Raw genomic sequence first — 134,425 nt, 5'->3', positions numbered from 1 at the left:
ATGCTCAGGCGCATACACAATCATAGATGTGCAGTACATGTTCTGACACAGTCGTGTACAGCCGGCACAGATGATAACGCTCCTGCTCCGCTGATGTCACGGAAAGCTCTGCTGGACACAGGAGCTCTCGTGCAACAAAACACTCGAGAAAAATGGCTTGTTGTTGTGAAGTTGATTCACCATATAAATATCTGCGGTCAGGTCCGAATGCAGTCGCCCCCTCTGTTCCCATCTGTGCTACCGCTGGGGGATTCGGTTAGTCACTGACCTGACTCCTTTTGAACTCACTAACATACCGATTTCCTCGAGGTTTGATAAACATGTGGCTCAACCTACAGCTGTTTCAGGGAGATTACACTGAAAGCCTTGAGTCAGCATGTTACACAGCAGCGGTCACTCTGTCATCTTAGTCCCCCACACAGCTTGTAAGCAGTACGCAATGAGGTCGAGTTGTGGCTAGACCTTCCACGATGAGAACCGAGATCGACTGCGCGAGTATTGTTGCAGGGTTTTTCCTCACGGTTTAAGTGTTTATTTTCATAGTAAAATGAAGTATTTAGACAACAAGAATCCTAAGTATTGTTTTGAAAGAACCGTAGTAAGTGAATAAACCGGGGTTACTGGTTTTCTCAAGTAAAAGCAGCGTATGTTATTGCTGTAATATCTACTCAAGCATCTACTCACTTATCCACCGATGAAACAAAGCTGAATCATAGATTTTCAGTCCTTGAAATGTTTGATTTAGTTGAGTAATTGTTCTGGCCGTCATCACCGATACATCAAACAGCTCTGAGTGGCCGTCAGCACTGAGCTGTCTGGGGGCAAAGCTGAGGTCTGTTAAATTCATTACCTGGACTTTTAAATGCCTCTGTGGATCACGCTGGGATTCACATCATTTCTTTTGTTAGAGGAGACCGTGACATTACCTCTGGCCTTTCAGTGGCCGTGCATCATCATCATCATCAAAGCTGCGTTCCTGCACACTGTATTTACTGCACATTCATCTGCAAACTGAATTAAGGCCACCTCTGCTTTTGTCGACAGGAGGATTAGGGCTTAATTACATCTGGGCAGAGACAGCCTTATAGTCAGAGAAACAACTGTACAATGGGCGAGCGGTGCGGTGCATAAGGGAGGTGTTGAGGAGCGGGATATAAGCCTGTGTAATATGCCAGGTGCGTCCAGGGTATTAGCAAACACTGGCACGGCACTGTGCGCCTGCCAAGACGAGGGATCAAAACAAGCTTACCCCCTTTGAATCCCTGCTTTCATTCCATCTTGAAGGCCAGCACTCGCCTGTGTCAGACTTTGTTAAGAGGACAAAAACAGTAGAACATTTTGTCTTAAATCTGCACACACATATGAAATTTCTGGTTCTCAGATATCACACATAGACTGATCTCTGAGACACCGGTGATGGTTTGAGCTGTTATCTCTTGTGGTATCAGGCTACACAGGTAGTTTTGGTTTTGTTTTTCTGGATTTGATGATGTTTGTCTTTGAGATTTCTGCCTTCCTCCCAAGGGATTATGTTTGTGGTGCAAACAGTGTGAAAAAACTACAGTGGAGAAAAGTCTTTAGGATTAATGTCGCTTTTACTTTGACAAATGCACAGACCCCCCTGTGAATAGTTTTCACTCAGAGCGTTCAAAGAGCTTGTTCTTTCTTCTTAAGACAGTGTTGACAGTGAAGTGATATCTGGACAAACTCAACTAAACTGTACATGTGTCCAGACTACAAACAGGTAAAAACTGAATTGTTGTAATTGACTTTTAGCAGCTTTTTCAATAGAATGTATGGAAGATAAAGGGATAATGGAGATGATTTACCATAATAAAGTGGGGAACTCTGTTGTCTCTATCCAAGTCAAACAGAGAAGTCTGCGTACTGTGACTTGTGCAGAAAATGCTTTTGCATGCACAGACATCATTGGCCCTAAATACGCATGCAGCATAACAATGACAGAGACCGGGACATATCCTTGAAATGTCACAACAGCTGCATAAGAGAACAATATATATAAAACATTTCCCTCATGAATTTTCACAAAAAAACATCCATCCATCCATTATCTATACACCGCCTTATCCTTTGTAGCAACCAAGCACTCTACTAAAATATGCTTGTTTAAACCAGGAGGAGTAACTCACTGACTGTTCCCTTCAGTTGTGGCCACACTGACCACCTCCATGCCCATAAATCTGAGGTGGCGGATCTCATATTTGCTCATTAAAATGGAGAAGGACTAGAGATTGTAGGTTTGTTATTGAAGAGAGTCATCAATAATTAACCACAACAGCTGTTTCTCGCAGTTTCTAGTCTCATAATCGGCAAGCAATCAAATAAACTAAATTTCCTTAAATAGTCCTGTTGCCTTATGGACAGCATGGCTAGAGGCCGCACCTTTAACAGCAGTCTTCCTTGTCTTCACAAATAGTTTTTCATTTGACCTCCGAGCGGCCAAAATAACACTCACAGCTCCTCGTTGTTCCTCGTGAAAATTCGAGCCTACTGTTCCAGAAGTGTTACCTCGTAAAGAATTTGTTCTGTTATTTTTGGCGCAAAAAGTCGCCTCATCCCGTTTTTTTTCGCCCCCAAAAAACAGATTTCAAACAGCTGCAAAAGCAAAAACACTACGAAGAGCACCACAGCTCAAGTCTTTCTCATCAAATGAAATGAGTGACGTCTTCCAGTCATAGCCAGAGAGCGGTGTTTGCCCGCTGTAGCGTGACCTCTTAGGAACTAGTTAGTGACGGGCTTAGTGTATTACTTTTGCAGGCAGATAGAGCAGTCTAATTCTATTCCAATCATCGCCTTCATGTTAATGCTGGTATTGAGAGAGGTTTTTAATTAGCTAAATGGACTTGCAGAGAAATCGAGTATAAATATTCATTATGATTGCTGTTGTCCTACAGATAGAGCCGAGTTTTAATCCTCGTAGTTTAAACATCTTGAAAGGAAAGTAATTGTTTTATGCAGACTTATGACATGTTCTTTTTTTCCCCCTAACAGATAATTGAAATCATAAGCATTATGAGGTAATTTCATAGTCAGTGACTACATTATCTCCAATATTATAGTCTCAAATATCATCCTGTGGGCTTATTGAAAGAGAAATTTGTATCCTTGAGGATACGCTTTGAATGCGTTTTCTTTCTTAGACAAGATTTCAACGCCAGTTTTTACATTTTTGCTTGCTAACTAGCAACCTTCTTTTTTTCCTCTGATTATTTATGCATTTCTTAGGATTAATTCTAATGCAGGAATTTGTATTGACTGGCACTGCATGCTTGTGCACATGCATGACACGCAATCAAAATGGGGATTAATTCATGAAAACCTGGTCAGCTCCACTGCTAAAAGGTAAGAATATCTTTTGAGTGAGAGAAAAAGATGGACTAATATATATGGATTCTTTTCAAACACAAAAGTAAAAACTTTTGGTGATTAAGCTTCTCGAAAAGATACAAATCGAAAGAAACTAATGCCAGTGTTATCCCTCAAAGGGGCTATTACTGCACATATCACACCCTTGTTCATTAGGAAAGGAGCGTACACGAGTGCAGCAGCTTCAAATGTGTGCACGAGTTAGGGATTTTTTAGTGTGTTTTCACAGGGTAGTGCACATGAAGTACGTCCGTGTTTCTTTGCTTCATTTCCCGCTAATTGATCTCCACCATGCAGAGCAGGAGGCCGATAGCGATCTGCACGTGCGTTTGTGTAACTACCACCAACAGTGAGCCAGCTATATTGGACCGCAGTACAGCTGGTGGTGTTGAGTCAGCATGCTGAGGTCACAGCACTGGTGCTGGTACCAGACCTCCATCTGGTTGTGCCAGCAGAGAGCCAATCTCTCGCTGCATCTGATTCTATCTCAGCGCTCCAGATTGGATTTGGCTTCGCTGCAACCTGCCCACATTGAGAACACATTGTTTTTGCACGTCATGCGTTTCTCATTAAGTGGCGCTTGTTTGGCAGATGAAGCAGAAACCAAGCAAAGCAAAGCATAGTGGCAGATTCGTCTCCTGTGCACTGACTTGGGATCTGCCCAGATCCTAACCCGAGCGGCCCCTGCAGCCGAATGTGTAACAGTGAGATCTCGCCAGCAGATGGCAGAATGTACACGTGAGAGGCTGTCTGCAGTCCTGTGCACATGTTGGCAGGGTTGTTGATTTGTAGTTATTGCATGAATTAGGATAGATGGGGATGGATTGCTTCATGAGAAATTGATGTTTGGCTTCTCATCTGACAGCTGTGTGTGTCTGATTTTTATAGATGTGTTTTTGCTTCGACTGCGTTCCTCAGTGGCACAATGCTTCTTAGTTTGGGTTTTTTATACTATAAAAAATAATCAAGAAAAATAGATGGCTTAACTATAAAATATACATTTTAGAGCTGTGCTTTAAAACAGTGCTGCTTTGTCTCTGTTATGAAATATGCTCTGTTGAACGCTGAATCGTGTCTTTCTGCTGTGTAGAAAAATTCTCCGAGACAACAGAGGAGCACCATCTCTCCTGTACTTGAAAGGATTTGGTGTTGATGTGCTGCGGTGCTCTCCCTCATCTCTAGCTTTCTCTCTCAGTATGACTCATCTAAGCTATGCACTCTGCTTCTGTTCTGTGCATGTCTATGAAGTGGATCATATAGTCCTCACATACCAGCATGCCAGCTCGCCTTTTATATACGCATTATATATATTTCACAGAAAGCAGGTGCAGCAGCGATCACGTATGGCCTGGATCGACAGAAATAAGTGTCATGAGCAACTGTGCACACAAGTACGGTATAGATTATTGATAGAAACACTTTGCAGTGTTGATTTTTAGTTGTTTAACAGCTTCCAGTGGCCACATTGACCCGCTGGGAGAGCCGAGACAGACTCGCCCGTTGTTTTCCCCATTAGCCTGCACTAGTTGTTGATTAAGTTTCAATAGACTCTCACTAGTTGGTTTCCTCCGGTTAGCCTCCTAATGAATGCCAGGGATGATTTGGCTGCGATTGTCTTTCCTCATCACTGCAAATGACCGTTGAATGCTGCAGCATTGTAAAATCAATAGGCTTGGACTATCAGAGCCTCGAACACTCGCAGATTACTGATGAGGGTGATTTGAGGTGTTTAGCTGCGAATGCGAAGCGTGTTTTGGCTGTACATGTGTGGGAGACAGATGGAAATAAAGAAAGACAAAGTGGTTGTATGTGTGCAGGGAAAGAGAGGAACAGAAGACAAACAAAAACAAGAAATAATGATTGCATGCGTTTTTGTTTACACAGGATTGCCTCCTCCAAAGATAATGCTTCAAATCCCCTAGAAAATCTTTCTCTACACAAATGAGCGAAATTTCCTCTTCCCACTTAAGCGACGGCTAAAATCAATGCCATCTAGCCGTCTGTGGCTAATCAAAGTGAAGAGTTGGCCCCTTGTTGGAGCTGGGAGCTTTACTCTTTGTTGTTTTTAGGCCTGTGTAATTGACGTGAGGTGATACATGCTGGAATGAAAGGAGACACAATGCTTTTTTGGCTATAATTCAGTGTTGCTTTGTGGTACATAAAATTCACCGGGCCAGTGGCGGATGTGGATGTCAGTGGAGATAATAAGACTTTATTTGTCACCTTCATTCACGAGTGTATTGAGTGATTCTATAATTTGGTATTCTCTTTGTCTTGAGTCAGCTGCCTGTGGACGGGGAACTCACCGTGCATTGCGAGGCAGAGGCAGCGTGATTCATCATTTTGGTGGGGTGCTTTAGAATTTTTATTCCAGTTTCACTCTCTATCTCTTTTTTTTTCTGCTTTACAAAGCTACATTATTTCAAGGGTCTTTCCATCTTATCAATGTGTATGTTTGTACACAACCAAAGGCCGTAAATCAGACCTGCATTTGCACTCTGCATAATGTATCTCGTGTTTCGATGAGGAAATGTGGGTGATCTTATGAATAATACAAGCTGCTCAGTCTTCGATGCCAGTGCAGATAATAATAAAGAAGGCTTCTATCAGTTTGGGCCAACCATGAGAGCCAGAGAGCCTGGTACATTAGCTGTGGATGGCTGGTGATAAATCAGACATTCACAGAGAGGATTGCTTGGCACAGGGAGCTCCCTCCGGAGGCCTCCCGGAGCTGTGGCATACGGAGAGGCAAGGCAGCCAGAATGCCCTCCTTACCCGGTACCACAGGTCTCCAGGGTGGCTTTTAATCGCCACAAATGGGTGGCAATAACAACTGGCTGTATTTCACGTTCTGTCCGCTAGTTATGGCCTCCTGTAGCTTTTACGACGAGGAGATGTCAGGTTCCCGCCATAATTGGCTCTTCTATGGGGATTTTATGAGTCTGTTTACTCTGTGAGGAGTACTTGTCTCTGGGATGCGATGCTGTCCTCAGGGCCTGCTGGGTAGGCTGGATGATATACTTTCAGCTTGTCTCCGCATAGGGTGAGGGTGTCTAATGATCAGATACTGTATTGCTTACTGATTGATGTGCCTAGGGCCAAAGCCAGGGGTGGTTGGAGTTATCTGAGCCCAAATCTGACCATCTTAATTCACACGCTTATATGGGGGGACAATAGAGTGGGAGACTCGCCTCTGTCACTGCGCTGATGGATGGCTGCTGTCTGAGCCAATCCAAGACTATTTTTCATACATTTCCATACAGTGGTACCAGGAGGGGGAGGGGGTTTTTCCTCTCTGCCTTGGAGCAAAGCTTCCTGGTCGGGTGAGTGAAGTGTAAGTAACCTCTTTTCTTGTCTTTAGCCAGCCAAGCTTGTAGTTTATCCTCCCAGCACATGTTTCTGTCACAATGCAAAGCTGCTACAACCCAAAGCAACGCACACTCACATCTCCTGGTGTGTTGTAATAATTCATACAGCCACTGTTGACCTGCTGCGCATGGAAAGATGATGTTCTCATCAACAGATGAGAAACCATTAAACATAATTTGCCTGTGTGGAGAAAATTGCAGAGCATCTTTCAACCCAATGAGCCGTGACAGAATTAGCCCTATCTTCGCTTTCGCATTTCTTGTTTGATGTTAAAGTATGATGATGTGATAAGAGGATGTCCTCAAATGCAGACTGCGGCACCAGCCCTGCACATTAAGTCTCAGAAGTAAGCCTGCTTATTATCTTGTATTTCCTTTAATCTCACGTCTTGTCAGTGAGAGTGTTTCGGCTCAGAATGATGCCTCACTATTGGTCACGTGGAAAAACTAGAAGCTGCAGTGAGAATTGAACATGCTGAATGACTGCAGGGATCAGGGACAGTCAGTGATAGTGAAAGTTAGGCCACTGCTACAACTGTACAGTGGTTTTCTTGGTTCCATGTGACATAGATTTCATTATCACCCTCCCAATTTGAATTCCTTGGATGAGGTCTATAGTTTGTGCCAGGGGACAACAATGAAAGACCAGCAGTGTGCATGCTCAGCAGTGGTGTGCATGTGCAGAATATGTAGATTTGAGCTGCTGTGCATGTATGGAACAAAGTTCTCCATGAGCACTTCTGTGGACCAGAAAAACAGTATAATTAGAACGTTCTGTTCACAGATATGCCGTAGTATAATCAAGACTTTAGGACAGTAACAATTAATTGGTATGGTTGACAAACACTGATAAGACTAATTAGTTGCCAGCCATTTGTTGATGAGTTGGTGACACCATTGCATATTGACTCTAAATGCTGACTTGAAGGCATTACCACTTGTGGATTTGGGTGGATGACAACATTTACATCCCTTGTTGCACACAGAAAGCATGAATTGGCCTAAGCATCAGGGAACATTTTTTTTTTTACAGTTAAAGTGAGGTGACTCATTTAGAAACAGAATAGTTAGAAAGCTAATCGGCAGTATCTAACATTCAACTGAGTCAGCACAAAGCGACGGAGCGCAGCCAGTGATCACTTTGTTTTCAGCAGGTTATCACAGAAACTCTGTGATTCTACCCTAATGTTGCCATCAGCCCGTCACTGGTGCGCTGTCAAAAAAGACGCTCAGCCGCAGTAGTGTACTGGTCTGTTGCTGGGTTTAGCAACTTTTTAACATATAATAATAATGCTGTATATTGCAAATTGCAATGTTGTAGTTGTAATTTACACAAATCACACAAAGTAGACATTGGCTATGTTACAAAAAGACATAAAGAGTATCCTAATTGTCTCATTGTTAGTTGTCTAAAACTGAAGCTAAATATGCAAGCTGATAACGTACTAAGAGCCATTTAGTAACAGTGCAGTTCATGAACTGAAGAGTTGATTATTAATTTTATTAACTGATAGATTATTGCAGTTCCAGTGGGAATGCTTGGAATGGTTAAAATTTTGGCCTATTGCTCCATGAGATGATGCTTTCTCCACTTGTGTACTTGTGCACACTTGTACTTGTGCTCTCGTGGATTTGTGAATAATCCCATTTCAGAGTCCGCATCTGAAAGAGAATGGTTCAAAGAGATTGCATTGGGAGCTGACTTATGTGTCCTTGGGGTAGACAAGTATTCAGAAACCAGCAGCGGTGGCAAAGGACAAAGCTTTAATTCTGTACAACGACTGTCATTTCAAATATGTGGTCAATATATCAGAAGAGAAGAAAAAAATTGCTGACTTACAACCTCCATAAATGCTTGGGCTGAGCATACTTTGTGATTAGAAAGGCATGAACAAATGAGTGTTAAACTGAAGGAATAGAACAATAAAGAGACAGAGCAGTAAAAACAGAAGAAGAATTAAAGTTTCTGGAGAAATTTGATTTGAAATGGGCAGACTTCTTTTATTTCATGTCCTTATGATGGTGTTTTTTTATTGATTTATTGATGAACAGTTACAGTAATTATATTATGATTTAAAGCCGCAAGCAGCATTTGATGGGTCCTCGCCCTCCGCTTGTCGGCCATCGCGCACGTCAGGGTGTGGCGCAAATGTGCTCCGGGCGGGACTCTGATCCGGCGTGTCGCATTTGGGGCAGATCGGAGCACGTGCGGCCTAGTTACAAACCACTTCCTGTTTAGTGGCGCACTGCGGCGGCGTGTTTGTGTGTGACTTACCCCCTAGGAGGAGATAGATTTTGAAAATGGCCAAAAATGAGCGAAAATCACAAAATTCTGACCGTTTTTTCAAAATGATGGACTTCCTGTTAGGTTTAGGGCTTGGTGCTGATGACTTTGTGCGTGTCTTTATTGCGAAAAATAATAATATGAAAAAAACCGAGCAGTTCCAATAGGGTCTTCGCACCCTTTGGTGCTCGGACCCTAATAATTTATGAATGAATATGTGTGGCATGGTGGTGCACTGTTGCCTCATCGCAAGAAGGTTTTGGGTTTGTACTTGATCCTGTGGGGCCTTTCTGTGTAGAGTTTGCATGTTCTGTATTTGGATTTCTTGCCCTGAGATGGACTGACTGCCTGTCCAGGGTTTGCTCTGCCTCTTTCCCAGTGTCAGCTGGGACAAGTGCCCCCTCACAACCTTGTTAAGGATAAAGCAGGTATAACTAAAGGATGGAGGGATAGAGAGATAAGTAAATATCACATTTTTCTTGTTTTTTGCCCATTGAAACCATTCATTCTACATAAAAACAAAACAATTCTGTTGTCTGGAACCACATTGTGCTTGTCACTACCACTAGGGGGCACTAAAGTCATGAATTTTCAGGTTCAGCACATTGTGGCTTTAATATTGCCCATATTTATCCCCTGCTTTTTAAAAAATATGAATTAAAGGGTTTTTATCCAATTACTGGATTATCTGTCACAGCTATCGGTGCTTGATAATGAAAATAATTGACAGTCAGCGTATCAGTCCCTAAGGCAGACAGTTGGTTTTTCCTTGTTCAAGTGTTCCTGGCTGTTGGTGCTGTCTGACCACTTCTGCTAATGAGCTGGTTCAATACCCATCCAAAGTAATTTCCTTTTTCTTTCCTTTTCCGGACTTTTTTGTTGTTTTGCCTCAGTGAGTCTTCACCCAAACACAGCTCTGCACTTCCCTCTAATCTCCAGCACGGTAGTGCTATCGTAACCGCACAGTCCCACAACGCCACATTCATTATTTATGGTGATAAATATCCATGATGTTGGAAGAAAGGAGTGCATGTGTCTCTGAGTGTATCTGTGTGTTTGTGCAGATGTATGTGTGCGTGTGCTTGGAGGTGACGGTATGTTCTTGGCTTGACAACGAGAGCAGACAGCACATTGTCGTGCACCACAATAACAGTGTAAAAATGAGCAACAGCAGTCACCCTATTGTCTTCTCAGTTCCTCACACTTGCTTCCCCCAAGATGCCATCAAACGGATACACCAGGTTGTGCTTTATAACACACGGTCGGCTATCAGTGACATGTGCATGTATTTACCCTTGTGCGTGTCGGATTGTGTCTGTGTGTGGCCGCATGCTGTGCTGTGCTGCCGCTGCACCTGTTTCATGTGTCTTGTCGTGCTCATCATTTCACGAAGCCTTATAGGCCTCAGTGCCTCAGACATAAACACACACACCTACACACTCACACACGCACACACACGCACACCTTGATGAATAATTAAGAAGGTGCCACATAGATAAGAGGCCAGTGTACCTCAAGGAGCGTCTCACCCACAGCCTTCATGTCAAACATGCTTGGATTAAACGTTCTTTGTTTCCTCAGTCATGCGTTTGACTTTGCATCTGTCAGTCTTGTCAAGGTTCAGGAAGAGTGACATATTTTTTTTTCCACACACACACACACACACACACACACACACACACACACACACACACACACACACACACACACACAAACACACAAACACTATCTCTAACTTAAATCAGTTGAGTGACAAGATGCACTGAGCACTAGTTTTTAGGGAAACAGTCTAATTTGAAGGCTTGGTTCACCCATATTAAACATGCAGATCATTTTTAGTTCTATTTGTCAAACTTTTGAGAAACCCGTCTAAGATGTCTCCTCTCACCTAGTCGAGATGAATATTATTTTTGGGGTTCTCGCAGTATGAAAAAAAAACTCTGAAAAATTCAACAGGAACACCTCTTGCCAGAAACAGTGTCCTGGCTACTCTGGATAATCCACAGACCTCACTGTCAACAGTTTTTACTTTTAACTTCTTTCTGTCAAAAAACAGTCTTCCTGGAAAACAAGCTGAATTTTTTAAAATGTCATTTTCCAATGCTGCGAGCTCCACAAACAAAAAGTTTTGATGTGGTAGTGGCTCAAACAAATCTGGTAAATAACTGCAAATCTTTACGAATGATATAAAAACTATCCGCCTACTATAGAGGCGAATAGGGAAATATGTTTTTGTAGTAGTTTTGGGTAAAATGAACCTACAACTGTATGTTTTTTAATTAAAAGACTTAATAAGACTGTTTCCCATAATCCCATACCATAAAATGCATAATTACAATAACTAATAAATGCAAAGCTGCCGTGCTGAGGCGGCAAACATTTCAAAGGAAATATCTGGGTGTTTGCATATCTAGTTGTAGCATGTCGTCAGTGTGTAATTGAGGATGCTGTTATCGTGGCAGTCAGAGCACTGAGAGCCATTAACAGGCCAGTCTTTTATGACATTTTGTATTATGGATGCCTTGTGCGTGCAGTTTCATCAGAGGCCATAAACATTGGCCCAGTCAGCAAACTCCACTCATTAAGAGACATTTAAATGTAATTATTTATTGATGCCTCTTATGATCTATTGTCCTGGCTGCACCGGTGTGGGTTTTTATTTTTCATGCTGTGAAGCCTGGTGTCTGAGATTTGCCCAGGTTAACAGCTTGTCTTTACTGTTGCAATGCTAATTAATGCCCTTTTGGTAATCTCAGAACGGGTGAAAGGGGAGAGGAGACAAAACTGGAGGAAAACATTTTCATGTCTCTGATAATAAGCTTTAAGCTACTCTAACAAGCTTGACCCTACTTTCAAAACTTTCACTGCTAAAGTCTGCAGATGCTTGGGTTTTGTGTTGTCTGACCTCGAACGGCACAACTGATCCAGTGAAAAGCCATGCAACCTGCATGTCTTAAATAACTGAGAGCTGAGGTTTGAGTAGTTCTGTGTGTTGCTCAGTAATTCATGAAGGGTTTAAGAAATCAACACACACTTGACTAATGTAACTACATTCGTAATAAATAGATGATTTCATGGACCATGTAAAGTTTTATTGGCCATTTTACGAGAGACTTTCATAGAGTGCCAATGAAACTCTCCTGCTTTGACATTTGCTACGGCCAGGATGATAAAGCTGTTGAACCGACACATTTTATGAAAGACGTTTTTGCTCACTTAAGGTTTTATTAGACTACAGAAAGCCGCAGACCGGCTCTCGCAGCCACGAAGGGCTGTGAACTAGAGCTGAGGAAAAGTCATTAAGAGTTCAAGAACTATCCAGGGGATAAATTAGACCGTTTTTCTGAGAAGTGCTCATATTCCCACAGAACTGTCACACTGGCTGTCATGCCAGACCTTACCCTTGACATTTCAGCTGGCACTCTGTGTGGACTGAGATATTCTTGCTGGAAGCGACGTGTCTGCAGATAGCTCAGCGAGATTGAGTTTTATGGGTAGACTTTTGGATCTATTTTCTAACATTATTAAATGATTGTCAAGAAATCCTGCTCAACTGGGTGGACAAAACGCCAAAATCAAGAGTGATAAATCATAAATTAGGGTGGATGTGTTAGGTTGGATCGCATAGGATTAACATGAGGATTGAAAACAGATACTTAATGGAGAATCACACTCACTTTCTCAAGTTATTCGCCCTCCAAGGGAATGATGTTGGCTAAAGATATGACATCATTAAATAAGACCAGAGTTAGATTTAAAGAGACAGTTGCTGGAAATAACAGGCTGAACTGTAACTTCTAACTTTAAATTGCTCAGGTGAATTTAATTTATCAAGTGGAGAAATGCATTGGTCAGAGAATAAAATACAGCTGTGACTTGACATTCTGATCCGTAGCAGTCCGAAAATCTTGCTATCTGACAGATTTTTAGGAAAAATGAACAGAACCCATTAAAAATAGCCATAACATACCGACAGCCTTGGATTCCCACTCAGACATGACATCTTATGTCACAAATAAGGATAACCGTGTATTATCTGACTTAACAATGTGAGAGATTGGCTATGTTCAGACTCCAGGACTTAATGTTTAATTCTGATTATTTTGTGAAATCCATTTTTTTGGAAAGTTTGTTGACGTTTCCAATTTAATGGGACTTGCATGTGATCTCCTGTGTGGACTTCATGCGACCCAAAAGTGTCCCGCATGTGCTGAAGAGGACATAATGACGTCACATGTCACCAATGGTGGAAACAGAAGTGTGACCGCTATCCTAAACTGGCATCAGCAGCCAAGTACTGCCTGTGCGTTCCGGCCACTTCCACCACCACCACCCCTCTGTCTTGACAATCTGACAGCCTCGCTATCCGACAAAAAAGAAGGTATTACATTTAGTGTCGGATTATTGAGTCACGACTGTACCATAAATATCTAAAACAATATGTAGTGGGGAAAAAAAGTAAATCATTTATATATGTTGAAAATGGAATATATATATATATATATATATAACCTTGGGGACACATGAAAACCACTGGTGAATGGTGTTTTTTTTTCAAATGCAGTAAAACATATTCAGGGATTCAACATGAACCTGCCTGTCTTTGGTTTAGCAAAGTTATTTATGGCTTAGTAGCCTAATTAACAAGCAAAGAAGGCAAAACTGCAAAGAAAAACAGCACCTGTGCTAAACACATGAAACAAAGTCAAAAGGTGGCTAACAGTTTTCCAACTTGTTAAATCAACTGTAAAATAAAACAAAAGAAAACAACTAAATTCCCTACAGAAGCTGAAATAGAAAAGCAGCAGCACTTCTGCTCCGAGTGCAGCTAACAGAGAATCACTGACAAATGTGTGCAGGTGTGGAATTAATTAAGCCTGATCCAGTTTCCAAGAAGTGGAACAAGTGCCTCAGTACAACAGATGACAAAGCTCTGAGGTACGAGTAACCACTTTTAGGCGGCTGGAGAACATACAACAACTTGTAGCCACTGGTGGGGTAAGTGATTGCATGATTCAAAGGGACCAAGAGACCACCATCCAGCAGACACAGAGAAACACAAGGCTGCTAGCAAGTGTTAGAGAATTACAAAGAATCCACTATAACAACAGGGGGCGAAGAGGTGAACTGCTCACAGCCATCCAGACTGATAGGTGCACACTTATGGGTGAAGAGATCGATGTAGCTTGATTAGGGCACGAGACCGGGCAGCGGTCCAATCGGTCACAAGAACAGGCCGGGAAAGAAACAAGGGTTGGAGCACAGGACTGGAGCTCCAGGGCAATGGATGATGCCTGGATGGCGGGTAGGATGTCGAGCAGGGAACAAGTCTTCATTTTGGAAGGATATAAATCTGTTTGTGTATAGAAAACTTGCTGCACAACTGCATATTGACTGTAAAGATGTTATTTTTGGTATTCATGCTAAGAAACTACCCTCAAAGAAAGTTTTTATTCCAAATCTAATTTTGATGTTGGCCAAATTTCATATTCATAGCTGTAAATATTCAAACCAATGGCCCAAACTTCTTGTATTTGAGTCATTGCTGTCCTCTTATTTGACCTCCTTGAATTACTGCACTGATGCTAAAGCCCAGAAGACCAAAACTGTATGTACACAATTTGAATTGTAAAAAGTAATTTATTTTTTTACAACTGAAACTAAAGCCTCGTACACTTGAGCGTTGAGCCTTGTTCTTGTGAATGTATTGTACATCTTTAATTTAAAAAAAAAAAATCAGCAACAACAAAAAAACAGGTCCTGGTAAGGAGTCGCACCAACCTTTATTTTATCTATAAATATGTCACATTATTGATTACTATGTTCACATAAACTGTATAGAAAACATGGACGTAGCCATGGGGTCTGAATAATAAAGGAAACGCAAAAGTTTTTTACACTTTCATTCTTTCTTGGCGACTCCTCGGTTGGCGGAAAAAAAGCAGATCGTATAGGCGTCTAAGAAAAAACAAACCTACTACTTGTCTTGTTGCCAAGTAAATATTTTCCAAATGGGTTTATGGTCTCTGTTGCTGTTTGGAAGAATTTTGAAATATGGCATGATGATTAAATTGTGGTAAATTGTAGTTCTGTTTAGAGTCAGTAAAGTATGGTATATTTTAGGGCGGGCCTACATTGTGATTGACATTTTTCTACTATATCACTGTGCGTGGTGTCCTAGACTTCTCAGATCCTCACTTGTTACGTCCGGTTTTTAAAACACCAAGATGGAAACAAACAAAACTTCAAAATAGTAGTTCACAAACTAAAAGGTGATGTCCCAGTTGCGACATCCGTCTTTTATATACAATCTATGGTTGTCTTCCATTTTAGAAAAAAAAATAAAAATCTTGATCTTTACTGGAGACACAAAAGGTACCAAATACACCAAGGACATGCTCATATTATTGTTGATTAATATTGATGTTTAGTATTTATAGTGTTTGCTATGCTCACCATTTTAATTTAGTGCTTTAACTTGGTAACGTGTGCTAATTAGCAAGTGCAGCAAAGGCTGATCAAAAACAAAGTGTCAGACGGAGTAAAAATATGACCTGGTGATGATGCTTGAGAAAAGGTTAAGGGATTATCATAGTTTATTTAGTTAAACCTGAGGGAGGCATGAATGTCTGCACAAATTACTTTGCACATTGCACTTAGAACCATGAATCTGTCTCATGGTGGCAATAGAGGAAATGTCATAGGATCACAATATTCATTAGGATTCATTGTCTGGGCACCACGGATGTCTGTAGAACAAATCTCAAGGCTATCCATTTAAAAGTCATGAAGTTCTGACTGTTTAGATCGACCTGTTAGATGCACAGACTGGCATCCTGAAAGCCATGCTGCTTACATGTCTAAATGCATTAATAAATACAAAAGATAGGACAAAAACTACACAGATTTAATTCCTGTGAGCACAGATCTCCCAAGTAGCTAATTCCAGTATCAGCAGTGACAGTTGTGGCCTATTTAAGCCGCTGTCAGCAGAAGTCCCCTGTTGTTTCCTTAGGTGCTGGAGGGTTAGATCAGCTCAGACCAAATAGCAAAGACCTGCTGGATATAAAATTAGATAAAGTCCTGCTGAAAGATGCATTCCCTGCTCTCCATTCCTAGATGTATGACCACACCATGCTATCACAGGAAAATCAAGCAAAGGTAATCAGAAACACAGTAGGGGAGGGTGGCACCTCGGTGTGTATAAATGCACGCTAGTAGATGCTGGAATATGTTAAGCAAAATGCATTTTTCTGATAAATAGTACTCGGTCTTGCATGAGGAGTGATTTTGAGGTCATGTTGGTCCTCGAGAGGATCTGGACACAAAAGCATGATTTTATGTCTCCCACTCGCTCCTCCACCTTGTCTTCATATGTCATATAGTATCATCAACTGTGGCAAGTCTATTTTTAGTGGTTTCCAGCTCAATATTTCTGTGCTGTCTCCATCAAGGTTAAATAAGCAATCAAATCAATCAGAAAGCTATCAAAAGAGAAAATGGCAGAAAAACACACGGAGCCTGATTGGAGACCTGCGATTTTTCAGAAGAGCTTCACATACACAGGCTATATATTGCACAAACAATTTCTTATCTGACATTAAGCATGAATAGATGTGGGGTTGGGGTTCTTGTCAAGGATCAGAAGAGGTCTAACTGATTATAGGTGGATCCAAAGGGATTGGCCTGCCTCAGCAGATAAAAGAGGTTGGCAGTACAGAGACAGGCTCCATCCATCAGACACAAAGGTGGCACGTCAGCCACTTTTACACAGTAGTGCAGGCTGACGGATGGCTCTGCTGCTGACATGAAGACATCTGAGGGGCTGTCATTACCAGCGTCCCCCTGTAGCCAGCTGAGGGGACGGCGGCTAATCAAAATCAATGAGAGCAGGTAGCCAGAGAGAAGCTGGGCAGACAGGCACTGAAGCTAACCTTGATGCGCGGGGTAGTTACCCTAAAGTTTGCAGTCGGACTTGTCTTTGCAAACTACGCGGAGAGTGCTAAAACAGTACATTTCTGCAACAGCTTGTCAATGCAAGAATTCAAGACTGCAAAAAAATCCTCAGAGACCTTCGCCTTTACGCTGCTACACAGCCAAGTCTGTGGATTATCGTGATTATATAGATGCTGTTGTGCATGCTTAGCTGGATGGAAGTGAAATAATGGAAAATAATATGAATGTTATGTTAGAATTCTTTTTAATTAGGCAATCAGTGGCAGCGTGTGCCCATTTGCCATCTGTGGAGTCTGTGGATCATTACCTTACTGTGCCAGGTTTGTCATAAGTCTGAATAGAGATGTAGCCGTGCAAAATTCCTCACATGGGATAGTCTTAATGCACTGTCTAATTGAGATGGATATGTTTTTAATGACTGGCATTGTTTGGTTGTTGGCTCAAGTGATATTATGCAGGGAGAGAGCGGGAGAGGGGGGGAGAGTATGCAGTGCTAATAAGGATACTGTGGCCAAAGGTTACCGTTAAAGCTCATATTTGTATTTCATTTGATTTCTGTGGCTGAGTCAGACACCATTTTTTTCTTCGTTTTAATGGGGGTGGCAGTAATTGCGAGTCTAATGGAGGTTCACTCTCCCACTAGTTAGCTTGGCAGCAGCGGCTTGCTGCTCATTTATAGAGTGAAGGGAGGGCAAGGGTGTCCATAGTTAGAAAGCCGTGACATTAGCAGCAATTTTTTTCTGCATACTGTTTGACAGCGGGCTCACCCTTCTTGTTATTGACAGAACTGGAAGCCCAGGAGTATTGCTGCTTATTTAGGAGCATGCACACAGCTCCATTTGAGGATTAAAAGATAAACATAATGAATCCTCTTTGGTTCGATAAATTGCAATATTAATGTTGATAGTATCTCCCCCAGTCCGAGGCCCCAACAATCCGCCACAACATTATAGAGTCTGAGCTGTTGTATGATCAATGTGTTGTTCAGAGTCGCTTGCAAAAGTATCACAAAATAGGTTGGATTTTTTTTTTTTTCCTTGTGCTGTACCATAATTGTGACCTGCAGAGAAATGGTGAACCCACATCATATGGCTGCGCTCTGACCGATAGACCAAAGCATCGAGTATGTCACAGGGCCTCATGTACCACAAGAGATATGAGAGTGTGACGGCTGCAGATCATTAGGATCCCACAGCTGGGAGAATAGCCTTCAGTCAAACATTTATCTCTGGTTGTAGGCACCACAGCTGAAAAGTCTTTGTTCGCCCTTAGTACCACTGATGGAAGCCATTCCTTTTCCATGTCCTCTGAAATCAATGTAAAGAATGATTCTGTCATTCCTCCTTCATCTTGTACCACGGTGGGGAAAAAAAAAAAAGGACGATGTAGTTTCACCTTGTCCAAATTTAAAATGATCCAATTTCCCTTCAAAACATTCCACCTGGGCCTCATTACAGATGCACGTATCCTGTCACTTCATTTCTGAGCCATCAGATCTTCCTCCTCTTTCCCGCAAACTACCCTTCAATTAGCTTTGTTATCAGGAGTCTGGGGCTTAACCTGAGATAGCGAACAGACACAGCTTGGCCATCATTTCACCTTGTTGCGTTCGAGAGGATCCCCTCCCCTCATCTGAGCTGACAGAAGTGACAGCAGGAAACGTTACATTTAATTTGGGACAGGACTGTATTATTTTGTAGCCCTTGGAGAGATAATAGTCGTCTACAGTGGAAATGTCACTGGCTTGGCCTTTATGTATACGGATGGTGGGTTGTGTTGTAACAAGGATGCTGTTGCACAGAGCATGTAAGAAACTACAAAAAGGAAGTGTGTTATTCTTTTTTGAGGGGCACACAATGAAAAGGCATGATTATTAAGTTCTAATGGCTCTAAAAAACAACAATAAAATATGCTCTTCAAATGACAGAGTCCAATGTGTTTTAGAGTAGTCGCTATATTCTCTAAATATCATTGTGTTACTGCATGTACAAGACTTCATTATTCCTGTTTAAGTTGTATAAGGTTTGGTAGGGCTGTAGTGGAATTCTGTTAATACTGCAAAAACAAATCAGCTTCGACTAGAAGTACAGAATTGCAGTAGTCTTGTCAAACACTGCAGATAGATAAAGCTGCATTAAAAGTGGCAACCTGTTTATGTGTTTAAGTGATACCACAGTGTTGGCACAGCAGAGTTGCTAAAAAATATTGCCAGAAAAAAAACAAAAATTGCCTCCATTAGGTGCATGTTTTTATCTGTGCAGCAGCACCTGGTCAGTGTTGCTGCTTTTTCATCGAAGTTGCCAAACTATCACTAAAATGTACAAAAGAAGTAGGACAACATATGATGACTGAGGATGCAGGTGTTTGACTCTCACAGTCACTAATAATGTCTAAACAATCTCTTCATGTGAGATTGCAGAATCTTGCATCCACGGTCCACCTGCCCCTTGATTTATTTAATTTCAAATCTCATTTTCATGAGTAGGCTGGTTTGGAGGGTGGCTATCATTAGATATAAATTAGATTGCTGTGGGTGGCCGAGGGTTGCCATGGAGGAGACGTATCTGTGGGGTTACCAGGCAGGGGGAGCAGTGTGTGGCGGTGCCGGGTGGGAGGAGTGGGTGGATGAGCGGGAAGGTTAGAAGACATGGAGTTGATTACTTTGGGTTGCCATGGCGGAGGAGGCTAATATCCAGCTGGTTTTCTTTGGCTGCGGCATGAATGGGAGGGTGACGAGGATCTTGAAATGAACATTAGATTGGTTTAATTTTCCAGTAGTGCAAAGCCATCTGCTAGCGTGAACACAGTTAATAAGCAAGCTTTTTTGCTTGTTTGGGTTTTCCTCCTTGATTTTCAATTGACCCCCCAGTTAGATGCATATTTGTACAGTAATCTATTCGGCTAAATGAGGTTCTTTCCCAGCCTCTCATTTCCTGCATTTTTTGATTTCCTCTCTCCGTCAAACAGTTAATTTCTTGCTGCTCTTGCCCCCCCACCCTACCGCCTATTCCCTCTGCCTCTTTATGTTTACCTATGGTGCTGTTCCCTCTGATTGTCTCTCCCAGCGGTTGATGAGAGTGTTGATTGGCTGAAGGTGGTCTCTGGGGTGGGGTCAGGAGGGCCGGCACTGAGCCGTCCCGCCTCGCTGTGTCACAGCAGCCGGCAATCAGGCGAGCAGGATGAGACGCTGCCTCTGTTGATGCTCACTGCTGTTAAGTACCCACAAAGCACACACACTCACACACACACCGAACACACACTCTGTCTTTCATTACTGTGCTGCTCGAAAGCACAGAAAAGTGGAATTGAGTTGAAAAGAGGGAACCAGGAGTGAAAGGAGTCAGCAGCAACGAGAGAGAGCCAGAAAGGAAAAAAAAAAAGTCGTAAACAAGTACTTTAATCGAACATGATAGCGCTGAAAAAATGCAGGCAGACAATGAAAGAAGAAGAATAGCTGAAAGTGTGAAATATTAAAGGAAATGGAGAGTGTGTGCGGAGTGCAGAAATATGAAATATTTGCCCATCTTTTGAATAATATCCTACCTCATCGATGCTCAGTGAGATAATAGCTGCCAGGCAAGCGCGACAAAAGACAGATGATAGCGTCTCTTGTCCACAGCTGTGTAATTAAGCGATATCAGTGACAGATATGTATATAATAATATTACCGATGGCTGAGGCTTCATTTCCCTGATACACATAGGAAGAGAAACAAACATCAGCCATCCTTTGATTTCCTCTCCTCTGATTGACTGCATGCCTATCGCAAAAAGAAAATAGAGCTCTTTATTTACCATCAGCTAAGGGAGGGAGGGAGTGTATTTACATAAAAAAAAAACACAGGGTTATCTTCCAGAGTTTAGTTAATTGAAGTTAATCAGAGGCAGTGTTTCTGCATGTCGCGGTTATTGTTGAGGTGGGTCGGTCTTTGTTCTCTTCAAACACCTTTAAGGTTCTTAATGAACCATCCTGACAGTGTGACATGGGACCTCTCCCCTACATCGGCCTTGACAGTTAATTACAGTGTGAGGGCGGGAAGCGTCTGTGAGGCGGCTGCACCACGCTGGCATCGCCCTGATCTGATAACACACCTCCAAAAGAATGAAAATACTGTGGCAGTGAGACTGTTTGTTCTGTACCTCTTTGATGAACTCGAGTGAGAATATGAGAATATGTGTACATACGGTACAGTGTCCTGCAGCAGCGCCGCTCTCTAGCTGTTCTTTGCCAGACTTGTGGAAAATCACACTTTCCACATAAAGCGATCACCGTGTTGGTCGGTGCTGGTTGGACTCTGTGCAGATTAAGTCCGCTTTTGAACCCCAAATTTTATAATGAGGCTGGATTTTTGCCAGATTGACGTCCAGTTAGAGGGGGTCATGATGTTAGTTGTAGCGATCTGGCTGTTGGACCCTCACATAGATTTCTGACACATAATAAAGTTCGGTTGGCACTTGTTTGGTCACAGTTTGAGTTCTAACAACACATTTGCCACATGGCTGCTGTCAAAAGATGAATTCTAAACTGTAGTGAGCTTGTTGCAGCACTACTGATGTATTATTTTATGTCACAGCTGCTGCAGTCTTGATTGAGACTTTGCTTTGATAGAAATAAAACTGAGCTGACTCACACTCCACACTTGTCTCCCCACATTATCTGCAGTTCCATGCGTTGCTTGATGTTCATGGTCAAATTGTATGAAGTAATACACTATTCTCTTTTTTTAACAACTCTTTTGATCTGGATCCTTTGTCTTGCTTGAATTAGCTTTATTAGAATTGGCAAAGCTCAGAGCTGACCTCTGGGCAGCTGTGATAGAGCAGGTTGTCCACTAATCACAGGTTTAATCTCTCAACATGCCAAAGTGTTCTTGGGCAAGACACTGAACCCAAAGTTGCTCCTGACGGCTTGTGTGGTAGCTCCACCACCATTCATGTGTGACCCACTGTAAAGCAGTATAGAAGTGCAGACTATCATTTACCTGAAGGTTTGTGTTTGTATTCAGTTTGAGCATCCACATCGTATATTGTGAGCACGAAGGCAGAATGTTTCATTGTATAGAAACACAGATTAACATACCCAGTGGTAATTAACATACACACACATGTGCAAATAAGTAGCATCTTGACAGAGTTATTGGTCTTGGTTAACTGTTTCATTTTAGTGTTTTTATATTTATATAGACGGTCTATGTTGGAAGCACCTTTGTAGTGTTTTATGGAGAGGTAAGTCTCAGTGCTGAAGTCCTGTGCTACAGATGTACGTCCCCATGGATCTGGTATGAAATCTTTTCTGTCTGCTGCATGTGCCCCCTCTGCTGCTCCTTCTGCAATTCTTTTCTATTGTACATGGATCCCAGTGGAATTTCTGGGATGTTGCAGAATTCCCTGGTATGTACTTCAAAAGGTAAAGTCAGGGAATTTAAATAAGATGTCTACAGAAGTCAGAAAATAGAAACGAAATCGGTCATTTTTACAGAAATAGTACACTTTGTAGTACTGTAAAAAAACAAACAAACAAAAAAAAATATATATATATTATTGTGAGATCAACTTTTGGCCTTAAATAATATAAGCCTCAAAACCTAACCCCAAATAATTCTATTTTCTTCCATTAAATGTGTTGTGCCTCACATAACAGGCAGTTGTCCTCTAATCTCAAGCGTCCTTGGGCAAGACACTGAACCTGAAGTTGCTCCCATTGGTAGGCAACACCTTGCATGGCGGCTCTGTCAACATTGGTGTATGAGTGTGTGTGTGAATGGGTGAATGAGAAAACATTGTAAAGCGATTTGAGTACCACTAATGTAGGAAAGCACTACATAAGTGCAGACTATTTACCATAACATGTTTTGTATTCAGATCAAAAGTGATGATAGGTGACCTTCAGACGCTAATAGAGCTGGTTGTTGAACGAACTCCACAATTATGTTTATTGTGGTTTTAATATTCATTTCATTGGTTCTGTGGCAAGTATGAAAACTCTTTTAAACCTTTTGGGCTGTCTGATTCATTCTGTAGACCTACAGTAATAATTTTAGGTAAAAAAGCTTTTGTGCAGACCCCTCTGGTGAAATATATGTTGTTGTTTTTTGTTTGTTTGTTTGTTTTACCTTTTCAAAATCTCATGTAGTGTTTTTTTTTTTTTTTTTTTTTTTTAAATATGCTAGAAGACACATCATGAGCCAAATGAGCAGTCATGTCCATTACTGAGCATTTCCACCATGGGACTGCAGTGTAACAATGACAGTTTTTAAAAACTCAGACTCACACTTCGAAGGTTTTTTATGTAACAAACCTAATGAGCCAATCCTGTCAACATGCTGTAGGGCTTTCCATATCAATATACTTCTTCAGGATTGGTTTTGGCTTTGAGCATGTATGGCTGAACTACTCCAGTATTACAACTTGCTTCTAAGTATCATAGAACAGTTTCACAGTCTTTTAGTAGAGTCATAGGTGAGCTGATGTGCTCGAGCTGCAGTGAGTGGAGAGGGATAGGTTAAGAGGGAAGCAGGGACTTCATAGACTTGCACATTCAAGAGGAGGCAACAGTGTAGAGTTCCATCTAAGGCATTTTAAGACAGGAATGGATTATTTTCATGAAAGAAACTAAATGTGCAACCTTTATATGCAGAAATTAGCTTTCAAGAGTAAACTCAGCAATCAAGTACTAATCTGGTAAATATTGTACATACACTGTCTGATTACTGCAATTAAAAATGATAAAGAAAACATACTTGATGTTTCTAAGCAGGGCCCTACTTCTGAGAAACTACATGTTTGATCCACTGTGGGCCTTTTCTTCACACCAGGAAATATTTCAGTCTCGAGGTCATGCAGGAGCACTGACTTGCATTTGCAAGTTTCATACGTGTACATGTGAGCCCCAATAGGACACCCGGCTGTCTAAGAGTAAAAATTAATTAGTCATTCATTCAATGATTCAGTTGTTTTTGTATTTAAAAAAATAAGGGAATCAAAAGACTGACCTGAATTTGTTATTGCTTTGACACTATAACTGAGTTAAGATTCCTTTGCTAATCTTCACATACAGTTTATTCAGCGGCTGCTGTTAAAAACTGCGTCGTATGCTTAATAAACCATGGACGCCATGCTTTATTACAGCAGGCTAGAGCTGCAGGTCAGCAAATAGACCTAATGGTGCAAAAAATCAACATAAAACAAGGACCATATGTAGTGTCCCGTGCCTGGATGTTTATGAGCCCTGAGCTAGGCATACAGTAAATCACCTCTTATAATCAGGGCCATTGCCATTGGTCGTGTATAAGATGAGTAATATGAGTTATATTCCTCATATTGCTTGGCTGTCATCCCCTTCATTCAGTCCCCCCCCCCTCACAAACCAGTGTGAGGCTATCAGCGACGACCTTGCCACTGCGCCACAGCTCCAGCTGGAAGTGATAGATACTCACTCTCGATGACAGCCGGGCCTTTTTGTATAAGAAAAGCCATATTGATTCATGGACCAATAAATACGCACACAAGCGGTTCTACCTCAGCTGCTCCTCCCCCTCTATTTGGGTGCCTCTTTCAGTTTTTTTTTTTTTTTCCTTTTGTGTCCACTCGTTGAGGAAAAACAGCAGTAAAGTTGTCGTCTTATCGGCGGATCAGCGCTGTGCCAGGCTCGATGGCAGAAACAATGGAGGGTCCCTGGGAGGTTGTGCATCAGCCGCCGATTCTGGAGGCTTATCATTGCCGCGCTTCATCAGTGGCTGCCAATCAAGCGACTCTCAGGCCACCCACAGAAAGAATGGCCTCAGCCTTGTGTTTCTCAGATAACCTCTTCCATCCTGAAGGCTCTACTCAGTGGATTACGTATCGATCATAAGCACATCGAAAATGGAGTTATTATTTTCTGCATGTGTCATTACAGAAGTGTCCGCTAGCTCTCATGTGGTAGATGTCCACTTGTGGCAAATTTATATTAGTGTCATAAGTCAAAATGAAAGAAGAAATGTGGCTGCTTTACCTTCAGGCCTTCTTCTTTTATAATAAAGTGTCATTGATTATTGTGAAAGAAAGTCATTTATTTATGGCTCGACCAGCACACTTTATTGAAATCATTTATACTATTAATATTTGAAAAGTCTGACTTTCCAGTCGTCTCAAAACTTACTATGAGGCAAGTGGCAACAAGTCATGGCAACACTGAACAGATTTTCTTGTGTCCATTATGCACCAATCCTTTCTCCACTTCAACACTCCAGTGACAACAAGACCAATTTACATTCACCAAACACTGAAAACGTACAAAACTGTGTCAGTGAAATACCGTATGCATGTTGATTCTTCAGCCATGTATGGTGCCGTTTGGTTTCAGCGCTTCACCGGCTAGCTTAAGTATGTCATTACCATAGCAACCAGCATAGATTCACCAGCTTAACCGTGCATCGCTCTGATAGAGGCAAGGTTTGTCATACATTTATAAAAACGTATACATTTGGATTTGGAACAGTCTCGCCAATTTACAACCAAAATGTCTTGTAGCCAAGCAGAAAGATGGAAAATTGCATTTTTCTATGGAATGCGCCTGTGGGCTCGCATTTTCCTGGTTAGCATACAATCGCTGTCTGAAATGCCATGCGGCGTTTCGGGGGTGCCTTAATTGCACCACGGTCCCAGACACACTATTGATTTCTAGAACATTTCTCATCAAATAATAAAATATGCCTGGCGTGCCATACATTACATTTCACATGTCCTTATAGTGACCTTTGATTGCCAACACGATAGCTGAGACTGGCTGTACCTGAATGTCACATTGATTAGGATTGGATGCTGTTGTTTAGCATGTTTTTCTCAATGCACTCTACTGGCGAAATAAGACGCCGTCACTGGCGGGGCAGCCGTCCATCATGATTAGTGCTCTTGCACTTTCATAGCGACGGGATGGAAGCATGTTAAACTAAAATATGTGCCTGGCCAATTCATAACCAGCTGAGTAAGAAATATCACAGGTGTCATTTCCTTCAACCTTGGGCTAGTTAATGCATGATGTCAACGTGCAGGCCATGACTAAATACGTTCCTCTAATATGTGATTTATCCCTGGTTATTGCCAGTGATTTGTGTTTTTATGGTATTTCAGTGGCACTTTTCACGGTGCGAATGTTATTATAAAAACAGTGTTTGTTAATTTCTAGCATGAAATTTTGTTTTGTTGGACCAGCTGCTGACTCCACTATAAAGTCAGACTGTGTTGATTCACTGTAGCTTATTGAAAAGCCAACCACTTTTCAGGAAAAAAGAAAAGAAATAAAGAATATGTTTTCCTGCAATGGAATTATTCACCAGTTTATCCTAATGATATCACTTGACATTATCTTAACTGGGTGACTGGAACGTCCCGTGTCTGCGGTAGTTTCGGAATCGAATTATGGCTTAACTGTAGCTAACCTCAACACAATAGAAGCATATCCAATCACATTTGTGTGAAAAATGAGACAGGCCATATTTTCAATTACATTTCAGCATAAAGGGATTGTTAATCCCGTCTCCCGTGCTGCCAGAAGCGGTTAATGAATTTGCTTATCCTCCTAGATACTGATGTGACTTGCCTCCGTTTGGGAAGAACACAGAAAGCAGTCCCTGTCTTTGTCCTCCTCGCACAATACTGTGTCTGATTGTAATGGATGCAAATCTATTCACAGCAAGGTTAAACAGTTTGTTTTGCTCAAGCTGCTGCTCTGTTTATGTACAAAGTTGTATCAGATGATCTCATATGCTGAAGCCCCGAGCCATGATTTGCAGAATGCTGTAGCCTCCTCTGCCTGCTTTGTCTGCTTAGTGATTTATTGGATTGTAGATATTTTCTCATTCACAAATATATTTTCACAGCTTGGAACATGAGGCACTAAAGCTGTGACAGCGAAATAGAGTTTTTCTGAATGTACTTGTTGGTCGATAAGACCGCTCTTTTTCATTTGCTGTGGTTGTACACACAATAATTTACTATTAGTATTTATAGTTATACTGAACTTAAAGACTTTCCTAAAAAAAAAAGTTGTGTCTTCAACAGGATGAGAATTTATTGGTTGACTCCTGTTCTGGCGAAAAGCTTCAAAGCCAGACAGTTGAAAGCAGGCATTACATGAGCAAATTGCTTTCGGAAAGAAAAAAAAAAATCTCCATATAGAACCAGACATAATTTCACTTCTGCCAGACTGTCCAGCGCACTAACATTTGCTAAATAGAACTCAGCAGAAAGTGCAGCTCAGGCTGATGGAAATGTCATTAGTTTTTCAAAGATCACCAAAGTTATTACAGTTCATCAAGCCCAACAGCGCTGGCTGGCATAACGGCCAGACTATTGCAGGATTATGTAACTAGGGCTGCTGCTAATGATTATTTTCATTATTAATTAATCTGCCAGTTAGTTTCTGTATCAAACCATTTATTAATGTCAAAAAAATGGCTATTGCAGTTTTCCTTAGCCTACGCAGATCTATTTAGATGACTTGGCCTATCAAATATGCAGCTTCAAGATATTCAGTTTCTTATTGTGTACAGTAATAAAAGGGATCAAATCCTTACATTTGAGATACTAGAACCAGAAAATGCGTCTTGAAAAATGGTAGCACAGCCCACAAGACCTTATTTTCCCCACATACACAATAATTAGAGAAGGCGCAGCTGTAAAATGTTTTTTTCAAGGCAAAAGTTTCGGTGCAAGGTCTGCAAGAGCATCAAAAATGTATTTCTTCTCCGGTAGTTACAAAGAGATTTCATTCTGACCCAAGTAGTGAACCTGCTGACTGACGTTACCATTACTAGAACAGTGTCTTGTGGGTAAAAATCTTTCAGTTGGGAGCAAATTTTCCCCGCCATTACTCAGACTCTTCAAGAACATAACACCCAAATGGAAAATAAAACAGCTGCCTTGGTCTTTAATTTGCAGCGGGGCCAGCTGATGCACACACTGCTTGGATGCACCAGGTCTGGTTCACATTAGGAAGCAGGTCTGGTCCATCCGAGGTCTGAATCAGTCAACAGTTAGCTTGATGATGGATGGTGTATTAATGCTCTCAGTCCCTTTCTATTGTCACTGTGCATTACACAAATTAGAGCAAACAAATGCCCCCCCGCTCCATTCTACCCACCTCCCACACACACATTCACACGTTTTCTCCACACCACGTAGCTCTGCTCGTGCTAATACTGCTAATAGGCTTTATATGTGTGTGTGTGAGTTACGGTGTTGCTACCTTGATGATGAGCTAAGTTCCATTGAATTAACTCCGATGGATCTACAGATGCATTACATCATCACATCTGGCTTACATCACCAGCCCTTCACATTTCCCTCACTGTCAGTCCTGTCTACTCTTCCTCCTTTGTCTTCCTCTTCTCTGCACAACAGTAACTAATTTTAAAGTCCGTGAAATCGATGAACGAGATGACTCGTATATATGCTAAAGGTTTTGCACTGTGGGCGTTTTTTTCACAGTCTGCTGTGCAGTTTGTGTAGGCGTTTGTGTGGGTTGTCTGTCTGAGACGTTTGTGTTCCATGTATGCACCATGCATGTTCATACATACATACACACACACATAGAGGTGACACGGTCACCGTCATTAGACCTTCACAGGCATCTGCTCATGCCTGCGATGTGACGTGATCCTTCACCTTCTACATGACAGTTGCCCATTTAGCACTAAATTTATGCCGCCCATGCCCTTTATCAATGCATTGTGGGTGTGGGGGGTGGGGGTGGGGGGGGCAGATAGAGGGCTTCACTCAGCATCCCAGCTTTGATTTGTGTCGCTGCTTTTACTCAACCAGACATCGCAATGACATGTTGGGCTTTTGAGAAGCTCTGATGGATGCTCAAGTTATGCAGATTCTGTGTGTGTACATTAGATAAAATCTGAATACACCCCAGTGGAGCGACTGCCTGCACTATAACAGCCACGCTTGTTATGTTGCAGATATTGCTAAATTCAACTGTAGTAATTTAGTCAGATTTTTTTTTTACTATTGTTAAAAATATAACCTGGCAGACACTGGATTGTTGACACTAATGCCAATATTAACATTTAATAGTTTTAAAATTGCATTGTCTTAATATAATCATAACATTTATGCTTGTATAAACAAATACAAATCCCTAAATACAGTCTATTAAAAAGTATGACATAATATCTTACTGAACAAAACAAGAATTTAATACATCACTGCTTTTAAATTATCTGTATAGTTCACATTTCTGTTCTGCATTTTGTTTATACTTACAGCCACCACATGTGCCAGTTCTAATTAGGACTGAACGATATGGGGACAGTATCTAATTCTGATTTTTCTTACAGAAATTGCAATTGCCATTTGATTTGTGGCATATTTTTAAAGTCGTGCCTCAGTTGAATATTTACTGTGTATCAGATGTCAGAGGTGTGTTTGGAACGTTACGACATGAGATGACATGAAGTGTGACTGTCACAGAAGTAGGACGCCATGAATTTGTAAAACCATTGAAACAACGGATTGAGTCCTGGGTCTGCTGTGCTGCATAGCATATATCCTGAAGTGTAGCTTTTGCGATTTGCTATTTGCATTATTGCAAATTGCTGATTTAAAATTAATCAGTTATCAAATTCAGCCCCAGTGCTAGTATATGTAGAATAAGAGATAATATCAGAGATAGATGAGTCAATCAGTGCCACCATCATGTCTCTGTTCAGTCCAGAGGAACTGTGGAGTATGTCTTTGGAATAACTCAGGGTGTTGCTGAAAAACACTGCATTGTGTTGTGCTAAAAGATGAGCAAGTCAGCTGTTTTGCTGGACACATTTTCCAGAAACCGTCTGTATTGGGTGTCTATTAAATGACCAGCATCAGTGTGAACATAGTAAACATTGAAGGGGAAGTTTAGCAGAGTTTCAGGGTTGCTGTGCTTGTTGTATTTGTTGTTTACTTGGGGTCGACTGATTATCTGATCTGATATTCATTAATTTTTATAATAAAATGCCCTACTTTGTCTTTGACGCAGCCATCTCTCTCCATCTGTAGTCGCTGTGTGGCCTAAAGCGATGTCCCACCCAAGCATCTGAATGAGGACACGTCACAAGTGATCGTCCATCAACAATAAAGGATAACTGTTAAAAATGTCTCTTTTAATTACACATATGAAAAACATACATAAACAAAGGCGTTTCAACCAATTCTTGTGTTGGAGTTTATTTATCTGGTACTAACAATCAGCATCGGCACAAACAAAAACCATGTCAGTCGGCTCCTTGTTCCTCTCCTGTCCTTGTTTCTGTGTATTTCAGTATTATTTTCTTATGCACGGTAACTGGGGTGAAACACATCTCATGAAACGATGACAAGAAGTTATCATTATGGATGAGTTTGTTTGGATTTGTTTTGCTTCTTCGGGAATTAAAAATCTGATCATTATTCGGGGAACGTGCTGGTCTGATAGGATTTGGAGATGAAAAGTAAAAAGAAAACAAACACCTGGTGAGGACTTATTATTTTGTTATCGCTGCTGCGTGAAGTCTGTGGAGACATTCAAAGCTCTGCATTTCGCTCACAGACTATGCGAGTGCTGAACGGACACTTTTATATTTCCCTGGTGTGTGTGAAGAAACTTCCAAACATTCAAGAAACTGTGATAAATAATAGAACAGACTGCCTAAGGAGAAGGCCATCTCTCTTTAATGCCCTGTGAACTCTTCACCTCACTTAACCTTAAATGCTGAGTTTCCCCAAATTCAAAACACAGTCATTTATTTTATGTTCCCACTTAACCCTTGTGTTTTCTGGTAATGCAATTTACAATTACAGTTTTTGTTGTGAAGTATTTCCTGCTTTGTATGTCCGGTCCTCCCTTGAGCCACTCCGGCAGAATCTCATTCATAAAACTGATCGATTTCCAAAATCTGATATTGACCCAAATATGCAGAGTATGAGGGAGACTGTCGGTGGAAGTGGGGCATTTTTTTTCCCCAGCAATGTTACTGTTAGTAGCTTTCTATTTGCATAAATTAATTCCTTAAACATCAGATTTGTAATGCTATGATAATGTGTTCTAATTAACCAAGGCACATAAAAGCTGTACTGTCGTATGGTAATAAGCGTCTGTATTGCCACAAAATAATAACTAAAATTGAGCTCTAGTGGACTGAAACATTTGATTCTTCATGCATTTTTCATGAAGTTTTGTTTATTAGCCATCCTAAGTTTATGACATTTGTTTTCTTTTATCTCTCTTAACCGGCTCATGTTGAAAAATCACGCGTGACTTTCAAAGGCAGACATTAAAGGTCGAACGGGTTAACACCACGTAAACCTGTGCTTCCTTTTTCTTTTCGTCCGCTCCATCTGTTTGGAGCCCTCTTCACCTTTTGTCTGAGGGGGAGAAGGTGTGAATGGTAATAGAGACCGACGATCATTGCAGGCTACCGCTGCCATTACCTGGCCTTTGATAGAGGAAGCCTTCGGAGGGTGTTATCAGAGCCAGCTGTGAGGGCTGAGGTATGCATTATACATGGGCAGTAACCCTGACACAATGTGGAGACACGCAGAGTTACAGAAATGTGAGGCACGCAGACTGTCGGGTCAGTTAATTATGTGCAGAATCAAACACCGAGCTTATCTTGAGTCCTTCACACTGTGACTCACAAGCAAATGAAGCACAAAGACAGAATGAAGAGGTTGTTTGACTAAATACAACTGAACATCCTGAACAGATCATGCAATATTAAGTGTGGTATCATTGACGAGACTTCACCTCGGGCCCCTTGTGATGATGCTGTGAAGAAATATTTAACAAGTTTTGTATGTACATTGTACATATTGAAGCAAAAATGTTATGCGCTACCCTACATACCATCCATCCATCCATTATCTACACACTGCTTAATCCTCATTAGGGTCGCGGGGGAGCTGGAGTCTATCCCAGCTGACTTAGTGAAGGCAGGGGACACCCTGGACAGGTCGCCAGTCCATCGCAGGGCCACACCCAGAGACAGACAACCAAGCACACTCACATTCACAGACAATTTAGAATCACTAATTAACCTCAACATTTTTTGGGACTGTGTGGGCGGAAACTGGAGAACCTGGAGAGAACCCACGCTGCACGGGGAGAACATGCAAACTCCACGCAGAAAGATTCCGGTGCCCCCACCGGGACGTGAACCGGCAACCTTCTTACTGCGAGGCAACAGTGCTAACCAACCACGCCACATACCATACACCTGAACCTAACTCCTCATTGTTCCCCCTTTAGCAGCAACAACTTGAACCTAATGCGTCCAATGAAATGGAGATCAGTCTTTGACATTGCAATGCCGGGACTTTGCTTCACTCTTCTTTGCAGCATTAACAAATCTTTTCAGGTGCTGCCACAACATCTCAGTGGGGTTCAGGTCCAGACTTTGACACGGTCTCTCCGAAACTTTCATTTTATCCCATGTGAGCCAATCAGAGGTGGACTAAATTGCATGCTTGAACTCATTGTCGTGCTGCAAATACCAGTTCTGCTTGAGCTTCATCTCATAATCATCTGATGTTCTCCTTCAGGATTTTTCTCTCAAACCGTCCCCTCATTATTACACTGTCACTGTTGTGCTTTCAGGTAGATATAATATTCCCTTTGTGGTGTTCTTTGTTTGGTTTATGCCAGATGTAGCAGGTCCACTATCTTTCAAATTGTTTAGCTTTTGACTCATCAGTCCATAGAACATTCTCCCAAAAGGTTTTCAGGTCATCCAAGAGCATTGTGACAAAACTCAGACAAACCTTAATGTTATTCTGGGTCAGCAGTAGTTTTTGCCCCTTCACTCTCCTGAGGATGGCATTTTTGCTGAGTGACTTTCAAATAGTGAAGTCATGAACACTAGCCTTTATTTAGATGAGAGAGGAGTGTGGTTCCTTGGATGTTTTTCTTTGATATTTTGTGACTTCCTCAAGAAGTCGTTGCTTTTGTGCTCTTGTAGGAAGTTTGGAAGGTTATCCACTTTTAAGATGCTTCACCTTAGTTCCAAGCTTTCTCCATTTGTATGTATCTCACTGTAGGTCTGTGGAGTCCCAGGATCTTAGAAATAGCTTTGTATCCCTACCAAGATGGATGTGTTTCTGTCACCTTCGACCTCATCTCTTTTGGAAATTCCCTTCAGTGTGCTGTTGGTGAGACCTTTCTGCCAACTTCATGCCTTTGTGAAGTCATGATTTGATAATATAACATTCAGTCCTGGGCATTTCTGCCCAGCTGCAACAAGTTATCAATGCAGTTTGGTAGTTTTTTAAGGGCTGTAGTTAACAGGGTGAATACTTTAACACATAGGCCCAGCTGGTATTAGAAAACTTGTTTGCCTCAGCATGGACAATTATCATTTAAAATTAGACTTATATGTTTACTCAAACCTCTTTTGTTTTATGTTAAACTTCTCTACCTTGTTTTTTTAAAAATCTGTTTTGTATTTAACTTGTTTTGTTCTTGTTTTTATCTTATTCCCTGTTAAGCGACTTTGAGTATCGTGAAAAGCGCCATACAAAAAAATAAATCTATTATTAAACTGTACTTAGACATCCAACACAACGTTGTATGAGATAAGGCTATTTTACAGCCTGTAGGCAGAGTTGTGGGACATTATTTTTTTATTGTCCTAAAGCCAACATGAGGCATTCAATGTGAAAACTCAGAGCTTGTATATTTGGTCCACGTCATAAACAATCGTGGAACATTGCTGATGTATTCATAAGAATCAGGGATCTGAAAACTAGCTGGAGGCAAGAAAAGACGGAGAAATCCTATAATATAGTACCTTGAATTTGAAAACATAGGCAGAAAGCTGATGTACTCATATAAAATAAAACAAAACATCATCTAATTTATGAGTGAAGTTTATAAAAGTGGAAGCACTGAGTGGAGCTACCAGCTTGGCAGCGTCTTTTCAGATGACACATTACTCCAGCAGTGCAGCACACCAAGCTGTAATGAGAATGAGCTTGACAAAGTATCGTCTGCTCTCTTTACATAAACAGAAGACCAGAAGAAAGGTCTGGTACCACTCAGTGGTAATGCATATATAATTATTGAACTATAATTAATGATGTATTAATGTTTCCTTCACTTTATTGATGCAGCTGGTAATACTCTGTCTACTGCTGGGTACTTTGTTTATTTCTCCCATGGCATCTATAAAGTTCAAACCTTTTTTTATCCTCTTTGTTTTGCTGCTTGTCAGTGGCAATCAGCATTACGGCTAGTATCTTAGCTCAACTTATAAGAATGCATCATGTTTTACAGAGTGAAATGGTATTTATTATTTAGAAACCCAAATCTGTAATATAACTTCGGTAAGTAAGCAAGTGAATGTAGTAAGAATTACAGTAGTTGCATCTGAATTGCACTTGTAAGTAAAGTAGAAAGTAAAGTAATAACACATAAAGTACAAGTATCTCAAAACTGTGCTTAAGTAGAGTATTTACGTGAGTTTGTTCCACCATGGATAACAAGTGACACGTTTTTAAAGTAAAGGACTTTGTGAAGGGATCCTGCTTCATTGTTGTCAGTGGTCTAAAGCAGGAAACACTCAGGTTTAGGCTAAACACATAATTTAAATATTGGTGCTCTGACACAGCTGTTTGAACTTATTGTTCCTAATTGGGCTTGATCGACATCTTCCTAAATATGTTGTTACACTAAGTGTGTGTGTGCACTGGCTGCACCTGTTAAAATGCAGAATTTGCCCTTTATTCATTCTTCTTGGTTCACATAATTTGCTGTCTCGTTCCAATATACTGTAGCTCCACCCAGCTGTAGAGAAAATACACACCACTGTCTGCATAATGGACAATGAGCAGGTTAGACAATAAAGAACGGCCAATTCAGATTTTGGACACTTACAGACCATCAATGCCTTGTGTGATCACTACCACGTGTAGAATTCTTGGATCTATAAAAAGCAATGCATTGCATTGTGAGATTGATAGCAGAAATGAATGTGACTTCGGCATTATGTATTTTGATCTCTTGTGGGGATTCTGAGTGCACCGTGCAAAGCATTAAATACACTCATTCAAACACTCAGACGAAATGGTGGAATGGAAATATTGTGCACTATGTACATTATTTTAAAAAATCTGTAGAAAAGAGTTAAAATCTGACAGCAGGGTTGCTGGAAAAACAACCAAAAAGTTGGAAAAGTGTTCTGTTCAAAAATTGTGAAAATAATGGCAAAATTTTGTAAAATAATGATATTTTGCCAGATCTAAATACAGTGAAACAGTTTAATATTATGGTTACACAGTGTAAAAGAACCAATTTGTAAACATACAGATTTTTGATGTGGACATTATTTTGTTTTGACCTGTTTCCTTTCTGTTTTGGTGACACGCTCCATGCATGAGCACCAAAAAAACAGTCTCTAAACATTTCGATCAGCCCTCGTATGTGATATTATTTCTAAATCTTTGCTATTTTTGCAATGCAATGTCTTGTTGTTTGTCTATAGCATATACAGTAACATGTGTAATAAGTTAAATGGCCTCATAGTGGCTGATGTCACCAGAACTTAAAAAGAAAGACGAATCTCTGCAATATTACATCTAACACTGATTTTGTTATTGACTGGGCATCTTTTTCAAATAGATACATGAAGAATAAAGAGTTTTGTGCACTGCTCTGCATTGTTCCTACATGCAAGATCAAACAAAAAGTGTTCCTCTGGTATAAAGTAGTGCAGAGAATTCTGATGGAATTATGAACTCATCCTGTGTGTTTTAATATTCCTTGTTGAACGTATAACATGAAGAGTTCAAGCAGGGAGGCAATAAGGTGGTCCTGCCTCTCATTGGCTGGTTGTAGCTGATAAAGTTCCCAGACTCTCTGGTAAATTAGACGCTGGTTTGCTTTGATGAGCCTCTCTTGGACTTACCCGCACCTTTACGAACACCTGACCGCTGCACCAGTTGCTATTACAATTTCATGTACGTGCAAGCACACACAAATTATATACATGCACATACTGAGAGTTTCATTTTTATCATATATATGCTTCACTTAATAAACTCTTAATGTATTTTCTGGCAAAAAAATATATATATTTACTTATCAGGAAATCTGGTTCCGTGGAGGAATCATTAAAGAGGGCCCCTTACATTACGAGCTGGAATGTCAGAATTTCCTGTGTGTGAAAAATTTACACACTCAGTTTTCCATCTCAACGTTTTGAGTGCCCCCCACTGAGAGCTCTCAACCTACAATCCTGCTTCTAAAGGCTGGAGTGGTGAACTGGGACGAGTGATATTCAAATCAAAGCTGCCTGAGCGCAAAATGGAAATGAGGTCTAGTCATTGACAGGAATTCATAACCAGGCTGACGTATCACACAGTCAGTGATATCCAGCAGATCTTGCAACATGTGAACACATGGACGATGGATGGGTAGGAATAGTCAATCAGATGGAACAATATGCCTCCACTAAGTGCGAAGAGGGGAAACACTGGAGCTGCTAGATTTTCTATTGTAATATATTTGGACCATACACTTTTTAAAAACATTGTTTATCACAATTTAATTATTAATAAAAACAAACTTATAATGATATAAAAGACATTTGATCACCACCTGCTGTGTGTATCCAGCATGAACAAATATCCTGACACATTTCATTTGGTTACCAGAGATTTTTTAGGCAACAGATGACATGAGATATTTTAGTCCATCGATAGTCTGAGTTTTAGTAATCACCTTACATCTAGTTTAGAATCACAATAAATAGTATTTCCAATCCTTCATGTGCTTTGTAACTGTCGTTTCTTTTCTCAGAACTCACATCTAACTGAAGTTCCTATAAGCTTTATATCTGAATCATCCTCCTTCCATTCAACAAACTGAGCAGAGGTATACTTTTGGTCTGAATGAGGCTGTCCGATCACTATGGAAGGCAAATGTGTTTTTAGACCACACTCAGAGATGAATGCTGCCATTGAGATGGGTGTGAAGCAGTAATCACTTATGTGAGGGAATAAGTGCAGAGAGAATGCTTACTGAGTTGCTGTGTGAAGTGGGTGTGATTATTAGATTGTTGGTTTCAGAAAGTTTTAGAAATTGTTGGAACTTCAGAAAAGTGTGTGTGGATGTTGCTTGATGATTCCTGGAAGTTTTGTTCCAAGACATACACGCTTAAAGCAACATGGAGAATCCTGTTGTACCTTTTCCTTTCCTGTTGCAAACCATACAAGGTGTGTCAGAAAAGTTCCAGGACTGGTGTCACAAAAGATGTATCTCAAAACCAAAGTACAAACTACAAATTTTTGCCTTCACATGATCAACCAGTACGTCTACAAAGAGATCCTGCAGCGTTTGCTTTGTTCATTGCTTGAGAAGAGGCGAGAGTTGTGGCAGGACAAGTTGTGGCTGCTTCACCATGACAACGCGCCTGCTCACAATCCCCTGAGCATCCAACAGTTCCTGGCTGAGAAGATCATCGCCGTGCTGGAGCAACCTCCCTACTCACCCCACCTGGCTCTGTGTGATTTTTTTCCTCTTCCCCAAGCTCAAGGGGGTCATCAAGGGGACCCGTTTTGAAGACGTGGGCGACATCAAGATGGTTGTGACGACAGAGCTGAGGAGGATCCCGGAAGAATCCTTCCAGGAGTGCATGGCGACGTGGCAGAGAAGGCTGGGAAGGGTGTGTTAGACTCCAGGGGGATTACTTGGAAGGAGAAAAGTTGTAGTTTGGATTTGAAATATATCTTTTGTGACATCAGTCCTGAAACTTTTCTGACACACCTCGCATATTTCAGAAATGTGTACCTAAACCTCCTTTAGCCTCGGCTTTTCTGTAATGTGCTTCCTCACCAGAGCTCTCCTGTCTGGAAACATCATCTTTCAGCATCACTGGCAGTGTAGTGCCCAGCTTCACTAAGAGTTGTCCTCAAGCACGGTGGGACATCACATATGGGTTCGGCAGGATTTAAAGGGTGAATTTGTTATCATTGTTGGCCATTGTTAAAATGAGTCTCTCGCTGAAGCCGGGCACATTTAGACTCTTTCAGGGAAACCATTCAACAGTGAAACTGTGCAGCAGACTGAAGAATAAGACTCTTTAGAGGGAAATGTCACACGTAATGTGTGAAAATCTTCTTTCCAGACAAGAAAGAGAGAGAAAGATTGACAGTGAAAGTGAAAGGTGTGCAGGCTTTTCTCTGAATACTGGGCTCAGTACTCCATCGGACCCAGAGGCCAGGGTCATGCGTCACTAGATAAGAGGGTCATGTTTAGTTGAAGTTAACCCTGGGGTGAAATGGGCCAGATGGACTGCCCCAAAAATCCTTTTTCCTTTAGTGTATCAATTAACTGGCATTAACACTCCAGTGACCACCCTAAAGACAAGTCTGGTGAAGATTTATAGAGCTTCTGCCTTCACTGATTGATTCCAGATTTGTGCTCACCCAAATAAATGTACTTCACTTGTATTTCTGAACAGTTGGACTGTGCCTAATGATCATCATCAAATAATTTGTCACATATATTTTTGCCTAATTGTTTAATCTATTAAATGCTAGGAGATTGTAAAAAAAATTTAAAAAAAGGCCTTTATATTTCCCAGAGCACAAGTGACATCTTGAAAATCTTATTTTGCAGTTTAAAACCCAACGTTACTCAAAACACAGTCATATGAAGCTGAGAAGCTGGAACCAGTTAATGTTTGTTGTTTTTATTAAATAATTAGTGATTAATTTATCATCAAAATTGTTTCAAACTGTTAAGACACAGTGTGACAGGGGGATCTTTAATTTTTAGATGCAAATCAGCATTCTCCAACTTTGAAAACCAGATTTGTTGGACTGCTTGTAGTCGTATACATGACAGCAAACCTAAATTACACAGCACGTTGCTTCTTGTGTCAATCACAACAATAAAACCACTGACAGGTCAAGTGAGTACCATTGATTATATGGTCAAAATGGCATTTGTAAAGGGGCCAGATATATTAGGGAGCAAATAAGAGTCAGTAAGGGCTAAATTGTGAAGGCTAGACGACTGGATCAGAACATCCACTAAACAGCAGGTCTTGTGGAGTGTTCCCAGGACACAGTGGTAAGTACTGACCCAAAGTGGTCCAAGGAAGAACAACACTTAAACCAGCCACAGGGTCATGGACGCTCAGGGTTCACTGATGTGTATGAGGAGAAAAGACTGTTCAGTTTGGTCTAATCCCACATAAGAGCTGCTGCACAGACTGCTGAAAACCTAAACGCTGTCTGTGATAGAAAGATGTCAGAACACAGTGCAGCGTGCTGTACAGCTAGATAGTGGCCAAGCAGTCAAAGTACACATGCTGAGCCCTGTCCAGCAGTAAAAACACCTACAATGGGCATGTGAGCATCAGAACAGAACTATAAAGCAAAGACAGAAGGTGGCCTGGCTTGTTGAATCACATTTTCTTTGGCATGTACCACCTACCTACAGTCGTCCTCAAATGTCTTCATACCCTTCCATTAAAGAAAAGGCAAAATTCACAATAGTCACTCAAATAACTAGAAACTGACAAAAGTAATAATAAATAAAAATTTGCAAATTTTTATTTACTTAGACATTTAATAAGACATTGCTTTTGAATTGTTGTTGAAAAGAATTTAAAAAAAAAAAAAAAAAAAAAAAAAAAGTTCTGGACAAATTAGAGCACTTTGCTGATGAGCAGTGGGCCAAAATCAAAATACCTGTCAACAGGTGCAGAAGTCTGATTGAGAGTTACAGAAAACACTTGACTGCAGTGATTGGCTCAAAGGGTTGTTCAACTCAATATTAGTTTATGGGTCCCATCATGCTTGTTTGCTTGTTTTTTGTTGTTGTTTTAAAATATATTTCTGTTGAACCACAATTCAAAAGCAATGTCAAGATTTTCATAAATGTTTTATTTCTTAATACTTTCAGCTTATTTCAGTGACAGCTGGTTTTTTTTCTCCTTCTTTAATAGTAGGGTATGAATACATTTGAGGACGACTGTTTGCTGCAGACCATGTCCATCCCTTGGTAACGTCTTCATATTGCTTGTTTGCAGTCTAAAAATCTAAGACAATCAAAGTAGCAAATCCTCAATCTTAAAAAGCAGGAACCAGTGAATGTTTGATATTTTTCTTATTAAGTGATATAAATGATTAATTGGTCATCAAAATTGCTTTTGAATACTTAACACACACTTTCACATTCTAGGTATAAATCAACGTTCTGCAGCTACTCTTATGAAAATGAGATTTGATGGAATGTTTGTAGGCAGCAAAACCTTTAAATATATGATGTGTTACTTCTGCTACTAACACATTTACTATGTATATCTGTCAATCAATATACGGAATAAAAATACTATAATACTATTGGCTCACATGTACAGAATTTCAAACATTTGAATTCTTAACATTGCAGTAATAATACAATAATCTAGAAATGATTTTTATTGACAAATGTTATTTAAGTAATAATACATAGTTCTGCATGTTATTGATCAACAAATGTGACAGAAGGGTCACGAAATGGCTGTGAAGAGGATCCATTTCCCAATGGAAGGTCACCAGGTGGAGGAACATGACCCAGAATGGCTGGAGCCTGTAATCATCCGTTTTAATTCACTCTGAGCTGCTACCAGAGAAAACACATCTGTCCAAAGTGACTTATTGATTTCATAAGACAGCTAGTAAAGCCTGCATTGAAGCTCACCAGCAACAACCTGCAGGTCCTGCGACCACCGCGATGAGCTGTCATCTAGAAGAAAGAGAGCTGAACAGAAGCGTGAAACCTTTCAGCAGTCCTCACCCCCCTAATGCTCCAAGGAAATGCAATTTCACATGGCTGTAATTGAAATTTATTTTGTCACCACTATGGCGAGTCAACATCATTTACCGAGCTCTGTCTTACCTGTGCCTGGGGACATGTGTCACACCTCTGTGATAATAATGATAAAAATGTATTTTAATGTTTTTTCAAGAAATTGCAGATTAAATATTCAGATGGAAACTGATATTTTAGACCACAAAATATCTGCAGCCGTGATAAATTCATTGGGTTTGGCTGTGCTGGTACGTCCTAATATTACATTTATTCATCGAACACTTGCTTGGTTTTTCTGATTCCTACATTGCTATATAAAACTCAGAACACACCAAAGTTCAAAGTCTAATACAACCATCACAGTCTGTCTTGATAAATCAACATTAGGCCGCTGTGGCCTTACTCTCTGAGGATCCCAGAGTGTGATGTAGAGGCAGCCATACGATCGCCCTTCATTCCTCGCAGCCATGCTAGAAATGCACTGCATGAAGAGGTTCATTACCTCTACACCATCTCTTCCCCTCCTCCACTTCCCCTTCCCCTTCACACAGCTCAGAGACGCACCAGCAGAAATAACATGAAAAACCTGACGAGCTCTCAGCCTCGCTAAAAACCAAACCCAGACTCACAGGGCTGCTTTTGAATTATGCTGCAGAATAAAAAGTAAATGAATCATATTTGGAGCACATGGCGGTTCAGCGTAAGCAATCAATCGCATTAGGGGTGAGATGCTTTTCACAGGGGTTATCACTTATTCTGAAATGGTCATTTCCAGCCAGTAATTGGATGACGTTGTTAGCATGCTTAACATGAAGGAAATGAGAACAGTTTTATTTGTGTATATGGACGTTGTTGTGTTTGTGTGTCATCCAACTTATTAAAATTGTTTAGACTCTGTTAACCTCACAACAGCCCCACCCTTTAATTAGAGTTGTTTTTTAAGGGTTCAGTGGCAGCGTTAGCTCAAAATGCTCTCTTTCCTTGGACTAATTGAGAGTTAGAGCTCCTCTGTGCATTCAGTGAATCCGTGGAAAGGCATGTGGGTACTTGACAGGTGGGCTCATAATGTCTGGCCCCTCAGGGGATACAGAGACATGTGAAGTTGTTGCTGTAATTGCTCATGCAGTGCGGTGGCCTTCCCTTTTGTCTGCACAGGTCTATCAGTGACAGTGGGGGGCCTCCCTTCTTTGTCTGTGGCGATAAGTTGATGGTGAAGTAGTCATTCTTTGTTTTTCTGCTACCTTGTGCTACATGTGCAGTTTAGTGAATTAAAAAATGATTCCGTCTGATTCCAGCAAACCTGTTTCGGTTGCTTGAATGTAGGGTTGATCCGCTTCCTTTTAAAAATTCTGTCTGCGTGAAGAAACAGTCAAACATATGGGATTCATACATCGTGTATACGTCCAATTTCATTGTGAATAACAATGGCATGTTTCTGCATGTGTTGAGTTGTCTGTGTGTGATTTATGTTTGCGTACGTGGGCACGCGTGTGTGTTTGTGTGCAGTGCTTCAGCTCTAACATCTGGCACTAGTGTGATTGGTGTGGTGAGCCCTCAGGCCTTTTCATAGGTGATAGATGACACCTATCACAACCTGTCAGCAGGGACCCAGCCAGCCAACTAGCCAGCCAACCAGCAGCCTGCCCTCCTTTATCTTCACCCCCAGTTTTTACTGCAGAGGGAGATGGAGAGATGGCGAGAGCAAAGAGAGTGACTCATTGCCATTTATGAATATAAAGATGTGTGCAATGTTGTGTTACATTGCAGCCTTAAGACCCCGACATGATATCAGAAAAATGTGCCTTTTTTCTCAAGTAAGTTGTCAGCACGTCATACAGTTGGTTTACTGAATAAAGCAGCAAATTCAAAGAAACAATATTGGAGTTGTCAAGAGTGGTTAATTTTGAGCAGAGGACCCGGCAGTTTGCATGCTTTCCGAAGCTGTTACATGTAAATCAACATCACAGTGAATGTGAATGAGGAATCCAGATAAAGAACATTCTTCGTTCTCCAGATGAGGTGTTTCACTGGTGTCCAGGAACAGGCTGTGTTTTAGCACTGTCAGAAAACCTGCCAAGCAGCTTCTCTCCTGACTCTGCAGGCTGAGACGGTCATTAGAACCCATCTGTTGTATCCTCTTACTTGCTTTAATTCTTTGTCTTTCATCTTCTTCAGTATCATTGTCACAGCAGAGGTGCTTATGGTGAGCTGGAACGGAGTCGCGTTGCGTTATGATCTACCTCCTGGTGAAGTCATTCGCTGCCAAATATCCTCATTTGGAATGTGATGATTACTGGATCTAAAGTTGGGTTTATAGTTATGTGTTCAGGGGTTATGCTGTTGCTACACCACAGCTGACATGTGGCTAAGGTGGCTAGAGAGATGTCACCTGGTCAACTTTAGATGTGTCCTTGGGTTCAATCCAACACGGGTATTGCCTTTGGCCAGACCCACAGACACTTTGATGTGAAAGTATAATTCCACGCTTGGCTCCAGTTACTTGCAGTAAATGTGAACGACTGACACCTATGATGTTTCATTTCTGTTTGTTACTGACTGCCTGTGAAGATTCTGACTGTTCCACAATATGTTGCATCAAGATGCACTGGGTCAACTGATCTACTCCTAACATCAATTGCTATCATGGGTTGTATACATTATGACATTAGGATATGGGTACAATATAAAGTGCACTCCAACAGGTTCCTCTTTACTGACTTTATCAAAACCTTAACAGTGGTCTAACAACACCTGTAACATCACTACACCAGACATGAACACTGCACTGAATGAGTAATGCATGTGGACTGCTCGCGGAGTTGATGTTTCTTTTTCCTGGCTTTTGTTTTAGGATTATTAAGCCTTTGGTTTTGGGACACAGCACAGCACTGCAGTTTGTGTAAAATAACTGACTAAACATCCACACACTACAGTAGAATCTTTAACAGATAAAGTTACTAAACCAACCATCAAGTGGTAGCTACTGGCCAATAAATGACAATGGGTTGACTCTGAAATGGAATCCTTGAAGTCGTTTTCTGTACACAGATCATTATGGTAGTAGCAGTCAAGGAAGATAACTTACAAAAGGTTATTAAATAAATAAATCATTTACCCCACATGTAGTTTTAACCTGTCGTAAATACTGCCAGAGATATGCATAGGGTGTCCTTTGGTGTCAGTATCACACATGCCAATATTTGGCATTAAGGAGTTTATCCATTTGATAAGAGTGACATAAGAATGTTGGAGGAGTTGTGGATAAGTCACTGGACTCACAAGTTCTGTCTCCCTTGTTGGACCAATGTTTTTTTTTAAAAATTTTTTGTCATGTTTTATTTTGTGTTTTAATCAACTGAATCCCGAAACCCACCAGTAGATTTAAAAGGATTGTTATTTAAAATAAAAAGGTAAAAAAAGAAGCAAAAATATACTACTCATCAGAGCCATAAACTGTAAAAACAAAGCAAATCGTCAGATTTTCAACTTTCCAACGGTCCTTGAACTCATCATGTGTGACTTTCAGTTTCATCTGGAAAATATAACCAAATCTAAGCCTAAAATCTTGATATTTTAACAAAACCACTTTATTTTACATGTCAAGTTTTTTAAAAAATGGCCAAAAACAAAATTAATTTTAATTAATTAATAATTTTTTTTGGTAACCAGATTTGGAGAAAAAAAAACCTAAAGATTTTTCACTTTTTTTTCACAAATGTGAAGACTTAAGAGACTCTGCTGTGACTGACAGTCATGGGAATAAACTGTAGGATGTGTTTACACAGAGCAGAAAGATAAATTGGGAATAATTTAAAAATGTTAGGAGTAATTATTTTGTACAGCCATAATGTTCTCTCTTGTGCTGGTAACACCTGTGTACATGTTGTATGTTGATTTCAGATAGTTTTTTTTTTGTAGCTGTCATACAATACAAAAGACAAAATAAAGTTATTTCTCTTTCTACCTATGGCTGTGGTATTTCTATATATGTGCAGGACTTTATTTTGTGAAAAATTAGCCTACAGTGATTAAAAAAAAAATCATATTCACTAACTGTTTATGTTCATGTTTACACACCGTATAATTTTGATTTTACTTGCTGTTTTGTTGTGTTTAGGCACCACCATGTACTAAGTAAGTTTGTTGGTTAAAATCCACCCTTCCATTCACAACATTAAGCACATGTTACACGGCAAACTTCTTGTTGCGAATGAGACGAGTTGGGAGAGAGTCTGGACTCATGGTCTCAGAGAAAGTCAAAATAACACCGCATTTACAAGTGATCAACACAAAGAAGCTTTCTCTCTCTACAGATGCAAGCTCACTACACACATTTGAATGTTATATATCTACTCACTCACACTCAAACCACTGTGCACAGTAAAGTACATCCACTCTGCTCAAGCTCACACATGTTAATGCATTAACCAGGGAGCCCTGGATGAGGTTTGACAAAGTGCCGGCTCAGGGCCGCTGTGGCTTTCCTCGAGCCTGATAATAATTGATGGATGACTGTGGTGCAGGACACTGACAGCCTGGTTGCCTGGCCTTTACCCTCTGCCAACTCAACCCTTACATGTGTGAAATAGCCAATTACTCTGACGCCTATTGAAAGTAATAGGCTGATGAGCAAATGGCTACTGTGGGACATCGGAGAACCTTGTAGATGGAGGAAGAATAAGATAAAGTTCTAGCAGGAACAGCTGCCACCACCACAGCTGGGACCACTGGATACTGTGCACACAGGAGAAGAAAGGGTCAGCTAAGTATTTTTTTCCCTCTAACCACGGTATCCCCGTGCTGTATTGACTTAAAGTTTATGATCCATGATACAGTCGTGTTATACAGGAGCTAATTTACAGGAATAAATCCTCCTTTTAGAGGCTGTTAAATGGATAATGGAAACAGCAGCAGCCATACATTCTCAAGGAAGCATTAAACACCATTTTTGCTGGGGTATGGAAAGTCATATGCTGCGTGGCGAGCTAACGCTAGCCAGCCATAGAATATTGACAGAACAATCCATCTTTATAAAAGACAGTGAACAATTCCAATCTATTTTCTGAAATCACATTATCAGAGGCAATATATGAGTGCATCTAAATATATACAGGAGATGTATATATGAGGGGAGAGGGGAATCGGACGGGGTGCTCGTCTACAGTAAAGCATCCCGGATAGAAAGGTGAACAGTCTCTCTTCATAATTGGACAGGTTATTTTTACACAATGCTGACGTCTCGGGCTGCTTGCTGACACGTGTAGCTGTAGATCTTTCAAATATTCTCTGTAATTCGCTTTCGCCGTCTCTCCACGCCGCCTCCACCTCCTCTCTGCAGCTCTGCCCTCCCCTCCGTCATCGTCTCTTGCTTACCCCCCATTCATCCTAACTCTCTCCTCCGTTTACTTCCACTCTCTCCATCCTCCCTGCAGTTCAGCATCATCTATTGTTTTTCCTATGCAGCATTTTTCAGTCTCCCACTATTCAAACAAAACATAATTGACTGATGTTTCGGAGCGTCTCACTTTGAAAAGAGACACTGATTGGACACGGCTTGTTCTCCATGTAACCAAAGCCATTCATTTTGTGCTAATTCAATCCCAGCTAGACTCCCACCCTAATCTATTTGTGCTTCAGTTGGAGGCAAAAGAAAATTGGATCCGGACGTAGATATAATGCAGCTTCTTTAAGATTTCTTATTTACTTGTCTTGCAATTAATTTACCATCAAACAAACTTGGTGTGACAAGACTTCTGTTTCTGTTGCCTCAACGTCTCGTCATCTCTCGGGTCTGATGTGGCAGACTTAGATACACTTTCAACAAAACAACCTTTTTAACTTCGTTTCCCATGTGCACAAACTCTTGAAGTTATTTCAAGTCTAATTCAATCACGCCAGTATGAGCTCTGTTACCTCCACTTAAGAGTTCAAAGACGAACCTCGCCTGCCCTTGGCGTTTGTCTGACACATGAGTGTATCGGGGCCCTCCCCTGCCTCACACAAGCCAATGGTGATGGATGATCTGTAATACATCACTAAACTGGAGCTGGGTGGGCAGTAGACTGTCAAGGCTATTCTCAACTACTGGCCTCTCAAGAAGTAAGTAAGGTTTTAAACAAATGAGCTCATCGCCAATGCAACTGCCTAAAGGTCCTGCACGATGACTTGTAGCCAAATAATGAAGAAGGTGTAGAAATCAGTGTACATGAAAAAGACAAAAAAAGAATGAAAGGAAGCCAAGTACGTGTCAATGAAAATGCTATCATCTAAAAACTTTGAGAAATTTAAGGTTTTATATTGTTGTAGCTGCTAGCTATGCTACAAGCTTCATTTGAGGGGTTTCAATAGGGGTGGGTCCACCACTTTTGTCCAAAATACAAGTCCAGTTTCGAATGGAATTACAGGAAATTTTGTACAGATTTTCAGAGCGTGACTTGAGTCTTACTTTTCATCTAACACCACCATGAGGTTGATATTTGTGGCTTCCATTCACCTGTTGGATGAATTCCCCTGAAAGTTTGCACAGAGATTCATTTTCCCCAGGACTGACTTACATGATTGCCTGACTTTTCATCCTGAGCTATCATCGTATCAAAAATGGAGGTATATGACAGATTTCCTGCAAAAATACAATTCTCATGAACCTCAGCTGCTTTATTTTTGATAGCATGACCAGTTAAAACTTCTGGACTTTGACTAGCCTGATGAGTAACATTTCTTTGATGGTCATTGGTTAATGTAGCAGTCCTGAGTTTAATTTAGTGGCATTAAGGCTATTAATTTATTGTAAACAACAGCAGCCCATACTGTAATCACATTGGGTTTATAGTCGGGCACTGCTTTGTGTTATCCAGACTCATACATCTGACTGACAGTCAGGTAAACAAACATGATACAATGCATTAGTTGAAGCATTATCTCGGTGGCCAGAGTACTGTATATTTTGATGGCTTTTAGGCCTCCTGGCAGTGTAAGGCTGCGCGGCATATCTATTACTGATGGTTTGATTGACGCGGGCAATGGGGCCTGGGATTGGAGATGGCCGTGCAGAGTATTGGTGTGAGGGAGAGTTGTGTTCCCTTCATTAGACAGGCCGGGGGAATGCCCTGTTGACCCCACACTGACCCCTCCAACACAATTACGAACCACAGGCCTGGCGCCGGTTATTGATGCCCATTACTGACATGAGCAGCTGCACAGGGTTACGTTCTCACTAATGTGAGCTGCAGTCTGTCCGACTCACTGAACTATGGAAACATGCATTAAAAGGGAAAACAGGAGTATACGTCCTCGGTGACTCGTGATTTGGATTTGGCATTGGGAAAACAGAGACAAACATTATTATGTACATTTAATAACAGGACGAAAATGATTAAAAATGAGGAGGGTGACATTTACTGGATGATCAGAAGAATAAATATATCAATATTTATGCAATAAAGACTAATGGCAACATGAATTATTACCAGTATTTAAACAAAACCACAATAAAAGTCCAAAAGAGTGAAGTTAAAGCTGCCACGGGGACATAAATATATAAAGATTTCAGCCTATCTGGATACAAAATTAGAAAAAATAAACTAAGCTGAACTATGATAAAAATCAATAGTTTGTGTAAACCTGTGATGATAAAAATAGCTTGCCACCATTGATTTTTATATATTAAAATGCTCTTTGTTAACCAGTAGTCTTTTTATGCAAAGTTTTTACCAGCTATTATTTATGTGAACACATTGAACTCAGTTTAATATACTTTTGGGATTTCTGTACTGCAGTTTTGACCCACAATCCTGATATATCTGTAATAGCTAATATAGTGAAGTATATTGGCCCATACGCTAGGTTCAGCAAAATACTGAAAACTAGAAAGCTGAAACTAGCAAATGTTCTATCAAAAGTTGTCGGTTTTCAGAAAATGACTAATTACCCAGTCACTGCTTGAAAATTTTTATGTAATTTATAAACAAAATCAGAGGTTCTTTTGAAAATTGGATTGCTCTAGACCTTGAGATACAGGAGGATATTACAGCATGATTGGAACAAACACCTGTGATATGGCAGAGGCTTCTCTGAAACTAGAAAAAAAAAGTGCTATTTGTTGAATCCCGCATCTCTGATATGAGTCTCTCTGTCTCTCCCTACCAGCTATAAATGTGTTGTGTGTGTGTGTTGTTCAACTGTACCTTGCGGTTGTATTTGTGATGTAATATCCTGGGCTGTGAGTGTGGTGTAAGGGAAGAAAAAAAAAAACAACAACTTGCTGCTTTTGGTTATCTTCTCATTTTTCCCTCAGCAAGTTGGCAATAAGCCAGCATTCAGCCTATCGATTTTCTCCACCTCTTCTCGTAAAATGAAAACTGAAATTGTTTCCCCCCCTCCTCCTTCACTCACTTCTCAGGTTGTAGCTCTCAACAAACTTTGCAGCCTGCGATTTTATATAATACTTCTGTTTTTGAGCCCCAGGAAAGGCAAACGGGCTATTTTCACTGTGCAGTCTTGTTTTTACGTTGTTGTATCTGGCGCAGCGCCATTATACCTGCCTAGAGTGCATGTTGGCAGTACCTCTGCATTTCTTATGGCGCTTGATCCCAAATTGACGTGAGGAATCCCTATTTTGTACCTCTCAGTGGTAATGGTGGGGAGGCCCTGTTAATGAGCCTTTGTCCCTGCTCACTGATGGAGGACACAGCTCTGGGAAAGTGGCCTATATGATTAGTAAATTGTGGTTAATTAGATAGATGGAAGGGTCACCGGCGGTGATAAAGTCGAGGGAACCACTGACTGATGGAGGTGTCAGCTGATGTTAATAAAGGGAGAGTGCTCAGAATAGCATGGAGTCTGTAGTGGCCTTTAATAGATAGTGATTAAGAGCTATTAAAAATGACCAGACAAAGGCAAAACTGTGCTTAGCTGTCATTTAATCTGCAGAAGCACTCCAGTCTGTGTGGCAAATGGCGAGGAGTGGACTGATCTGTTAACTCTTCAGTGCCAATAAGAGGAGTCAATGAGGTGGACGACTCGATCTAATCATACCTGTGTGATCTCCTGGAAATGTTAATGTGAGGGGAGGATTAAATGGCGGCGCTGAATGATCTTCTGGTATAACTCAGACTGGTTTCATGGTCGGGGCGTCACTCTAATCCATTCAATCAGGAGGAGATTGGTGGGAGGTTATGTAGGAAGACAAGATAATGTGGGTGGAGGAGAAGGACAAGATGAATCATAAGTAGGATCCAAACTGAACCGATTAGATCCACTTCAAAGAAGGCATGCAGTCGATCTATCTTCACCATCAGACATCCACCTCATATCTGGCTTTGATTTATGTTCCAGCAACATACAGTCAGTTGGGAGAAAAAAAAAATGTATTTGGCATTTGTTTATCTCCCAACAATGCGAACAATTACGTCCAACAGACTTTATTCTTGACAACTCAAGGAGACTCCTGGTGTGGTGCGTCCTGCTGTTGGAGGAGTTTGCCCTTTGCCTGGCGTGGCTTGTAGCAGGTGTGTGAGCTGCCAGCTCCTTGTGTTGTCTATGGCTGACCTCCCTGCACTTGGGCTGGGCAATTAGTCCACAAAATGGCTGACTGTAAATCTCCTGCGGGAAGGGTTTGGCAGGGCCACCCCGAGGTGAGCTCCACAATGAGGAATTAAACACACAGTATTAGCTAACAGCAGTTTTATGATGTGAGGAGCAGAACAGGGTGAGGAAAGGGGCAAGGATGCTCCCGTGCAGCATCGTCGAGGGAGCTGTGTTGTGTATTGTTGTGCTTTTCAGGTTCCAAGTCCTTGTGATTTATATGAGAAATATACCATATAATGAGGTTCATTATAAAAGACTCAACAAAGGACAGGATGGGATTTGCTGAGCCAAGGTAAGTAAAAAACACACAAAAAACTCTTTCAGATTAAAAGTGAAGTATGGTGTGACTCATGCCACCATACAATTACTTTAAGCTGCTCATGTTTGTAATGATTGACATACTCGATTAACTTGCTGTTTTTCATTTCATTCTTAACACATGCAGTGTACACTTACAGATTGGATGCTAATCTACTTAGAGCTTGTGAGCCAAAGCTATTGACCCAATAAGATAGACAGACTGAGATCAGCCAAAACCATCTCCTGAATATTGCCTGAGCCACTTTGTGATGTAGAAGCAGCTCTGGTCTAACAGGCCGTTGACCTCTGGGATGTTCTGTGGTGTTGGCACCAGATCCTTTGATTGGTTGAGCACTTTGTGAGGAATATGGAGACAGATCAACTACTTGGGCTTCTTTTTGGGTTCCTTAAGCTATTCCTGAGCAGTGTTTGCAGTGACAGGGTGCATTGTCCTACTGGGCGAGGCACCTGGCTTTTGGGGTGCAGTTGGAGTGGAGGGTTGTTTAGTTGGATATTACATGTCAAAGTAACTTCCACGTGAATGCCAGGACCCAAGGGTTCCCTGCAGAACATTGTATTGTATCGACATCATCAATGCTATTCACTTTACACTGTCAGTGGTTTTAAAGTTGTGCATAAGTGGTGTATATATATAAATGAGACCCAGCATTTGCGAAAAAAAAAAAAGGCATTTTTGAAGATGAGAATTTCTTGACATAAAACAAGGCTGCAATATTTTTAGCATTTTTAAAAAGCCAATACAAATAATATAACAATTCAGACATTGTTGCTTAAAAGAATTGATGACAAAGCTTTTTAAATTCAGCCCAATGTCTTATTAGAAGTCACTACCAGAACATAACATTAGAGGTAGGAACCTTCTTGATGTGAATGCATTTCATCGTGATTGCTTACACAAAAGAATAACTACAGCCCCTGTGAAAATGCATTTCTGCCTCACTGTAGCTATGTTTCATCCACATCCGTTATATTCATCAGTACATAAACTTTCCAACTCTATTCTCTGCTTGCTAGAACACCCACAGCCTTCAGTGCTCTCTGTCCAACTATTACAGACATGTCTGAGTTAACCATGGCTCCTGAACCTGCCCATCGACTCGCCTCTTTGTCAAGCTGTGGCGTTTAGCCCACAATGGTGGAGTTCTTATGGAAATCATGTTCATTAAATGTCACTGAACAGCAGATGTATTTAATCCACAGTGATCTTGGATTTAACAGAAATACAAATAACTCTTACATGAGTGAACACAACTGTATTAACTAAAAGTACAACTGGGCTCCAGGGTTAGTAAATTACTTGATAACTTTTGTTTTTGCAAGTGTTGGTGGATATTTAAATGAGGGTTTGTTTATATCTGGAGAAGAAACTAAAGATTTTGGTTTGTATTTAGTTTTCTAAGACAGTCTGTATTATAGAGTGGATGCACCTCTAGTTTCTAAAGCTTTCATCTGAATTACTGACTGGCACCCGTTTAAATATAGCAGTGTGTAGGGTAGCAGGTGGATATTAAACTAAGGTCTACTGTGTGAAGCCTTTTCCACTTTTGAGTGCAACTTGTAAGAAGAATCCAATCACATAGTTACTCTCAGGTCAACCCTTTGGAAGTTTTCAGGAAGTTTTTCACTTGCTATCAGCAGTTTTTCTTTGTGGGTTCACGTCCTTCTAGCGTTCAGTGACACTATATTTCCTTGCGGCTTGACAGCTAAATCTCCGCCCATCTGTCCGTGTCTCTGCTTGTCACTTTCTATTGAAAACTGTCAGTAGATCTTTTACATTCTTTATTGTGGCTGCCAGACATTTAAAATGAGTCAGCAGAAATTTCTTATGGATTAAACTGCCCTTCTGGGCAGAGAAACCAGCTAAGTTGATATTAACTAGAAGACCCCATATTAAACACTATCCTAATAAAAAATAAGCTGTAATATGCCTTTTGGATTTAGTAGATGTATCGTCGAAATAAAATGCACCCCCAGTTTTTTCAAATGTTTTATATTTGACGTCAATTTGAACAAAGAATAATCTGAAATTCAAATGATGCAACAATGATGAATACACTGAATATACACAGCACTATTCTAATAATTTAATGGACACATGTAGGCACAAAACATTTCAACAGAAACACCTGCATTATGCATTAGTGTGAATTGTTGGCATACGATCTCCCTCGCCTGATTTTTCAAGTGGGGAAATGGAAAAAATGAATCTGGGCCCTCACAGCGCTACCGATGGGCAAAATCGAGATGGCGATGGTTTCCGAGGACCAGAGCGAGTGCTGTGAGCTTACTGGGGGAGTGAGGGTCTGACAGATAGTGTTGCCTCTTTCCTCATAACCATTGGCTGATTTGTGAATATTGTTCCCCTTTGGTTTAATCTGCTGTGTGCTGTGAAGCGGAAACTATTCCCAGAAGGCTGCCAGAGGGGGTTGCTAATTTATCTCCTGTGTATTAACGGTGGCAGGAGAGCGCGCCCCGACCTTCTCTCCACCAAAGTAAACAGCGGAAATGTTGACCTGTGTTGACCCAAAACCTTGAGATGGACTCCATTCAATGGAGAGCCGGGCGATCTGGGGGCACGTTTGAGTTTTTTTTATGATTCACCCCTCTTGCACCTCCCCACTCACACGCCAACAGATATTTATTCAGGGATGCACACTCTGTTATTGCCTTGTGCACACTGACGGAGTCACCCCTGCAGGTTCGATACTGTAATATCTGATCAACAATGCGCTGAGCTGATTTCTCGAGGGTGCGCCACCGGACAAAAGACATATTTGTATGAGGGTGTTAGGTGCTGTGATACGGCAGATTTGTTGTCCCACATGAGTGGTGAGGCCTGCAGCTATTCGAGGTCCATCAACCATAACAGACAAATCAATGAAGCACTACGTCCAAGATGTATAATCTCATTAGATGGCTGCTACAAAGAAATACGACCTTATATGATTATGCAGTAGCTTTCGTCTGCGGCGTAGATTCAGGGATCGGATTTTATTGCTTGTTGACCATGGTTTGTCCGCGCTGATCGATGCTTTTGTGTCTGTGAGATGTTCTGATGCTTCAGCAGTTGTGCCGCATACGTAGCTGCAAATCTTTTCCAAAGATTTCAGTTTTTGTTTTGATAGAAAATTTTCCTTGCAGAGTCCGGTAAAGCACTGAAAACCTCTCTTAAAGGTGTACGTTTGTATTGACTGGGTGGGTTACCTCGTCTTGCTCTCCAGTAGAGAGGGTCCCATTTTTAAGATGAATCTCTGCAGGAGAGTTCTTTGTCATAAGCTCCGTCAAACAGCTGGGGTTGCTATGGTGACGTGACAAGGTTCAGAAAATCTGCCGGAGAAGTGCCTGTGGACCCCAACACTTCATCAAGTGACATTCAATAATTTGATGTTGATTGTAAGTTGAAAATCATCAGCTCTGCTTCGGGATGTGGAATGCCGCAGCAGCAGGCAGTGGCAGCGAGGATTTAGTTCTCTTCATTTGTCAGTGTCTGTGCTTCAGAGTGCAAAACAACAAGGACTTTGAGATTTTACTTTGTACCATGCAGGATCAGGAGCAGTTGAAGACACTGTCAATCTTAAAAACCTTATCTAACGCAATCTCATGTAGATTTTTTAAAGTGTATGCATTCAAAAAGTAGGTGTCAGGTCTCAATTTGATATTCTGATTGTACGTCTCATAACCGTGTGAAATATTTACCTCACTTGGTGCTCTGTGATCAAGATCAAGTCCTTCTTCACTTAGATTTGTAGACGTCACTCTTTGTTCTGTCAGAGATAACCAGGGGGAGATGATCAGAAATTTCTGCAGTTTCTGAAGAAGTTACTCTGTTTAAAAATACATTGACTCACTTTTGATCAATTCAAACCACATTAAGTTTAGCAGGCAGAACAGAGTGGAAGAGTGCAGGCATGTTCACTGTTTGGCTCCAAGATTATAGGGTCAGTCCAGCACTGCAGTCTCTATCTATTGGTTATTTTTAATATACCAAACATGTAGCCCATAAAAGTCATAAAAAGGGGAAAAGTCATTGGTAGTGTCAGAACAAGCAATTTGTAGTTGCTCTCCATCCAACTGTTGAAAACTAGAAAGACACAAGTAGGAAATCCTCATATTTGTTCAGCGTTTTTGCTTAGTCAAAGGCTGAAACAATAATTTTCTTTTGATTCAATAAATATTTAAAGCTAAGGTTGCATTTTTACTAAACTATTTCAGTGGGAAGGGCTCATAGTGATAACATACAGAAAAATCAGCGCTATCGGTTTGCAACTTTACTATGCTGGAATTGCTTTCAGCAACACCCCACTATACACAGTGCAATCAATTAGTTCTGAGGCTGCACCCATAAAAGGCCAAATACCTGATTAAAACTTGGCCAGCAAAGTAGTGTCCTTCTGCAGCAAGACACTGGTCTCAGTGCTCCTGACACGCTTGGAATACTACCTGGAAGCCCCGCTCTGTAAACATGTCCAGCACCATCTGCAGCCCTCACTGAACAGCAACCCCTCAACTTGAATTTTATTTTTGGAGAAGAAGAAGTCGTCTCAGGGAGCCAAATCTAGAAAGTTGGCTGAATGTAGAAAAAACAATTATATTGTCGTGGCCAAAAAACCTGTGCGTAATCAATGTGCTATAAACAGGTGCACCCAAATGGCATCACACTCGGTTTGGTTCATTTGTATCAAATGTTCTCCCTCAGACACCTCAGGACGTTACAGCAACACTCAGCAGTTTGATCATGGGGGCAAATTTACGGTGTACAACCATGAGAATGAAACTGATGAGCATGTTCTTGGTTCATTCCTGATCTGAAGTGCCTCCTCTGGTGTTGTCTAAACGCTGTTGTTTATTCTCTGGGTTGTAGCCGTAGACACACATCTCATCACCAGTGATGATGTTTGACAAATGGTTTGCTTTAGCCTAGGTTGGTGACTGACAGAAATTTATTTGCTCTCCGTTTCAGTTTGACAACCATGGCAAAATCACGAATGAACAACTGCCAGTGTTTGTACTGGTCCTGATGTTGATTACCTGTTGCAATCCTGACCCATGACAGCTATTGATCGTACCTGTTGCATAGATGTCACCATGCCATGTCGTATCATGGAGCATTTGCTGGCACTTTATAAACTACCTGTTCAACACCAGTGACTGTAAAAACCCACTCTATGTAATAATAGCACATTATGTAATAATTATGCATAATATAATATTTTACATTTCATGGATGTTGATACATTATGAGTTTGGTGGCGGCTTTTTTGTTAAATCTTCCAACATATATTGAAATAACGTTACCATTTGATGACTTACTTTTCACTACGGGCATCATGTGTACTCTTGTTTATGTCTTAAACATGACATCCTGGCCTAGATGATCCATATCAGTCTGCTCCCCATGTGTCTTCTCGTAGACAGTTGTCATTTAATTGCAACCAACATACAAGTGTAGATTGTTGGTTTATGTGCATTCTTGGTGGTTTATGTACTGAAATGAACCAGATTTTCCCAGAATCCACCCCATAAACAGGTCAGGCCAGGATCATAAACAAGATAGCAGCAAACCTACATTACCCCATAAATGCATAGAAAGTATATCTATAATGTATACAGGTGAATAGTTTGTCAGAAATTGACATTTTTAAACTGTAATTCTGCCCATAAACAGTGATGTATAATTACAGAACAAGGTGATTATGTGAAAACTCGTTGAACTACAAGCACAAATCTCGTCAGTTACTCTGTAACTGCTGGACGTGTAGAAAAAATTAATGCATGCTAACAAGTTCCCACATCAGCATAAACAAGATGTTTATATGTTCACAACTTGTTTCCAGAATCCACCAACAGTCCAGATTTCACTGAATACGTCTTGTTTTTACTCTCTATGGGCTTCTGTCTCGCTCACAGTAATAAGAACACATACACAAGCAGGTGTGATGTGAATTTAAAGAGCTTTTAGATAGCAGCACATGTAATTAAACATGGTTTTATGAATTGCGAAATGGATGCTACAGGACATGAAGCTTCATTTGTTGTTGCCAGCACTAAAACATTACCCATCAGACACTATCTGATCCAGGCCCCTAAACTGGAGTGCCAACACACCAGCATGCAGCACAGCATGTTAAATCACACACATCTCCCTCTTCCTCTCTTCCCGTTTGCTTGCGGTCTGCTCTTGTTTTCTTATCAGGAGTACAGAAAATAAGATTCCTGCCCCCTGGGTATCATCATAATTCCAGACTAATCTGTGTGCTGAAAAACAAGCATGTTATCCATCTGCAGGTCTGTTATTACCACTGGATCTGTAGCCATTCTAATTCTGGAGCATTGCAGGTTAGGTGAAGGTTTTAAGCTGATCCTCAGGCACACTGATGATTTTCACCCACCTGGCACGGCAAGAAATAGAAGTCACCAAAAAACAGCGGAAAGGAAATGAAGGTGTGTTTGTGCACCCACCAGGCCAGCTGAAGCGCTTGGAGGAGCACAACGAACAAGCCCATCACAATACAAATTATAGAGAACATGAAGGGTGCTGGTGCGGGCCTGCTGCTGCACTGATGTAGAGCAAACACAAATTACTTTGATGCTGCCAGAGACTTTGACTACATGCAGATATACTTAGTTTTTCAACTTTTCTAAATCTTATTATATTTGCCTCCCTACCTTGGAGCAATTGGGCAAAAACAATCAGTTGGTTTTAGTAAACCTTCATACCAAGGTGATACTACCAGCACTGCAAATTGTAATAATGCTTTCAAACTACATATTGAAAATAAAATGACTGTGGAAGATGTCCCTATCAATTTCCTTCCTATTAAATCTGTTCCAAGAACATATAACTTTTATGAATCAGCCTTGCTGCCAGAAGCTCCAGAAATACAGATTAGATTTCAATTTCACTGTCAGCTTGAAAATATGGCTGAAATCAAGCAGTAAACCTACTATAGTGGCAGACTTGCAGGAATTGTTGAGTGACCAGCAAGATTCACACCATGTACATTAGCTGGGTAATAGAATATATATTAAAGCTGCATTAATGGGTTTCTTGCCACTTAGAGGCAAAAAAACAATCAGAAAACCTAGCATCTAACATATTACTAATTTATTTACACATGTGTATCTGTGTGTCTGTCTACTACTACTACTAATACTACTACTACTACTTTAATCTCTGTTTTGGTCTCCACCAGCACCTTAGATTATCCACCTGCTTGTTTCAAGATATTTCATTCATTTCTTTTACTAGCTAGTTGTGACTAACTTTGGGTGCTGTTGAGTGACTGGCAGAAAGCATACAGTCAGTTTATCAGAGCAGAGCACCCATTTCAGATGTTATCAGTGTATTACATTGCCACTAGGGACTTCCTCCACCTCCTGCCAGGCCCAGAACTCACATTATTTAATCGAATTCTGTTATCACCTCAATGAATGGTTGTGGAACTGCGATTTTGCACTTACAAAGAGGTACAAATGTCCACATCTGTAACTTGCAGAGGTTCATGGAGACTTAACTCTGCAGAATTTCACCCACAAGACTTATGTCTCAGATTATATTTTTATTTCACTTAACTCTTGTTTTGATTTTCACTTTTACTTCTTTTGTTTCTGTTTTTGTTTTACTCTGTGTTTATTTTAAGTTGGATATTAAGTTTAGGCACTTTTTTTTTTGTTAGGTTTAGCAAATAATCATGGGTTAAAATATAATGTCGCTATGTTTTCATGTTTTTAGAAATATTTTTAGCATGTTTACGTTCACTTATTCGCATGACTGTAAGAGGTTCCACATGGTCCTGGGGTTATTTTGTCCTTATCAAGATCAGAATGGATGATCATGTGCCTACTGAGTCTACTAGAAGGTGGAAAGGTCCCTCCTGACCCATATGTATAAGAATGATCTGTGATGATAGTGGGCTGATAACATCTGAATTGGATGAGTAAGAGTATGGGGGGCCACAAGGACAGAAAAGCAAGGAAGCTAAAAGCTTAGTGGAGCCGCACAGAACCGCTCATTTCAGTGATAATGTTAGAGAAAGGGATTTCTCAGTTGGTTTCTCACTGTGAGTGACCGCTTTCACATCGCAAATAGTTGTTCGATCTATTGTCAATATACAAATAACAATTACTGCAGCTTTAAGGTTGCACAAAAGCAAACTTGAGCCATTCACGCCATCCCTTGTTCAACATTTGTATCTTTTATTAACAGGAACCTGAAATGCAGATTGTTTAAACAGCTGCTACATGTGTGACTTTGAGTGACTTTGTCTCAACATGACATTGGGAACAAACATCAGGATGCTGCCATTGTTTCCTTAAAATGGGATGACCTGTTGGTGACATTCCCTCAAAAGGCACTGGAAAGGACACAATAAGAGGTTGCAGGTTTTTCTGTTTATGCTGGAATCAGCATAAGACTTGAATAGATGGAGCAGAGCAGGTTGGTACGGAGTCTAACCCGTTTGCCCTCTGAGCTGATTGTCTGTATAGATCGCCGTTCCCTCTTCAGAAGCACAAAACTCTCATCCACAATCAAAGGTGTATTGACTGCGTATTGACGAGTACTCAGCCAGCAGTGCTCACCGTCTGAAATCAATGACATGCCTGTTGTACATGTTTGCTACTTGTTGTCAATGAGAATAGCCACCTTGAGCTTCTGTGACAATACACAAACTTATTAACCCTGCTTCATTTGCTCCTAATACACTTTTTAAATTTGAACAGATTTATGTTGTTTATTCGAGCATGCTCCAGTTATTGGTGTTTATGTATACAAAAAAGGTAGTAAGTTGGGTTTATCGTAAATCCGTATCACGCAGACTGTTGTTATTCAGGGTGATGGAAAGCTTTCTGCTTTTGCACACCATCAAAGCCATTTTTTCTGAACACTAAGAAGATGTGAAACGTCTGATACACTTGCTGCTACACTCCTGTCCTCCTTCAACGCTGAAATCTAAGATTAGATTTTCTATCTTTGTAGGTCTATGTGAACACCTTGGATGAGTTTATTACTGCATGTCCTTGTCCATAATATTTATTTTAATTGAAAATGTCCTTACTTTTATGATTCTAAGTTGGAGAGGTTTTGCAGTTGATTTTTTTTTTCATACCAGACCAGTGGAGGACTATACAGTACAGCTGGGGATCTCTTTGGTCTTGTTACCGTATGTCAGATAATATAATGAAAAGAGTGCGCACCCAGCACACACAGGGATTGTATCTAACCACAAATATCATTATACATCTCAGGCAACAAGAGCAGGCAGACCTTATGGACCTCCACTCTGTCTGCTAGATCAACACATACTTTACAGCTAAGCTTTATTTATGCTCGAGTGCTTAATGCATTTGGAATTATTACTATTCATCACAGGGTGGCGGGTGGAACTTTAACAGCCATCAAGGCTAAACAAAAGGGAACAACCACTCTCACCTTCGTTCCTCTGGAGCTGCAGGGAGGTTGGTGCAGATACAGTGCTGGATGTCCTGAGGGTGGGCTGCTCCGCGGGTAGCGTCGGGGTCAGGGCGTCATCTAGCAGTGTAGTATTTTCATGGCAGCAGTTGGTGCGGGGCACAAACTCTGCAGCTCTGGGGCTGAATGAATATGAAAACAGATTGGAGCACCCAGCAGAGAAGGTAGTGCAAACATCTTGTCTTTCACTCATGCTACCCTCGTTCCCTTCGTCTCCTGCAGCTCTAATGCGTCAAACTGAAGGTTCCCTCTCTGAAAAGGTCACTACTCTTACACGTGTTAAACCGATGTAACGTTCACAGCTCATGCTTCGAGCCACACCTGGTTCGCACATGACGTATTTCTAACATGTTGTTGACACTGGATGACTTGAATTTCCCAGAGGAGCTTAGGGCAAACCTAAGGGGTGTGTTCTAATGAGTGCACATTTTTAATGATGCTATGTGCAATTCTTTATTATTTAACATATATTAGTCTTCTGGAAATTTTAATTAAAATACCGCTCGAGCAATTAATTAGAAGCCTAAAACTCATTTCTTTGCATCAACATTCCAAAGTAGATTTTTTTAGATATATGAAAACAATCCCTTCCTGCCTTTAAAGTGGCTTAGATGTGACTGTACACCATTGCTTCATCTAGAATGCTTACATCTATGAAGTCCCCACCTCTATCTACACCCAACTCACATCACTCCCTGCAGCTCAAGCACACCAGCTCACATTGGGCTCTGCTGAAACACTGTAAACCTTCTTTACACAGTGTCAAATCTAATAGAAAAGGTCCAATAAATACACATTCTTCCATTATGGGAAATGTAGGATCCTGTGTTTTTGGACCCAGACTGTGGTGTTTCAATTCTGACCATTTTTGTTTCTTCTGCCTCCGTCTCTTAGCCCATAACGTCACACAAGTACAGTACAAATTGATGGACTACCCAGTTTAAAAAAAAAACATAAAGCACACATATCAAAGTGTCTGTTTCTGCTTATCTTGGGATTCAAAATACTGAAAAGTTAAAGCGATCGCTAGCACAAAGTGATTTAAAAAAAAAAAATTATCTTACAGTATTCTTATCTCAGCCCTAATTCTGATTGTGTATGTTTCACATCGACACAAACCACCTCTCCCAGCTCTGACATTGTAGTTGTGGGCAGAAATCATAGCTGCACCACTCACACTTTGATTTCAACCTTATCCCTCAGACAGACATTTTTATTCTAGTCTGCTTTTTTTTTCCCCCTCCCACCTTCCAAGTTAACTGATGCTTCACACGTGTCGCCTCCTCAGAAGCTTTAAAGTCAGAAAAGCTGGAGCTTCCTGTCTGATTAGCGCTTCATTTGATCTTCATGCAGACAGGGGACATCAGGGTTAAACCCCTTATCATGTTCGACGTCTGTGTTGTGGGGTGTGATACAGTATCTCATGTGTAGAAGTGAAAGGGAGGCTCGGAGGTGGTGTGAAGTCTCAGGGAAGAGGCTCATTAGCAGGAAAACAAAGTTGAAGTTCCTAAGTGTCAAGCAAGAGGCTATTACAGACTCTTTATTGCGTGCTAAGTTTTCTTAGAAATTACCTCCACACAACACCAGCAAGAAGAGTTTGTGCTTTGCTCATAAGTAACATCTCATTACACATTATTGGTGCAGTAAATACACTGTGATTATTAGCTAAACAGCCTAGTCACAGGGTCAATTAATGCAGTAACTCATAATTAATCAGTGTAAATTGCAGTGTTTTAAAATAAAGCCATGACGCTTTGTGTGGGCAGAAATATGAGAGTAAATTGCTTTTCAGGCTATGAATTAGATGGCCATTATGCTGATTGCTTCAAAAGGAACATCTCCCGTGTTATCATGCGAGGAAGCCCACAGTGTGCTATTTTTATCCATGGTCGTGTTCCCACGTGAATTAAACATTCAGGCCTTTTTAATAATTTAGTGTCATTGAGAAAGATGTTTTGGTTGGCTTCCCACAGTCTGGCTACGCTGCCTTTGAAGCACCCACCTGTGCGTTTTGTGTGTGCACGCTGGACCAATTCCTGTCAAAGCTGTCATGAGAGGAGCGGGCCGCCACGATGATTCATTCATAAAAGGCCCCCCTCATTTAATTACTCTCAAATCGGGTCACACGGATACCCCAGGAGAAGCGGCTGCTTTACGGTGGCGGTGGGTGATCAGATCTGAGCCACGCATCAAATCACAAACCACTCTCAGATCCCCACGGCTCTCCTGTTCACGTGAACAGGATTTCAATCTTCAGCGCTCACACCAGAGAGATTTCCACCCACCTGGTGAGTCAGAGCTGGCCTAATAAACCTGTTTATGTATTAAACACTGTGGGGACGCTTGATATTCCTGACAGACATTGCCATAGACAAGTAATCACAGCAATAACTCCATATTAAATCTCCAGCTCTTTTAAGATGTTCTCTTGTTTGTTGTCAAGGTTACCATAAGGAGTGCTGGAATACAGATATCTCTTCCGCTGGCTTGGGATGATCCCTATTTTTCTGTCCCGGCTACACCTAAGCCTTTTGCCTTTTAAGTTTAATAATGCTCAATGTTAAATATCAGCGTCTTCTCTCGCCTAAGCCGCTGCCCGACAGCTTTCCTCACAATAGAAGTGATTGGCAGCCGCAATTGTCTTGAAAAGTTGTTGCCAGAGTGGAAAAGAAATGTTAAAAGTCATTCATATGCAATGCATGCAGTGGAATATTGAATTGATCCAACTTTTTGTGCTCTGAGTGATGGTCTGCTGTGTTTATACCCAGACAAGAAATCAATACAAATACAGTTAGTGGTAGAGCACTGATTATGATTTTATATTCCACTCTAGCAGCATTCTGATCAGTTGCGTTTTTGTTAACTCATTTCACTGTTTGTGAGCCTGTATGTGTGTGCATTTAGGAGCAGACAGAGAAAATGTCTGAGTTCACAAAGGTTTACAAGCAGCCCATCTACCTTCATTACACACTTGACTGAAGGTTATACCTCCAGGTTTAAGGTAAGCTCAAATATCAGTTTGTGAGAAATGCAGTTAAAGAAACCTCAAAATGCACCCATCACACTGAGGACAAATGGCTTCACCGTCCATTCGCCGTGATGCGAGGCCCATTAACTGAGAGAATGAGCAGGACTAAGGGTCCGTTTCTACCCGAGCAGGCAAAGGGCAGACTGGATGATGAACGATAGCCGGACAAGAGGAAAGGACGGCTGAGAAAGGACACAAGAAGGAGACGGAATCGCTGTCCATCAATATGAAATACAGACTTTATACACAATAACTGCTTTCATTTTCCATATAAATGTTCAACAATAAATTCTGTTAAGTTCCCCATATTTTTAACATTAATCACAACTTACACAGTCTTAAAGGGACACATGGGAAGACAAATTATACATCCAGTAGGGATTCACCTTGTTAGAAAGTGAATGGTTTTGCTAAATGTAACTATAATGTGGAAGCGTTGCCCTGGGGTTGCGTTGGAAATGCAGTCTCAGGTAAATTCACCCTGTCACACTGTAAAACTCATGACCATAAAGCACGTCAGAAGAGCTTTTATCAGTCTTAATGCACTCTTCAAAGAGCATCCTTCAATCTGCATGTGCCATGGAGAGCTGCTGCCTGACCGCAGGCAGGGGCTACTGTATCGGTCTCGCTTCACAGATGATGGGAAAGACCATTTGGGTGAACGATGAGCATCTTAACCTTTAGGGGTCACCGAGTGCACCATCACAGACTGATGGTCATCCAGGCCTGCACCCTGAAAACATGTGTACCAATATTCAATCCTGTCAGCAGATTCTCTGTAATATTTGTACTTCTATGCAGGGAAGAAACTGATGGTTTTATATTTTCAATCTCTGCTGACTAAAGGCAACCAGACGGCCAGTGCTTCTTGCTCACAAGCACTTCATAGCTTTGGTCCTTGATATACAATTTCAGAAGACTGCCTCTGACTCACATTTTTTCCACAGTCCATTGTACCGCAAGCAAACACAGCGCCTCTGTTCATCAAATGTAGTATTCAATTCCCGCTCCCCAGTCTCCCAACAAGATTCTTTGATGTCAAATTGACACTTTAGTGAACAGCACTTCATGGGTTTTTATATTGCCTGGCAACGGCAGAAAGCCCACTCCTAGTGGCTTCTTCAGGCTGAGGAGCGGCTGGTCGGGCGAACGCTTTGGATGGTCGAGATGAAGAGGAAGGATGGTATTAATCATAATGGTGATGTAGCTTTCTGTTTGGCTTGCCTCCAGGCAGTGGAGCAAAATTAAAGCCCGGAAAATCGGATTACGGAGTCCCCGGGGGCGGGATGCCCAGTAGCCAGCTGATGAGCGCTCATCTACTCTTAGCTGTACGCTGCACAGTGAGCTCCGCTGTTGGCTGGGAGGCCAATTTGTTAACAGTTATTGCTCGTTAGTGTAGTTTCCTGATAGTGGAAGGAGGTTTCATAGCTGAGACAATAGCCGGGGTCTATTGTCTTGCAATTATCGCAGTCTGAGAGAAGGCACTGGTTGATATATTGTCTCTGAAGTCTCTGGCTTTGCTGATTGCCAATTTGCTGGGAGGACCCCCATTATCAGCAACACCTGTAGTGCCTGAGTTCTAAATATGCAATATATTGTTTCTGACTTCTCATCACTTGTTGTCTGTGACAATTCATATTTCACCTAACGGAAAGTTGGATACTGTAGCGCTGCAGTTCATTAACCGCGTGTACTCCTGAAACACTGCATAGTGTGCTGTAATGATGCAGAAGGACCTGAATTTCTCATCTCTTCATTATAAGCGGGGCTACAGGTAGCAATTATTTTTTTCATTGATTCAGTGGCAGATTATTTTCTCATTTAGCTGTGAATAGTTGGGTCAATAAAACGGAGGAAAAATGTGAAACATGGGTGGTTTGGTTGTTCTGTCCAACACCTGCAGCTCAAAATAGTAAAATTTAAAGAAAAGAAACATTGTGCTTACATTTTTTAAATTAATTATTGAACTCTCTAACCAAAAGATAATAAAGTAATAAAAAATATAGACATTCTTTGTACACTAATTTAAAAAAACATAATTAGGACGCTGCAAACAAGCAAAAGTTAACCATTTTTTATTAATAATTGCAAGAATTTAATTGATTACCAAAATTATGTTTTAGAAAATTTTTGGAGATGTATTAAAATATCAGTCAACACAAATTAATTTCAGTAATCAGCCTGTTACAACTATGTGCTGTTATGGTGTTGACGACTTGATTTCTCCTTAACCAGCGAGAGTCCAAATTTCCAGGAGACATAAACATGTCCTACATGTCCTCCTGTGGTGAAGCAGATAAACTCTCAACGACTAACCTTCATGCAGGTAGGTTATATTTTAACCTCAGAAAAACCTTCCTCTGCCTGCAGTGTGCCGTCTCGGTGCAGCCAGCCCTGCCCAAGCTTCTCACCGGAGCTGCTCACACAAAGGAGCTTATTGTGTAACTGTGCCTTAGTTTTAATGAAGCGGCGCTCCGGCTCCACACTCCTCCTTCCTCCTTCATTCCCCTCCCCTTCTCCCACCTTCCTCATGAATATCACAGCACTGTGCCCTCATTATTCATGAGCTGGTATCGGCGTAGTCATGTGCGCCGAGACCGAGGAAGAAAAAGGGGGGAGTGTCTCAGCGAGCGAGAGTCACAACTCTGGTGTGTGAGCGTGTGCAAGTGTGTGTGAGTCTGAAACAGAGGCAGAGAGGAGAGAGGAGACACCCCCGGCTGATGCTGAAACGGCTGCTGCTACTTGTGCCACTGCTGAAGCTGCTGTTCACATCTGAACCTTCTTCTGTTCCACTCAGCTGGAGCTCTTCTGTTCCTCTAAACTGGGCTTGTTTGTGACTGTCTGAATGTGTGAATGGGCTGCCTGAAAAGAGAGAGATGCTTGCTAAGGAGTGACTGATGAGAACCAGCGCTCCGGTGTGGAGGGTGACCCCCTGTGTCCGTACCACCACTGCTCGGGGAGAATTGGACGCCTGGCGTTTCCACGACGACTATAATGGGCTGCAATCTGTGCACTTTACAGAAGCGAGAGGAACACTACAAGCTGCTGTATGAGATTGCACAGGTGAGCGCAGGCACGGCCGACTCTGGCATCGAGTGTGCGTGTTGTTGTGTGCGTGATTCATTATGCGAGCTGTGAAGAGAGCAGTTCTAGTCCAGGAGCCTTGTTGGGAGTATTTTAGGCAGCAGATGGGAAAGGTATGAATGAGGGATTAATGTGTAAAATGAAAGTGAGGCACCGTAATGGAGAGAGGTGCTTCCTAGTCGCCAGCAGATGTGTTCTGAGTAATGAGCAGTTGCTTAGAGAGCAGCTCGTGTGCAGCCCATTCATCCTGCTGGAGGAGCTGTGCTGAGGGAGCAAGTTTTTTTTTTGTGGAATAGTAGAGCCAGAGTGCTACTACATGGTGTTTTTGTGCCAATTTCTTCCACGGATGATGTTCGGAACATGTTGTAGAGCGTGTTTTGTCTTGGAAAGTTTTCTTTTTGGCACTTTTGGTGTCGTTATTACACTTATTGTTGTACAAGCAGGTTTTTTAGAGAACACTTTATTTAATGTTCTATATTTCTGCACTAAAAATGAATGTTGGAGCACCTGATTGTACCATTTATGCCAGTCCTAATCTTATGCTATGTTAGACTTCCAGTACTGCAAGAGGGGTTTTTACTTTATGATAACCACTTGTTTGGATACAAGGTTTTTATACAACTAACTGTGGTCATTTAGTCACATAGCCGGCAAGTAGACAGAGTTCACATCTCATCGACTGAGGGGAAGCCAAACAGATAAACAAGCGTTCACCTAACCACCTCCACTCTCCTCATCAGCCCTCGTCTTATGACAGACTAATAACTGTGAAGCTCTGCGTCTCGAGGAAGTGGAGTAGTGCTCATCCCCTCCCCTGCAGTAGCGCCTGCCTTCACGCCACTGTGATCACAGCCTCATTAGCCGTTTTATACAACCATCCTGTGCATTAATTAGACGTGAAATGTCTCTCTTTACCCTTGTGATGTGACGGGGGAGAGGAGAAGCGGCGAGGGAGGTAAACTAGCTTGGGTTAACCAGCACCGCCTGTAGTTTTCAGCTAACGCGCAACTTGAGGTGCTGCCAAACTCCGGTGACGGACGCCGTCAGCGAGATCCTGAGCCGCATTAATGATTGGAAAAAGGTGCTACACTGGACGTGCACTGCAAGCTTGTAGATCAGCAGTGAAACAGGTTCACTAATGGTCTGTTTAATATTAGCAAACAGACAGAACTGTCAGGGGACCCTGAAGGATGAGTAGGGAGCCGCTGCCTCTCCACAGAAGGATCATAAAAATAGTGCTGTCTTGGTGCTTATCTTGGCTTTTGCACCTCTCTCTCTGCACCAGTTGTTAAGAAATTGTGTTGACTCCTTTCCTCGTGGTTAAGCAGAGAGGATCAGTATCCGCCAAGTGGGCCAGTCTCCAGGGCACCGTCGCCGTTGACAAGAGCTCTCTGGCGTGTCTGTCCACCCACTGATATACTGAGCTGGTTCAGGCACGAGCTGCAACATCAGCACCTACTGTCTGATCACCACTGTGGGAGGGAAGGATGTAGAGTATGAGGATAAAGACTGAGGTGGGAATACAGAGTAAGCTGTTAAAGGGTAGAAAGGAGATTAAGGAAAGGAAGCAGGGCAGGTGAAGCATCATTAACACAGGGACGGGAATAAAGAGAAGAGCAAGAGAAGAAAGAAGTGGGCCGTTTGACTCTTTTACTAATAAGAAACTGTACACCTCGTAGTAAACCACCTCCTCTCACTGTCTTGCATCTGTGCACATGCTCGCACATGTCCTCCGAGACAACAAAACAAGCAGCAGATCCTCAGCAGCAGCACTGCAAATACCGAAAAAGCATCAACACAATGGGTAGAAGAGAGTAGGACAGGGAGGAGAGTCTCTTCAGGTAGAGGAGCTCTCTTTGCAGCTATACAAGTATGTCACCGTGTCTTTGTGGTCAGGAAAGAGTGTTGTGACAGTGGGAAGCTTTACTCACCGCTCACACCACCGGCAACCTAATCCTCTTTCTTACATGTCGTCTGTCTAGCTTGCTCAGCTTTCACCCTCGCTGCACGTTTTTTTTTTTTTTTTCCCTCTATCATCCTCTCTCAGTTTGTCTTTTTGTTCAGAAACACAATCCCCCCCGACACACACACACACACACTCAGTGCTCTCCTGTGATTATGCAGAGTCGACGAATGTGCGTATGCAAATGAGGTAGAAGTGGCTTGCTGGCGCCACAGCGTGACTGACCAGCCTTGTGGCAGGTTGATTTGAAGAGCAGGAGTCAGTCGCAGGGGTTGGTTAGCCACCTTCCTCCCCTTCCCTTCACACCCAGAAACAATTTTGACACTCTCTCTGTCTGCCTGACCCCACAAGCTGTGGGAGATTTATGACTAGCAGGCTCCCTCACTCTCTCTCGCGTTCCCCGCTTTCCTCTGTTCTCATGGCTGCGAGTGTTCTGCATGGAAATGTGTTCACCTTTCTCAGCTGGCCTGCAAAGCTATCTCACCACGCTGACATTTTTTATTTATTGAATCAGTTCTCTTGCCTGGACAAGAGGACACAGGAATCTTCTTGCAGCCTTGTTCTTTTTCTCGCTTTCCAAAGTTCAGATTTATTTTTCCACCTACCACTGATGAACACTCGTCCATATTTCTTTCTTTGTCTTCTTATCTCTATTCTTTCTCTTTTTTTTGATCCCCTTGATCGCTCTTCTTCTTTGATTGCTTTTCTTTTGGCCTTTGCTCTTGCTGCTCTCTGCTAGATTCCAACCTCCAGTGACTGTCTTGAAGAAGTTTTCACTTTCATATCTGGTCGAGGACGGTGGAACCTTGTTGAATTTATTGGCCTGAGGTTGAGCATCTCTCCCACTCTGGTCAGCGAGACATTTGCAGTTTGAATTCTGCACCAGGCGGCTGCTCGGAGCATTTTTTTTTGCACACATCAACATACTGTAGTTGATTCGCTCTGTGATCTGGCGGGGCTTTGTAATTCCCATTGTGTCCGTGAGCTCCCCTCGTGAGTGTCACACGTTGTCTGTGCACCACTAAAACCCAGTGATGTGTGGCTTTTTGGAGCCTAATTAGCAAGATGGCAGATGTTGATGAGAAGAGCAATGCAGCGTACAGTGGATCAGAGTTGGGATGAGGCTTTCACAGTGTGCCGATGCATTAATGCTCTAAGCTGTCTTTTGACAAAAAGCTTTTTTGTTCGCAGTGGGGTTGTGATTAAAACAAAGGTCCAAGGATGTCTGCATTGGGTGTCAAAACTTAGCCGGTAGGATACAGTAGCGCCCAGCTGCTCCTAATGTTGCTGGGTAATGAATTTCACCCTTTGCTGCGCCGAGCACAGAACCTCCATATTTCATTATCCTGTTTTGTAATTTTCCAATGAGCCTGACTTTCGTTTTTTTCTAAGTTTTGAAAGCAGCACAGCCACTTTTATAAGTTTTATTAGGCAAGAGAAGAATCACTCTCCACTGCATTTGAGAAATAAATGGAAAGCAGCTTCTCAGCTCAATGAGGCACAGCAGTCCCTGATAACTTGCTGATGCATATGAATGAGAATGAGGCACCCGCAGCACACACACACACACACACACACACACACACACACACACACACACACGATTCTCCAGGAAACAAAAACACAGTCTTAGTGAATATTCTAACTATAAGACCAGAAACCATGAATTTTAGAGTGCGACTGCGCTCAGGAGGCCAACTGTAATGTAATGGAATCTCAGAGTTTAGCGGTGTCACGTTGAGCCGTGTCACCAGGCTGACAGGACGAGACGCACGGACGTGAAATAAAGCAGATCGAGAATTAATTTGTTTCTTGAGCTGAAAGGCAATTCCCTGGAGGTTGGTCCTGCAAAAAAAGGGGTGGATATTCTGCTTTGTGTACCAGCAGCAGATGCGAAACCTGTGGACCGGAGAGGGTCTAAGGAGGACACAGCTGACTTGCTGCTGCTTCTGCAACACCACTGGCCATGTGTGTAATGGATATGCATTCAATAAAAGGTTGAGGAGCTATCACAACAGCCAGACTTGCTGAGAAAAAGGTTGGCAAGCTGCGCCGGGCTGCCCGGATCATCACATGCAGAAAGCCTGCGCTGGGATTTACATGTGTGTTATCTGCTGGAGCAAGGCCATTACTCTGCATGTAGTGTATAGAGCTGCAAAGTGTGAGACAAGTTATTTCAGGGGTCCAAGGCTGTGCAAGTAAAAGTTTATTTTTTGCTTAAAGTTCACTTAAACTTGGAGAACATCCAAAGCTTCAGTTGTCAAGAAACTTTTCCTCTCTCTCGCTCGTTACTCGGATAAAATGTGAAAGCAGTGCCTAATTAGCTGTGCTTTTACTTGTCAGGAAGAAAGCCCCTTGTTAGTTTAGGGGAATTTGTTGTCACAGACGTTTAGTCTTGATAATGGTGTTCTTCAAGGAAACATTCTGGGCCCAATTATGTTTGCTACATGCACCTTTGACTTTCAGTTTATTGATATTATTATAATTACCAAAGGTTCAAGCCTGCGTGCATGAAAATATAAAGCGAGAGGTGACCTTGTCAGTAATTATTTGATAATAGATTCCGGCGAATGCATAATTTCCCAGGTTTCCGTCCAAGTGTGAGGATCACCTTCTTCTTTCACTGTTTTATCTTTTGAATATCTGCATATTTTGGACTGTTTTGATTGCTTTTAGGAAATTGTGATGTGCATTTTTGAGGTTTTTATGTCATTTTAATTAGACCAGTGACCTGACTGATTAAGAAAATAATCAGCATCTAAATCTAAAATGGGAAGACACATGGAAGAAAGATACTTCTAGAGCCAGCAGCCCTCCACCCTCCCTGCTTTATGCCCGTATTAAGCACCTGTGATGGCTTGGATGGTACATTAAGGCTGCTGAACCTTGCTCTCACCTCCCCACCACATCTTCAGCACTATCTCCAGACAGTTAGCTGCAAATGTTCTCATCCATCTTCTTGTCCCATTATGTTTTTTTGAAAGATGTCCCTCAACCATTAAAATTGATAGGAGTGAAGAAAGAGGGGGAGGAGAGAAAAAAAATGTGCAGCTTGATTGATCTTGTGTCCACCCTGGAAAGATTAGCCTGAAATATAATCTGGGCTTTCAGCGCAGCTTTTTACAATTCCCAAACAATACAGAGGTCCATATTTTTTCAGCTGTCGTCAGATTTATAGGCAGACAGAAGGACGGATGCATACACACAAATCCCTCTCATACCTTACCAATACAAAGAACCATATTTCTGAGTCAGCCCCACCATCAGTCCCAGCGCTCTTTCTGTGCTTCATCCTGCAGCTTCTAACCAGATGCCTGATCTGTCAGCCAACCGTGTTTGATTACAACACAAAGGGACGTCTGCAGGCTTTGCTGCTGTCTGTCTCGGGGTTTCCAGAGGCTGAAATTGAGATCTAAATACGCTGAAATGATCTTTTTCTACTTTGGCTGTTTACAAAGGAGCATTATTTACCTCCTCACTCTCCCCTTTCAGTGTCTAATGCTATTCCCATACTTATCAGGTTGAAGACGCCGCAAAGAGCGTTGCGTAACCTCTGCCTCCCTGGCAGAGATGGCTTTGTAATTGGAAATTTAATAGTCTGATTTTGTGTGAATCGCACATTCAGTTGCTTGACTGATTCTGTATATCACATTTCAGTTGCTGTGATTGTTTGTTTTTAAGCGCCATGTTTTTCGATGAGGTGAAAATAGTTAAAATCCAGATCACACAGTTTGGCTCTGGGATGTGTGGTGCACCCCTCGGATACAGATGATGTCACATTTGCCACAAGACACGAAGTCAATGGGTTTTATCAGTCAGTCCACTAAATCTCACCATGGAGGAGCAGGAGGGATTTAAGAGGGAGCTGATGAATTGACCTTTTCCTTTTCATCTGTTTCTTATCTCAATAAGAACCCAGCTGACCTTTTCAGCCACATATCAAGCCTGTGGACCCTCTCGTCGCCCAGCGGCCCTCCAACCCAACATGGCTCTTCAAAATTAGTTTTATCTCCTGTTTGCGCTTCTGTCGGTAGCGATTTCTTTCATCTCGCTCACAGCTACCGCCGAGGAAGAGCCGCACAAACAAACCGTGACATGCCATTTTCCTTGGGGAACTAAAGCTGTTTATCAGAGAACAAATTTCTCTACTTCTCACCGCTGGGTGTCAGATGTGGAGGAACTTGTTTTTAGGCTGTTGTGAGGGATTCAGACAAGGGTCGAGATAGGAGGGAATCATCAAATGTACGGAGCGCAGAAACAACAAGAAACCAATTTCAGATGCAAACAAAGCCCTGGAGGTCATTATACTCATTCGCCCTCCTTTGGTTATTTCCATCACCTCATTAATTCTCTGGGATTAAATATAATCTCACTCTCTCTTGCCGAGTGAGTCTCACGTTGGCGGACGGGCGTGACATCAGCATGGCGTCATCTATGAGCAAGACTCAGCCTTGTTTCAGTGCATGTTTAACTTTCACATTTTCATCAAGATCAAAGGCTGTCAACTTCAGTCAGACTGGAGGGGCAGCCGAGAAAATGAACTACATGTCTGAGTATCTCGATGCCAATCCCCAGTGAACCGGAGCATCTATTTAATGAATTGAGCCCAGTGTAAGATGACTCAGTTGCTGTGTTTGTGTGTGTGTGTGTGTGTGAAGAGCAGGGAAACAGTATGTTGCTGTGGCTTGGGGGAAATAAAATATTTTCCTGCCTGGCCCTTTTTGTGTTTGTTACCACACTCCTGTCAGTAAGCAAAAGACAAAGGAGGCATAATTTTCTGGCCCCTATTATTATTACCCATGACTTGATAACTCAGAATATGACATTATGCATTTCAAAGCAGCATTTTTTATTTATTTTTTTGCACACACATGCAACTCCACCGTGTGCAACAATGACTGTTTATGGAAATATCAGCATCTGTGTGTATAGGAATGTGTGTTTGTGCTCAGAATGATTTGTGTCTCTGTCTAAATTGGTTTGTGTCTGTGCCTGATTGCTGCGTGTATATGTGTGTGTGTGTGTGTGTGTGTGTGCTGTATGCTAATGTGTGTGTCTATATTTGTGTGCTGGCCTTTACGCGAGACTTTGGACTGTTAAATTATGCTCTCAACTTCTGTGTGTGTGTCTGTGTATTATGTGTAGAGTGCGAACAGACCTGACAGCTTGTGCTTTTCACTACAAACATTGGGGAAAACAAAGAGCTATGGGATACACATAGGGGGCTGTGCATCTGCATCCAGGGTGCCTCTTAGCTGATTATCTGTGTTTAAGCAGACAGAAGGGCCCTCATTAATTTATTGCCATTCATGAGGATGAATCTTCCCCTCTCCTCCCAATTAGTGGGGATTGTTTGCCGGGATGGATTCCAGCTTGTAACACGGTCTATACATGCACATTCTGGGCCGAAATCAGAATTTAGAAATCTTTGAATTGGAAAATCAGTTGACACTTATAAGGATTTATTTATAGCGTCTCAGCACATGTAGTGTTGGAGTGACGGTTCTGATTCCATTCAGGGAAATTAACCTCAATGCTGGAGTCTTTACTGGGTACACACACACACACGCTGCTAGCAGGTCCCAGCGTCCAGGCACTGGTGTGTTTGACTTGTCACCGCTGGTCCTCACAGCTCTGCATTTATTTCAGTTCATTAAGGTGAACAAATACATTCATACAGACAAAAAAAAGGGTGCTTCAGGGATGTAATTAAGAGTTTCCCCCATCTTCCATTCTTTTGTTTGGCAACTAATCAATAAAAATTAAATGAACACCCCCAGGGAGGTGCCACTGTCAGTCAAATCTGACCAAACCACACCCAAACAGTCCAGATGAAGACTAGCACTCAATAAATAATAACTAAGATTTTTTTTTCTTCACAAATTTACGTAGATTGCTGCTTATTTTTAACATATTGCAAAGACTTTTTTTTGTTGTTGATATTTTAAGAAGTTTTAACTAAGGTACTCTACTGACTGTTCCTTCGCAACTTCTGTGGTTAAGTGCTGAAATAATGTCATATGCTAGAGCTAGTTTTGAGCTGGGCAAAATAAAGGAAAAATGTAATATACAACAATTAAATCCATGTCGATTGCAATTAACTGTGTTCATCTGTTACGTTACGTACAACATCAGACAAAATGTGCGAAAGAAACCCTTCAGCGACCAATTTCATCTCAAAGTATGTTCATATCATCATGATACAGTACCACTGAGAGTTGGTATTGGCTAATGTAGAATCATCAGAGCTCTAGATGACTTCATAGAAAAATTGAAAATGGCACAATGGATTGTCTTCATTAAATCTAATGTGAATCATCTGTATTTTTGTTGGGTGTGTTCAGTGCTGCTGCTTCTGGATGGTGACAACATCGAGGTCCTCTTTTTGCTGCTGGTGAAATAAGAGAGGAGCTGACAGTATACACATGCTTTCTCTTATCTATATCATAGAATGCGTCCAGTGTTTCCCCCCCCGGTCATAAAATATCAGCTGCAACATCGCTGGTGACATTTGGAGAAATCAGAAGGTGTCAGGGCAGAGGCTGCCTGCGTCACCCGTAGTCGATAAAAAGAAGTGACAAAGCTTTGAATTCTTGTGATGGATGCTTTCATTGACGGACCTTTTTTTTCACTCACAAACAATCCTTTTACTCTCCTGCTCTCCTTTTCTATCATTGCTCTTACTTTTATACTTTAACCTCTGCATGACTCTTGCGAGTCAGAAGGTGTGGATTGTTTGTGACAGGTTTGTGTGTGTGTGTGTTTGTGTGTGTGTGTGTGTGTGTGTGTGTGTGTGTGTGTGCCTGCAAATACTCGTGCATGTGTGAGAGACCGACTGATGCTGGCAGAGGTCAGGCCATCAGTCTGTGTATGTGTGCTGGGGTAGAGGAGAAGGGACGGCGCCGGGGGTGTCAGGGTGACACAAAGCCCCCCCGGGTGAGGCAGCCGTGCTGGGTGTCACACCACAGGTCAGCGGCCACCCCCTGCAGCTTCCATGATAAGCCCGGCCTGACAGCCATTTGATGGGAAGGGTGACACACACTCACACCTTCCTGCTCCGCAGCTCGCGTGGCCAGGCTCTGGGGAGGAAAGCGATAAAAAGCTCCGTGAATGCATCCAACAGCTATTCTTAAGGGCTAAAATCCGAGGACGGCTCAAAATACAAGGAGTCAGTCATATCTGTTGTTATTATTAGCCAGAGTACAATAGACTAAACACAATCCCACAGCGGTGTGTGTGTGTGCTTTAATAAAGCTTGAGGTGTTCTGTTTTCAGATTGCATACTGGCTCATGTGGTGAGTGTTTAAGTCCACTGTGGCAGGCCATGCTGCGGCTTTATTGTTGCTGCCGCTGTCACACTGACACACTGACACAGTTACAAAGGCCTTGCTTTTAATGAGCTGCATTTCCAATGAGAGCATCGCGGGCTTTGTGAAAACTCGAGCCTTTCTCGAATGAAATCGATGTCTGATCAATGTGGCGTGAGTGAAAATGTCATTTAATTGGATTGTAAAATCTATTTAAAGTCCACTTGCATTAGAAATTTACGTAAAGGGTTTAATTGATTTACATGAAATGTCTCATATGGAAGAGCTAGTTAAATGCTAATGTCCATATGATGCCATATGAAGGCAAATGAAAGTGGCATATTAAAATCCAAGCACACTTGATTTTATATGTGCCAATATGAGCATGTGAGAGAGAGAAAACTATTTTTGCAACATAACACATTGTTGTGAAACAGCAGCTAGCAGAAGTTCACAGTAGGAAGTAGATGCAATCTTTGTGAGGTTGGAATGGCGACCGTGTTTTCTCCCCCGCAGCACTGCAGTCAACCCAGCACCTCCTACACAACCCAGATCCTCTCACACTCAGGCCTACTTTCTCACAGTCTCAACACTAGCAGGCAAACTGACAGAAGGGAGGATTGAAGGGGGGCAGGCACCTGCGTTATCCATTTCCTTGTTGTGCAGAAACAAAGTTGCATTATGAGATTGATTTAATAAAGGCTAGAACTATTGTAACCTCACTGTAAAGCTTCAGATTGCATGGATGCTATCCAAATGTACAGTTTGAATGCGTGTTGTAAGAAGTAACTGGCAATGGTTCAAATAATAAAGGAACTGCCTGCCAAGAGCAAGTTTTTGCTTGCCGGGATAGTTCATAGGCAAATTTTCACATTTGTTAATAACACGGTGGACCCTGACATATTGTAAGCCCACACAGCGGTGGCCCTGTGTGGTCCTTTTGGGTTAAGCCTGATCCAGACCACTGTGCAGGGACCTAGTTTCCCTACTCAGGTGAAGTTACTGTCCTATCTTGGCAAACTCAGTTTGAATCACTCTTAACCCTCTAAATCCCCAAACGGTTTTAATGGTTTTTTTTGTTTTGTTTTGTTTTTGTTTTTGCTTAAAATAAAATGCCGAAATGACAACCTCATAGAAACTGTAAAAGACAGAACCAATATTCAGACTTTCATCTTTCTTTCAGTCCTAAAACTACTTATCAGTGACATGCTGTTATGTCAGAAAATGTAAGTTCATATTTAAAATAGTTATATATTGCCAATGGCACTTTATTCTACATGGCTCATTTATAAATTTGTCCAAAAAATAACCTTTGCACCAACCAAATTCTGTAAACAAAATGATCTCCTTGGGCTGGTGCAGCAGACAGGAGGGAAATATGGAAACATAAAAAATTAAAGTTTGAAAATATGTATGGTATGTAGCGTTCATTATTGGTAACACTTCTGGGCATTAGGAAAAATGTCATTCAACTTTTGCATTTCTTTTTCTATGATTTTTGGCTTTCTAACTCTTTTATACTGCACAGAATACATTTTTGAGTTCTCTGTACTTCCATTCGTAGTTGTGCTGTTTCCATAGAGGTCAGAACTTTATATTGCAGTGCAAAATGAGCCTACACTGAGTAAGAATGTGACAGGAGCAAAAAAAAAAATGCCCAAAAACTGCTTGGAGTTCAGAGAGTTAATATGAAATTCTTATGTGAGACCAGTTTCTCCATTCACTATGATTCACAGTCCACATTGTGACTCCATGTGAGTGTGAGATTGACAGGTGGCTCGCTGTAGTATCTGGTGTTCCACTGGACTGTTGAGGTGAACAAAAAGTAGAGCCTAAAGACAAAGCTCTAATCTTTCATATCTCTAATCATGCATGTACCAACTTCTTGGCTGTGATGATGAGCTCTGACCAACAGGGTCAAATCACACATAAAAGCAATGACATTTTCACAGGAAGGTGGCATCATCACTTGGAAAAGGATGAGGAAGTTGGATTTGCAGTAAGAGTTTGGTGAAGAACCACTGCTTGGATGCATTGAAAGGAGGCGGCTGACATGGTTCAGGTGTCTGATCCAGATATGTCAGAAATACCTCCTTCTAGAGGTATTCCAGGCACGTCCTGGGTAGAGACAGTGGGCAGACCCAGAGCGTGCTGGAGGGACTCCTGTACACATCCTGTGTGCTTCGGGAACACCTTAACATCTCTCAGAAAGAGCAATACGATGGGGTTGTTAAGAAGGATATCTTGCCAAGGATTAGACAGTGGAGAATAAATGGATGCACCAGCCTACATAAATACACCATGAAGTATCTGACGTTAAAGAATTTGTTGACACAAGACTCAAACTAACTGCAGAGAAACTCGTTTGAACCTATGCGTGGATGTGATTGTTCTCTGGGGTGAGCTGTGTGTGCTAGAGAGACGCAGATCAAGAAAGACGAGACGGGGAGTGGATAATGTCAGGGGGGTGCGGATTGGTAGTCCATTAGTGTCATCGGCATGTCACTAACTCTGAGCGTCATCGGTCCCTGTCAGGTTCCCTCCACTTGCTTGTCAAATGTGAAGTGGGGAGTGGCTGCTGCCATCACACAGACATGCTGTGAATTTCCTAAGACAGTGACTGATCAGTGCCAGAAGACTACAGTGACGTCCCAAAGCTTGTTTAGGCCAAACATAGTTAGTGACGCTTCATTTAATGGTAAACAAGGTCTGCAAGAAAAAGGTCTGATATTGACTCGAAATTGCCATCATTTAAAGTAAAAGTGGTTTAATAAAGAGAGTTTGATTTGAAAAGAGTTTTCCTCAGAGGCGTGCCTTGAAATTGAAGGAGCTTGAGGGAATTGCACAGAAGTAATCAATATGGGAATGTCTGTTTTTAGATACTGAGTGCATTTCAGACTGTTTGCGAATTAATCAATAGCAGAATATGTTTTGAGAGTGAGCGAAGGGGGTGGGATGAGGATGGGCTACTTCCTCCACCCGAGGGCTGCAATTCATCAGGGAGCTGACAATACACAGTGAAAAAGGACAAAGCACACTTGACATGGTGCTTCTGTGTGTGTGTGTGCTTGTTTGTGGAGGGGGGTGTTATGCAAGTGTGTGTGTTTGCACGCCAAAACATCATATCATGGTTTTTCAGCTCTCCGCTAGATTTCCCTGCTCTGGGGAGAGAGTTGTATTTCAGGAAACACGGAGTCTGGAAATATCCCGGTTGCTTGGGGAAAATCTATCACGCTTGCTTGTTCTTTGTACGGGAATGAATTTGGCAGTCACACAACTGAGGGAGTTCCGTTTTCCTCTCCGTCTTTGTCTGACAAGTCTACGCTGCAGCCCACACCTCAGTGATGGCCCCTGGGTGAATCTAAGATATATAGGTCTTCTCCTGTCAGAAAATGGCCACTCAGGGCTCAAGCCTGCAACAGAGGAGAAGTTCTATATCTCATATAGGAAACATTATTGAATATAAATGTTGCTTGGAGATGTGAGTTTAACCAGAAGCAGGGTATATAAATGTTTAATATTAATACACAACAGCATCTTGGATAAAGCGGAAATTTATGTTAAGAACGCAGGTCGCTTAGGCTGTTAAAAAAAAAAAAAAAAATACACTAAAGGGACGGATATTCATTTCCCAAAGCAAACCACGGGTACATTCTTTGTCACAACTGATCAATATGTGTGATTAGAACAGGGAAAGTGTCGCCAGCTAATAGTTTTCGAAAGTTAAAGATCATATCTCCCTGTAACTATGAACAAAAGCAGGTTTGCTGCTTCTCCCTGTTTACGCTGTTCCTTCAAGGAGCTGCACGTGTTCAGTAAGAGGTGAACGGGTGAGAACGCTACTGTGATGCTGTTGTTGCACAGTGAAAGTGAAGATATGGAGACTGGTGTGGCGTTAGACTGGGTTCACATCCCATCCCCTATACCAGCTGTCAACATCTGTAAACCATGACAGTAATGTTTCCATAATCAAAACATGACTGTGATCTTTCCCGACACAAACTGAGAGATTTTAGGAGTGTAATCAATCTGAATGTTAGCGCTGGATGATATAGCTGAAAAATTCATCGGGATAAAATGTTTATTTTGGTTGATATCGATAACTACTGCTAATTTTTAATTACCTATTTTTAATCAAGACCAGGAGAAAAAGGGTTAAATTTGAATTTAACCACTTTAGCTTGTTTATCGAGGTACACAGGAACGTTAACACAGGTATGAAAAATACACACAAATAAAAATAAAAATACATTCATTCCTTTATACAAGAGAAATAAGGATAAAAGACCTTGATACACATTGAATAAATACAGTGCAGTCCAAAGCACACAGAGGGTGACCAGGGTGAAGCTGCTGCACCATGGTGATGTTAAGGTTCCTACTAGTCTCGCTTTGCAAATCCATTCTGTAGAACATAATGGTATGACTGCACCACAGTGTCATTCTGCAATCACTGTGCGATATGATGCTATGAGTCAGGGATGGAGCAGGGACGGTTTGTTCATGCAACTTAACTCATTATTTGCTTTCATGGCATTGAATGCACTTTAGTGAAACAGGTCTATTATTGCTATTGATGAAGTGTCTATCGCAGGTCTAACAGAATTATAACAGCAAGATTCTTATAAAATGCTCAGATCGGCTGTTTCAGAAGGCAATGACAAACTTGTTTAGGTGCATGAATAAACAGGCAAGTATTGCTTTTTGCAAACGTTGTGTGTATTTGTTGAAGACCACGACGATACAACAGTACAACAGACCTTATTTACGCCCTAAAACATACTTTTTTGTGTGATGTAGGCATTTCCATTAATCCAGAGTCGGGGCTCTTTGTTGATACCATATCCACATGTCTGCACCCGTAAAGCTGTTATCCTCCAGCACTCAGCGTTGGTGTCAGGCAGAGATTTAAATGTGAGAAACAGAGTGAGAGAGAGAATAAACCAAAAATGCCAGATGTAAGCGTGGTTTAACAGGTTGCCCCACTGCTGCTTGGGACCAATTAGCATTTGTCATGACCAACTTTCACCCTGCCACCAGTCTGTATGTTTTGAACACGTATTTCATTTCACTTGCAATATGGTTCATATTTTATTAGCATCTCTAATTATCTCCATTTCCAGCCCTCCACCGCCTGTTTCCAAGTCACAGAATTGTTATCTGAAAATCACAGTGGAACAGACGCTTTGCTCCCAAGCAGTTGTGCTCATCTAATTATAAAACACTAGGTAAATGTTGAGCAGATGCCCTCAACCAATCCCCCCTACCCTCCTCCTCTCTGCCTTCCAATTGAGAGAGCCATTTGGTCTCATTCTAGTGTTACATTGGCTCCACATGGAGTGGTGATCCTTGCCAAGTGGCTGCTATGGCATAAATGAACCTAATCGCTCGCCAACTCTGCATACTGTCCGGTAGACAAGAACAAAAGAACTTCTACTTCAGTTAAAGTGGTGTCATACCCTGCTGTGGTGCCTGAGTCCTCAGCCTGTGCTGTCTGCTTCAGGAGTCTGTGTCTGCAGCGAGGACGCCTGAGTGTGACGGTGTCAGAGGACGCCGCACTACCGTCTCAGTGACAAGCGCTGCACTTCTAAATAACTAATGGCTCCAGTGTCCTTGCACCTTGTATTTGGCAGAGTCATGCCATAATTAGGCTGTTAGTGGTGGAAAGACAAAGAAAATGAAGGTAAATTGACAGTATGGGGACACACAGAGAGAAAATAGGCGCTTTTGCACTGCTGGAACTTGGCACAGGCTCAAGGTGGTGTGAACGTTAACAGGAATAGCTCCATAATTGGACGTTTTAGCCTTTCTGAGGTGGAGGATCCAACAGCTTCAACCACAACTAGCGCACCAAAACCACGGCAAATCGCAGTTACTGGACATAACTCCTCTTCTTTGAGGAAATAGAACAGTGGAGGGTTGTTATGTTTGCCGATATGGTGAATTTTACATTGTTGATTGTGATTTTTGAGAGGAGAAAAGTGCTACTTAGCGACAACATCGAAAGGGCAGAAAACATGGAGTTTGTGGTCTTTATCAGGTTTAATAAATCAGCGAGAGGCTCCTCAGAGGAACCCACCCCAGAGTCTGTAATTTCCCCCCTTAAATACAGGTAGTTCCTGAGGTGAGGACATGGGCAAAGGTTGGGGCTCCTTTAAAGCCGCTTACTGGGGCTTCGAGATTGTTGCTGTAGCAACTTGTGACCTGAGACTTTGTGCAGTCTGACGTGCCCGGCTTTGCTGCAATTTGATGGTACATTTATCTGACCAATCATGACGAACACCAGTGGAAACAGCACCTGAAAGTACCTGGAGCTTCGATAGAATCTTATGTTCCAAGAAGCACCAGACTTCAGTGCGAGGAGCTTCACTTTATATCATGCAGAGAATAATGAAAATCCACTTAGAACACATGATGATGGCCACATTATGTTGTATTAAGCCAGCATCACGAAAAAGCAGCAGTTATTTATTAAGATTAATTTGGACCCCGTGCTGTCTTTTCCTCTCCTCCTCCAGTGCTCACATGCTTCTCCTGACTTCATTGCCCTTCATACCACACACTCTGTGCTGGGGAGGCAGAGCAGCTGTCATTTCTGTCTGGCAAGAGTGTGTCTTCACTCCAACACAGCCACAAGTGACCTGTTCCTGTCTCCGAGCCAGGACAGATGACAGCCCCGCTGCAGCCTGTTTGGTCCAGGTGTGGGCTCCCGGTATGAACTTCATTGGTATCCAAACCGTGACTGTGTTTTCACTTAACACCTGATTAAAATTTAATCTTGGCCTTGCTAGTAGGGATAAAGGCTTGTAAAGCAATACTGAATTTCTGTGCCGGTAGGATGAGTCTGAAGTACACACACGCGTGGGAACAATCGCGCGTGTGCACACAGGCATCCATTACACAGTCGGACTATAAATCTGCCTTGGAATTAACCAGTGAGTGGAGGCTGATTGCTGTTGCGTTTCCCTCACAGTCTCACCAATGAGAATAAACGAGCGGATGGTGGCATGAACAATCCTTTATTACAGCCATTAGCCAGAGGAGCCGGAGACTTATGAAACATGGGACACCAAACACGCAGCCCAGTCGTCACATTCGTGGCCCGCTTATGGTTTCCATGGTGGTGTAAAGACCCCCACCACCGCACGCGCATCACATTGCCACATTATTCCCTCTGTTCACACAGTCGGTGGATTCGGTACGTTCGCCTGCTTACTCCTCGTAATGTCAAAATATTTCTGAAGCGCCAGCTAATAAGTGCAGCTCTGGAGTGCCTCCATGAGCTCAATATGTTCATCAACACATTTTTTTTTTTTCTTTTGGAGAAACTTCAAGATGTGGCAGAATCATTAATCAGAAACTTCGCAGTGTATCGCTTGTAAATCATACAACTCTTCCCTGGATGCACTCCTCAAACAACGACGCCAGGTGTTCTTAATCAAGATAGGTTTGTTTGCTTGTTGGGTTTTTTTTTGTTGTTGTTGTTGTTGTTGCATAAATTAGAATTGCCAGGTGGACTGTTTCTTCATTAATGTATTCTCCATCAAGAGCAAAGTAATGTTACAGCTCATTTACTGTGCAGAGCTTCAGGTCATATAAACATGTTTTGACAGATGTTTCATTACAGTCAGAATATACTGGCTGACATTGTTGTACTTACTAATCCCTGCTGCTGCTGCACAGTGATGCAGAGGCTCCTTGTTCATTGTTTTATAGTGAAGCAGTTGGGATGTAGTTCTCTAATGCTATTTAACTGACCATAACCAACAATACTGATGAACCTTAATTTAGTTACTGTTTGTCACTTGGCAGCTTTCTTAATGTAAATCAAAACACAATGCTTGGCTCTAAAGAACTGGACAGAGCTCAGACAAGCCTGGCCCGGCCTTGGCAAAATTTGACATAAATGTTGTCAAAATCTTTCAGGCTCACCATCATGATGAAGTGGCAAACTTAGCTCTCAACCAGTCAGAATAATAAAGCAGCTAAGACCTGCTTAATAAAACAAAACTGAACCACTGCTGTGTTTACGAGATTAACACAATGACCTAAAGCAAATGTTCTCTAATTCAACAAAATTTCCAGAGCTTGACACATTGGCGACTGCCAAGTGTTCTGCTTCACACACACCAACAAAGCAGTTAGCAAACACTTGACTGGACAGATCGGACACAGATGTGTATGTGTTCAGCAGGAAGGTGACCGATGATTCTGTAACAGATTAGTATATACGAAGGGGGAAAAAACAACATAAGGTGCTATAATATGGTGTTTGGGCCCTACAACAGTTTCAGTGCACCTTGGCATTGATTATCCAAGTTTCTGAAACTCGACTGGAACATTAAATACCAGTATTTCAAAAGATTATCTGACAAGCCGGTCAAAATCTCCCATAGTTGATGAGATCTGGTGGCTGTGAATGCCGTAGAACAGGATTCACATCACTTTCATCAAACCACTCGTGACCACTGATGCCCTATGGTTTAGGACGTCACCATCCAGGAATGTTTTAGCGTCATAGAAGTGATCATCCAGGACAACTCTGTTTTTGTGTTTTAATTTACAGTGACCCTTTCCTATGACGGGACATGCGGACTCAAACCATGTTTACAAAAATGCCCCCCGCAGCAAAACAGAACCACTGGATCCTGTCCCTGTAGGGGTCAAGCATTCAGGCCTGAGCTGTTCTCTTAGTGTACGCCACACATGCACTTGCCCACATGTCTAAAAGATGATTAATCTATCCTTTTTTTCAAATCTCTATAGACCAGTGTCTATGGTTTTTGCACCACTGATCTCTCAAATGTGCATTTGTCTTTGTAATGAGGAGTTTCTGCACTGTAGCCCTACGATCATGTCCTGCTCTGTGTAACTGTCGACAGACGGTTCTTGTTGACAGTCTCATCGCATCCTGCATTGACATGTCACCTGAGGAAGAGCTGCTCCTCTGGTTTTCCTACATTTCGCACTAATGCACCATAGCCATCAATTGTGCACTGATCACTGATGTCTTTCACATAGATGTGAGTGCAGATGCCATTTTAGCCGCTGTTCCTATTGAAACATGAGCCAGTTGAGCAGTCTGTGTGACTGAAGCTCCTGCCATCTGTCCCCTAACAACAAGCTCTTTTTCAGAGTCACTTAAATCGTTGACTCTCGCCATCGTGTTACGAAAACATCTGGGCCTGCTCAACATTTGTATACATGACAGAGCATCATTGAATGTTAACTACTTAACTGTACCATGCAGCGCAATTATGTGAAAGCTTCTGCATTTCATATGTTTCTCCTTTCCTTTATTCCACTTTATCTTTAATTTGTAACCAGTCTAAGTGTGATGTTGCCAAACAACAACAAAATCATCAGTTTGCGTTCTAATCATTTTAATTCTCAGAATATTGGATGTGCAAAAACGTATGCATTTGAAAATACCGATGGACATACTTAGACGTCTAACGCTAACGGCAGGATCACATCGCATATTTGTATCTATGGAAATGGACAGGAACTATAGATTATTCTGGTGCTAGATTATGTCTTAGATTGGTGAATCAAAGATAAAGTGAACTGGAATATTTCATTGATCATATTTCTTACTTTAAACTGTCAAATAAAGGGGTATCTACTTGAGAAGTCATGTTCTTCCCTGTATCTCAGGTACAGTATTTATCAGGCATACAGTAGCTCTTCTGAGTATCATTTGTCGTTCAAACTGTGTAATCAGGACACAGTGGGAAACACTGAATTGCATCCAATTTCCTCTCACTTCCCTTTGTTTATTGACTCGGGGACCTGACAAGGAGTGAGACTCGAGTGGGTTGAGAGAAAACCACAGACGCTAACTCTCCTAACCTCTCGCTGGCACTTTTGCTGTGCCACGAACAACACAGCGGGGAGTCGTGAAGTAGATTGATTACACTTGTGATCACTCTTCTAAGATAATGTCCTTCCTTTTAATCATGCATTGTGCCGCTGCTCTTTACAAGGATAAGATTATCATCAGCAGCTTCATCACTGTCTCATTGTAAATGCCATCCTAATTGGATGGCTCTGCTTTCCGATGGAAGTTTTGATCCTATTTACCGCTGCGTGTCCTTCAGCTGAAATGGGATCCCTTCTGGATGCTGCGCTTTCGCTGTCTGCCGTCTATGTGTTGCTTTCTCCCTGTGTGAGTGTGTAGATTGTCAGTTTCCAGGTGAATGTAATTACTCTACAAAACTCCCTAGGACTTCTACAACTGCTCTCTGTAAAATCAAAGAGTTGGCAGTATTTGCAGTACGTTAGCTTGATCCCTGCGGTGTTGAGCTTTGCTGAGCACTCTGAAGTCAATAGCCTCGTATTTACTCATTGGGTACCAGTGAGGCCTTATAATCCTGTGACTCCATAAACCTGACATTTCATCGGCTCACTGCCCATTTATCTGGCAGGCGTCTTCTGGCTTTGCTCTCTGCGAAACATTCCCATTGTTTGAATTAAGATGTGAAGATGAGTTTGGTGAAAGAAAGCTCGAATGAGAGATGAGACCTCGCCGCCTCGGGCTATCAACAGTAATTCAGGCCTATTATTCTCTTTGATATTCGCAGAAATGACCAGACCTGCTGGCTGTCAGTCCATGGAGCAGTCTCAATTTTTCTGGTCTTTTCAAGTCCTTTGTGCGGGTTGACGTTTTTGATGGGATGCTAATTACTCCATTTGACTATGGGGAAAATGTTACAAACAGCAGCCTCAGATACAACGACAGCAGCGGTCGCACACAATATGCACAAAATGAACTGTTTTGTGGATTGATTCATTCTTCCTCAGCACGTAGACATAAATTTTAACCGCTTTGTTGTTTAAAACTTCTCCCCATCTTCTTTCTCGCCTTGTTTCCTCCTCCTTACTTTCTTTCTGCCCTTCTCTCCTTGACGCCCCACCTGCACTGGCTCCGAGTTAATGGCTAACAGGCAGATCAGTGGTCAGCCGCAGGGGTCCCGGCTGACCTTTCAAACCCTCACAGTTTATTATTTGAACTGGCAAAGCCCCACGTGCCACAGTCTGACCTCCAATCTCATTCCCAAACCAGCCACCGTGTGACAGCCTCGCAGACAAAGAGCCAGTTGGAGAGAGAGGATACAGGCAAGAATGATGAGATGCCTTTGTTGTGATCATGAGTGTGTCTGGCGTTATGTAAATAGTGCTTATCCGCTCTTAATTGCCTCTGCTGCTAGGATGAGCATATCAAACGTGAAGGAAACAATTTGCCGCATTCAAAGTCTCTCCAGGCCACAGTGAATAAGACCGGACCTGGCATTTGATGGCACTGCTAGTGCCATCTGTTACCTGTGCCATCTCATCTGCACTCTGAAACTCCTTGTGAAATAGCAGATAATGAGGAATAAATCTGGTTCATTACAATTTGGGTTTTATTGTTCTTGGTTTTGCATTTATTTGCGTCTGTAAAAACATCATGCATAATCAAGTTAATTGCTAAGATCCGGAAATGAAAGAAGTCAGATGGAGCAAGAATCATGAATAAACCAAGAAGTCAAGTTAGAATACTAATTGTAAGTTTTCATTTCACTTAACAGACCAACTTGGTTCATCTTTTTCCTACCTAGTACCTACTGTGTAATAAGCGACTATCACTTATACGAGGGAAGGACATTTTAATATTTCTCTGTTTCTAAGAGTTTGACTATCTGGAATTAAAACTACAGATATCAGCATAGTCACTTTGGCTAGTCGTAGTAGTCAGAATTTATGTTCAAGATGATTGTTAAAGGTATCTCTAATTGAGCTATGACTAGTCAAAATAATAATCTGTTGTGTATGACGTAACTCGTGCAAGGCTCACCATTGGGTAATGGTAAAGTAAAGCTTTTGAAGAGTGTTAGAAGAAGTGATGTTGGTTGCTGTGAGGAACTACATCCAAAATGCCATTAAATAGAAAAAAAAAACATCATAAAGGAGTTTGTGGTATAACGAGAGCTGCGTTCATTAGAGACTTGTGGTTGAATTTTACCAAAACTTTGGCCTCAGGCTGCTCTTACATGCTCCTCCTGACTTAACTACAGACGTCTGCGACCTCATTTCACCTAGTTAGAACTCAAATTAGAGAAATCTGTAATCACATTTTGACGAGGCAGAATTACAATTGGAAATATATTCAAAATGATTTTGACAAGTTAAGACTTAATTTAACGCGTCTAAAGAGGACAATGGAGATATCTTAAATCGAGGGGAATAAAAGATATCTTGGACAGGAATTAAACTGCAAAAATCTGCAGTGAGCTGAAGAAGAAGAAACTTCATACACATGAGTGGTAGAAGTGATGTTATTTGTCCAAGGTTGAATGACAATGTGAATATCTGAAATTACAAGTGTGCCTGGAAAGTCATTTTCTTATAAATAGCAAGACTAAGTGTGTGTTGCAGATGTTTGCAATTCTTTTCACCATCGTCAAAATGACTTTTGAAATATTCTAATACATATCCAATCTAGTTGCTAATGATAAAAAAGACTTGTCATGGCCACCTTCTGTTTTATCCTGCCTTTGCCCAAAGGTCACAAAATCTTCCAAACAACACCTATAAATAGCATCTGTACGGCAAACTCAATGTAAAGTTAGCCAGCATTGTAACAAGCCAACATGTTCTGTTAACCTTTTCACTGGCTCCCTTCCTTCCTTTACTGGTGTAGAAGTGTTGTTCAAGGGAGAACAACATAAACAGCCAACAAACAGCAGTGAGGGAGACTTCAACTTTGCATTGAAAATCCTCCTGCTATGCACCTTCATTTGTCGCACCTCCCCTCTGCCTGATTCACAGCACATAAAGAGGTGTTCCATGTCAGTACCCACTTGATTTTCTTCAGTCAGCATATGGATGGCACCATTACTCCTTACAACATCTTTTCACGCCAGCCAAGCCATTTTGCTGATCTGCACAGCGCATAGCATCATCCAACTATCCCACCCGCCCCCCCACACACCTCCCACTCCTTTCCCACCTCCCCCCCAAACCAATTACCAGTTATCACCAAGGAGGAGGCTGTTCATCCATTAGTTATTCATCCACCCAAGTGCCGCTTTTACTCTAATTCGATTTTCTCCCTCCATTTTACATTAAAACTCAGTCCAAGACGGCAAGATCTTAAAAGTTAAGCACAGAGATTAACTGTGCATCTCTAAATCTCTTTAACAAATATACCCTGCATGTACCATTAACCTTGAACAAGCTGATTAACTCAGCACTCCGTTTCCCTCAACAGTCCCAAATCATATTTAGAATTTGCAGCAGAGTTTTATAATACAGTCAAAAAGGGAAAAAAAGAGGACAGCACAATTATCTCACATTCAGCCGTAATCTGTTAGTGATGAAGATGGAACGCTGTATTGATCTAATTTCAAGGAAAGGTGGTCATAAGCCGAGCAGGAGGAAGTGGTAGACGTTATTGCACCATTGTCTGGCAAACAGAGCTATGTATGGACATCTGTGTGTTTACCCAACAAACTTTTATGTGCAGCAGTGTGTGATTTGTGTGACTGTCTATCTTCAAAGTGTCAGTGTGCACAACTATGTGAGGTTTGGTCAAAGTGTGGCCAATGGAAAGCTGCCTATTTATAGCTGAATGTAGAGAAACTGTTGCAGAAGCAACTGATTATTACAACCACAGGAACCCACAACTGGTGAACAGCAAGTACATTAAAACATGTGATCAATTACTCATTATACAGAGTGTTAGAAAAGTTCCAGGACTGGTGTCACAAAAGATATATTTCAAAACCCTTCAGACGATCAACCAGTACGTCTACAAAGAGATCCTGCAGCGTTTGCTTTGTTCAGTGCGCGAGATGAGGCGAGAGTTGTGTCATGACAAGCCGTGGCTGCTTCACCATGACAACGCGCCTGCACATGATACCCTGATCATCTGACAGTTCCTGGCTGAGAAGAACATCGCCGTGCTGGAGCAACCTCCCTACTCACCCCACCTGGCTCTGTGGGATTTGTTCCTCTTCCCCAAGCTCAAGGGGGTCATCAAGGGGACCCGTTTTGAAGATGTGGACGACATCAAGATGGCTGTGACGACGGAGCTTCAGAGGATCCTGGAAGAATCCTTCTAGGAGTGCATGGCGGTGTGGCAGAGAAGGCTGGGAAAGTGGGTGATTACTTCAAAGGGGGAAAACTTGTAGTTTGTAGTTTAGATTTGAAATATATCTTTTGTGACATCAGTCCTGGAACTTTTCTGACACACCTCGTATATAACTGAAAGTTTGTCAGTAATCCATTCATGAGCGCTTCCTTCACCTGCCCTGCAGCGCCACACTTTTGACATTGAGTGTTGCGAGAGTTCATGCTGAGACCTCTTCTCCCTTTGTCCTTTCTAAACAGTTGTCCTTGCGATGAGCGATTACGCCGCGAGATTGGATAATAAACGTATGTAAAAAGGTGCCCGATGAATTTTAGAGCAGATTGAAAGAGGTGATACACTTTCAACGAGTTGCGCAATAAAGGGAGTACTCCACACAAGATTGGTGCTCAGAGAAGAAAATTGGCAGAATTCATCAAATGTTCTGCGGGCATAAAACCCCGGCAGCGGCGCGTAGGGCCTTTAATGTGAAAAATAGCCCAGGGGCCTTGTGGAGTGTGTTTTATGTGGTTGGAGGGGTTAAAGGAGGCCTGTACATTGGCTCATGTAGAGATGTTGAGGGGATTGTGAGATTTCCCCAGTGGCATCCTTGCTCTCTCTCTCTCTCTCTCTCTCTCTCTCTCTCTCTCTCTCTCTCTCTCTCTCTCTCTCTGTTTCATGTCATCGGAGCGTTGCTGGAGTCGCTGAGACAGTAGCACTGACTGTCTAGGAGTGATTTATGCAGTCATGAGGGCTGCACTGTTGCAGACCTTGGCCCGTATTTTATTCTGTCACTTATTATTGAAATGAGACATTTGGGTGTAAAGAGAAACCCAATCCGTTTTTTCACTGAGAGGATGAGGCAGCAGTCATGTTCACGTCAAATCTCAGTCTTCCAGCATTTGGAAAGTCCTCAGGGAGTGTTTAATTCCACTTCTCTGCGAATGTTCCCGCTCTCACTTGTACATAGTCTTTTTTTTTTTTATTTATGAAAATTCAAATTCAGTTTCACATGTTGAGACAGAATTGCAACAAGCTGATGCGATTGTTGAAGCTGCAGTGCAGTGACTGCTGTTCAGGTGGTAAAGAAGAGACAGACAATAGCAGTCAGTCAGTCAGCAGCGTTTCCTCTGCTCTGCTGTTGCATTGACTTTGTTGGAGAAGTAAACAAACTGTGTAGGACCTTTTTTTGTGGTAATTAGTTTTGCCAAAAGCCCAATGCCTTTCCTGCTTTGACGATGTAACATTAGTTGTTTTTGGAGCATTTCTGAGGCTTGAATAGCCATAAATCATTGGTACAAAGGTTGAGCAAAAGTGCTTGCTTCACCATTTCTGTCATCTCTCTGCTGTCATCTCCCTAATAAGAGGCATAAAATGCCAGGAGCTACTTTAAAACTCACAAATTTCAGGGAACAGTGTGACATGAAATATCCAGTCAGGGCTGAAAAACTTGTTTCCAGATAGAAGCATCCATCCATTATCTATACACTGCTTAATCCTCACCAGGGTCGCAGGGGAGCTGGAGTCTATCCCAGCTAACTCAGGGGGAAGACAGAGGACACCCTGGACAGGTCGCCAGTCTGTCACAGGACTACACTCAGAGACAGACAACCAAGCACACTCACAATTTCACAATTTAGAATTAGAATTAACCTCAGCCTGTCTTTGGACTGTGGGGGGAAGCCGGGATACTCAGAGAGAACCCACGCTGCACAGGGAGAACATGTAAACTCCTCACAGAAAGATCTGAAGCTTCCTAACTTCTAACTCCAACAACCTCTGAGCCACCGTGCAGCCCCAAGCTCCACCAGAAGTTCACAAATTGACATGTTCCAAAGTGTAGAAATGATTGATTTAACTGTATGCAGAAGACTTCTATGTTCCATGCTGAGGAACACAGATGATCAATTGAAAACTGCACATTGGGAGTAATACCGGTGGCCCCTTTCACTTTGATAGAAGAAGAGTGGTTTCCACTCTGTCAGCACACAGTCGAGATGGTTGACAAGAGCAATCCTCTGTCCCCAGAACATAAACCTGGAGGTGAGACTGACCAGACATGTAGTGCTCATCAACTGTCCCTTCTCTGAATTCCAAATCTTTTGTAGTATAGAGTCGTAGTATTAGTAAGTATGGAATTTTACAAAACAACTCTAAACTGTTTTGTGCAACAAAGGACACAACTAAATATTCCATCACCCTAATACCACAATGTATTATGTTACCTTTTCTTTGCCACTGACGTGAACTGTCCAGATTTTTTATCAACTTGGAACTTGATCCATAATGAAACTGGCTGTAAGAACTGGCTATCAGAACCTTCCATCCATCGGTGTCCTCTAACTCTTTCATCTAATGGCTCCGCACAGCTGACTGGACCCTAACTATGAGGGGGGTCACGTTACCTTTTCCCAAAAGATGAGACGATGGAACAGGCGTGTAATCGACGGCCGTAAGCGCTACACTCCCGGGGCTGGATGACCTACATGTTACACTTTCCCCATCTGCCTGCATACACTTAACACCCCACAGGCTGCCACTCAAACCAGCAGGTGACGGCGCACCGGAGATACGGACCGCGTGTAGCAGAGGCTTACTGCATGTACAGATGTTAGGCGCAACACCCAAGGTTACACAGTTAAACCATGGTTGTTGCTGAAAACCTTGTTTACTTGTCAGTGTAGTTGAAGTAGAAAGGATGACCTTGCTTCATTCATTTCGCCGCGCTTCCAGTTCAACCAGGACACGCGTGCAGACGAACGCTTTCTCCTTGTTCACAGCATAAACTCCATAAAATTGAAAACAAAAACATTTCATTAAAATTCAAAGTGCTACATGCAAGCCATAAAGCAATGTATGCAGTTAATTCAAAGGCATAAAAAAAAGCTAATGGACTATTAGAGTCTGCTGCCTGAGGCTGCCTTTTCTCCTTGCAGAAGAAGTACATCAATCACTACTATCAGTAATCCGCTGCAAGCTGCCGCCAGTGTCTGCGCCTCCTGCCACAGAAACGGTCCCTCAGCAGAAGCAGCCTCAGATGTGGCTGAAGTTGACATGTTAACAGATAAACTGGCCGCACTTTCGCACCACTATCACTACATTCTGCCCCCAGTCTTTGGAGATATTGATGGGAGGCAGCAGTCGATGAGACAAAAGCAGTGACAGAGGAGACGCCTGAGGAGTCGAGCTAAGCTGCTGCGTGTTTGTTCTTCCTCGCTTGTCCCCTTACCTGGAGGATAAACGATAAGATGGGACACAGATGAGAGCACCTTCAGGATTATGCTCCGCTGTAGGCGACTACAAGCTCATAATTGTAAAAAAAAAATAGCGACTTTTGCTGAAATTTTCAAGTAAGTCTGTTTGTTTGTTAGTAACAGCTCAGAACAGCTTAAAGCGACGTGAGATATTTACTGAAGCGGACACTCCGGCGCGTCACAAGTACACAATTTTTGGAACGTCTTTGTCAATATGGGACTCTGCCACAGAGAAAATGAAAGAAAAGAAAAGAAAAGTGGCTTCATCCTTTTGTTACACTCCACTAAGCTGCTTTACTGCGTTTGTTGTTGGAAAGCTGGTGGTCGTCTCGGGGGGCTCTGAATGAAAACACATTTCTTTTCTGGCTACAGCTGCCGCATATCCACGTGCAAACAGCCAACAGATGTGTCTTGATTCCAGCTACTCCATCCCGGCGCCCATTTCCATCCAGCTTCACATTTACCTGATCATCTCCTGTCCAAACTGCAGAGCAAATGATCTCTCATGAGTAATCACTGTTGTTTTGTTCTAGACCAATAAGATAATTCATGTTGACTCTGTTCGTATGGAGCAGTTTTAGCGATGAAGCACTTGCAGAGCTGCTCCGGGCTCCATAAACACTACAGCTGCTAAATAATTTGTTGCAAGCAGATTTTGTTTACCAGCATGTGTTTATGAATGAATATGAATTTGCATACTTTGCATGCACACTTGAGAAAGATAGTGGAACTACATGGAAATGTGTGATGAAACTTTTAACAAGCTGCAGCTTGTACTGAGTGTAGGCAGTCGCTGTGGGGGAAAAAAAATAGTGCTTAAGATTAGAGAATTTAGCCAATTGCAAAAAAAAAAAATAAAAAATCACTTTGTAAACTTACCTTCAGCATTCAGGCATGTTGAGTGGTTTTGCACTTTGTAGAAAAAAAGCTAAGCTGACGACAGATCTTCAGTATGCAAATATCTGAGAACATCTAAAAAGCTGCAGCCAGGATTGTAGAAACCCTTCCCATCTGTCAGTAAGGACTACAGAGCCACACAACTAACCGAGACAGCGTGTTTAGCTGGATAGCCATCAGTCAAGGGGACACAACAATGATGGCAAAGTCCCTCATGCAAGAGTTGAGACTACTTAATATTCTTCTGTTTATTAGGGATTAATTGTTCCATCTGGCTCTCATGAAAACCAGTGAAGAAAATAAAAAAAAAACAAACAACAACAACACTCCCTCCTTTTTATCCTGACGTGTTTTCTCGCCTCATTGTGGCTAGTAAACGGTGAGGCTTGGAGGAGGAGCCTGGACTGGACAGTCAGTACCTGAGGGAGAGCTGGGAAATTTGATCATTTTTCTTCGGGTCTGTCATACGCCATAGGCTGCCTCATTTGTCTGCTCCAACTCCTTTGTTTCCACCCGACTCACTGTTCTAGGATTAGGCTGCAGAGCGAGAGGCGAGCAGCAAAAGAAGACAGAAAGAAAGAGAAATACAGTCCAAGGAACTATATGAGCTAATTATTATAGTGCTTCATGTTTCTTTAATACAGTACTTAGGTCTAATGTATGTGTTGCAGTATTTAATGCATGCTGAGTGGTCGAAAATGAATGAAAGCAGGTTTGGAGAGTGAGGCGAGGAGGGAAGAGCGAGGCTACACAACAGTGCATTTGTGTTGTGGTTTTTTTTTTTTTGCTCCAAATTGCCCTGCAGTTCCACAGGAGTGATGTTGACCCAGTTTATCTCCCGCTCAGGTGATTAATGCAACATCGCTCCAAACAAAGGTCACATCAGGAGGCAGGGGAGCAGGCCAGAGCACAACAAGAGCTAAGGGAGTTATATATGACTACTGTTATGGCTGAGAAAATCAGTTGTTTGTTTTTTTGTAGGGCATCACTCAGTCTCCAGGGACATACATGGAGAAGTGAAAGAAACAAAACAATAGAAGACACACATATACACAATGAGGCAAGAATGAGACTAACACACTACTGCTAGTATAACAAATATATTACCATTATTGTTCCCATATTAATGTTTTTTAAACATTGAGTTAGCAGGTAGTGATGTTATGCTATGGAGATGTCAGATGGAATAAATGAAAATGATGCTCCACTGATATAAAGATTAATTTTCTTAAAGGTGCAGTATGCAAGATTTTGAACATTGATAGCATTAAGCTAACAGCTATCTAGTATTGGAGGTGTTAATGAATAAGTGTTAAGTGACTATTTGCAGTATTAATTGATTAAAAATATACCAAGCGATGAGGAAGAGGACAAAAGACATGTCTGTTAGAAAATGTATTGCAGACTAGCTGTAGTACATCGTGGCACCATCAGGTGGCGTCTCTTTCTATTTAATGACATGGAAGACTGGATCTTGTCATGTAGAAAAAAATAAGCTCTTGTAGCCATTTGGCAAATAAAATCAAGATGATTATGCAGCAAATGTTAAGCGTATATGGTTAAAAATGGCATCATCAGCATATGGAGAAATGCCCACTCTACTTTATTTGTTACTCCGTTTAATCAATTATTGACCGATCATGTGGCCAACACTGCATAAGAACATTTATAAAAATTTGCATCTATGTCTGCTATGTAATGATATTGCGGAGTAATGATGATGACTGAAATTGCACCCCTTTTTGTTATAGTACAAAATTCTCCGTTCTGGCAGCCTGTCCGGCCACACATGCATATTAGTACATTTGAGTTCCTCCCTTTGAAACTGCTGATGACGTTACACACCAGATTGGCCAAGCAGAAAACCCAAATAATTTCAAAACAAAATGTTTTATTTTTGTTATTTACCTAATGCATGTGCACTCATTTGGTTTCAGCTCAGTGTGGTGGTTTGTTCTGCTGTTTAGAGGCTCTGCTTTGGTGCTTCTCTGCTCTTGAGAAGGTCACATTATGAAGACGGCAAAAAGGCGGGGAAGATGCTTGCCTACCAAACTTGTACAAAAACACGCAATTATTTCTTTAAGGGATAGTAATAGTATGGTACTTCTCTCCGTTTCTCTGTTTCCATACATGGGTCTACTCCAGTCTGATGGACTGTGGAAACAGACACACACAGAGCAGAACACAGTTAATGTGTCTGTTTGGTTTGGTCTGAGATGCTGATACTCTAGTTGTGAAAAGATGCTCACATAACTTTTAACAGATGTTTGTCTGGAGCTTTCTAAAGTGATAAACAGATAACCCTGGATGATGCCAGTGGGAGAGAGTTGCATTATAGGAAGTGTTCTTTTATATTTTGTTTCTCATAAAGAGTGTCTCTTGTGAGTCCAATGACATTATAGAAGAGCAACACCACATAAATTGCTGGAGTGTTGTGTTAAGAAGCAGCAATGTTAGGACACCAGCTGTGTAATACTAAGATCCAGATGACGTCTGTGTGTGTGTGTGTGTGTGTGTGTGTGTGTGTGTGTGTGTGTGTAACCTAACATGGGAATAGAGACAAATTCTGTGATATCTTTAGACTGTCTTTGCTTCTTATTTGTTCACATAATAGAGTAGGGCACACCGTGAAGGTTGGGTTCCACTTAAAGGGTCACAAAATCAATCAGAGAAGTTAAGAAATGATTAATGTCTGTAATATGTTCCCCCAGATTTCTTTAATTTTTGTTAACTGGATAGTTTTACCTTTTTCTCATCTGTTAAATATTAATAAGAAACTAAACTTTTGCTGCTTTCTTAGTTGGAAGCCAAAACAAGTGGGGAACCTCCCTCGAATGGGATCTAATCAGGAAGTGTTGCATGTAGCGATGTAGACATTTTTTATTGGAGAAAATAAAAAACCCATTCTGAGCCGGGCTTTACAGACGATTTATGCTGTCAGGTCCTATCAATACCTCGCTGCTGTTTAAAACATGTTGAGTAATTTCCCAAAATACACTGTGTCAAATCCACTAAGTTGTGTAACAGAACATGTATGAGTGAAGAATTAGTGGAGGGGATATCTGGCATTAAAAATAAAAGCTTTCGCTGTAGGATTCCCTGGTGGTTTCTATGTCTTTAATGTTCGTTTAAAGGCAGCACATACACACCAGCCAGTTACTTGAAACTGTCTACCGCTTGTGAATTTAGGTCATTTTGTTAGAGTCTGAACTAGACTACGTGCTTATATTTCCACCACTATGCTGCATTTTTAACAGAGTGTGTAATTCAGGCCCTGAAACACAGCTGCTTTTCAGTTTCACAGCCTTCCACGGCTGACACTTGAGGATATAAATGTTTTTATAGTTATCATTTTAACCAATTTCGGTTTGCTGTGTGAGCAAAAGGCTCCACTCCAAAGCCGTATTTAAATAAAACAGTAGGTGTAATTGCGCTCCTGTGCCCACCTTATTTTCCTTTCTTATTTTTGCGGTTATCTAAATTATAATCTCTGGTTTCAGCGTTTATACCAAAGCGCATTCTCTGAGGTATTCCACATCCATAGTTTCTCTTCCAGAGAAATTACTGGTGCTAAATGAAGCAATGATTTTCTTCATATGTGCCAGCCGTAGTGCAAATGGTTTTCAATCTGCCAGAAAATCCAGTTCATTTTCTGGAGATGAGGATGAAGATGGAATGAGTGAACAGGGGCCATTTGGGCATTGATCAAACATTCTGATAATGTTGCATCAAACTGTGTTTTGTATGTATGTTTTCCAGCGTTGTATTCATGAAATGTTCTTTTTGATCATCTGTTGAGAACACATTCAGGGAAAAATACAGTTAAATAAAAATTGTGTCTGAATGCAGCCATCCTCAGTATAACTGTAAAATTGTAGGAGGTATATGAGAGCATGGCCTGAAGGACACAACAGTCTTTACACAATAGGTTATATTTTCAGAGACAAGACTGTAAACCAGTGCTGGAATCTGATGCTTCCCAGGAAGCCTTTCAAATAATGTGCAGCAACTTATATTCAATTCAGTGAGGACACTCATGCCAGCATTCGCACCATTTGTTGCAACAATGTCCACTTTAGTTTGTCAGTGTGGCTCTGCTCATGTATCCTGACACTTGTTACACAGAACCAGTCATCCTTGGAAACTGGATAAGGCACAAAGGGAGGTGATTGGATGAACCATCTGTCAATCTCAATCTATCATGGACTAACTTCAACTGTGGCCACACCTAAAACACAAGTGCCAGTAGGTCCTCATAAGATGCTGATTGGTTCAAACCATTAGCCACAAGCGTTTCTAGAATCTTTTGAATCTCATGAAAATCAAGCTGCCTTGCAAGGTAACTTCTCATGTGACGCACTGGAACAAATGTAAGGAAGCGTGACACTGATCTGAGCACCTAATAAACATCAGCACAGAAAAGACTCAGTCCTTCAGCTTTCACTTGGTCTAAAAAGCCCAATAGAAGATGGAACACTCCGAACACGGAGGTTTAGTAGAACTAGTCAATCCCTACATCAGCTCTGCTTCCATGAAATGATTTTGAGCAAATGTTGCAAAAAAGGCACCAAAACAAAGCCGTTTTTTTTTCACTGCAGACAAAACACTCACCTTTTTTTCCCTGTCATCCTCAGGTGAATGGGAAGGAGTTGTCTAAGTCCAGCCACGATGACACTGTGGAGGCCTTTCGCTCTGCCAAGGACCCCGTCGTGGTGCAGGTCATCAGGCGGACCCCCAGCGGTCGCCCCCATGGCCCCCCTCAGGAAATCCATGTGGTGGATGTGTGCACTCAGACCGACATCACCTTTGAACACATCATGGCGCTGGCAAAGCTCCGGCCTTCAACCCCTCCTGTGCCTGACGTCTGTCCCTTCCTGCTCTCCGACAGGTGAGAACAACAGGAAATATGAGCGACATGTCTGTAAATACTTGACTCCTTTTAGCCCCTTTTCATTCCTCGTGTTACATCCACAAAGTCGCTCACTTAGCCCAATGAAACACGATGAAAAGTGATTAAAAAAAAGGTAAAACTGTGTGAAGCAGGTCAGTGATTTCATATAATTTCTTATTTTTCTTATTTAATTTTCTATGATATAATTAGACAGATTTCGGTTCGCTGCCGCCGAGAAAACAGAGTTTGTTGTGTCCTTGTTTTGACTTTGGCTGGTAATTAAGAAGGGAGGGAAAAAAAGTAAGTAGTGAGAAATGTTATTGAGCTATGAAGCAGAAATATCAGTGTTTGCAGGATTAGCATTACAAGCATTAAGGACGCCTGTGAAATATAAATGAATTGTGTAACCAGCTGCATAGTTTTCTGACAAATATAGATTTGTTTGATGAATGAGCTTCTCTGTGTCCTTCATGTCCTCTTTCTCCAATAGGACGCGCCGAATTAAAAACAAAAGGCAAATAAAGAACACGCTCAAGTGGTCCTAATTGGTCATGAATACTGAATGTATATGTGAAGTGTGATAATGCATCATTAAGTAGTTGGAAAAAAAACTGAGAATCAATATAAAAAAATAAATCTAATTATACTCAAAATGTTGCCTCATATTTAACGCCCTCAGTAACTTTGAACACGTGAACTTTCCAACCTCTCGAGTCAATGACATTCGTTACTCCTACAGGACTTGAACACATCATAGGGGGATAGTTGTAACGGATCGACAGATGCAATGCACGACATAAATCGATGCTCAGAGTTTGCCTGTTAAATCAGGTTTCCTTGCTCAGTACATAGTTTTCTCAGGTTGTTGAATGTCCTTTACAATTTTCTACTTTCTGAATGATGCTGCACTTCCTTTCATATTTCCCCCGTCTGCTTAAAAAAAATCATGCAGAGAACTCGGCTGTCAGATAAAATATGTTTGTGTGCTTTGAACGCCTATACATTAAGGGGAGATTAAAGACTGTCACCTTGTGTGCGGCAACACACGTGTGCTATAATCACTAGAATTCTAATCTCAGCTGAACGCTGTATATGTCAAATCTGAGTTTTTTTGTATTGTTTATGAGAGACGAAAGCATAAAAATGAAAAAAGATCTTGAGAGTTTAAAGTATCAACAAGAGGTTTTCCTGGGAAACAACAAAGGAAACATGGTTTGTTTTTCATCTTGTGGCATTTTACTTTATATCCTGGTCTTCCCAGAGGAGAAGTAAACTGCGAACAAGAAAAGTTTTGCATAAAGGAATATCTGGGTTTCACCTCTGGGGAGTGGAACAATAACAGTGCAGGAGCTTTATAGCGCAGAAATGGGAAATCGGAACTGTCTCGGTGTTTGGTGAAGTAGATAATTAATTCTAATAACAATAAACTTTTTGAGTTCTGCATTTGTTGTCATTTGTAATTGGACACTTGTTTAGACATTCAAGGTTAGAATTTCGACCTGATGCTCCATCTGAGTTGGTCAATATTACAAACATCTTTTTCAGTGTTGCACATTAGTTACAAAGATGATCGGATCACAATCATTACACACGTGTATATATGTCTACAAATATATATCTGTAACAATAGAAATCCCCACAGGCAATTCTTGCCATAATTGGAGCTGCTTCATGTATCCATTTTCTCATGAAGGCTTTACAAGGTGATTAAAGCAAAATGGGCTAATAAAAAACTAGGCAACACTAAGCAACGTATACTTACAGCCCCAGGCCGGGTCCAAATGTAATCAATGTGTTCCATAAAACTCACATTTTCTTCTCTACATCTGAGATCAGGTGCACAACCCAATATACTGCAGTTTTTATAGATATAAGAAATGTTTGGCATCTCATATTTGAGGCGAGATTGTAAATGTGTAATTGTGTTCTTCGCGCAGACTGCCAAATGTTATTATTGGAGTAATACTGAGGCATCAAGCATTCTGACATTTACAAGTCTTGTTTTTATCACTGAAAGGTTGTTTTGAGACAGTTTTATAGTGCTGGGTAATATGAGAGTCAGACAGCCCCTGAACACATCACTCAACGTGTTCAACGCAGCGTCTTTTTTTTTTTTGAAATTTTTGTCCACCATGATTATCTTGTGTGGTACCGAAGCTGCTCATCTTGTTAGGGCCCTCACAAAGCTGTTTTGTTCAGTGACTGAGGGAGGCATAATAGAATTACACTGTACAATGTGGGGGGCTTTGTCTGTCAAGAGCAGGAAGCAAATTACAGTATGTGGATATGTTGTTATTAACAAGGGGCTGCACTTTTATCACACACACACACACACACACACACACACACACACACACACTCCAGCGGCAGTTAAAGCTCTTGACAAATCCTTTATTCTTCAGATTCCAGCAAAGACAAAAGCGACAAAACCCTGTCACTTTGAGATTTAGAACGGTTTGAAAGGAGATGATGAAAAGTATCTTTCTTACGCCCCAAATCTCCGCCTCTTTCTGCTTCCCTGTCTGTCTTTCCTCCTCTTTCTTCCTCTGTCTGTCTCTCCTGACAGCTGTCACTCTCTTCACACAATGGACCAGGATTATTATGAAGGGACAGACTACTTCTCCCCTGTTCCAGCTGATGGAGAGAGGGCAGAGGAGTTTGAATACGAGGTAAGAATTCCGCTTAATTTGTGACATCACTCACTGGTTTGTGGACAAATGTTTGGAAATTTTGACTTTGGGATTTGACTGTCACCATTATGGTCACTTTGAACCGGATGAGGGCGAGTGTGGGGTGGATCTGGCTGAGAACTCATGTAAGGCCATACGGTAGCTACTTATCAAACAAGCGGTTAACAACAATTTAAAGCAGACCCTCCTTTATTGTGTACTTTACTCTAAATTAAGCCATAATTTACAAACTGAACATAATCCTGTTTTCAAAAACTCCTGAAACTAGCGACTGAGACCATAAACTCATTAGAAAAAAGGTTTACTGAGGTAGCAAATCAAATGAGAAGCAGGCTCAGTTTCTCACAGATTTCTGTACAATTGGACTTCTTCTTATGTAAGTAGTTGCCTCCTGCTGGTCATTAGCGAGAATGCACGTTTAAGTCACTTTGCTTTTCACAGCCAGAGGCTACAATCTACAATCTACAGTCTGTGCCAGAGTCTGACAGATTCATCAGCATGGCCAATATTACATTGGCAGGAAACTAACAGGAAATTGCAGTAGAGAAAGGCCACACATTACAAAAAAAACCAAGAGGAGTGTTGCTATTCCAAGGTTTGTATTTCCCAAAACACTTGGAAAATGACTTAAAATCTTAGGTCTGCACATCCAGTGTCACACACAGTCCAGAGAGAAGCGCTTCGCAAGCTTTCAGGGATTCTTAACAAAATGTCTGTTTCTGTTCTGTGTTCAGGTGAAGCGTTGATCGAACAACATATTTGTATTTGTCTTTATTATTATTGATATTTAAAACCACTTACAAGTCCAAGTATTATTCGAGCCTTACTGCTAAAAAAACAAGATATGTGCTGAGAACTCCCTCAATATCCCATATTCAATGCTGCTACCTAATTGGTGCAGAGGTGCACACAGTACTTGACTCTATGGAAAGGTCCCAAGGGGATAGTCGAGACAGATAATCAGCCACACCGCAGACAGCTTGAAAAATATTCCTCGCTTCCGTCGGAAATGATATGCATCCATGTTTTTGTTATTTTTCCCCGAATGAGGTGAACAGAGAAAGTAGAAAACTTCCTAACAGCTGCGGTGTTGCATCCAATTTGCTAATTGTTTTCCTAACCGTGGAAGAAACACCTAGCGAGGTGGTTGACTTGGAGCTCGATCAAACCCAATTAAAGTGAGTTGTGTGTGGCAGGTGCTAGTGAACGAAAAAATAGATAGAAACACATTTTGCTTGTGCATCTTAACTGGAGTGTAAGTAATGGGATCAGTAGTAACGGTGACGTTTCTAAGGCTGTTGGTCTCTGACACATGCAGATACACACACAGATACGTGAATTTCACTGCGACAGGAGGAGATAAACAGAATCTGGTTCTGCTCTCCGCTTTGGTCCGATATTCTTTCTTTCCAAGTCATTGATGTGCGAGCATATATCGCACCGAGTTGTCTGATGTATGATGATTGCTCAACCCCCCCCTCTTCTTATTTGTTTCATTTGAATTTGTTCTGAATGCTTCCACCCACCGAGCTTGAGCGGTTTCTTCGCATTCTAAAGAGATTTGCGCACCCACTTGGATCGCCGAGGCCGCAGTGTCAAATCAGAACAAATATAATATATTAGAGCATCTCTTTATGCCTCATTGCTATTAGCAAATCCTATTATTCTGTGTATGCTTTGCAGCCTGCACCAGACTTCTTTTTTTTTATTTCATGCTCACGGGAGTTTTATACCACCCTAATGCTGTCCCACTTACTGTATGTCAAGTGAAGAACGCTGTGAGGGGGATGTAGGCAGAAGCTGAAAAGCCACTTTCAGAGTCGACCTGATCCCTCACTCCCTGCTGAATGAGAGAAATGAGAGTGAAGGGAAGACGGATCTTTAAATTACCTTTCTTTGATGAAAAGGCACAGTAGGAGAGAACAGTCTGCCATCACATAACAGCGAAAACATTTAAACCTAATTCACCTCCTTAATACACCAGCACGTGGATGCTGATGAGGCGGAGAGATGGCAGATGCCACTAGAACACACATTCACAGTCTGCTGTATATCTGAAACCTGTGAGAATCCATGTGAACAGTCAGTATGAAGTTTGAGTTTTGATTTTGTACTTCATAAATAAATGGCCACAGGGTGCACCACACACATACCTGCATGTGCATCTGATCCAGCCGAGCTGCTGTATTCACTGAACCGTTGTTTTTACAAACACCTGTAGAGTTCTTCATCACCGGCAGCGTGTTTACATGCATTTACAGCTTGCCTAATCGATACTTTTATATGAACCATCAGTCAAGTGACTATGTATCAAGTGGAGGTGTTGCTTCTTAGTAATGAACCCTCAGAGAATTATTACTCGTAATTGTTTTGGTTTTACAGCTGCTGCTTTAGCAAGCAATCAGTCAGAAAACAGCTCTGCATTAAAACAATGTAAGAGGCAGTGTTGACGTGGGCATGTTGGCTAAATTACAATCCGAGAACACCGGCTGAGTAAGGAGCTTATCAGACACTAAAACATTACAGCGCTGTTTTATAATGCTGGTAAATCCTACTGTGGAAAGTGGACACGGCTGTAACTGTTTAGCTTCTCGTTGTGTCAGCTAAGACCTGAACAGTAGAAGTACAATCATAAAGAATGAACATATTTCATTGGCCTTGTTACACGATCCAAGGCTCACAGGTGTACGTCCGGAGCGAAAGCCGATCCAAGTGGTCCGATCCAGCAGACGAGCCACTGAAGCACAACTAGCTGAAAACTTTAATGCTGGCTTTGATAGACAGTTGTGAGAACACACGGTGCATCACAGATTAATGTGTATGCATCTGTATTGCTGCAGACCGGATAGAGTGTCCATGCCTACCTCCGTTTACTGACAATGAGCTTGTGAGCATCAGTACTGGGCCACGGAGCAAAGAAAACAAGGTGGCCTCATCTGAGGATGTGTGCATCATTTACCTGAAAAAGAGGTGGCAGCGGGATGCACTATGGGAGAAGAACGAAAGAAAGCAAACTGGCAGAGGCAGTGTGATGCTCTGGACAATGCTGTGCTGGGAAACGTCGGCTCCTGCCTTTCATGTGGATGTTACTTTGACACGTAGCACCTACCTAATGCTGTTTCAGACCACGTACACCCTTTCACAGCAACAGTATTCCCTGATGGCAGTGGCCTCTTTCAGCAGGATAATGTACTCTGTCACACTGCAAAAATAGTTCAGGAATGGCTGAAGGAACATGACAAAGTTCAAGGTGTTGCTTTGGCCTCCGAATTCCCCAGATCTCAATCTGTTGGAGTATCTGACAAAACAAGTCCAATGCCTGGAGGCCCCGCCTCAGAACTTCCAGGACTTCAAAGATCTGCTGCTAAGGCTTTAGTTCCTGATACCACAAGACACCTGCAGAGGTCTTGTGGAGTCCATGCCTCACAGGGTCAGCGCTGTTATGGCAGCATTTAGAGGACCTACAAATGATCAGGCAAATGGTTTTTAATATTGTGGTTGATCATAGTAACATAAATGCATTAACTGGGCTTTTCACATCTTCAGAAAAGCCTGCAAACTGAAAGCCAGTTGCTATTTTTCTATTTAGCATGTTTGAATCTAAAGTAATTAAACCTTGGTTGGTCTGACTATGATGAATACAGACTGAAATTAAGAATTGTAGCTTCTACACATGTGAAAATTAGACCCATTCTCTTTTTAAGGCTCTCACTACAAATCCTTTTATAGTTAAAATAAACCAGCACTTGTTCAAAATATGTAGAAAGTAGAGAATTTGGATTACTGGCTGGTTTTAAAGTGACCAACTTCCTCGTGAAAGTAAATTTATTCTCCAGTTTCCTTCCAAAAGCCAATTTCAAGGTACTCTGTATGTCCTCGATAAAGACTATCTCGATGTTTAGCGATCTCAAAAAGCATGAGCTTGGACTTCAAAATAAATCCTTCTTCATGTAATTACAAAAGGAAAAAGGAGGGCAGGACATACATACAGTATGTAGCTCTACTTTCATTGTTCTTTCTGTAGATTAGGAGTCTGCAGAGTTCTGGGCCACAGTCTGTAACATCTTTGTCCTCCCTGACGGTCTGCTTGTTTGGATTGATGGGACATGCAGGCTGTCTCATGGCTAGAATTTCACACAAACATCGTACATTTCCCAGCATTAGTTTCGGTGACTTTTGAGGAAGTGAAGTACACTCCAATCTCAGAGATAGTGTTCCCTCTCTGTCTGCCAGCGGTAGCCATCCATGCATTTGCGACTGCTTTTTCAATTACAGGTAATCAAAGGCGCGATTATTATGACAGCATCCAATGTGCTTTGATGGTGGGCGGCAATCTTCCCCTTAATCACGCCATCGCAGTCATTAATTTACTGTCAGCCCTCGTCCATGTGCCACGCTGCAATCTCCTGCCTGAGAGGCAGAGAGCTCGCCTGGAAAACAGAGGAAAAAAAGAAATATATCAAAAGGCAGAGGAGGGGGGGGAGAGACAGAGAGTGGTGAGTGTGTGTTTGATGGTTCAGGAGACAACCTCCTTTTTACTGAGGCATTGGAGCGAGTGGGTGTATTTTTTTTTTGTACGCAATATTGTCTTAAAACAAGAAAGCAAAAGAACATCTGATAAAGAAAAAGGTCACATCGTTAAACACACACACAATTGATGCTTCATCCAACATGTACTAATCGTAGCAATCTATTCTCTCTGATCATTCCAGGTTTCCAGCACTATATATAGCCATTAATTAGTCAGAAGTAACTTAAGGCTTATTTCGCAGAACCTCATAGGGATGATGCATTACCTGCTCACACCTCTGCTTTGCCTCAGTCTCTGCAATTAATTTGCGTGGTTTGTTTTCGACAGATGTCTCCGAGACATTGCTAGTGATTTCAATATTTCCCACAGATATCCCGCAACTTCACACGTCGTATTAGCATGCAAGACGTGCGCCGTCTCTGTAGCTCCCATTACCTCCATGACTGCTCCGTTGCATCTAGAGGTGTGCCGCTTTAATAATGTCTCCGCCGACAATAACGACGATAGCTCATTAGAAACATATTCAATACAGTTAATGACTGATTTTTGCAGCTTACTTTGTTCAGGCAGTCGGCACCAAAGCCTCTCCAATTTCGTGTTATTTTCTTACATATCAGCGGGGATTCAAAGTTGTCATCGCTTCTGAGGCAGTCAATTAAAGATCTGAGCTCCCCATCAGGTGGAGGCTGTTGAAAGAGATAAAACGACAAAGCTCAGATGATTCGGTTCTTTTTAAGCTTTTTTTTTTTTACTTTGTGCAAATGTGTGTGCTCTGTTGAGTATGTGCAAGCGTAGGGTTTGTGCAGGATTTACTTCAGTGTGTATGAGTGTGTGTCACTGAGCAGCAGCAGCAGCAGCAGCAGCAGGCCCCAGGTCCAAAAACACCTCCATGATCTGTCAATGTGTGTGTGAAAAGCCAAAGTACAGACGTGTAGGAAGAAATGAGTGACAGGGGAGAAGGAGAAAATGGGAATTCAGCCTTAAAGTGTGTTTGGGTGTGTATGTGAGGTAGTAGGGGGTCATAAACAGCTTAGGAGGGGCAGCCAGAGGCACTAGGGATTAGTCTTTTTTGCCTCCTTTCAGTCATCTCATCCCAGCATGGTCAGACGTCCCGCCCTCCTCCTCCTCGTCTCCCCGAAGCCCGGCCACATCTGACACATGTAACCAGCCGACCCGCACTTGTCACGGAGGAAATGAATCTCTCTGTTTCTGCGCGAGACCCCTGCGAGCCTCCACCAGAGCCCTCGCCGCCACCTCATTTCTCGCCGCCCCCTCCTCTCCACTCAACCACCTCGCTCCCGCTGCTGAGAGACGCCGTGTTTCTGTTCTAATGAAGACCTTGGGAGGAGAGGCCATTTCACACTTGATTCCCTCCAACACCCTTGATATGTTTCAGCATTTGGAGACGGGAGCACAGGCTCGTGCTGTTTGGTGTTTGGTTGCACCTCCTTTGTGGGGAACGGAGAGTGTGAAGCTGAAGCAAAGTGTCTTGTGTGCAATAACTAGCTGGAAGTTTGAGGGAAAAAAACATCAAAACACATGGATGCAAGATCACTTCTAGATGTGATTAATCAAGTCTCGCCTCTTATGTGTTGCATTTATGAACTTAAATGAAGAACTGGTGTAGACATCAGGGTACTACACTGTGTTTCAAGAGAATTGTGGGAAATCTGACAACCGCTGATTTGTTAGTCAATAGCTTGTTGATCTCTCCCCGTGGGAAGACGAGAAATACTTCAGTGCTGGAGCAATTATGTATTTTCTGATAGCATTAGCATAATTATAGTTTATTTATAGTCTAATATTTTATAACTTGGCAACAACTTGAAAGAATAACACTTGAAGTCCTCCGACATTTATCAAAGCCCCTCCGATCACACTCTCCAAGCTGAGAATGTCTTTCATGATCAAACACTTTCAAACTCAGAAAACCTTGGATGGGAGTTGGCAATAAATGTCTCAAAAAAAAAACAAGAAGAAGGAGTTTTGCGCTGGAACTTAAATAACCTGGCTGTTTGATCTTCAGTAGAGGGGCTCCGTCGTGTTTGTGAAGCCATTGTTATGCATCAGAAATGCATTTTTATGCTAGATGTGTCGGATTCATTTCGATCAGTTTCTGTTTGTTCTTTAAAGGTTAGGGACGGATTCTGTGTCAGCAAAATTAAATTATAACAAGGTAACTTTTGCAGCTCTGCTGAAACTTTCTGTCATATCACTCGATCTGTACCTCAACAGATGGAGTGTTGTTTTTACATTTCTGTGTTTTCTCTTTTATCTACATAGGAGGTGGAACTGTGTCGACTCAGCAGCCAGGAGAAGCTGGGCTTAACTCTGTGCTACAGGACGGATGAAGAAGAGGATGTGGCCATCTATGTTAGTGAGGTGAGTAGATAATGTTCCCTTTAACATATTAGACCTAAACGTCCAGAGTTACAGGGTTTGTTTCCTTTTTCTGTGTTCATTGTTACATAGAACTCTCTCTCTGAATGTCTGAAATCATTCTGTTTGTGTGTAATTGTATTATGGGGGTATTATTGTAGCAAAATGATTTGTAAATGTGTATGGAGAGCTGTGTGTATCTCAATCTGTCTGTAGTGACATTTGTGAATTTGTAAAAAGATTTGTACAAAAAAAAATGTCAATGTGTAAAAAGATTTGTCAATGTGTAATAATAGAGTAATAAGTAATAAGATATTAATAAATGAAAAGTCTAAGTATTTGGCTACAAGTGCTTGAAATACAGACAGATCACCAGTTACAAGTCAAGCAGGCCTCACAATCGGCTGTCTTTTTACACAGGACTTTTGCTACACTTCTGCCCAGAGAGATTCTTCACTGTAATTTTCGGGTTTCTTTGCCCTGAGCTCAGACTCATAGACTCATTCATTCTGGCTGCGTGCCACTCTGCTGCTCTTTACCTCAGTAATTATGCAGCTTGAGATACAGACACACAACTCTCCATACACATTTGCAAATAGTTTTGCTACAATAATATCCCAATATTGTATCCACTCTGTCATGCCCTTAAAATTAGAAGAAATATAATATACAAAACATGGTTGCTGTGGCACATACACGACCTTCTGCCAACAATTGCACACTTACAAATGCTGCATTTCACTAATACCCAAATGACCACTGTGCAAAACGACAGGTCAGCATCCAAAATCTCAATTTACGACACACTACTAAAGAAACTTGAGTAAAACTGAGTGCCCATTATATCAGAAATAGGAAATCAGTGCACACGATGGTGATTTCACATAGAACGTGAGGCCCTCTCTCATCTTTTCTCACTCTGCCTTGCTCTTAGATACTGGAAAAAAAACATGCAGCATACACATATCTTCCTTCTGCCAGCTATTTTTAGGCCAACCATGATAGTAAGGACTGCTAGCTGTTTGAAAAATGAAAATATTAATACTCTTGAGGCAAAAGGTATATGCATATTCTACAGATATTTCACTTCTTTGAAGTCTCCCATTTACATATCATACTCTGTTGTTGAAACCGACAGTCATCGTCTTGTGAGATCAGAGCGCCTGAGTAAAATGTCCAAACAACGGAGAAATCTCAGTCACTCAGACTAAATCAACTGTGACATTTAATATTCATCTTCCAATTTGTGATTTATTTCAGTATTCATGTGAGCAAAGCAGGATTCTCTACTGGGTGCAGTAATTTTAAAATTGAACTCTTTTATCATCCATAAATGACATTGTTGAACATTTTGGCAATGATCTAACTGCATGATTACACTGTCAGCTGCCAAAATGAAATGACTGCCAAGACAGAGAAAACAAAAAGACAAACAAAAATGCTTTTGGGTGTTGTCTGCATTCTTCACCCAGCCTCAGCGTAGCTGTCAACAAGCAATGAGATACATGTTAGGAAAAAGACTCTTGCCCTTTGTTTTTCTCCCACTTGTAGGAAGCAGAGAAAATTCTGTTCTCCATTCTGCTCAACTTTCTCTAAAATTCGTTTGAAGTTAACTCGGACCATGCAAGGTGTTCGCTTTGACGGCTGAGCCGAATATAAATCACCGTGGTCGGTGGCTCCTGGCAGCATCTTTAAGTGTTTGTTTTGTAAAAAAAAAAAAAAAAAAAAGTAGAGCTAAGAGGAGTGTGCTGCATTTAGATGAGGCGACTGAATGTCAGCGTATACAGGATGTGTCAGAGGAGGTGCCACATGCTCCGATACTGCATAAACAGAGGAAACACATCAACATGAAGTTAGGGACATATATTTTAAAACAAGCCGACCTTATAGTGCTTGTTGAATGGCCACATGTTTACATTGTTCCTTTGTTGCCTCATACAATCAATCAAGCTTTACTTAAACTCACAGCGACACTGAGGTAAAGGGCCTCGTTTGCAGCACAGCTGAGCAAAGACACAAACAAGCTGAATATGTAGAAATACAATTTTTAAAAATGTAATAAAATTTGCAATAAAAGTGCTAAAAAGGCAAATTAGTCAAATATTAAAACCTTTAAGAATAAATGGAGGAGTGAATTAATTATAACAAGAGCAGCTAGAAGTAAAAGATGAAATTGGAAACCTGTCCAACAGATAAAAAACGAGCACAGCTTTAGACTGTCGTACGTGTAAATTCAGGTTGTAGATGCACAATAAGTAAAACTGGATTTTGCAATTTCAGTAAAAAATGCCTGCAACGTAATCCAGTCATTTGAGCGTGTTTGATAAGGGCTTGCATTTGAAGACAGCGGCAAAGTAATGTTGGGGAATTTAAAACTACAGTAATGACCTTAGAAATGAATAAAACCCAGTGAGTTACAGAGGGGAGCATACGGCTCACAATGATAATTATTGTAATTATCGCCGCTGATAAATCTCAGTGCAGAGTGATAAACCGTAATAAACAGGAGTGGCAGCAGTAACAGTGCTGTGCTTTTCTCTGCAGCTTGATTGATGCATGTTTAAAACAAAGTGTGCTATGTGTTTAGCTGATTGTTTATTAGAGATTCTAGGGTTTTTGGTCGGCATAATAATTTAGAATTATGTTTTTTTTTATGTCAGTGTTACATAAGAGGCCTCCCAGCGTTTGGGAAGCTATATAGCATTTCCACGCTTTCAACAGTAGGGAACAAGTGCATCCTCATCAAGTGAATTCTTTTTAAAACTGCAGACAAACCCACGTCTCCAGAAGACAACAGTTGTACGGTAAAACAGGGCCTCTGCAATATGTGGATGTCACGATCAGCAGCCTACTATAGGTTTCATTGGAGTGCATACAGCAGTTAAATATTTAGAGGAACAAGAGCAGAAGTTCCACAGGTCCATCCATTTTCGAAACCTGTTCATTTGGAATCTGTGCCAGTGTGTATAAGGCCACAAGGCCGAGACTATCCTGCACAGGTCATCAGTCTATTGCAGGGCCACCAGACCCACTGATTCTCACCGGTGAGCAATTTAGAGTTTTCAGTTCACCTACCACCTCTTTGTTTTTTTTTTTGGTTTTTTACAGCAGATCCATTTCTCATATTTTCTTCCTACACTTCAAGCACGGTGAAAAAAAGAAAAGTGCACACAGATAGAACCAATGCCGAGAAGAAAACCCTTCTTTTTCCTTGTTTCTCTGGTGCAAAACTAAAACCAAAGCCATTTCACTTCACATAATAGTCCTTAACAGTAAATATAGTCTTATATTTTCAGCTGTACATTATTCATGGTTGGAAGCTCTCCCTTCAACCTTCAGTTTTCTCGGTTCCTTCCAGTCCTTCACCCATTCTTGTCTGGGGACCTTCCTCCCACTTTAATGGGTAGTCCTCTGTGTAGGAGAGGACCATCATGAAGATGGAGCACACAGCACCTCGCCGTCTTCAGAGATCTCGCCTGATAGGAGAAAGTGAAACAAACGGCCCCGGACGCCGATTGATTGGTCGATGAAAAAGTGTCCTGCCCTCTTGTTGACTAGCATTAGTTACCGGAGGAGCAGGTGCATCACGTACTGGGGTTGAGTTACAGGCTGGAGATGCTTTATGCAGTGATTTCTGCTTTATCAACTTGCCAGAAAAAATAACAGAGGCAGGTACAAAATGACAGCTTGAATGATTAGGGCTTTTGCTCAGCTTCCAGAATAGGGGCTAAAATGGCTTTGAAAACTGACCTGGCAGCTCTGAGAAAGCCAACTGACATTGAAGGTCTTCTCTCGGCAGTGTTAATAACAGTCTAGACATGTCTAGTGCAGTGATGTCTTCTGAATGAGTTAAAATATTTTCAGGCACTCCTTGATTCTCTGGAATGAAGATTGAAAGTGTTTTCGAGGCATTATTTTGTTCCTTCTACCTTCACAGATCTGTCCAAACAGCATTGCCGCCCGTGATGGACGTATCCGAGAGGGGGATCGCATTTTACAGGTGCAGTACGACCCACTCAGTGCCCACCTCTACACCACCTCTCATTAGGTTCGACATAAAAACCTGCTTTTATTTTGTCGCACTCAACCGCTGTCTCCCAGCACGAAAACCCATTCATTTTTAATGGCCGCACATTAAAGGGGGAACTCGCCCCCGCTGTGACTGTTAAAGGGGGAGAAATGTCCCCCTGGCTGCTTTAGTTACCGACTCAGCACCAACAGGGGGTTTTAAGAGTTCTGGTTCAGGACGGGGCTGTGCTGCAGCTCACTCCCTCCAGTGGGATAGCTCAGAGGCTATGACTCTTATTAGCCACTAGCTTCATCTGCAGGCCTGAGATCTGGAGGAATTCTGCTACTGACGAGGAGCAGTATTTGTTAGGGCTCAGAGCTGGATGGCGTTGCTTCTGAGGTCCAACTGAATTCAATTCAGTTTTATTTATACAGTGCAATTCACAGCATAGTCACCTCACAGCGCTTAACATTGTGAGGTGAAGACTTCACAAATTTTAAACAGAGAAACCAACATTCCCTCTGAGCAAGCGGCCAGCAACAGTGGGAAGGAACCAAATCACCCCCCAATGGGGATGGGGGGCAAAACCTCCAACAGAACCAGGCTCAGGAAAGGCGGCCATCTGCCTCGACTGGTTGGGGTGAGAGATAGCAGGAAGGGTGAGTAAGTCTGGTTCTAGAGAGAGATTGTTTAGGTATTTTAGCATGTGCCAGATTTACTGTCCCTCTTGCTCCTATTCAGTTTACCCCGGTCCTGTGCAGAATCCCAAACACGCATTGGCTTGTGCATGCATACAACACACTGGAGTAGTGTTATGAGGACTGATCTGAGCCACTTTGCCATTTACATAGCTAGGGATGACTACTAGTGGTTGGCCAATATGGTTCTTCCAGGGCTGACACAGATATCAATTATTAGCAATCAAGGTGATTCTAAGCCATATTTGCAGCAAAAATTAAAATCTTAGTGTTAAAATTTAGTACAACACTAACTCCACTGTAAAACTTCTCTGAAAATTCCTTAATTTATTTATGTTTTACATATGTTTCACTGGAAGAGAACTCTTCAACATTTATTTTTTAGCATTGACAGGCTATTCCTCATTATGTGTCACCAATCAGACACAGTGTGAGAGCGGTGACTGCAGACAGAGAGAGACGGCTGCATCATAACCAAAGTACAACATTCATGAATTCATTTATCTTTTTATAAAGCAGTTTAAAAAAAAATTATACTGATAATCGGAAAAATGCTAAATATTGGATCCGATAATCAGCCAAGTCAACTGTGTAGGAACATCACTTCTTTTTTTTCTTTTTTTTTTGCACACACAGTATCGACAGCTAGCAGACCAGGAGGAGATGACCTCTGAATTGGACATACACTGTATTGGATTACATTCACTGGCTTTACTTTTGTCTCATAGGAGAAGTTAAACTAGCTGAAAAAAAAAACACATCTGATATTGCTATGTTATGGAACTGTTATGGCAGTTACACTTTTAGCTGGTGCAACAGTAAGAATTAAGCCATGTCTATACAAAAAACGGTTCCATCTTCTGGTCTTACAGGTCTGATGGAGCAGATATGTCTGTTCTTTCGTTATTTATGCGCATAAAAAGAAGTGAATGACTATTGAACTGTGAGCGCTTCCACAATGTGGGTTCCTTGCAGCTCAGTACTGTGCCCGAATGCCTCCTGTGTAGACACAAATGGAGCACCGTGGGTTTAAGCCACCTTTAGGTCTTTTGGTCACCACCAGCTCCTTGGGAGAAACTCTTCAACTCATTAAGTATTCATTGTTTTCACCACCTCCTCTTTGTCACAACAACTCACATCTTTTAGAATATATATGAGCCTGTGATACATTGTTAATATGAAACATGCCTGTGTTTACAAGTGCGACTTAAAGGTAAAAAAAAAAAATAACGTAGCGTACAGGGAGACGTCATTTTTGATCCCACTAATAGGCTATCAGTGAACGGGAGTGGCAGATGAAGTGAAAGTTGAGAAACACATAGCAGTATAGATTTAAAACATTCAGCAAGTGCATAGTTTAGTATTTTGAGAAGAAAAATGGGAATAATGTCAAGGGAGAAGAAAATAGTCTGTGCAGCAGGTATTAGGTGTAGGCAGTGGATACGTAAGTAGCATTGGACTAATTGTCCGCTGGTGTCTACCATGTGTTGTCTACTGATTTGAGCCAGGAGTGTGTGTATGTGTGTGTGTGTGTTTGTGTGTGTGTGAGGCAAACCAGTACTCTGGCACTATTATCCACCAGTGACAGGGCCATTACTCTGCCTGCAAAAAGATGGACGCCACCTGTCAGTGGCCAGTTAATTGTACGACTAGATGTATGTACGCTGCCGGATACTTGGTGAACACAACAGCTCTGTCGGCCCACGGCCACCGTCTCATTCATAATCACTGCTGGGTCCCGATTCATATTAGAGAGCAGCATAGAGTGTTTACAATTTCCCCGGGAACAAAAAGGAATTATTGTGCAGTGCCACTTTTATTGTGGCACTTTGTTTTTCTTAAGGGCTTTAGCATTGGAGAGGATAAAACTTGGCCACAGTGTGTATTTGTGTCTCTGCCTCTGTTGAAATGTTTGCTTGCTTGTGTTTGACATGCGAACGTTGTAATCGTGTTTGTCACTTTCAGATTAATGGCCAAGACGTACAAGACAGAGAAGAAGCGATGGCTGCACTCTCCAATGATGAGCGTAGGAACATCGTACTGCTGGTTGCCAGACCTGAGATGCAGGTTAGAAGTGACTGGAGTACCTGCTGTGGGCCGTACAATTAACAAATTACAGTCCTGATGCCATTTACAGTATATTTGCTCAGAGTAAACCTCAGCAGTCTGGGGTAGCCAACCAACCCCCACCTCTCACCGCACACAACCACTCCTAGTAGAAGCCACCACCGAGACACCTCATCATGTTTTATTTTTATGTAGCGCCACTGTAATTGACTTCCAACGGTAAGCCATAAAAGCTAATGGCATGCTAATGTGGAGTGAGTTCAGGCCCAAGGCCGATGGCAAATAAGCGGAAGGACTCTGCCGCAGTGCAGATGAGCAGGAAGCATCGGTAGACTCTTTATAATTAAATGCGTCTCTCGGTAGTAAATCTGAAGTCATCAGATATGGATGCCATTTGGTTCACATCAAGCGGACAAACAGATGATGGATGGTGTGGCGCTAACGGGTCAAAGGTGCTACTTTTTATGTCCATCAAAGTATATTGGCCTGATTTTAAGATTAGAAGGCATGTTTAAAAGATGAGGGGTGTTTTGTTGGTAGAGAAGCAGCATATCAGTGAAGCACCACATCATGTTGATGCTTGCAGTTTCTTATTTTAAAACCATGCTGGGGTGTTTTTTCAGAAAATCCCATTTGGCTATCCATTTGGAACACCGGGCTATTTGTTCTGAGACACTGTGTCGCCACAAGCTTTAAGCCTTGACAAATAACAGTTGCCCCTTTCCCTTTGCCTCTCTCTCTCTCTCCCCCCATATGCTTTCTTTCCTCATTCACCCTTAGCTGGAAGAGGCCTGGCTGGATGATGAGCACAGTGAGTTCCTGGAGCAGCTGAAGATGGAAATGTTGGAGGAGCAGCAGAGAGAGGAGATGGAATTAGCTGCCTTACAAGAGGAGCAGGAGAACGAGCAGGTCAGACAGCAGCAAAACATATCGACTGTGCAAACAATTAGCAAACCTTTCTCGTCTCTCTTTAAGGAACCTTAAAACCTTTTACTTCTGTTTAATAGAATAAAGTCCCTAAAAACTTTAGAGAATAAGGAAAGTTTAAGTCATCTGGCAGACGGATCGTAGGGCCGAGAATGTTATTAACATCAAACCATCACAGTGCCAAATAACTGCTTTTCCTGTATTGGGTCATTATTCACAGTCAATATTAACCTTGTCTTTGAAATAACAAGAGATCTGTCTTGTGGCAGAGATGGAATCAAACTCTTCATTGACTTTCTTGGCAAAATTGAGCAAAAACAAGCGTTACCCTTTGAAATGTGAATACAAAATAATGATTATGAATATTTATGAAAGGGGACCATTGAACCATTTAAATTCCAAACATTAGTAATCATAATTTAAAATTCTGTTTTGTTTGGAGGATAGCACACTACAAAAATCCATATAAATGGGACTTCAAAGACATGGCAGAGAGGAGAGACAATCCCTGAAGTAACAGAGCTGTATAACAGAGTTATGCACAACAGCATATGTATTCCTTCAGGAGAATACAGAATAGGATTGCACTTCTTGAACTCTGGAGAAGTTCTTGTGACTTTGTTGTCTTATTTTCCGCATTTTATAGGGGAAGTAAATCAGAAGAAGACTCCACAGCAAGTGGAGTATGTTTCTAAGTATAGTGGCACATATAAAATACAATACTGAATGTCCAATTACCATACGCATAAATTGTAAAATAGTTAATATATATTTATACATGTTAATTTTTTAAAACACACTCATGGATGGCACTTACTGGAAGCTTGTAAGTGCCATCCATGAGTGTGTTTTGATAATGTGTTCATTGTAATGTATGCATAAAATATTTATTGTTTTTTTGTTTACTGTATCCATTTCAGAGAGCAGACGATGACAAGCCCACCTGCTCCACACTCTCGCATCATAAGGACAGTGTATTAAGTATAAAAGACAGAATGGAGAGTTCAGAACATAATGTCTTGGCACACATCCAGAGACGTCTGTCTCAGTGCCTGAGAGACAATCGGGACACACACTGTACCAGCAGCTCCTCAAGGCTGGAGGACAAGGAGGATGAGGAAGATGATGAGACAGAGGGCGATCGTTTCCAGCAACTTTTGGAGCTAAAGTGTCAGATACGTAACAGCGGTGAGTATGACCTGTTCTACAGCCGCCGCAGCACCATTGAGTGCAGCGTGGGGGAGCAGGGCGGAGTACAACACGAGCTACGTATGCTCAATGAGGAGCTGCGCAGCATCGAGCTCGAATGTCAGAACATCATGCAAGCCCACAAGCTTCGCAAAGGTCAGCAGTCTCCCTCGACGGGCCGTTCTGTGCCCTCCACCAAAAATCAAAACTTCCACCATGGAGACCCGACAAGGGGGAAGCTGACCGACATAAACGAGAGGCTGGAGAAATCGGACAAGGACAGCTCCAGTGCCTATAACACAGCAGAGAGTTCACGGAGCACCCCTCTGGCAATGGACCGCTCCCCAGAGCACTCACTCCAGAGGATGGTTAGTCTCACCAACCAGAGGAACCTCTGCAGCGGTCTTGCTACTGGCCACTCTCTAAGCCCCAGTCCCATCCCAGCATGCCGTGTTCCAGTCCTGGGCAAGAGCAGCAGCCCAGACCACAGCAATCCATCCGAGTCAGACCAGACACCTCAGGCTGAGGAGGAGAGCAGAGGGAAACTTAAGCAATGTGCTTCTCGGATTCCTTACTTCTCTCCTTCCCACAGCTCCCAGCAGAGGCAGGCCAACATTCCAGCTCATGCCCGCCACTACCAAAGCTATATGCAGCTGATCCAGCAGCGCTCCGCTGTTGAGTACGCTCAGAGCCAGCTCAGCCTGCTTAGTGTCTGCAAAGAGCCACAGGGGCCCATTAATGAGCCCAAGATGGAGTGGAAGGTCAAGATCCGCAGCGACGGCACCCGCTACATCACCAAAAGGCCTGTGAGAGACAAGATCCTGAGGGAGCGAGCCCTAAAGATTAAAGAAGAGCGTAGTGGAGGAATGACCACGGATGATGATGCAATGAGTGAAATGAAGATGGGGAGGTACTGGAGTAAGGAGGAGAGAAAGCAGCACCTGGTCCGGGCAAAAGAACAGAGGAAAAGACGAGAATTCATGCAGCGTAGTCGACTGGAAAGTTTAAAGGAGAACCCTCAGAGCAGCAGCGAGGGTCGCAAGGAAGTCAGCATCATAGAGCTCAGCCAGAAAAAGATGATGAAGAAACGCAACAAGAAGATCTTGGATAACTGGATGACAATCCAGGAGCTGATGACTCATGGCACTAAGGCCGCTGAGGGAGCCAAAGTGCACAACGCCTTCCTTTCAGTCACTACTGTATAAAAAAAACACACACATTCTACCCCATGTGGTACAACATACTTGCCTCGTTAAATGTGGCATTTTTATGAGGACAATAGGAATATTTTTCACACTTTGTAACCCAAAAAGCATTTTGTAAAGGATTTATCAGTGGCGTCATTACATTTTCTTGATGTTTTTCGAAATTGTTTTTCACATCACTCTGTGGGGAAAACATTTTTCTATGAAACAATGACAATACAATTATTTTATTACTTCACTCTAGACATGATTATCTTTTCAATTCTATTTTCATATTTATGTTGTAACCATATAACTCAAGACAGTTGTATGAGACTCTTAAGTTGTTTCTGTTGTGTATTACGTACACTTACCGATGACGGATCAGTGGGTCACCTGCCTTTCATTTACTTTTTTACTGCTCCTTTAATTAACAGATCTACCTGGCCTTCAAAGCTGAAATCACCAAGTTTCTCATTATTCAGAGTTAGTTGAATTTATGTTTCAGATTACCGGTGCTTGGACATGGCCTAAAATTCTAATTTAATAATCTAAGGCTCAAGCCACACTGCTTACTTCATCTGTGCATGACTGGCGTGGAACCTCTTTCTTTCAGTGTCCATGTAAACAGGTTAGAGCAGCAACACAACCTGCATGAGATACACGTCTAAGGCGTGGCTTAAACCTCGCTGCAGATTATCTTGAGTTTCGGCATGGAGCCTACTTTTCCACACGAGGCGCACAGTTGGTTCTCAGCAAAAAATAGGTGGAAGAAGATCTTTTGATAGTCATATTGACATCATACCAGCAACATTTCACTACAGTTTCAGTGTCTATATCTGTAGAATGTCAGAGATGGAGAAAAAGAGCTTTTAAGTTCAATCAGCTCATCTATTTTAACTCCATTTTCCATCCATCTTAAAAGGATGGAAGATTGAGTAATAAAAAAAAGAAAAACAAACAAAGGCCCTTTTGCAGACAGAATTCCTGAACTAATAATTAATTGTGTTTTGTTCACTGAAGTCAGTTTAAATGTGGAAACACAACAGTAGCAGCCCTGCAGAAGCAACACTCAGTGTGGACACACACAGGCGAAGCTGCAGCAGTTCAGCAGGTTATCCGTCACCCACAGGTGGAGGTGGGTGGTGTGGCCTGAGCCTAAAGGGCCTTTCACACAGGACGCGGTATGCGCTGCGCTTACCACGGGGTTCAGCGCACAGCTCGTGGTAGTTGTGAAATAACCAGCAAAATAGGCGGCGTTTTCAAAACTTCCAGCGGGGCGATGGAGGTGTTTTGTGCTAAGTAGCAAGCATTAGCACTAGCCCTGCTAGTATGAAAGCTTTCCTCCCTGAGTCTCGACGCAACTGCAAAGTCGTGTCATATAATGCAGGGAATTCAGACACAAACCAGCTTTTCCTTCACTGTGCCCTCAGTGCCCGGCGAGATGCCTCGTTTCTTTTGGCCGTGGTTATACATGAGAGCGCACTGGGGTCAGAGTTCAACATATTTGAACTTTGACTCCAGCAGGCGTGTGGTCTCACTGCCCTGCATGCTGCGCTGCACTTGAGCTTTGCTGTTGTGCGATACCAGCTATTGAAATAAATGGGTTCCAGAGCGCAGCAGCATCATTGCACCGTGTTGTGTGAAAGGCACTTAACAGATACCATAGAGATGTGGTAGCTGCATAGCACTTAGGATAGCTTAAGTGTTTTTTTCAAGTTAATGTACGTTACAAACTTCAGCTTTAAAGGCACACATGTCACACATTCCAGTTATAGTACTGTATAATTTGTTTCTTATAAGGAAGTTGAGTATAACTATGGAAAAGTGTAATGAATTTGAAATAAACTGTAACTTGGAATGCAGTTTCATGGGTCAAATGCTTTATGTCAACAAACTTGGTTGCTGCAATCATGAAATGTTGATGTACTTCAGCAGCTAATTTTCATTCAGTTGTTACATGCAAAGATATATATATATAACAAAAATGCATTTTCTATGTCCCAGTTAAAGCAAGGAAGACACTGACTCCATCCATTCCTAAAAGGAAGAAAATCCCCCAAAAATGTTTGAGCATTGTAAATTGTCAGCGAGTAAAGATTTCTGGTCAACGATTAACTTTTGTTAATATCAATTTTATCAGCAATTTTGTAAAAGTGTCTTTAAAAAGTTGGATACCTCATTTTACAGTGAAACTCTTCATGTGTTCTTTCTGCAATTTGTGACCTTGAGGACTTAAGCAGCAAAGCTACAAACAAGGAAACAGCACATGCAAAGCTGCTACACTGACAGGTCAAAGCCTTTGTGTACACAGAGAATATGTCATTTTATCTAAATATTTTTGGAGATTCTTAATGTACGGGACATCCAAAAAAATAAAAAATAAAAAATGCATCTCATTGCCAGTGCTGCTGCTTTGTTTGTCTGGTTTGCAGCTTTGGGTATAATTGTTTTGTATTCAATTTTATTTTGGCTTAATATTGAGTTTTTTCTACATATTCGACAACAGATGGACCTGCCCATAGCTTTTCATACCAGTATTTTCTACATCATTTTTACTCTCCATGTACACCTTCACTCAGCACAGCCTTAACAGCAGAACCTGCATCACGTTGGTGTGGCAACCTGATTTCATACACAAGCTGTCTGTATATCTCTGTGCAACAGAGACAGTTTACTTAGCCTTATTCATACATTGTTTAATTTGAGTTTTTTTCGTAAACTGGAAACATTCATAGATATTGTATAGTCGTTGCTGAGTTATGTTTGCTGTCACGTTAAACTGGTGTCGGGATGATTGCCACTGAGCAGGACTCAGAACACAGCATTTTAGAACTGGTGAAACGAATGGGTCGCTATTTATCAGAAGTCTTTATAGTTCAGTTACATGTACAGTATACTCATTCCAAATGCCTCATTTTTAACTCAAGTATTGTAAATTTGAAACTTTAACCCAAGTCCTGTATGTTTTGAGTCAATGTCTGATGCTCTCATTTCGAGTAATGCGTAGGTGGCGCATTTGTTGCCAGGTAAAATATGTGATGATGGTGATCTTTGCAAAAGAAATGATAATAAATTATTGTTTTTTGGTATCACAGTGGACCATGTTATTTTTTTTCCAGACAGCTGTGAAGGACAACAGCCTACTTCTACTTTTTAGTTAGTGCCAAGTGTTTGAACTGTGGTAAAAAAAAAAAAAATACTGACGATACTGAACTCATAAGGGCTCGATCACACGTTTATAATGGAATACAATTTTTCTTTTATTCGTTTTACTAATCCACTTAAAATGTTTCTTTTCTGTGAAGTGGTTGGTGTGAACTGCGCTGCTCTTTTAGTCATCTGTGACAATGCTGTGTGACAGTGGATAAAGAAGAGAGTTAGGAAATGGTGTCACATACGAAAAGTAAACGAGGGAGTAAAGAGATGTGACAAAAACTACAGAAAGTCACCCCAGTCTTGTGAGGTGAAACAGAATTACTTGTTCACTGAGCACACGTTCACCTCAGATATCTCCTGAAGAGTGGCTCACTGTGAATATGTTAAGTTATTAAACAGAAGGAGGTTTCAATTAAAATCTCCTTCCACTTGGATGGCTTTGTGTTCATTAAAATGTACCAACCACTTAATCATCACTATGGCCTTGTCATATGCAGGGGAGAGCTATTGGGATACCCTGGTCTCTCTGTATTATCTTAAGTTGTCAGTGTGCTATAGCTGAAATTGAAGTGTCACGGATACCGTATTGCCTGAAGACTGTTCTGTACTTCCTTGTTTCCCTTTAACTGAGAACTTGTTCCATTTTCAAGACCTGGTGAAATATAGAAGCAACAAAGTCTTTTTGATATGAAACAGTTTTTTTAGCATTTCGTTTGCTCGGCACTTTTTTTTTTCTGTCTTCAAATTTCCATATTTCCCAACACTTAGCGTGCGTAAACGAGCCTGTGAATAACTCCATCCAGTTCAGTACAAGACAAAAAATGCCATTGTTCAAACTGTGTATCACTATGAAAGCACTTCCTAATGGTGTACTCTAATTTACATACAATTCTGTTTTATAATTTGAAGGCATCACGTCCTGTGAGATTTGGTTGTACTCCATGGCCAGTACCTTTCATTTTCATTATGCTGCACTTAAAAGCATCTCCATTTATACACCAAGCAGACATTACCATCTAAGTTGATATTGAAGACTAGATTCCCGCCATCCCGCGAGTCCATCCACGCTCCCCTCATTTGTTAATTCTCTCAGTCCGTATAGACGGAGACCATTAAAATGCCAATGAAAAGCCACAGAAGAAGCTAGTAGGTTGTACCAACCAACGCCAGAACTAGACCGAGTGCTTGCCAGCTAATTAAGTTCATCCGTGAGCCCCTGAAAGACCCAGTCAGGTGTAATTAAAATGGAGCCTGTGACAGCCATGGCATTTGTCAGAGCTACCCAGCAGTTCAAATACCGGTACTGACAGAAATGTCAAGCAGATAGCAGTAGCTCATCTCCTCTTCAGCGCTCTACTCACACACACACACAAAGCCATTGCCTCTGTTATGAATGTTTGCTGATAACCTTTAGGATTCCCTGAACAGCAAAAACTACAAATTCTCTCTCATTATTCATCCAGGGAGGCCCGTATTTATTGACGTACAGATCCACTTGACACATGATGGTGCAATGTACTTTATAGTGCCCCTTCTAACTACTAATCTCAGAGGCAAGCAAAAAAACTGGTAATTGCCTCGGTTCATGCGTCTCTCGATGTCACTTTAGAAATTGATGGCAGCTTTGATCTTTGATATCATAAATGTTATGTTGTAGTAATTGGCCCCATCATGCCAGGTGTAGCGACGTGGATGCAGGTGCGATGGACAGACTGCTAGTGCTTAACCAGCTGTTGTGAATTTATGCCTTCTTCAGGCAGAATACAATAGTGGGTCTGTTGATAGAGAAATATGGTTCATAAGATCACTTAAAGCTGCAGTAGGCTGAAATCTGGGAATAAAAGATGCAAGAATTTGAAAATGAAGCCCTCCCCCTGCAGATCTCTTTCTTTCCTCTCTGTCCTAAGGCCTTCCCACCAGATATGGGCACGTGCACAAGTCAAACGTGCAAAAATAGTCAAGATGAAAGCCAACATTAACTTATGGTTACACATGGAATTGAAGCACTCCCACAAAGAACTTTATCACTCTTTATACTCTTCTACCTTATCTTGGCAAAAAAAACAAACAATCAAACAAAAAAAACTGTGATTGGCTGCAGTCTTCTTCCACCAGCTAGATTTTCTAAATCCTAACATCAGAGCCAAGAGCAGTTGCAGGAGTCTAGTTTTCTCTCAGACCACTTGAATTACAATATGCTGAGAGGTTAACATGGATTTTTTGCCCAGGACTGTCAAAAACATACTGCCTACCTTGGCTTTAGTGCCTTCTTTGAAATTCTCAAAACTTAAAATTGATATTTTGAATAAGCATTCTCTATCTTTTTCCATCTCTGTACCTTGCAGAACTAGCTGCTCTGTGAGGCTCTACTAAGGCTCAGCGGAGATTTGAGCTAAATGCTAACATTAGCACGCTAACATGTTTACAGTGACGGAGCCAAAGTTCTGCTGTATAGCAGGCATAGCGGTTGCCATGATCACCACTTAGCTTAGCATGTTAGCATGCTAACATTTGCTACTACTGATGAGCGTCACTTTTGCAGGTATTTTCTTATAAACCAAAATACTCTTAAATTAAAAATTTGAAGATGTTGCTGAGGAAAAAGTTTTCCAAGTTTTCCTGAGACGAATATTAGGGGGTGTGGCAAACTTCAAAAAAAATTGACAGACTTACCAGCTCAAATTAATGATACTAAGAATGAAAGTGTGGTTTGTTTGTTTATTTGGAGCTAAAGTTTAGTTGTTTGCTTCCAGCTGTTTATATAGTATTTTATATAGTCTTTCTTCTGCGATTATTAAACACCTACAGCATCAAACAACAGCAGGATCTGCACGAGGGTATCCAAATATAAATACAAATTATGCCCAATATGGAGACAGGATCAGTTTGGGTCAAATTCTAGATAGGTCCCACAAAGAGCTACAGTTTATAAACTGCGGTTAAATCATCTGACACATAGCGGATGTCCTCAGATTATGTACTGAGCTGCATCGCAGCTGCCTGGGCAGTTTTATTTTACTGCTGATAAAGTAGTAGTTTCTAATCACATATGAACAGAATTTTCAGTGATTGGGTAAATCACACAGAAATGAGGCTGTTGTTTATTTGAACAACTTGATGAGCTTGTTGTTAGTTAGAGTCTATTTGTTTATTAGTGCATTAATATGCATTGTGTAACTTTTTGTAGGGTTCAACTTTATGTGAATAACAAGGCTTCATCACTGGCTTAGGCTTCAAAACTGACCAATGTCTGAATGGCATCACTTTGGCAGATTGGTATAGCCTGCAAAGTTACATATCCCATGTCTGAAAAGGCCATTAGTTTTAGACTTTGAAGAGTTAAGATGTGAAATATATCATCATATTATTATCAGTGTATCTGAGAAAAGACACTGGCTGATTTGCCTCTTAAATGCAGTACCACCATAACTACACTGGTTTGGGGTCTAAATACACTTTCTTTGTTCAACTATCCATTTTGAAACTTAAAATGTAATTTTATTTCATTTTTTTTACTATCATTGTTGCTTCTTTCACACCCTAATCAGTGATATTCAAATTCAAAATATTTCAGTCTAGAGAAAGTGGGGGATCAAACAATTAACTAACAAACGAGTACTGCCATCCAAGCACTGGCACAAAAAGAACAATGCTAAAAAGCCTGACTGCTGATGTTTTTGTGTTCAGCGAGACATTTTAACGAAAATGTTAAACACTGTAAAACGCTCAGTGGGTTCTTTGGTTTGTCTTGTTTGTAGATATTCTTTCTGTACATGTACAACAAACTTCAGAGACTGATTCTGGGCTGCAGAGAAGTGGAACGCTGTGGTGCATGTTGATCACTTCAGACTACACTAAGCTGCCTCATGCTGCAGTAATTCAAAACATTTAATAATGCCTAGAGTTGCTGCTAGTGCAGAAAACTCCACCGCTTCAAATCAGTTCATTCCCAATATCTCTACACTATGCAGGAAGCCTGGTTCATGGCCAAGTGTTTACAGCCAACTGTGAATATGACACAAAAGTTACACAAGTTAATAGTTTTAAGGATTAGTTGAAAAGTCTGATCTGTTGTCTCACTCTTTTCTTCATCACAGCTCTGTGTATTCAAAGTCTCTGCTGGATATGGTTGTGTGTCATTATTGGCAGACATCTTTTATTGCTTCTGAGAACCATTTGGACTTTTTTTTTTCTCCTCCTACACCCTCGGTTTTATGTGTCATTTGTTGTTTCATTTTCACCCCAGCCAAAAGCATTTGGGGACCTATTAAGCAAAAACCTGTGAATATTTCAGAGCATAATTAGAGCTCTAATTACAATTCATTATTCATAAAATGGGTGAACCAAACTGCAATGCATACTGCAGAGGTCTCGTACTATTTGGATTGCAATTAGAATATGTATAATACTCCCTAAAACATATTGTAATACTGTTAGCCCTAGACAGAGATGTGCTAGTATATTATTCATAGACGCATATTGCAGATTTTAAGAGCTGGGTAATGCCCGCTGGTGGAAACATAATCTCTCTGCAACACTCAGCTCACACTATTACTGAAGTGATACAGCTGGTTTACTCCAGTGTTTTAAAACAGCCAAATGCTGCAAGGATTGAAACCATTTTTCTTCTTATAACTCATCTATGCATTAGGTAGTCTTGCAAGCCTTTAACTTGGGATCAAAGACTGCCACTACTCACTGACTCAGCCCTCCATATAAAATACCTGCTAGAGTTCTTAGATAGCAGCATTTAATCAAAACTCAAACCGAGATCCTCCAGGACAGCTTTAAAAAGCCCTGCATGAATCGCACCTCCCAGCCTGAAGGCGTAAGTCTCTCACCCTGGTGTTGTCTCTAACCTGCAAGGTGAAAAAGATTGACATGTGTGGTCAACTGTGCAAACTCTACACTGTATACAAATGTAATACTTCTGTAACCTTTTTACATTCATCGTCTCTATGAATCCCATTAACATTCCTGTAAAGTTCCGCTTTTCCTTATTCATGAGCCGTGGGTCAGGGTCCGTATCCAATAGAAATTACTATTACAATTCCGAGTCTGTGATTGCCTCGCTGAGCTTTTGAGAATTAATAAATAATGTCTGGCAGTCGGTGCATAGGGTGTGTTTCCCATTTATTACACAATGTAAACAGTGGTCCCCTCCCCCTTTCACGTTATTTCAGTGTCAGCATCGCTGCAAAGAAGAGGACCCTTTTATCAGCTGTGGTGAGCTCATCAGTTATCATTTCATACTCATGTGTATTAGCTATGTAGTCCTGTCATGAGTGAATTTCATAACTTGTCTTCACATTGATTTAATTGGCTCCTAGTGTGCTTTTTTTTAATGAAACTGTACCACGTCGAGACTCATATTTCTGCATTTCTGCCGCTGATACAGCACAGCGTCAAGCAGCAGGGGATTCTGCTTGTTCAGTTGCATTCTGGGTAGCGGGACACCTTCACTGTGAGTAATGAGAATGTTGCCAGGAGGCCTTGCTGGTCAGAGCTCAGCGCTGTAGTGCTTGCAGGGTTTGCCACAGGCAAGTGAAGCTGGGAACGATCCACGGTGCATCTGCAGAGAACATGTCAGTGAGTAATGACCTAACTATAATGTAGAGTGTGCTTCTTTTGGATCATAGGCATACTGCATACAAGTCAACTTCCTTAAAGTTGTATTGACTAACTTTGCACATTTACAGCTCCCCAAGTGGCAGTGAGCGGAGATTCACTGTAAGATTTAAACCCTAATATCCTCCGGTCCCATTACAGGACATCAGTAAAATGCACAAGCAGCCAGATTTTTACCAACCCATCTGGTGCTGATCATTTTTTAATCAAAGAGCAAAGCTAATTTCACTGTCACATTTGCAGGGAACGGCATGAGCTTCTCTTCTGTTGCACCACTTTGTAATTAAGGATAAATGACATCATTTTTTACACAGGAAAGAAATCATACCCAGCGCAGCTTGATTTGTTCTTGTGATTAAGAATACATTTGGTCTGCAGGAAATGCCATTATTGTCCAACATTACCTGCTACCTTTACAAGTCTGCAAATGACGGTCTCTTTCTAATGTGGAAATACTAATGGCCCCATCTTATCTAGTGCTTTGTTTGGAGACGGCCTGGGAAAACAGCACATCAAAGCCCAACAGTGCCTTTTCCCAATTAACCACTTAAATCAGCTCTGCAACTCATAACATCCTCCCTACTTTAGTCATTAATGCATGCACCTTTCTCCTCCACTATGATGTGCATTTACTATTTTATCATTTTAAATCCTTTGAAGTATCACTGGTGGCAACACAAGGAAAAGGCTGATTTTATCTCCTAAAGATGGTGATCTGCATTGCCTTTGAAGTCAGCTGAACAAGGTGTGCTGCTGTCCAAAGGAGGTTGGTGAACAACTGAAGGATTAAGTGAATGCAGACAGGGGCTGATGCACTTGACTGCACAGCACAGTCTTTCTTATAGCGACTGACCTTGAGGCTGGACTGCACCATTATACTTTATTACAGTAGGTTACAGAAGTCCGTGCAGGATTTATGATTCATGGCTACTGATTTCATAGTGCTTTGCAGACCATTTGACAAAGCCGAGTTTTATAATGAAAATAGACTACAAAATAGAAGTGGCTATAGCCACAGACCATAACTGCTTTTGTATCAAATGGCCTTTGGTGTCAAAAAGTAAAGTTAGATGTGATTTGAGCAAGTCAGTCGAGTAACACCACCACCTTACAATGACACAAAATGGGTCAGAATCCCATAACACAGCATGCTATAACTACATCCCTGCCCCTCTGCCCTGTCTTTTACTTTTTCTCTCCATTAGTAGGAAAAAAAAGTTACAGCTATTAAGATATCCCCTGGTACATATAAGAGAAGGTCACACTTTGAGCAAATGTGAAGCCACGTACACATCACAGACAGGCTGCTGCTGCTGAAACACTGCTATTAGTTTTAATATCAACCCTTGCAGTGTCACTAATAGTGCAGGATCAGAAAGTAGAGCAGCAGCAAATACCCACTGGGAGCAACACACCCCACAAAACGTACTGATGTTCCCAAAAGCAAATAGGCTATACATCACTGTCATCCACATCTTCCTTTTTGAATGAATATCCTGTCCGCATGACATGCTGGTTAAAAGAATTTGTCTCCTGTGGTTTTCTGGTCACTGGATAGCTGCAGTACACGTTGACACCACATAAGCTAGGTGTGGCTTTACTGAAACTGTGATTCAGTCATGCATATATCGTTACACAATGTGGAAGGATTTAGTTTTATTTGATCAAGATGCGCTTTGGGATTTTTTAAGATGCAATATGCAAATCTCACTTTGAATCATTGACTGTTGGTATATTCTGCTGCTGTAGCTGCGTTTCTACTTTGAGAATACCCTTGAGCTAAAAACTCTTCAGGTACACCCTCTGCTCTTTGGGCACCTGGGGATTTAGACACAGAGAGAACAAAGACATCTCATAAAGTATGTAAAGTTATGAGCATCCACTGCTGTGCTGCAGAGTAATCAATTAAAATTGCTTCTGCGGGGCAGTATTAGTCATGTTTTAAGGAGATTGGTGTACACAGCCATTACAGAGTCGGGCATTTTCATTATCTTAAGTGCATGAGATTTTGTTTAGGCCAGCATTTTTAGGAAACAACTATTATGAGCAAATCTGCCCACATGAGCATCTGAATAGATAAGTCAAGCATTGAGCAGGCTTCTTTGGTGAGGAAATTAGGCTATTAGTCACAGTTACAGACCAAACTACCAGCCAAGATAACAGTCTGTTGTCCTTGTATTATGAATAAGCCTAATATTAAGATTCTCCATTACTGATATTGCCTTCAGTTCACCTTCTCTTAGAGGGTGAATTTGTTTTGCTTCAGCTAATGCAAATTAGGCATTCGTCTTCTCTGTTGGAATTTTAAGCCAGCGAACAGTCAGTAAACAGCAATACTGAGTTTACATGTTGCAAATACAGTCGTACATGTAGTGAGAGCGACGCTGAAGCAAAGACATCTCTACAATGCAGAGTGCTGTTGAAGCACTTGATTAGATTTTTAAAGGTTGTCTCAGAATTGACCCCTTTTTTAAGTTGGATTTGTCTCGGTCTCAAATGAAGAGGACTCAGGATTTTATTTCAAGAATTGCTGGGAAATTACTAACCTGCCTATACATTGTCTGACTTAATGAACGTAATTAATGTGACTGGATGTGAAACTCCCTGCTTCAAAGGCATCCAACGGTTTGACTCATTTCTAATTAGAAATTTCTGCTACTGTTAACGGCTGTCAACCTTCCTGCTCACCTTCATGCACACTGAAAGACATGAATGCGAGAAACAGAGGAAGAAACTGTGGCTCTCTGGGAGACGAAAATAGTGAAATCTTATGTAAAATGATGCCTCTGAAAAATGATGTTCAAAGGAAAACATGCAGCTGTATGTTAATTCTGCAAAACAGCACTTACTGAGACGGATGAGACCACGACAAACTTTCAGCAGCGATTAGAGAGGAAGCATTGAAAAATGTAAGCTCACTGTGAGTGACAGGTCCAATCAGCTCGCAAACAGTAGAAATCTGTCTCAGTGACAAAACTCTTGAGAAATCTCTTCACCCTTAACCAAAGAGATTTAGCAAACATTAGCTACCTATGTACATACTGTGTGTTTCAGGGGCACAATATAATGGTTTCAATGTTCCACATTTTATTATTTGTCAAGCAGTGCTGGTCTGTTTCTGCTCATGGTAAATGGTCACTTTTGTAGCTATACATTCCTATATAACTGTACATTCATACACCATGCAAGGTAAGGTGCTGCCTTGCCTGCCGACTTCAGGTTCAGTGCCCAAGGACACTTCCCCCACGGAGGGCCAGGGGATCGAACCGCCAACCTTGAATTGGAGGACAACCTGCTCTACCACCTGAGCCACAGCCGCCCTGCTCATGACACCACCTTGGCCTGCCTTGGGCTTGATCTTGACTTGTTCACAACCCTCACAGACTTGGTCTTGTCTCTGTCTCAGTAATGATTAAATTTTGGTGGTCTTCACGAAAACAAGTGAAAAATCTGTATCCCCTAAATAAGTCTGTTGTGCTTCGTACTAGCCGTTCTAATAAAACAGCTAGGTCAACCAAAGAAAATCTGCACCGACTGAAATCGTACTTACTCTTCAATCAATTAGTTGACCAAAATCTGCACGTTATCTCAAGACAAACTCTGCCACAGTGTGTTGAGTACACTCTACCTGCTCAACTCATTAGCCTGCATTACTTTAAATAGACATAAATGCCAAGTATTTGCACTGCATGAAATAATTACAACCTAGTTATTTGACATTTAAATGAGCAGATCAGTGTGCATCTGCTTATATACATATGATTTCTAAAAATACAACTATATCAACACCTGAACTACTGAGGAATATAATGCAGACAGGTTAGTTGTAGATGACATGTCGTGTTAATTGTTGAGCTGTAATATGCAAACTGCTGTTCTCAACTTTGCGGCCATCTGTTTTAACAAAACGCAGCCATTTCCACAACTTCTTTGGCATAATGCCAATTAGTTTGAAGCTGAACAACATAAACATCAAGTAAGTTATGCCTAACAGTCTCCATAGAGTTGTGTGGGTTTAAAGTTGTGGTAACAGTATAAATCAAACTTTTTTCCCCTCACAGGTATTCTCTTCCTCCCACCACTAAAAATGAATGGATGGAATTTGGTCAGATGAGAGCATATCAATTAACCAGTCAACCTAGAGACTACATCCCTAGCTAATGCTTTTCCTTCCTTTATATCCAACTGTACAAATTAGTTTGCTTGTTAAACACATCAGTAGGAAACAAATGTTTTACCATCTGATAGAGACTGAGTCATCATTAAGACCCAGGCTAGCCAGTGTTGGTTAAAATGTTTTTTTCATCTTTTGCAGTGGTCCCCAGTGTAGAGATTACAATGTAGGTTTCTATTGTGTGAGCGTTTGGAGAACACACATAGATGCAGGTTCATTTTAAGCTGGACACTGCACTAACTTCTCAATTAAACCAACATGTAACATTTTAATGTTTTACAGGACGCCATTCAGCATTTACACAACATGCTGCTACTCAGACAAAAGACAAGTGGATGTAGCATCACAGGTTTTATGGCACAGGCTGGCTTTGTTCCCTGCTCAATGCACTATTAGTTGAAAAAAAAAAAAGCATTCTATGTTGTATTAGTGCATATGAATGGTAGCTTTTTCTAATATCCTCTTCTTTTCCATTGCATATTCTTCTATCTGTCCCTCGCACATGTACATGCTTCACCTCGTATTACTATAAAAAGGTCTTGTAGGCATATTGTAAATTAGATTCCATTCAACAGTGCAGGCTGAATAGCTCAGTTAATATTTCTTTTGATGATCAGAAACACCGAGAGACCTGATAGCCACTCATGTGTGGTCATATTGTTGAACTACGGCATTACATTCATTCTACCAATGATCCAAAGAGCTCAATATTTCTTTCAAATATGAATATCCTATTTAATTTCCTGTGTTTTTGATGAGACTTGAGAGCGCACACAATTTCAGCATATAAAAAGCTATCCATGAAGGAAATATGAGCTAGAAATATGTGGTAGAAAACAAATTACAGATGGTTGCAGTTAAAAGAACAATTAAGCAAAATACAATTGATAAAATGTTTAAAAAAATAAAACAAAACAAAAAAACACAGATCAAATAACTATTATATCCAGTTTTATTCCCAGCCAGTGGACTTTTGTCACATGTAACATAATAGGTGTGTAATGAGCCATCATGAGAACAGAAGCACACCATTTTAATATTTCATAGCACCATTTCAAAGAACAGGTGTTTCAAATAACATTAAAGATGGCTGCCCGAATTACTGTCATCAGCGAGGCAGAATGTACATTAGGATTAAGTGCTTCTCTGGAAATGGAACTTCTAAATGGAATGCAGCCACTGAGTGCATTTACATGGACATTAGTATCTTGTTTATGATGTTTATCCCAGTTTTGACCATATTCACCACAGGACGTTTACACGCGACACAGCTCACACACCCCATAGGTTGCCGATTACAACCAACACTTACATTTAATTTTGACTTCACCTCTCAGAGTAATCATGACAGGAGCAACAAAGGTGTCACACTCTGTGTTGCCAACTACTTTCAGCGGAAAAGCGGCTAACGCCTGCTGAAAAAGTCAATAAATGTTGAAAATGATGTTGTGCACTAATGAGCATATTATCTTGTCATATTTGCATTGTCAGTTCTTCACATCTGGTTGCTGCTCTCCTGGTCTCTGTGTTCACATTAGTTTAATCTGGTGGAATATTTTTCTGTTTCTGTTGTAAGACAATGCAAAGAGTAGGAAATAGTGACTTAAATGTTTATTAAGAGCAATTAAGACAACATGCAGTCACTTCATGCTGAAATCTGGATTTTTATAACCATGACGTCATCTGACAAGATCACCACACACCTAAGTTAAAGGCAATGGCTGTGCTGTAAATTCAGCTACATTTAGATTTTTAAAGTCTCGAATCTTTAGAAATTTTTACACTGAACTGAGTTGGATTCTGCTGCTGCTGCTGTCATTTTCTAAATCTGTAGCACTGACTGCATGTGATGACTGGATCTGACATTGATGTACTGTACATCATGACACAGTAGTGGTGTTGTAGAAAAAGCAAAAACAAATGTATTGGTTTGAAATATTGACAATTGTCAATTCATTGTTAGGACCAATGTCAATGGCAGCAAAGCTAGAACATTGGATTTTAACACAAAAAGCTGCTCTTTCTTTAGTGTTTCAAACAAAAAATAAATATCTTTAACCGTGACTGTTCCATTCTCTAAATCCTGTATTAATTGTAACCATGATGATAAAAGGTCCTTTGTCTCTTCTTCCTCTTGTATTGTACTGTAAGAAAACGAACATCCTGTAAACTGCCTTTTAAGGGCTTGACGAGGGCAACATTCTAATGCTTTCTCCCATCTGAATTACCAAGTGTATTTAACTCTTTCATTACAGGAAAAATAAAAATTTTCATCACACTTTTCACTGCTACCATTTTTGTGCCTTTTTTTTACGCCACTTGCCTGAAGCTGCACCTGTGCAGGTAGTTTCCAGCTTTCAGAAACCTGGATAAAATGTATATATCAACAGCATCCTGGTTCCTACTAGTCATGAACAAGTGCTGTTGCTATGGTTGCCTGCAGTTCAACATGAATGCCCACTGAATTAAAGCAGTGCTGTGTTTGAGGAAACCTGTTCTATCATTTTCACAGACAAATTCAAGCCTATCATAAAAAATATCAACGGGAGCTAGAGTACATTCTATAACTAGATATTATACCTCAGCTCTTTTACCATTTTTGACACAGGGAGTAAGAAGTGGTTTGCATCTGACTTGCACCACGACCACTTATCCACACTGTTTTTCCTACAATAGAAAAGTCTTGGATGCTCCACAGTGTTTTTTTGCAGAGTGCCTTAACGTAATGCATTCAAAAACACATTTAGGCGATATATCAGAATAAACATAAAATCAACGGGGAGAGTTCTTCGCACTGACAAAAATAAATAAAAGCAAGAGGCAGCTTGATCTCAAACACAAAGGTGAGCTGGAAACAGGAATGGCCTGTCAATCAACAATCAGTGTTTGGATGAATGTTTGACTGACTGGTGTGTGATGGATGCTCACCGCCGAGCTAATCAAACATCTGATTTCTCTGGATGGTAGCTGATGGAAATCATCAGCTTGGGTAAGCAAAATGCAAAGCATCGATAAGATAAGCCTCAACAAAGAGTGAATGTAGTATAAACTTTTTGTAAGAGGTTTATCCTGTGAATGTTAACAG

The 134,425-nt window shown here is 41.5% G+C and overlaps 1 protein-coding gene across 1 annotated transcript; it reads left to right on the top strand.

The window, feature by feature from the left end:
- Positions 1-66,194: 66,194 nt before the first annotated feature.
- Positions 66,195-121,479, top strand: LOC103375895 (PDZ domain-containing RING finger protein 4-like). The gene is made up of 8 exons (XM_008306189.1): positions 66,195-66,263; positions 98,450-98,703; positions 101,273-101,375; positions 108,211-108,309; positions 112,244-112,306; positions 114,979-115,080; positions 115,861-116,016; positions 116,946-121,479. The coding sequence occupies exons 1-8, from the start codon at positions 66,195-66,197 to the stop codon at positions 118,398-118,400; spliced, it is 2,301 nt and encodes a 766-aa protein (XP_008304411.1). The 3' UTR covers positions 118,401-121,479.
- The last annotated feature ends 12,946 nt before the right edge of the window (positions 121,480-134,425 follow it).

Source organism: Stegastes partitus, unplaced genomic scaffold, assembly GCF_000690725.1.
Source record: "Stegastes partitus isolate 25-593 unplaced genomic scaffold, Stegastes_partitus-1.0.2 Scaffold3628, whole genome shotgun sequence".
Lineage (NCBI taxonomy): Eukaryota > Metazoa > Chordata > Actinopteri > Pomacentridae > Stegastes > Stegastes partitus.
Note: the sequence above shows the minus strand (reverse complement) of the source record. Positions and strands in the feature narration are given on the sequence as shown.

Excerpts from the sequence above, each read along its gene's own strand:
- LOC103375895 (XM_008306189.1), top strand. The coding sequence starts at position 66,195 with ATGGGCTGCAATCTGTGCACTTTACAGAAGCGAGAGGAACACTACAAG. Across the intron at positions 66,264-98,449 it reads TGCTGTATGAGATTGCACAG|GTGAATGGGAAGGAGTTGTC; the intron begins GTGAGCGCAGGC and ends TGTCATCCTCAG. Across the intron at positions 115,081-115,860 it reads TTGCCAGACCTGAGATGCAG|CTGGAAGAGGCCTGGCTGGA; the intron begins GTTAGAAGTGAC and ends ATTCACCCTTAG.